This window comes from Pseudopodoces humilis, chromosome 16 (genome assembly GCF_049639895.1).
Source record: "Pseudopodoces humilis isolate 2021_Gansu_Grassland_sample_001 chromosome 16, ASM4963989v1, whole genome shotgun sequence".
In the NCBI taxonomy this organism is placed as follows: Eukaryota; Metazoa; Chordata; class Aves; order Passeriformes; family Paridae; genus Pseudopodoces; species Pseudopodoces humilis.
Genome location: NC_142215.1, coordinates 3,895,169 through 4,039,347, shown reverse-complemented (window position 1 = coordinate 4,039,347; position 144,179 = coordinate 3,895,169). Strand labels below are relative to the sequence as shown.

The following is a 144,179-nucleotide window of genomic DNA, read 5'->3' as shown; positions in this document are numbered from 1 at the left end:
TCTGCTGAGCTGCCTCAGTTAGATTCTTCCAGGGGAGATATTAATCCCCTTTTAAAATTAAGGAAAGGAAAAGCAAACAGCAACTAAAACAAAGAGCAGGTAAAGAAGCAGCTCCTGGATATTGCACCACAGGTATTCAGAGGAGGATTTCTGCCTTGAACCACACTGCTTGGAAAATGCTGGGAAATCTGATGTTAGTCCTTAACTCAGTCTGGTGTGTGTTTTTTTCCTTTCCAGCAGTAGCATGAGTAAAGGATGAGGCATTAGCCCTCACTGTGATCCCCGCAGTGTCAGTTCAAGTCAGATTCTTCCTGTTATTTATATGTTCCCTTTTGTTAGTGTATCGATTATACACGTGAGTTCTCAAGTGCTTGGGCACTCAATACAGCCACACAAAGGAGGAAAGTGTCCAGGTTAGCATGGAATTGCACATGTGCTGAGCATGCCAGGGGACAGGAGTGAATAGTGACCTGTACAGTTCAAAGCCACCTCTTCAGAGCTTTCTGTTTTGCTGCACTTGGTGACTAAAAATAAAACCTGCTTTTCACATTCCAAGGTGTAGCAACCAAAGTTTGTCAGAGTTATTCTTAGCCATGGCAGAATTGCCACCTTCAGGCCATTTCTGAACACACGAGACTATTCCATGATAATCCAAAATCCAGCACAAGCTCCTCCCTCCCCTCTATTTGTTTTACCCTTTGCATTATGAATGCTGTGGGTAAGGGCTGCCTGTTTCACAGGGAGCTTGGTATCACAGAAAGCTGGTTGTTGATCTCTGGATGCCTGCAGGCCAGCAATCTGTGCTACAAGTTACCCCTCTTAAAAAAAAAAAAAAAGAGAACCAAAAAAAAAAAAAAAAAAACAAATGGATAAAAGTGATACAAGCATCTGTAACAAGCTAATTGGACCCTTGTGGGAAACACAGCAGATACAAAATTAAAACAAACAAAACATCTCATTGTACAACTGTACTTCAGGACTGCTATCACAAAGGAACCCGTCTAGATTTTTATTTTAGTTTTTTTTCGTTTAAAAAGACCTAATTATGGCCAGAGCTGGAGTATCACAAGTCTGTTTTCATCTATAAAGAAAGGATATTTTGCCTCTGAACCTGAGAAATTGTTAGAAGTTGGTAATTAGTATGACTTGTTAATAGAGTTTGGCTGTGATTAAGCTGTGATTGAGTGTGAGTTTGGTTCTTGTCAATGTGAATGCCTGTAAGGTTGAGAGATGTTTAATGAGACACCTGTTGTCAGCAGCACCCGGTGGGCTTTGTTGCGCCTGATTGGAATTTGTACCGCGGAGCGAGAGCGGCAGCACCGAAACACAGCAGCAGCAGCCCCAGCTGGAGCATCACTGGCAACAGCAACGGGTCCAAAAGAAAAGGAGACCCTGCACTGGAGAGCTCCAGGGATGTTCCATGTCCCACAGGTCACAGTGCTTGGGGTGATCCATCATCCAAGCCATGCAATTACAGCTGACTTGGCTGTCAGGGAAAAACATTGACGTCTTTATCTAGGGGATGGTGGGCTGTGCTGCTGTGTGATGGTGGGTCTTTGGGAGATGGCAACAGGGGGGATGTAGCTGAGCAGGTTTAAACCTCTCTACCCTCCCCTCCCAAATGTCCAGCCCTTGGGCAGCTGGCAATAGTGGGGCTCTTTAAAGTGTGACATTGATGGAGAAAGGTTCTGCCCAGCCCAACCCTCGGTCATCCTTCCCCTTGGGGATTTTCCTCAAGGGAAAACATCCCACTGAGTGACTCTTGGCCTTTGAACAGAGAAAGTTTCATTCATTGATGATATTTTTGTCTCAAAAATCAGCATCTTTTTCCACATGACTCCATAAAACCACTCCCCACACCAAAACCTGGGCCTGATGACAAATTTGTGTATTTGGGACTATATACATAAAATACCGTTTCCCCCTGAATGAATGAACATTTTCAAACGGCTGCTACTTAAAACATACCTGGTTTTTACATGCAAAAAGCCAAAGAAGCTGGAAGCAAACACGCTGGCCACTGTCACAGCCTTTTAACGTGAAGTACCTGAGCTGGGAGCAAGAGCAGAAACATTTTGTCTCTTGGAATGTGCCTCGGGAAGGAGCCGCTGGCTCTGTGATGGATCGGAGCAGCCACTGGATGGCATTGCGCTACACGAATGGACCTGCGAGCACAAGCGCTCAGCACGGGCTGCTGTGCCAAGGAGATTAATTCAGCCCCGAGAGGCTCAGGCCACCGTGACCTTACCAATTCTTTAAATAACATTCAGAGTTCTCTTGGCTGCCTGGCCGGGAGCTCTGGGCACAGAGTTTGGTCAGAGCGAACAAAGCCGACATCCCGAAGCAAACCCATTTCTAGGCTGAGTGCGTTTGTCTTTCATTTTACGTGAGATCAAATATTCAGCCAGTTTTTGATGGGTTTCCTTCTCATGAGATGGGAAAAAGAATCGTTTGTAGTTTCTGGCCGCATCAAACCATGGCAGGGCCGGCGCACATGGCCAGCGAGCGATGCTGCGCTGGAGCCCCGGTGCTGCGGACGTGCTGGCCAGACAGCTCAGCTCCCCAGGGCTCACGGGGTGCAGGCAACCAGGGCTGCTGAGCTGAGCAGGTTATTCGTGTGTAGCGAAAGGAAAAACCAAAGAAAAAGAAAAAGCAGTTGTTGTCTGGTGTGTTCTGCTTTGCTCTGGGCTCCAGAGCATCAAGGCTGGGTTATTACCCCACATGTGGTGGCACTCCATGTGACAGCAGCCTCTCAGCATGTGTTAATACAGCTCTGCTTTCTGCTGCATCACTTATTGATAAGGAATCAGCTGGTGGCCAAATAACCTGATGTTCATATTTTCCTTGGGGTTCTGTGTTTCTTTCATTACTGACACTCTGTGTTGGCCTTGTTCTTTCAGTGACTACATGTGGCCAAGCCAACCTGAGACTGGCCAAGTTCATGCCCGAAAGGAATCTACTGATGGCTTTGGAGGTGGAGCAGGATATTTGGAGCTGCAGCCCCACAGAAGATGTATTTGAAGGGGGATACACTATTTGTGAGGGTCATAGCCAACAGATGTATCTTCAGTTAGGACAAAACATCATCAGGTGAGTGTTTTTACCTGAGCTGTTCTGGGCACAGACTTCCTGTTGGTACTACCCCAGTTTTGACCAGTCTAATAAATTTAATTATATTCAATTATATAACTCCAGTTATACTGGGGTTAAAATTAGGTCATCAGTTCAAGTCCTGCAAAAGCCCCTTCACTCCCAGTTCTCAGTTCTGTATTGAAACCCCTGCACCAAGCTGCCTGTTTAATACTGGAGAGCTGTGGTGAAAAAATTGCAGTGTAAAATAAATGCTACATTTGTTTTATGACCTCATTTGTCTCCTTTTTCTGGACTTAGCTCCCAATCCAAACAAGAGAACTGTATCCACCTTGATGTGCTCAGCAGTCCACTGGTAAATGCTTTCTGCTGTCAGAAATGATCAGGTTTGGTGGGAAATAGAAGTTGTATTAGCATGGGGCTGCTCAGATCCTTCTTCTGGTGGCCACAGCTCTGCTACCGTGGCTGTAAGAGGAGACCAGAGCAACTGACAGTGACTACCTGTTTCATGTCTCCTATTTGGAACCACTGCTTGAGGTCTCTTGTGTCACCCATGGGAAGACTTCTATGCAGTGACACCTGTGAGCTCAGTGTTTTTAATCTCCTTCCATTGGTTTTAGAGGAAATGGCAATTTCTTCCCAACTTCGGCACTTCAGGGCTGTGTTTGAACAGAGGCAGGATAAATGAATATCTTCATCTATTTAATAGTCAGGAGTGTGAAGACTAAAAGAAGATGTTTCCTATTGTTCCTACACTGCACGGCAGGCTGTGTTTGGAAAAGATCCCCTTGCACCCCGCATTCATGGGATGGCAGAAATTCCAGCTGGGGTACCCACTGCTGTGCTGGCTGTTTTAAGGGAGATCTCTTTTAAGGCAATCACCTCAGCACACAAATTTGCCCTGGATCTTTCTAGAGTCAGGTCAACACTCCAGATCTCCAAAACATCAAGGTGACCTTGGGAACTGCAGGGCAGCCCAGAACATTGGTGGGCAAAGGGAATTCAGAAAAAACAAAATTGAAGACTAATTCCAACCCATCACAAAACTATCAGAAAACTGAACTGTATTTGCTGAAGTGTCTCGTTCTGTTTGGTGGCACAATGTAACAGGGGATCTGTCACTGTCACCGCTGCTCTTGTCTCGCTGAAAGCTGTGGTGCCTTTCACAACCACGACATAAAAATTCAAGCCAGCTGTCCCACCTGCCGGAGCAGCTTCTATTCTGGGCTCCAGGTATTGTGCTTATTGATTAGCTGGGGTTTATTGTCCCTTGACATTGTTAGGGAATGTTCTCCTGGTTATAATCACTAGAACTGATACAGGCAGAACATTCCAAGCCAGGAGAGGCTGTGCCAGGCTGCAGACCGCGGTGGGATTGGTACAAAATGAAAAGAAGTTAAAAAAAGGATTGTTTTGAGAAGTCACCCAAGTCAGAAAAGACTGGGGGCCTCCTGACTCTGGCTGTCAATAAGGTGTGAGGTAGGGGAAGATTAACACCCTTTAGCAATGACACAGCTGTTCTATTGAAGGTGATAACATGCAATCAAGGGAGGGAAGAGTCTAGAATAGAATAATGAACAGAGATCAGCAAAAGGGAAGGTTTTAGCCCAAAAAAGCTGAAAAAGCCTCGTGAAGCTGATTATTTTAGTGGGTATAAATAAGTACAAGAAGACGCAAAGCCTCACTTTAGGTCTGCACAACGAGCTCAAATATTTACCCTTCTTTCTAAAATCAGTCTGGCTCCTAGAAAGAAGAAAAATAGTGATAATGTAGAGAATAAAGTCTCTTATCTGCCTTGGCAGTGAGCATGCAGATAAACACAAAAATCCTTACCCTAAAAACAGCATGTAGCACTGAATCTCTTCCTCTGAAAGCACAGCAAATTGTGGTAAGAGTAGGGTTGGGAAGACAATAGATTTAAGAGTGGAAAGAACCTAGTATTTTGTCCACTCTTGTCTTCCTTGGAAAGGAATCAGAACAATTAATTTTTCCCTCTACTGCTAATGGCTAAAGGTAGAAATTAGTATTTTGATACACCCTCAGCTTTGCTGCTCACCTGAGCTTGTCCACTGCATCAGGAACCCCCAGGGTCAGTAGATTTCCCCAGGGGACTAAAACATCAGATACTTAGTGCAGAGTTAATGGTGATAATGACAGTCAGGGGTGCAGTGCAGGCCACCTTGGTAACCTCTCTGCTCCCCCTGAGGAGGAACAGCAATCCTTTACCCACATGTCCTGCTCCATTATTAGATTTTGGCGGGACATGAGGAAGATGGGGAGGGTCTAGCTGAGAGATGGAGGAGGAAAACCCCCTTTAAAATGCAGCAAGGGGTTAAGCTGCTCATGAACCACACCATGAAGAAAGCACAGCCTTCAGAGGCAGTGTTGGGGGTCTCAGCTAACACACAGATGCAGAGAAAATCCAAATCCCATGGCTCTCACTGAGAGAGGGAATACTTTCTTTACCTCAAATCCTTCAGAGCCCTGAATTCCTGCTAGGTAGGAACTGAGAATTGCCTGTCTATCCCCTACAGGATCCCCTGGTCCTTTCCCACCTCATCTTCACTCCCCATCTCACTGATTACACATAACCCACCTGAAAAGTGACTACTCTCAGCCCCCCAGCCCCAGAGGTGGAAGGTCCTGCTCCTCCCTGTTGGACACAGTCACCCACCTTTGATCAGACCTGCCCTGTGGGAAGCATCCATGTCCCTTTCCCTGCAAACTGCCCCTGGGCCATGCCACACAAGCTATTTCAGGGAATAAAGCGAGACAGGCCGTGCCACCGGCTCGCAGGGATGTGACAAGAGCTACATCTGTTCGCTCTCCTCGGTGCTCAGGAGCTGTGACATTGCTGTCGGTACAGCCTGAGACAGAACAGGCAGGAGCTCCAGGGAAGAGGAGAGGGTCTGGATGGAAACAATAACAACCACAGGGACACCACCAGCACCAGCGGGAGCAAAAATGTTGCTTTACCACTTGTGAGCGCAGCAGAGCATATGGCCAGTCTGGGACTGTTGTCAGCAGCCCAGAATGGGGTAGCTCTGTTCTGGCAAACTCCATTTTTTGTCTTTATGACCAAAGAATAGTTGCATGTTGGAAGCTCTGTAGTTGCTAGGGGAAGAGCCATTAATATGCTGGTGACTGAGAAGTCAGCCAAAGCAAGTGCTGAGATAAAATTACTTTTTCCCACTTGTGTTTCACCCTGAGTGTGTCATTCAGTGTGTTTTCTCTGCTCAGGGTACCTCACACACACTGCACTGTGCTAACTTCTTTGTCCTTTCTGATTTTATTTTTCACCTTTCCTAGCCATGATTCCAAAGAATAATACTAATCTGACAGACAAGAAAGACTTCTTACATCATAAATCCCTACTTACTGGCAGAGTAATACTGCAGAATGTTTCTCTGCAGTATTACCCTTTTCTCTAATAGCCTGAAAATTAATAATAGAAAATAAAATACTAGTGGTATTGCTGGTACTAAATCAATGCATGAGACTGTGAATACATCCATAGGAGGGTGATCCTACAAAATAATGAATAATTTGGTGATGGGGCTTAGGAGTGCTATCTGGTTCCCAGCACACAAGAAGTTAACATGCTTCTCCCTGCCCAGCTCCTGGGGCAGCTGTGAATAATCTCATTCCAGAATAGCAATGGGTTTTCCCCCTGAAATTTTACTCTGCTGGGGAAAGCAGTGCCTTCCCAGGTAAGGCTCTCCCCTCCCACACTTTCAGCCTGCTTCTCCATACAGATCAGTGCAGTGCTCAAATCTTGTCTGCACAAGGTTACAAGTCCAATTCTGGAGACATTTATTCCAAACCAGAAAAAAAGTATTCTTATTCCAAAATAAATACATCTGTAAATCTCCTGAGTTCATGATTTTGTTCACAGAGTGATGGAGAGAACACAAGGTGAGCACCCCCTGAGCAGCCTCCCTCCCTCCCTCCAGCTCAATCCCATGATAAATAACATCATAAATAACATAAATAGTGAACTATACACAGAAGAAGACATTTTTTTCCAAAGCATTCAGTTTTAAAGCTAATGTTCCCAATTCTCTCCAGTTACTCCCTAGACACATCCCCTTTCCCCTGCTACACAGGAGTATGGCTCCAAACCATTCTTGAATGAAGTCAGCTCTGCTTTGCCTCTTGTTTGCTCTAATCCACACCACTTACAGTTATTATCAAAATTGGGAAACAATACAAAGCCACACTTTGTGTGATCATGGAATACCCTGCAAACACAACTATTCATTAGAAAAAATATACTAGGCACTACAACTGCCAGCTCCTGACTCTGCTGTGACACAGATACATTTTTTTTTTCATCAGAGATATTTTTTTTTTGCCATGAGATGCCGAACAAAAGTCACGAGCAGTTCCTCTGATCAAAAGAAATCTCTGCGAGAGTCTGTGGCAGCTTCACCCCATCCCTTCATGCCAGCCACTGCTCATTTCACTGAACACTCACTCTGCTCTACACTTGGCTCTTGAGAAAGTCAGAGCAGATTCAGCACTGTGCAGTAATACATTGAGAACAAATGTGTTCTTTCTATCAGTGGAAAAGGAATTTTACTATTTCTGAAAGTTCGTATGCAATGCCAGGATCTGTTAATACTTTGGCTACACCATCGGTATGGATGTACCTGGCCTTGTTCTGGTGCTGATCAGTGGTGTAAATTAAAATGTTATTCATTTATAAAATGTCTTGCCTTTATTTAACAGATCAATTAAAGTCTTTAAAAAAATATAATCATTAGAATAACCAATATGTCATAAGCCGTTTGGAAATCTTCTCAACCTTAAGTTCATTTTCTCTACAGATCTTGTGACATCATTTAATCACAGGGTCAGGGTAGGATTTCAGATGCAGAGCTGGGTCCCCTGTATCTGCTCCCTGGTGCTATCAGCACCTCCAAACACACCAAGTGACTTCAGTCTGCTCCACACGCAAATACTGTGCAATAAATAATGAGCCACATAATTATAGTCTGAGTATCGAATCAGCCTATGAAAGCTAAAAGTGTAGGAGGTGAGTTTTGTGAGGACAGGAACAGCATTTGTTGAATATACTTGGGAAAACTTCAGTCAAACCATGAACAAGAGTGCTTTGGGTAGAAAGATCTACAGAAAAATGCATCTCTGTTCTGCATGAGACTTGGTATTTTTTCCATTGGCTTCCACACTAATTTGGGGCAAAACCACACTGACCTTTTCCATTAAAGAAAACAAAAGTGCATCTCCAAGACAGTGGGAACCATGAAATCAGGAGCTGGAATACAACACTGTGGTTTCTTTTAAGAAAGCCAAAGAGCAGCTAGGAACCTCAAAACCCCAGAAGAGCCAGGAATCCTGGACCACCATTCTTACAGCCTGCTGGCTTCCAGTGTAAGGATTTGGAAGGAAAAAGCCCTGATGTGGCAATCCCTGATGAGTGTGCCCTATTGTTGTAAGCACCCAGCTGACCTGCACCAGAGCCGTAAGTCTTGTAACACCAACTGTCCATTTCAGCCTTTCCTCTGCAGGAAACAAGAGGCAGCTTGGGATCCAGTGCTCCCAACTTCTGGCTTCTCACTGGCTTGGCAGATGTACAGCAAAGGAAGCAGGAGCCAAGGAGACCAGTGGCTCCCAGAACCTCCCCAGGCAGCTGTGATAAAATCAGCTAATTGGTAGGGAAAAAGCAGATTCTCTTGTAACTTGGATAGCATCTGATCCATCAGTTTTCTTTAATGGAAAACTGTCCCTTGAGGGATTTGCACTGGCTCCAGTCACTAATGTCATGAAAACCACAGGGGTAACCGTGAGCTTTAAATCATGTTTGGGCAAATACTCCATCTCCATGTCTTTCACAAGAGAAGAAATAAATCATTATTCAAATTTCACACATGGTGAAACTGAGGCAGCAGGAGGTGCAGTACCCTGACCAGTATTTACAAATGAACTGGTCCAGCTGGGGCTGGCTGTCAGCTCTGCTGACCCCTGCTCTTTTAGCACAGGCGTCCATGTCATCGCTGCACACAGACAGTCACACTGGCAAAAGACCACGGATTCGTCTTTCTCACCTCTTGAATTTGAAGCATTGCTGCTCAAATATGGTTTCATACTGAAATATTCTGAACTTTTTTTTTAAATGAAAGGGTGCTTTCAAGGTGAGGGAAGAGTGAGGCTGATTCTTTGTCTGGGAAAGAATATAATTGTCTCAAGAAAATAGCCCTCATTGATTCAAAAGGAATAACTGGGATGCAGTTAATAGCTATTAGTTTGGTGATGAGAAGGCCCTATTTAGTGAGCCTAAAGGATTAAAGAGGAAACAATTTGAATTCTGCCTCTCACAGCACACCCCCTCCAAAACCACCTCCGCAACTCGACCGCTGCCCGGCTGACTTTAAACTGCCAGCACTGACAAAAAGGGGATGTTGCATCTTTTATAAACAGCCTTTTGTTTGCTGCTCTGACACCTGCGAAAAGCAAAATTGTTATTTTCTTGCTGCTTGTTGCTAGTTTGATGCCCGCTCTGGGGCCCTACATCAGAGACACTGCTCAGAACAGGTTGCAGGGGTCCGTTTCCATGCTGTCTGCCGATGGTGCTGCCTGAAGGAAAACCATGGAAACGGAGTTTGACAGGCTCGTGGGGACCCACGGCTGCCAGAGCCGCTGTCTTTGAGCGCCTGATGAAGACATCACAGAGCAAACACAACATTAAAACACTGCCGGCTGCTTTGCATCACTTAGAATGCAAATCTCTTTGTTCTGCTCGGCCTTTGCGTTTGCTAGCCAAGGAATCTGTGCCATCATCAAACACGGATTTGACGACCTTTTTTCCTTCCCTGAACGCTGCCCCCCAAAAAAATAATAAATCATTTGTTGCAGTAGGGAGGCTTGTGTGGGGATGTACGTGTGAAAAGGCCCCGGCTTTTTGCAGTTCCTGGGATTTCAATGCACAAATTAAATGCCTATATTGCAGAGAAGAGCGGGCTGGGCTGCTTTGTTGCTCCCTGTGCATTATTTGGTTTGGATTGATTTACATGGCAACTCGCAGGAGTAAATTTTATATCATCTTTATGTCACGGATTCAAAGGGAAAAGTGATCCTTTATTTGAGCAGCATGTCCCTTCCAACCCCTTCAAACCACACAGATGAAAACAGATGGGGAAAACCCCAAACCCTCCCACCTCCAGAATTCCAGTTTTATAACTTTCAATGCTAAATTTGAGGAACTGTTTGGTTATGAATTCCCCCTTCCTTTTGCAAGCAGCCTCTACTTTAGCTGCAATTTCTGACTGCCTTGGTCAAGGTCAAAATTTCTACACGATCTTTGCCTTGGTGCTCCGATGTGCCATTTCAACAGCTTCTGACAAGCTGTGCTGAACGTGGGGCAGCTGGGAAACTTCTCATGCTGACTGGAGAAACCCTGGTGAACATCTGCAGGAGGACAGAGCTGGTGGGGTACAGCAAACAAACTGGTCATCCTCCCAGAAGCATTAATTTCCCCTTTTGTTCTCCCTGTGCTGCCTAACTCTCCCATTACCCAGGCTGAGAGGGGGTGATCCCCGCCCAACTGGGGGCTAAAATACCCAACTGGGGGCTACAGCTTGAAAGTGGGAAATTATGTAAGCACAATCTATAAATCCACCTCAGCCAAGACTCAGCAAGACTTAAATGGGTATTTAGGTCAAGATCATTCTCAAAAACTTTCCTGAAAATACAGCTGGAGGCCTTATCAGGGTAGCTTCTCAGTAAGTTTTGGGAAGCTGGCCCCAGAAAGGAGCTCATGACTCGTCCCTGCCCAGGCAGGAGGACTTGGCATCTTCATACCCTGGGGTTACTCCAAAATGAAGCTATTGCTTCCTGCCCAGATCTCCTCCTAATAAAGCTGGTGGCCATTGGGAACAATCCATAGAAAAGCCACAGTTTTAGCACCCTCATTTTTAGTGGGGTCGGTTCTACAGCTGGGAAGAGAGGATGGACAGAAGGATAAAGATATTTCCAAGTCATAGCAAAATCCTTTTCCTTTCCTTGCCACTGCCACAGTGGATATTGGTCTATGTCATCTGTTGGTCCATCAAATTGGGCATCTTTATACAAAGCTGGAGAAGAATGATCTGCCTAGACAAGGTTCTCCTGCTTCCAGTACCAGTCCCAAGCTGCTTTGAGTCTCTTTTCCAGCTACAGCCTGGGAAGGACCCACATTACAGCGTGGGTTAGCTGTATCTGCAGAAAATATTATTTGTGGGTGAAATTAGTGTGCAGTTAATTAGAAAAATATGACCTTAAATCTCCATGAGAGTGTTGTGGATGACAAGACATGAGGAGATGTCACACTGTATTTTGGCAGTCACCAAGGAGATCCAGGTGCTCTCATTTCTCTCTGCTTCCTATGCTCCTTTGGATTATGCAAGTCTTTCTCCCTTTACACTCTTTTCCACCCTTTTTATTTCTTTTCAGGCTGACTCCTGGAAAGACCTTTCATTTTCTTATGGACTCATTGACTGAGCTTTCCTGACTCAAATCACTCTGCAGGACTTTGCAGAAATGACATCAAAATATCATCATTTTGAGGCCACATGCTTTTCCTGCCCACTGATGTCCTTTGAGTTTGAATTACAGTGTTCAGTTTTGACTGTGAGGCCAAGTTGGCAGTTTCCTGACTAACCCAAAGTCAGAAAAGAAGAATGAAAACCAAAAAGGCACCCCAGAATGTCTGAGCAGAAGACAATCAGGTTTCTGTGTCAAAAAGATGGCAAAACTAAGGGTGTGGGACTTGCATGAAAAATCTTGTAGACAGTTTTGGGGTTTTTTCTTCCTTTCCTTTCTCTCTCAGTGGGACAAATTCCACTTTTATTTCAGTTCATCTGTAAAACATGAGGAACCAGCTGAGCGTAGCGTTGGTTCAGAATGAGGGCAGCTGACAAGGGAAAGGTAGAAGGAACTTGTAACTGCTGCAGTTCTCTCCAAGAAATTATTGCAACATGAAAAAGAACTTCCAAAAGATAAAGAAAGGCATTAGGACATCATCTAACACTGCCTGACACAGAAGACTCCAAGGTATAATTATTAATGTATTAGTCATTTAAATATAGGCCATCACCTCCTGTTGTCTCAGGTTTTCTAGAGCTGGTTGTCCTCTGGTACTTGCTTAGGATGGGCTCCAAACAGGGAGGAGGCAGTTCTAAGAGTGTGGGAGCTGAGTTAATGGTCAGAACTTGGGTAAGGGTGGGAAAGCAGGACATAAAAGGGCAGAAAAAGGTTGCGACCAACTGCTTTAGCACACACATTAAATGTCTGGGGTATTTTGGGGTGAATTTTAAGTTCCATACCTCTTTACGCAAGAGGTATGGAAACTCTTTCAGGACCACTGTGTCTTACTTCAATTCAGGGACTATGATACCCAAAGAATAAAGGCTGCATTTTGTACCCAAGGTTTCCAAATGCTCCTTCATCCTCAAAGACTTCAGGAATTAATCACCAATGCACGCTGTAAAAGCCTGGTTCATCTACAGCAGGTGTCACTTCCCAAGGAGCACAGAGAGGTGTGATGGCACCAGGCATTTCCCAGGGAACTGTCCCCACTAACAGTGACACTGCTCAGGTGGAGCCTGAGTCCCATCAGTGGGAAAGACCCCTCCCCTCCAGACAGGAGCACTGATCAGAGAGTTTGGGACTCCCAGTATGTTACAATTTGCAAGTCCACAGCCATTAGACAGGGAGGGAATTCAGAAACAGCCTAATTAGTTGCATTTTCTTTTCTAACCCCAGTCAAAAACCAGTCAGACTGTGCTTTAGATTTGACATCCTATTAAATGCAGAACACAGGCCAATAGCTTTCATTTTCCCTTGTGATGCCACAGACTGTTGTTTTTATAGCTTGACAGAGAGACATAATTAGGCCTCAAAAAGGACAAGTCTAGACTATTAGTTCCCCACAGAGGCTCCCTGGAAAATCAGAACCCACAATTATTCTCCACTTTCCCACTGAGGCAAATTTGTGGATATCTGCTCTCCTGCCTCAGATTTTCTGTTCACAACCTTTAAGCCTGAAACTTCACTGTCCTTTTACTTGAAGGGCACAAGGGAAGAGACAGAGAAGGATGGTTCTGTGCTGGATTTTCCAAAGGGAGGAGAACAAGTTAAGGACAATACATGGCACTACTAATGCTGTAGGTGTGGGTGCTTCTCAGTGCTGGAGCCAGAGTGGGAGAGAAATTTATTGCCATATTTCTCAACTTGCCTTGCTGCCCAACAAAATTTGGCTTAGCAAAAATACATTTTACAAATTTTTCCTCCGATTACACGTCAAATGAACCAGACACAAAGCAGCAATCTGACTGTGATTCCTTTCCTGGTGACACAGGAGCCATCGTCAGAGTAAGGCTTTTAATGACACTTCTCACTGAGACCCTTGCTCGTTCTCCTCTCTGCTCCTGCAGCTTCACCTTTTTTTTCCTCAACCACCAGGAAGCAGATGCAGTCTCTGGCTACCACAGTCTCTCCCTCACAAGCAATTCCTCAGTTGTTTGGCAATTGGCACACATCAGTTCCCCCTGCTTAGTTTCCAGGGGTTTGGATGGTCCTGTTGAGCTACAACCTTGGACACACCTGATTCAAAGGAGCTTTCACCTCAATGTGAGCATGGGACACTGGTCCTTTGTTTTTGCAACAGCATCACATTTCAGGTGCATCTTCAGTGTATAATCCCCAGTAATCCGTAGTTCCTGTTGTGCCCAGCCAGCAGTCCCTAATTCTGCATAAACCATTTTTACAGCTGTCTTTATTGTATCATATATTACTGTTTTCAAGCCATTTCCTCTATCTGTCAGCATTGCATTGAATTCCATCTTCCAAAATGTTACTCAACACATTTCCTGGGAATTTGACTCACAAGGAGCAGATCCTGTTCTCTCTTGCCAGCTGCTTCCACTGCAAACCTTGGTGCATGACCTGTTCCTGTCCCAGGGAGGTGCAGTGCAGAATGTGCTGCAGGAGCCTTTCTGTTGTGCGTTGCAGCATTTTCCTTTCCTCTGTGACCTGTCAAACTTACTCAAGACTATTTTGCTCCATGGATTCATGGAATCATAGGATCACAGAATGGTTTGGGTTGGAAGGGACATTAAAGATGATCTTGTTCCAACTGCCCTGCCACAGACACCTTCCACTAGAGCAAGCCCCATCCAACCTGGCCTCAAACACTTCCAGGAATGGCATCCACAGCTTCTCTGGGCAAACCCTGGATACTTGATACCACAGAAATGAGCAGAAATTCTAGGCAAAGAGTATTTGCCTTTCAACTATTTCAACACTCTCAACAAGTGCAGGAAAATGTTTTCCATTTCTAATAATCCAGGTTTATTCTTACTTTAGCCATGGGTTATCCCACCCTTACTATGAAGAGGTTTACGCAGCAACAGAAACCTCAGCACTCCAGGGGTGTGTAGTAGCTAAATGTCCCTACTGGTGACACTGGCACCTTTCCTGGGCCAAAAGGGTCACAGAGAGCTGTGCAGATGCCAACTGCAGGCCAGTGCCCTGTAAGCACTCAATTAGCCCAGCTGTGTACGCTCGGCCTCTCGAGCACTTGGTGGAAGTAAAATGCTTACACGATCCCTCTGCCTACAAGGCCTTGAAATCTTTAGGGGGCCTGGCTTTGCTGCCTGGTTTTCCATTGACAGGCTGATAGAGACATCACAAATCTCTCCAAAGGCCAGTCACTAGGCTTCTTTCAACATCAAAGGGTGTCAATGTTCACTCTGCCTCGGAGCCTGAGGCAATATAAATCACACATGGATATGTGAACTGAGTGTTTGAGGTTAAATTCTCTCTGTATACACAAAAATTTCACCTTGGGTAAACTGATACTCTGGTGTTGTCTCCCCATCAACATCAAATATTTTCTGTAAATCATGATATCCCAATGGAAAACAAAGTTTTATAGGTGAAAGAAAAAAAAAAAGAAGAAAGGAAGGATGAACTAGGGTGTTGTGGGAAGAGAATATTAACTCATTTTAAATATGGAATGCAATTACCTTGGGAAAAAAAAATCAGTAAACTGATGAGTTTTTGTTGGACTCTCTCAATGCTCACTCATTTTATCTTGAACTGAACTGAGCCTCCAGTCACAGGGATGTGAGCCACCTTCCCTGGATCATCTCTGAGGTGTTTCTACAAGCCCAGCTGAGGACTTCCCTGCTCCCCACACCACTCCTGCCCCTCGCACCCGGCCATGCACCGGAGCCCAGGTGCCACCTCCCGTGCCCGGCCAGCAGCTGCAAAAGGCAGCAGGATGTGCTGGGACACCGTGGCACCTCCGCGGGGATCCACTCGCCACGGCAGACAGGACAGCCGGGCTCTCGGTGGATGACACTGCACAAAGCCAGCTCCGGTGCCTGCCCTGCCCTGGCACTGCCACATCAGCCCCTTGGCACCTTGGCAGCGCTGCCAGCCGGCCCTGCCCGCTCCCGCAAGAGCCGCTGCTGCTGCCCAGAGACCCGGGCCAGCATCCTGCGAGTGCTCAACAAATCCTCCTGCGCAAAATCCCCCGGGGGTTTTGCTGCTCCCGGAAAAGGAATGGCTATTGAAGTCAGGCTGTTGGCTACTCGAAAGCCTTGCTCAGCTCCCTGCATCTCATCTGCGCTCTCAGCAGCCGCTTCCAGCCCGGCTGGGCAGGGCAGGAGCGGAGCAGATGGAGCTCGGCATCCTCTGCCTCCTCCCGCAGAGCTCTCCCTCGCCCTTCCCGCACCGCAGAGGGGCTTTTCCCTTGGGCAGCCACCCAGCCAGCCTCCGAGGCTTTGCACTAAGCAGAAAAGGGAGCTGGGAAACTACCTGCCTTAAACGGTGTGGGTTTAATGAGATTTTTTTATGACCTCTGTAGTAAATTGCCTGCGCTCAGTATTGTGCTGGAGTGAGAAACACCCGGCAGAAATCGTGGCGAGGCAGTAATTGCGGAGTAGTTGTCTCAGATCTCCGTGCCATCAGGCAGGGATTTTCATTTAATACATTAGTCACAATTTGCATATAATCATAGTCATAGTTGTGTATAATCAGTACATCCCTTTGAATGTGAAGGAAAAAGGGGTGAAAGCTGCCCAGCACTGAGGAAACGCACGGAGTCGCCGTGGGCTTTATGGATCCCCCCATCATTCCCAGCCTGCCAGGGACTGCATTGCTACTCAAGTCACACACCCCTTAGCACAACCTCTGGATTAAGGCAGGGAAAATGTGTTTGCTTGTCCATTTCTGGAAGGTTTCAGTGAGCATTGGGTGGATTATACATCAGATTTTCCATTATTGCTATTGCCCAAGCTGCAACAACAGCACTCTCAACCATCCTAAAATGCATCCTAAAATCTTTTTTTTTTCTGGAATGCCGTTTCACAGAAATAAAGACTCCTCAAAGGGATGGGAGGAACATCTCCCTGCTTTGTCCCATGAAGCTCAAGCACATACACCTCAGCATTACAGGTACCTCAGGAACAGTTATTTTTGCTCCTGGCTCCCCTCCTTCTCCCACCAAAACATCCTCCTGCTCCTCGGGGCCATGTTTGTGTTCTGAACAATGCCAATTGCACACAGCAGTTTCCCTGTCTTCATACTTCTGAGCTTCTGGATGTTCATATCCTGAGCTGGTTTTCGTTCCTGATCCTTCCTGCTGCTCCTCACCATTGCAGCCACAGCAGGAGTGAGGATGTAAGCCTGGGCTGTGGGATCTCCTTGGGAGCTCCTCAGGACACCCTGGCAGGAGAGAGCCATGGCAGGGGCAGGCTCCAGCCTGAAGGGGAATCACTTCTGTCTGTCACTAAAACAGCCCATGCTTTGCCAGGAGGGCACAGGTTTGCAGCATTGCACAGAAAGCAGCTTGAAAAAAGCTGAAAGCGCCAGAGGTGATGGTCAGAAAAATCTCCTCATCATCTTATTTGAGGAGATACTCATCACCTCAACCTTCCAAAGCCAGCAACCACAGCTAGGGAAAAAGTACATTCTGGCACACAGATTCCTTTTTTTTGGCACAACACTGTTAGAGGCAATAATTCAGGCTGTAACTGGGGGAATTGTGGTTCACCAGCAGCCTGAGTATTTACACCTCTGTGGTCTGTGCTCTTGGATGTTCACTCTGAGCCCATCACTCAGGCACCTCCACACCTTAGTCCTGCCTTCAGCTTCTCACCCAGCAGAAAAGCAAGGCTTTTTCTGAGATTTTAAACAGCCTTAGATGGCCATCATGGGATTTTTAACTCACTTCTGTCCACTACTGCAAAATAATGATGTGAAAATCTTTATGTTTAAAATAGCATTTGTCTCTTTGTGGTTCTTTTTTTAACTGCAGTCTGCTCTGCTGCAGTCAGGGAATGATTATCTTGCAGAAGTTGTACCTTGCCCATTGATTCACTGGGCCCATCTCATGTCGAGCTTAAAATCTGCATAATGAGAAGAAAGCCATTTTCCTTGCGATCCATTCTCCTTTTCAAAGCTCCTCACGTGCCAGGTTGTTGTTTTTTAATCACACAAAATGGTATATATTAATGAGCTCTGAAGTTACATAAAGATAGATCTAAAGCATAAAAACACTAATATGCCCTGTAGCATTCGGTGCTTTGAACATGGAATGGCATCTGTGTGAGAGTGTGATTGCAGGCAGCTATGGAAACCGGTGCCAAAAAATGAGGAAATGCTGAACAAGTCGTGCAAGATTGGGGAAAAAAACTGGGAATGAAGATATTCAATTTGCATTAAAAGGCCTAGCTTGCTAGCAGCCCAAATTGTGCAACTTTCTGCCTTTAAATGATTATTTTCTGGCATTCTGCTGGCAATGCGGAGATTGTCTTTTCCCTGGAAGAAAATTTCCTTCTCCCTTCAGCCCCCAACAGAAACAAAGGGCAAGCCAGTTCCCAGGTCAGTTGTGGCTGTTACAAATAGGACAAGTTTTGCAACTATGGAAAAGTGCAAGGTCTTCCCTCATCTTTGCATTAATCCTGAGCAATTTCCTTCTCATTTCCAGATGGTGCCAATTAAGAGTAAGAACCCCTGCCCTAACGGTTGTTAACAAAACAAGCACAATCTGAAACTTTAATGAGTAAAACTAGAGCCACATCATATGCCCAAGAGAAGCCAAAAAGAAAAGAACTACCACAGTTGGCAAACACTTAGGTGGCTGCATCTAAAATTCTAAAATGCTGGAGGTTTTCTTACCATGTTTGAAAATTATAAAATGCTAGAATTTATTTTTTACACTCAGGGCTGCCTTCTACTGCTCAGTTCAGTGGAATTATTTTAAGTCCTAAAGATAACCATTTGGATAAACCATTCTAATCAGTGACTGAGGCAGGAACACTGGGCCATGTATAACTCATATTAGAAGGTATTTTATTAATTAGTTGTTGGTAATTAGGATAGCATTCATGTTTCCCAAAAACATTATCAGATAGTGCTGTTTAGAAAATATCACCATTGAGACATGGCTAAAACTACCAGCTGGAAATAGAAGCTACCTGAGCTCTGACTGCAAACCAGATTCACAGGGTTTATGTCATGGGGAGGAAATTAACAATTTTCACTGATTACCTGTGGATGTAATGGGTGACCTGTCACCTGAAAACCTCACCTTGACTGTGAACATCTACCAAAAAAAGCATTCTCTACCACAGCTGTGTGCAACTTTTCTCAATTCACCGATTTCTCAAAAAAAAAAAAAAAATACACTATGGATGGTTCATCTCTGGGGTACTTGCCCTGTTTGTATCTGTTACCCTTTTCTGAGACTGCACAAATAAATCTTGAACTCTAGGATTTGTAGACCATGGTCTGAAAAGCTTAACCCTAAGTTAGAAACTTCATGGAAGAGTTTCTGACATAATACCCATGTCAAGAAAAGGTCCTTCTGACCATTGTCTATAAATCCAAAAAGACCTATTGGAAGTACAGTTGAGAGGAGTTAAACCAAGTGAATATCAGATAATGTACAGCTTCAACTTCACTTCAGGGAAGGGACAGAGAGGTGGGGTTGTTCTCTGTGGTTCCTGCCCTGTCACAGCAGTAGAAACAATGCAGTGGATCAGAAGAGGTGGAAATTAATGAAGGAAATAAGAAAAGTGGCGTGGGGCAGACCAAAGGTCCATCCATGCCAGTGATTTCAGATGTCTGTCAGCAAGTACAGAAAGCAGCAGGTACCATAGGACAGCATTTTATGGCACACTCTCCCCAAGGCTCCCAGAGCAAGGAGACAAGGAGATCATCAAGTGTAACACCCGCCAATTTCCAGCTCAAATCTCCTCCTTAAGCTTCCTCTTCTCCCCACCCTGAAACCACCAAGCTTATAATATGGCTTGGGAAGCAAAGCAGGTGTGTTCTCAGACTGTCCTTCAGAGAAGAGCAGCCATCTGCCACCAGAAGATCCAGGGCAAAACCTTAAACTCACAACTCCCTCTGAAGGACACAACTCCTCAGAAAATCCTTATTGCCCAGGAGTCTTCTGAGAAATTCCTAAATGTCATGTCAGTTCTGACAGTGAGGTAACCCCCTCAAGATCAGATTCAACTTCTGCATCAGTGCAAAGCCAACTGCTGTGAGTGGTGGAACACAGGGATGGGGGTTCCTGCAACAAATCTAAGGAAGTAAATGGGAAAGATCCTTTGGCTTAGGAGGAAACCTTGGGGTTTTGTCCAGACACAAGAAGTCAGTTCAGAATGCAGATTAATACCATACAAAGGGATTTCTGAGCCAGCAAGCTGAGCTGTGCTTCACACTGCAATCAAAAAAATTAGAGGCAGAAAAAGGTTACATCATCCAGGTCTTAATCCAGAGATACACATACTGAAAATGTGGCACACGGGTAAATGCTTTGCTAGGTCAGAGACCTAATTTGCTCCCTGTCAGAAGGGCTGTTCTTAATCAGAGAGCTCTATGGATGGTGTTTGGGCTAATTACACTCTGCTCCTGGCCACTGCAAGAGCAAAACCCAAGGCACGAATCCTCTGGCACTTCAAAGTGCCGTCAGCACTTTACAGATAACAACAAATGATAATAACCACCTTTGTGTTTGAGGTCTATGCTCAGGGTGGTTTCAGGGGTGATCAGATGTGGCAGAGAGATTTCCAAGCCAGTCAGGACAGAAAGATGCCCCAGATACAAATCTGGACACAGAGTTATTTTTGTGCACTTTCTTACCTCGCCTACACTTTCAATTCCTAAACATTTCTGTGGACCATGCCTCCCCAAACCTTGCACTTTAGATCCTAAACTGTGCCATTGCTGGGTCTGATTTTAGGCTTGCAAAGTACATTTGCTCTTGCATGACTAATTTACATTAGCAGTTAGCTCATTTGCATGCACCTACACAGTGGATGATGATCATTTGGGTGCTCTCCTGCCCCTGGATTCACTCAGTTCTTTCAGGTGACTTGCAGCCTTGTGAGGAGGGGACTGTCTTGCCCCTCTGTGTGCAGTGCCCTATTCTGCTCCCCTCACAAACAACATTAATAATGCCACGATGCTCATTGCACCTGAAAACCTGACCCATCACTGGGCAGATATTTTGGGCATGTAATTCCTCATCTGCTTTCCCAACAGTACCACCATCGCTTTGTTTTCTGAGATTCGGGTTCATTTTTAAACCCAGTTGAAACATCTGCTACTCCACCATGCAATGAAGAGCCTTCACTCACCTAAGTTATTATAATCATATCTTAAAGGCCAGCAGCGTCTGGTTAGGATCAATTACAGTTTGGTGGCTTGTCTGCCTTCCCTTTAGTTTCTCTGAGCTGTTGACAGCCTGACACGGCACTGCCTCTCTGGGCCGCCAGCCAGGGCTGCAAACACTAGATGGCACTTTGCAGCAAGGAAGGTTAGGAGTTTATGCAAGTAAATGCAGACCTCATTTACTGCCCTCATTCACAGGGGAAGATACTTTGCTCACTGTGTCCTCGCCACCTCCTTGGTTCTAATTCAGTGTTAATCCACTGAGAAAAATATGATCGGTTCCCAGAGAAATTCTCAGCTTCATCAAAGGATAGCTCCTTTCTGATGATGTAATTATTTAATGATGAGCTCTAGCTTATATTAATGTCAAACTTTGCATTTTCTCTCAAGTTGGAGCACATGCAAGGAGCATCTGTATGATAATGGCCTGGCCAGATACTCCAAAAAGTTCCAAATCTTCTTCCTGATTAAAAGACAAAACAAGACCCAGTAATGACCTTGTTGCCATTTACCAAATGCAGCAGTAGGAAATGAAGGTGCTGCTTCAGGTTTAGGGATTCCTCCTGCCTCTCATACCAGGCTATGCCTAGCATTTCTTGGATGATTTCAAAGGGCCAGATGTTGCCCTTGGATTGTGCCTGGAATTTGCTGCCCAAGGGAAGCTGAGTGATGCTGTGTTACAGCCATGCTGCAGTAGAGCAGAGGAAACAGTCCAGCCTGGCGGAATGCGCTCCTTCTTGGAACAGTGACAGGGAGACATGCAGGTACCTCAGCCTCTCCTCTGGGCTGCCTGAGGACAAGGAGCTGCCCTTTCCCTGGGCCAGCATTCATGGGAACGTGGCTCCTTTTATTTATCCCTGTGGCTACACTGGAATAGTAACCCACAGCCAGCCTCAGCCTGCCTTGCAGAGCAGGTACGTGAACACGGTCTGGGGCATCCTGCTCCTCTTCTGGAAGCTGAGGTTTCACCCCTCCCTGTCCCAAGCCTGGCCTCCAGGCAGTGCCCAGCCCAGGCTGTGCTTGGCCAGCAGGGCAGGAAAGCAGGCTGAGGCCACGGTAAACAGCTTGCTGCTCCATTTAGTGCCAGGGTAAACGGCACCCATTCCATGGCAAACGTGAGGGGCAGAAGGCTTAAGGCTGCCCTCAAGACATATGAGGAGCTGTAAATGCCTGCTCTGCCAGCGCTGGGTCCCTCTGCAGAGAGCTCAGTGCCCACAGCACCTGTGCAGGGACAGCTGTGCAGGGACAGCTGTGTAGGGACAGCTGTGCAGGGACACCTGTGCAGGCTGCAGTGCCACAGCAGTGGCAGGACAGAGCAGGCAGAGGTGGCAGTGCTGGCCCTACACGCAGGGGGCAGAAAGGCTCTCTGTGTCCTGAGCGCAGGGTACAAACCACAGCCCGGAGCCGGTGCCCTTCTTCACCTCCTCCAGGCATGTCCTGGGTAACATCCAGGGTAAACCTCCCACTAGTGCTACTTCACCTTCTGGAAATCTTTTTCGTTCCTTTTATAGCTATTATTCCTTCATCCTTTTGACTGTCAACTGTTGCTACTCCCTTAGAGCAGCAGCACTCCTGCCCAGCCTGATCTTTCACAAGGTCTTAGCTACTTTCAAAACAGACAATGCACTTCCCAACTTTTGTAGCTTTATCCCTCTCTTTTAAATAAAAGATTTCTACACGTTTGAAGTCATCACCTTATTATTTTTTTTGTCCTCTCATTTTTTACTATCTTCTCACCAAGGGTAGTGTTTCATTGCTTGGAAGGATTTCTTCCTCCTTCAGGTCACTCTACCAGATCCTCTTTTTTTCCCACAACCAGTCAGAAAAGCAACTTGCTTTTCCCCAGAGTCTCAGCCATGTGGTTCCTGAATTAACCAAGCTGCTGGAAGAGCTGATGACACATCTGCATAGTTTCCCTTATTCCAAAAGGAACTGGATGATTCTCAAAACCAGTTCAAATTTCCCATTCTACCACAAATATTGTCTTTTCCTAACTCAGTTGAAGTCACGTTATTCTCTTTCTTGCTGTGGCCTGCTTTGACATCGGTTCCCATCTCCTCAGACAAATTCCAGGCACATTCAAAATTCAATTCAGCCCCACAGCCATGGTTAAACAGCACCAGTAACTACCAGTTACACACTGCTGCTGGCTGGCTTCAGCAGCAATGGCAGAGACAACAAAAGAGAGAGAGGACTGGAGTCTGATGGGACCTCACATCAGCAGCCCCAGACCAGCATGGGACCAGCCTGGATAATACTGGGACAGGGGAAAACTCCCGTGCTTGTTCCCCCCTTGGGAGCATGCCACAGGAGCTGGAGGTTGGCTGGTCCAGGCCTCCTTGCTCTTGCTGACACCTAATGCTGAAACCTCCCATCCAACACCCACACAGGGCCTCATCCTGCACAGCCCCAGCTTAAAAAACCCTCCAAGCCATCCAATCAACCAGCCAAACAAAAACAGATCGTAGCATTTTCCTCCACTCTTTTTCATCAGACTATAAGCCCTATTAACCTAATAAAGATGCCTCAATCTCCTTTCAATCCAGGAGAATTCCCCCCATTGTTCCCACAGAAATCACTCGGGATGTACTGCCAAGAGCCTGCGTTCGCTATCCAGTTCCAAGTTGCTTGAAATAACAAAGAATTATCCTTACAATTAAGATCAGACTGTACAATTTAGATACATGCCTTAAAAGAGTTATTATTCTCTGCCTGAGATGTATTGTTCTTCCCCATTTAATTTTATTTACTTTTTTTAGTGGATGCAACAGTTATGCTGTCATTTATCGGAGAAGAAGGAAGCAGCAGCTGCAGAGCTGTGTATGTAAAATAAACACAATGTGTATGAAACTATCAGAAGCTCAGACTTCAAGGAGGAGAGGGGGAGGATTGCTTTTAAGATCTCATGTCAGTAAAGTTGTGAGATGGAACGGCAGGGTCATACCCTATTAAAAATAAGAGTGGGAACAAATTCTCTTATTTAATGGAACAGCAGTGTGAGCTGTGTGGTTACAGACAGAGGCCTTAATTTAAAAAGTAAAAAGCAATTTGGTCATTCATGTTCAGACTTCGGGCACTCCACAGAGCATGCCGAAAGCACTCATTTCTTTTTAACCCCTTGGCTGCAAGACCTGTACAGCATGGGGGAGACAGAGCCAGGGTGTATTTATCCTTTGAAGAGGAGTTTTTTTCTCCCTATGGTGCTGTGCAGGCAGCTGGCTGATCCCAGGAAAGGCAGGTGGGAGGCAGGCATCCTGCTCCCAGCTCTGATGCTGCTGGTTGTGTTAGCTTGGGTGAATTGTTTCACCCCCCATCAGTACAAACACAGATGCTGATGCTATCAAAGGCTGCTACTTGTTTGTTTATTTGTCTGTATTAAGCCAGGGACTGGGAACCCCCAAGCATGGGAACACCCAGAGCAGAGGGCAGTACCAGAGCCAAGTGCAGCTGTTTTCACCAATACGATGTCACGACTCAAATCTGCACCATCCCTCACACACAGGATGCCTGAAGTGCTCCAAGGAGATACAGGCACAGTGAAAGCCTGTTCTAAGCCCAGCAGGGGCAAGCACAGACTGGGGCCTGCTGGTCAGAGCCCACAGCAAAAGGGGGGCAGTGGCTCTCGAGGTGTCTGTCTGGGCAGCTGCACCCCCAGCCCGTGTGCACCTCGCACCGTGTGTCAGAACCGGGGCACCACAACATCAGGTTGGATGAACATCCTTAAATCACAGCTGTTTTATAGTAAAGCTTAATATATATTTTTAATAGAGCTGGATTCACTTCGAGGTAATACCAGCAATCCCACACTCACTCCTGCAGTGTAACACTCTGCTCCAGCAGCACATGGAGCTGCACAAGCTGTGGATGACTCCGAAACAACCAGCCTTGGTGGTATTTTCCCAAACATCCTTCACAAACACACAGCTCTATTGCAGGCATTATTTCAGTAATAGCATAATTGTGCAAAATATGTAAGTATTTTCTGTAATTGTATAATCAGCATGTAATTACATAGAGGAGAAAATATAAACATTTATTAAACAGGTGAATGCATTTATTATTCAAATATAAATTTCAGTGGTAACAGAAACTGAGCCAATCTGTATCTGTGTGTATAATTAATAGAGGATTGGAATTAAATATGTTGTGTTTGTAAAAATACCTAATACACCTGAGGCCACCTTTGGACAAAATCTTAGAGATCACAGTGACAACTCATGATCATCAGAAGATGGCAGAGGTGCAGCTGCATGAGAAGTCTGGCCCAGTTTGAGGGATCTCTCTTTCTCTCTCCTCTGCTGAGAAATGAACAGCAGTAACAAAAGGAAATAGTTGGAGCTTCTGTGGTGCAGCTGCAGTGTCAGCCCTCCTGCTGCAAAGAGACCACAATGTCTGACTCTAGAGATTATGAAATCTCTGTCTGGACCTCTTAGACCCAACAACCTGACCTGATAAAAAGTAGTGCAGAAATTCTGAAGGAAACACTGTTAGATCTTTGACCTCCTTTCGCTCTTGCTTCTCCTGACGTCAGCTGTAGTCGGCCACTAGAGGCAAAATTAGGCCTCTAGGGTTTTATGTCTCATCTAGAAGAGCCATATTCCAGAAAAACAAACCCATTAGCCCAAGCACCTTCCAAAAGAAGTATTTTATTATATGGAATGGCTCAGGGATTCAGCCTTCACCAAGGACTGTGCTTCGATCACAGATGGGATCTTGGGAACTGCACTAAATCACAGATGGTATATTTCTTCCTATAATTCACAAAATGGGCTATTTCCACTGCTTGCTGGGGTTTTTTTCCCTTCTCTGATTTTTATATTTTGCACATGGCAATTGCAAACATGGCTACAATTTTTTAAAAGGGCCCTTGAAAACACTTTATTTTAATGATGCCTGTAATCTTTTCCTGTTCAGTAAATCTAACACCAAAATATCAATCTTTTCAGAAATTAAAACATACTTAATTTTAATAGGATTTCATTTATGCTTTATATGCCTTGCTTATTTATCTTCTGTGTCACTTCTCTTTTCTTGGATAAGCTCAACATTCCCTTGTTATCTCTTGAAATACTGCACCAGGCACAAGCTACTGCCTAGACTGAGACAGAGCAGCTCCTGCTGCTGCCCACTCACGGGCCACAGACAACTGGTGGATGCCACATTCCTACTCCTTACAGCCTGTGATATCTTAATCCTGATCCAGGGCCAGCTAAAGACAGCAGCACTGCCCAAATTCATCCCATCCCTTCTTGTGCTCGGCTGGGGTGATGTATTTCAGCACTTTCTAAAATCCCAGTGCAGTCAGGAAGAGGATGGAAGGAGGGAAAGGGGGAGAAGGAGAGAAAGAAGCATCCCCTGGCACATCACATTCTTTGGAGAAGCCTCCCTCTCTCTCTGTTGTCTATGGAGGGAGCCTAAGGGAGGCAGGTACTTCACCAAAGTTGGAAAAGGGAAAGGAATTTGGACATCCTCCAAACCACTTAGTCTTTAAACAACAGATGGAAACAGAGGGATATGGGGGTCCAAAAGCAGACAATGGCATTGTGATAGGAGTTTGCATAATACATGCCCAGCTCTGCACATCAGCACATCTTCTCTTTCTAGAGGCTAAGTGACAGGAAAAAAAAAGCAAAAAAAAAGCCAAAATTATATCTAATTCTTTCCTGAAATTGCTTCATTGCTTTTCTATGTAAACTGCTGCTATAGCTGGCACAGTTTTTATTTGTTTGCTGGTAGGAGAGGAGGACAGCCTATACAATCAGAGAAAGAGAAAAGGCAGCTGTGAGTAAATCTTTCTGTTCAGCCACAACCCAAAAAGATTTAGAGCTCCACATGTTGATATCAGCACAGTAACAACTGGTCTCCTACCAGCATCACACTGAGATCCAATCTCTGAGGGTCCTCTTCTATATCCATTTAACTTTTCCACCTCATTTGCTATCACAAGATGCTCAAATGCTGTTGTCATTTTGTTTCTGTTTTGTATTTACTGATGTTATCAAATATTACACTTCACTGGAGGGTAATATAGAGAGCACTGAATGCCCTCTTCAATACTGAGCTGCTCAAACACTCGTGTGCCAACCATGAAGCTGAACAGCAAATCAAAGCATGATTCCATGAGAGACAAGGATAATCTTTCTGAATCAGCCTTTTCAGGAGTATTTTTAATTCACACTGATTCAGGATTTAATAATCCTTCAGGTAGATTGGGATGGCAATGACACCTAATCTCACTTTGTCTGAGCAGGTGTTTGTGACCTCTAGACTGTCGGTGTCTTGTGCCACCTTCCTGACCCTCAGGGAATGCCCCAGCAATCCCTGGGGTCACAGATCATGATTTTGACCCACACAAGAGCATCTCCAAATCCCACCATCAACACTTGCACCTCAGATGTGACCACACTTACTAGTATGATCTAATTGTGTAAAATTCACAACCTCACTCCCAATCCTTGCCAACACTCTCAGTGCATCTTGGTGGGACCCTCCCACTGCCTTTTTTAGGGGAAAATTCATGTCTAACACAAGGTGCCAGAGGGGCGAGGCCATCTCAGATCCTGCACCACTCACCCACACCAACTCAAACACGACAAAAAACAACATGGTTCCCCCATAAAGGCTGGAGCAAGGACCCAGTGACCCATCTTTGATGCCTCCAGTGCTGCTGAGAGGTAAATCAATAGCCAGCTCATGAGATGGTCTCCTGCTTTCTGTCAATCAGAAATAGGGACTTCTTGCATTAGGAGCTGTTCTGGATGACCGTGTTTTGTGGTCATATTTTAACATATTTCTGTTGTTTTCCTCAGAATTTTTCCACAGCCCTCCATAACATGTTCCACTATTTAAATACACATAGTATGAAGTAACATTTATTTGTGAGAGGGATTTTTGGACTCCATTGTATCCTGTTAAAGTGTCCACTTTCCCAAGTCTTCCTCAGGTAGAAATCATGCTGGACCACCAATCTGGTTGCCTTTTGGCTAAGAAGGTGAGAAAAGACAGGAAGGTGGCCAGGCATCTCTATTTTCCACAGATGCAAGAGGATAAGTTGCCCATGAAGAATGGTGTGTGAAGGGTATTCTTGTGACTCCATCTCCAAAATCTCCCCATAAGGAAGATCCACAACTGGAGTGGATAGTGCTCTCAGAATTTAATGCCCAAATCCTCTTCCATTCAGCCTTTATGAGGGTGAAGTGGTTATGAGCCTAAACATTTTAGAGGCAGTGAGTTTGTAGTCGTGCCACACATGATTTAGTGAATAACTGATGCAAGGCAAAAAGATGGCAGAGCTCTGGGATCTAACAGCTGTGCAAACAGGCTAGAGAATTTAAAATTCAGGAAGCTGTATCTCCAGGAAAGCATTTAAAGGAAAAAAAATCCCTAGTGCCACATCTGGTGGCATCAAATTGTCATTATGACATGGTATTTAAGATGATTTAATGGGTTTATTGCTGAGTAAGAACCTTGGAGTTTGCTTAAACTACTGTGCATTAAAAGGATGTAACTCTTTAAATGATATTCTGACAAAGTACTGCCTAAAGAGTTCATTATGTTTCAGGAACTCACTTGTATGTACATCAGCATGTGTGTGCATGGAAATAAAGAGATCAGTAGGCAGAAATTTGAGCTGCACATCTCCACAGACATGTATTTCATGATATTCTACACAGCCTCATGTGTTGTGAGAGATATCTTGAAAAATTCATTCACCCCCTCTCTGCCTCTATCTCCTACATATCATACAGCAGGCAAGATTTCTGTCCACCTTAATTACTTCTCACTTAGGGCACTGAATCAATGGGTGGTTTTGAAACAAAGGATTCAGCTACTAAAAACAGCCTGGGAAAGTGCCCAGGAAAGGTTACAGATTATAGACAGCTTCTAAAAAAAGGTGTCCAGAAAAAGAAAAGGTATCTTTGTTCTTGCTGAATATTTTTTATGTGACTTAGTGTTTCTCTCACCTTTAGTTCCCAGAACAGTTCTCATTTCCTCTAAATGTTCTGACTTCTTATCTCAAACCCTTTCAGCTTGTTGATTTTAAATTCAGTCTGGTTAATTCAAATTCAGGGCACGTTGCACCTGAAGTCTTTCACCATTTCTGATTGCACAGAACAGGGCTGTTAATGCTGCTGGGTTTTGTCAGCCAGGAACAGTGCAAACTTCCTTTTACACTTCTTCCTTTCATATTAGATTGACACGACACATCCTGGGCCAGTCAGGCAATCTTGTGGTGGGTGTCTCTCATAGGGGGTTCTCTCTCCACGCAGAACCATAGAATGGTTTGGGTTCAAGGAGCCTCAGAGAGCATCTTGCTACAACCTCCCTGCCACGGGCAAGGGCACCTTCCACTATCCCAGGGTGCTCCAAGCCCTGTCTGACCTGGCCTCGGATGCTCTCAGGGATGAGGCAGCCACAGCTTCTCTGGGCAGCCCATTCAGATGCCTTAAGTGAATAATGAGCCACCACCTGTGAAATTGTATGATGGAGCATATTTGTCCAACCAGACAAATTCTTGAATAATTCCATCAAGTCACCATGAGCTTTCACATCATCTGTGGTGATTTTCCACCATTAATACATTTGCCTCTTTGCATGTGAGTAAACTGTCAAAGTACAGTTCTGCCTCTGGTAGTCAACCCCATGTGCACGGAACAGGGAAATAAAAAGGGAAGTTTTGCTCAGGTTCAGGCTGCATTTGCCCTTTAGACAGCAGAAGTGTCCCAGGCAGGGAGACATCAGAGCTCTGCAGTGACCTGCCTATGCTGCTGAGGAACAGCTGTGCCTGCTGCTGATCCTCTCCCTGTGCGACCCCAAACAGCTCAGGGCTCACTGTTACCAACAATCTGCCCTGTAACACTTGGCTACCTGCTCACAACTCTGCCTCTAATTTCTATGTATCTATAACAACTGATATTTATTTTACTTTCTATTTTTTTTTCCCCTAGCAAAATCGACCCCTTACAAAGCAGGAGGGAAGGTAAAGTTTGTTCCTTCTAAAATCAAGTCAGTTTCAATTCAAAATCAGAAGGGGTCTTCAATGGCCAAAGGGTCAGGTTTTTTCTTTTTTTCTTTTTTTTTTTTTCAGGAAGAGTTTGATAGTGAATAATTGGAAGAGGGAAAAAAATCACCTCAGGTTGTATATTGCCACTTCCTCTTGCATCATGGTTAATGCAAACCTTTGATTAGCCTGCTAAAGAGACCACACATTCAATAATTTGAAGCAAAAGGTTAATGGTGTTATTACAACTATTATCCCTTTTAAAATCATTATCCTCTTGTTTTTTATGTCTATATTACCTTCACCTTTCCATGAACCCACTTTACCAGCTGTTTCCCTCCGTCATAAAGTTTGCTGAACATCATCCTAGGAATAGGATAAATGCCATGTTTTATCAATCAAGCCTAAGGGAATTCTCAGCTTCTCATAACCCAAACTGTAAAGGAAGATTATTACAAAGTTTCTATTTTGATTTTTAAATTGGCCATGAGTGAAATACATGCTTAATGTCAAGGTGCACAATGTTGCAGTTATAACACCATTTTTCTTGGGGAAGTTTTACACATCAGCAAAGTATGACAACTGAAGACTTAGAAGCAACTAATCAATTATCATTAATTTTAAATAGGTTCTTCACTTGAAGGACAAATAGTATCTAACAAAATATACAGAGTGACTAAAACAAAGATAATGAAAACACGATGGAGGTGATAACCAGCTCCACTTCTAAAACATCTTCCCAACTCAGCACCAAAATCCTACTGACTTTCAGGCAGACTTTTATCCCTCAAGGTGGAATTGTGAATTAACTTCCAAAAAATATTAGAGCAAGATTGATTTCTAAATCCATGGCAGTGTCTCAAACGTATCTAAAAATCCTCAATTTTTCTCCAGAGACACTAAGAGGATCCAGATTGCCTAACTTCAGTCTCCTCAAGTCAGCTGGTCCCTCAGCATTTGAGCTAAATCTTTGCTCTCTGTAATTACCTTCCTGGTGCAGCTGTTTTACAGTTCATATCTCTTGTCTTATCCATTTTTCCATATTTCAGATCCTGTGGACACCAACAGTCAGTGTCCCAATGAGTTGCACACCGAGCCCAGGCTGGAACACTGGGCCTGGAAGAACTTGTATAAGCAGAAGAAATTTCCAGTAAACCTAATTAAGTTTAAAAAATGAAGTGTGGAGGGAAATTAAAGGCTTTAAAACAATTTTTTGTAAATTTTGTAAGTGCTCAGACTTCATTATGCCAAATAAAATTATCACACTCTTCCTGGAATTTGAAAAGAATCTGTTAATGATAATGCCTCTACACGAAAATACATTCTTTACAGAATGGCAACAGTGAAGCATTTACTGAGCCCTTAGCAAAATAAATGAAGAACTCTGTGATTGCGTCCTTTGAACACGGGAAAATACAGGTAGCGCATACTAATGTTTTCCAACAATAGTATCTACCAGAGAAAAGCTGTCATCTCTGCAGATATTTAAGCAGAACAAAATGTAGGCTCTGCCTGTGCCATTTTTATAATCTTGGAGGCACAGCAGAAGTCAATGCCTGTATAACTTAGAGCATTGGTGGCAGCACAAGTGAGACATTTTCTTTTTCTCTTTTTAAAACTTGGAACATTTTTGCTACCAATTTCTGAGTACTAATTCATGATGAAGAAAGAGGAAAATTTCCCACATGAAAGATGTAATAAGAAGCAAATTCCTACTATAAAAGTCCTGTGATTGACATGGTCTTGTCATTATCATCGAAAATAATCTTCTGGTGCTATAATGACAAGAGGATGTGTAATGTTATTCTGATACAAGAAAAGCCTGTGTACATTCATTGATCCAAAGAATTCTAATTCACCCTGTAGAGGAAGATAAGAATCACAACAGCAGGCCGTTAAAAGTTCATCTAGCCCCATATGCTGGCTCTGACAATGCCTAATATTTCATAATTCAGAAGAAACTGTAAAAATAGCTGCTTCATTGTGTGTATGTCTAAAAATGAACAGTATTAATGGTGTCGTCTTATCTCTCAGGCTTTTCACAGCCAGATGACCACTGGTGGCTTCCAGAACAACAGTGACTACAGCAAGTGAGTTTGATGTGTATGTATAGATACATGGCTATGACACACTGATGCATTCAATAAGTGAAATTATAAAGTCCTAACCTTTTCTTACATCTAAGGATATGTTGCGTACTTTATTTTAAAAGAAAATACAGGCTTAATGAGCCATGACACGTTCAACATTTAATTTCTGTTTCAATCACAGCTTGAACTGGTTACTGAAACACTTCTCCAAGAAATGTTGGAATATTTTTAAATGTGGTTAAAACACTAACTGTTTTAAAAAGTCATCAGTTTAAGCACAGACTCCTGGGTTTTGGGAAATGGGCTCCATGATATGAGGCATAAAAGATGCCAGTTCTTCAGCTTATCAAAGGAAAGGCTGAGAGGGTGACAACTCTTGATAAGCATCTAGAAAAATTCCGTAAAGGAAATGATTCAACCTCATACAAAGTAGAAAAAAACCCCAAAAACTTTAATATTTAGAAAACAGTAATTCCCACCTTAAATTAAGACACCATTGCCTTGAGGTAAGACACAAAACAACAGGAGAGAATGTGCTGCCATATATTGGCGCCTTTATGGCAATGCTACGTATCTCTCAAGGATGCTCTGCCTCAGTGTTTGTGAGAGCCTTTGCTTGAAGGTACATGAAGGAGGAGAAAGATGTGACTCAAAAAGTCCTGGTTTCCACAGGACCAATGAAAAGATTTGAGAGAGATTCAATTTCACTTCCACTGTGGGACACACTCAGGGAAGGTGAAGCTCCACCCTGAGACAATCCTTATAATCAGATTCCATGCCTTGCAGCATCAGCTGTTTACCCACAAATGTAAGAGGATTCTTTTCCCCCCAGATGTGTCAGTCAGCCCAGTTCCATCACTGAGGTGTTCTACCTCCCTCCAAAGCACTGGCACCAGGAGCTCCATGTCCCCTCTTGGACACTGAGAATATCCTTGGTTGATCCAATGACATGCCTTGTTTATGGGTCCAAGGTTATTCTGGTCACCAAATTTTAGAGAAAGGTTGCTAAAAAGCTGGGTTGTTTTGACGTAGCCACACTTTTCTGCCTTCTTCTGCCATCCAGGGTTAAATTGCCTCTGTACACCCCTCACCAGTGACAGTGCCCTGCTTTACTTGTGCCCCTCCTGTGCTAAGTGCTGCTTATAATGGATAAAATACTGTCTTGGGGTTTAAGCTTGAGAAAAAGCATGCAAGGAAAACTTGTAGTTGTAGTAGTAGCTTGTGATCCTGGGTTAGCTTGATTAGCTGGACCTAATTAATCAGTTACCATGAAACTCCAAGCCCTCCTACAGTGTTATAAGGAAAAAAAAGACTCCACATCCTGGAGCAACTTTGGCTACTCCAGGCATAGGAGGTCCAGTATTTTAATGCATTTGTACAACTTCCCTAACATCACCCTTTCTCAATATCCCACAATCTGACAGCAGGCTGGAGCACCAGACAACACACCGATTGTAAGGACAGAATCACACTGTGTCTACACCTCAAATCACACTGAAATAACAGCAAAAGCCAAATAACCCTGCTCCAAGTAAAAGCAAACGTTCCCATCAGCACAGCTCCACTGTGATCCTGCTCTGTGTCCTGCCCATCACTCATGTTATCTCAGGCTGCTGACCCCACTTTCCATCCATTGTAGCTCTTCCTCTGCATTCCCTTTTGGCATAAAGCATTCCATTATCTCCATTTTCTGCTGAGGTAATACCTTTCCTAAGCCTGGGCAACAACAGCAGCCCAGGTTGTGAAAAAAAGCCTCATGTAGAGCACCTCTGCATCTGCAATTGCTGTGTTGCTGAACCATGTCACAAAGGTGATGGATTTACCCAGATGCTTCCAGTAGCTGCTCCCTTGGAACAATCTTTACAAAGATTCTGGGTATGTCACCTGTGTTTTCTCAGTTATGATGCATGCCATTGCTTGGTATGAACTCGTAAGGCTGAAGTGGCACCACAAGGCTCACATTCCTGTTTACAGGAATGCTCTGCCAAAAGGTGAGTTCAGATCCAGGCATGCATTTCCCTTCAGTGTGAGGTTTCCTGGTATGAGATTCAGGTTCATCCCAAGTTCAGATTTTTTCAGTTTAAATTTTTTCAAAAAGCCCTTCACAAAGACCTCAAACCCTCAAATTACAACCCATATGAGGAACCAGCTAAAGCAGCACGTAACTAAGAACCCAAAGGAGTCTGTTAATTTCCCTTTCCCTTTCTGGCTTCATTCCCTTGAGCTGGAACACCAAACCACGATCCACACATGAATAATGCAGCTGCTGTTTAAGAGTTGATTCATCAACAGAAATTTGTATCCTCTCTCCATGTCAGATATTTATAGGCATATTCCTGACCACCTTCCTTTGAAGTCACTGAAATGCAGAGGGGTACATGATACAATTGTAGGAAGCTCTTCCTCCAGAGGAGCACTTCCAGAGGGCCACTCTAATTGTGCAGGAGCCACAACCCCAATAAATCTTTCTGTCCTCAGGGGACAGCAGGATGAAGAGATGTTCTAAGCACATTATTTTTCTCTGATCACACTCCTTCAAAACCTATAGCAGCTGTAAACATCCAAACCCACCCTGGAGCAGTCCTCTGCTGCCCAGCTGAGTGCTGGATTTAGATCACTTTTATGCACAGGAACAAGCTGTAACATATCCTGCACTCTGAATCACTATATAAATATTTAAGTAAACAACAGGTCACTCAAGTGTTTTCTTTACCAGTGCATGAAACAACATGATGGTCCATCATGTGCTGGGATGCAATCCTAGTGCTGACATTTATCCTGTGGGCCTGCTGCATGCTGCCACCTCATGAGGAGACAGAGAAGGTCCTGGCTCTGTGCTGCAACTGGAAGTAGAAAGGATGCCCCGCAGCTTGCACCACCACCTCTCCTTCTGCCCCAGCCTCTTGAGGCAGGGATGAGAAACTCCTCTCACAGCCCTCAGAAGGTAAGGGTGTGTGGCAGCTGTGTGAGCCAATGACTCAGAGCACGAGCCTTGATGGTTTGGTTCTCTGTCATCAGCCTCGTGCAACCTACTCTGTCCTTCCTCTGCCTCGGATTTCTACACGGGATCCCATACTCTCATTCATGATTTTCCATTTTCCAGACATAACCTTGAATTCAGATTGGTCTTTTGGCCTTCAAGGCAATTGTGCTTTGTTGAACCAGGCTGTGTGAACTAACACCTGCCCAGATAAAACCCTCAGTATCTCAGAATTTGCTTTTCTCAATGTACCACATACAGCACAACCCTTAAAAACATCCATCCTCGTGTTTTACACACTGGCTGTAGTGACATATCAGACTAGCTGGGCAGCATCACTTAGAAAAGCATCTCTGGCTGCTCTCAATCTCATCTCTGTAAATGTCACTTAATTGTCTAAGAAAATTTTGGCTGACCTTTCAATTACTGGTAATAGAATAAAAGCAATAAAAGACTGTCCATGACAGCAAGTGCAACCAGCACCCTTTTGTCGCCTTCTTGTGCTGACTGGGAGGCCAGGGAGAATTCATGCTCCACTCAGGGCTGCATTTCTGGCACAGTGCTGATAAAGGAACTCGCTGGTAAAAGGCCAGGAACTAGGGAAAGAAAGGAATTGTCTCTCATCCCTCCCTGTCCTGACTCCATAAACAACCCCAGAATGAAGATTTCTGGATATCTGGGAACAAAAAAAAAGGCCTTATATTCTGAGGCTTTTGTGGGACTCTAAAGCGTGTAATATCAGGGGTAAACATTGCTCTCAGCCAACTGCTTCCTAACATCTGTCAGAGCCACTGAGACAGCTGAAATTTTTGGCAGATAAAGGATGAGGTAAATGGACAAATCCCCCCTCCCATGCAGAAAAGTCAGGATGGGGTTTGCACTCCCTTCACTCACACACATCCTGGCTCATGGCTCTCCCACTGAACTCAGCTGCAGCTCAGACACCGGGGCTTTGCCCGTTGTGTTTGGTACTGGCTAAGAAAGATGCTTGAATGGATGTTATAGCACAACAATCTCAAATAAGAACTCCAATTTGTAAATTAGCTGTTAGCAGCTCTCATAAACACTTCCCCAAGTCCTCCTTCAGTAGCAGAAATAGCTCTTCACTCTCTAAACTGCCAGGCTATTAAGAACAGAAAGGCTTAGTTGGCAAACTCCTGGTGCCTGACTCATGATGAAGAGCTGTGTCTCAGCTCCTTCAAGCAGGAAGAGGACAGCAAATACTCATCAAATTTCTCACTTCCTTCCCAGTTACAGCTTGGGTTCTTGGAAAACAGAAACCTTCTTGGCACAAGAAGCTGTTACTGAGACTGTTTCTTATCTTATATCTTCCACCAAAAAAAAAAAAAAAATTGGTATTTACATATTATGTGTCCTACCTGTTATGGAAAATTGGAATCAACTCCATACTTTCCAAAACTCTTCTGGCAGGCTTAAGTGCTGATAGCCCTATTTTCAACATTTGCACTGAAATGAGTAAAAATATAATTACTGCATGTAGAATCTATCCATCTAAATTCAGTGATCTGACCATAGAAGTCATTTCTAAATTAACCACCAGAGCCAGGATATAACCAGCTACTGTAGGAAGAGCTCCTTCTTCCTTTCCCTTCATGGTGAGTCTCTGATTATTGCTAGAGCTGTTCACAGCTTTATGGATACTCTCCAATGAGACTTTTCTTTGTGTATTTTTTACTCTTACAAGCTAATTTTTGCATTATCTAAATTGTTCAGGTAGCTCTTTCTTATAAAGAAGCAAAATGAGTGGAATGAAAATATAATCAAGCATGTTAGTGTATCTCTTGCTCTTTCACACCTATTCCCACACTCAGATTACCAGTCACACACAAACACCCACACTGTGAGCGCTCATCTCCTCTTCCTTCCGCCTGGCTTGTCAGAGACTAAAATAGTCATGTGGTGGTTTCCACCATTCATGCTACAGCATCACTGTGTGGGTCAGTTAAAATGCCTCAAACACCAGAAAGATGGGTAGATAAGAAAACCAATCACTCCTTGATAATTATAACAAGTGCTGGTTTTTGATTCTTGCTGTGAAAAAAAAAAAGAAAGAAAGAAAATATATTAAAGGGCAAACCAACATCTGGAAGAAGTATCTCCTGACTGTGACAGAATGTGCCTATTAACTGTGTCCTCTACAGGCTAATTGCTCGAGTTACTGAAGCCTCCCAGCTCTCTCTAATTCTGGGTAATGTTTTGTTTCATAAGCAATTTGCCATGTTTATTCATTTCCCTATCTAGCTCATTTGCACTTGCAAAGAATGAAAGGGAGGCAGTGTTTGAATGGTTGCATAAACCCATAAGAGAATTAATTACTTTTATACAGGATCTAATTCATGTAGGAAAAAGGGAGTTGTGGGATTTTGATTTTTTTTTTCCTCTGTATCATACTCTCAAAATCAGTCTGCACACACACGTATTGTACCTAATGAAACTCATCAAATAAGCAAATATTCAGTCTGCACATCTAAGCACGGTCTCTTGGCTGACTACAAAACTAACTTGATACTTGTCAATGTGAAAAACTGCATACAAGGAAAAGATTGATGCAAAACTAGTCACGTCTGAGTTTAATTGAACTGAAAAAAATACCAAGGTAGTACAATTTTATACACCACAATTCCCAACTACAATGCAACATTTGTAGTTTCTGTAAAGAATTATTTCAGATGCACAAAGGGATGCAAATAGGCAACAATTCTTTAAATATTCAAACAATCATCATCATAATAGAGTTATTTTCCTTTACATAATTATCATCATCAGCTGAAGAATGCATGGCCAAAAGTTGAAATAAAGCCCACAAGTTATCTGTAAGCACATTCCTTTTCCTCAGGTCACTATTGACTAACATGGATATGGGTATGAACCTGTAGCCAACAAAAGATGTTCCAAAGGCCTACCTGGCTCTTGGCAAGGAAGGAACTTTCAATATGAGGCTACATTTCACAGGCCATGGGGGGGGTTCTGAGGAAACCTGGGGATTTATATCACCTGTTATTTATTTAAAAGCCAAGGCTCTGTGTGCCGAAGACAAGTTTTGCTAATTTCAGTAATTAACTGAGTCAGCTGGGAAGCACCAGGCTGGTGTTTTGCAGCGCCCCAGAGGGATGGAGGAATGCAGGAAGATGCAGCTGTCAGAAGCTTCAAGCAGGTAGGTGACTCGGAGTGGGAGATGACTCCTTGGTCACCCGTGGAAATGCCATCACATCATCCACAGCACACACACACCTCCGGGAAGATGCACTGCTGCCAGCTTGGGCCATCGTAAAACACAACAAGGCCAAGAACAGCAATAATTGCAGTATGTGTCCCCTAAAGTCAAAGCATTCTGGTTTTGGAGCACGTCTTGGGCTGGCTGGAGATGGGCACGGGGCTGTCGCAGCCTCACCACTGTGGGAATGATTATTCTGGCCTGCCCACCCATCGACTCAGGCACATTCTCCACTCTTCCACTGCTTGCTGGGGTTTCCTAAGCGTCTGCTTCTAAACATAACAGCAAAACTTTGCATTTTTTCTTTAATCTATCTCCCAAGTGTTACCTATGGATGATGTGCTCAGGTGTGACAGCACACAGCGGGGTGCACCCATTTCACTGCCCAGCTACAAAGTGGGGTTGTAGGAGCAAGTTCTTAAAGCAGGGCATTTGTTGATTTACAAGGTGCAGAAACGCAGAGTATTTGTGTGGACACGAGGTTTCCCCGCTGTCCGGGACTGTTCATTTACAGCTAAACCCCTTCAGCTCCTGCCCTTCAGTGGGGCAAGAAGGGGCTTCACACAGGCAGGTAACCTCCAGACAAAGCTGGAGGGGAGACAGCAGCACCACATCCTTTTTCCATATTTAATAGTCCCAGCCAGCGCGGCTGTCAGCGGGAGAGGCTGAGACCGACCCAGCACCGCGCTGCCTCCCTCTCTCCCATGGCAGCACCGGAGGGACACCGAGAGACAAGGTAAGGTTTCCCCTCAGAGGGGGGTCACCAAGGGCACGTGGATTCCCCACAGCGCTGGGCTGGCGAGCAGTGACCACAGGAGGTGGCAAAGCGAGGGACGGGACCCCCGCGGCACTTCCAGGGCCGCCGCCCGGGGACCCGTCACGGAGGGGCGTGAAGTGATGAGGGGTGAGGGCCCCGCCCCCAGGCCCGCCCCCGCTCCCTGTTTACCCACAGGCTGTGCACGTGGTGGCCGCGCCGCGCCATTGGACCGCGCGCCGGGGCCCTGCCGCCGTCCCGCCAATCGCCGCGCTGTCCACGCGCGCTCGCCCGCGCGCGATTGGTCCCGCCGCGGCGATCACGCAGCGTGACGCACTCCGGGCGTGCGCCCGCCGCGTACCAATGAGGCGGGGGCGCAGGGGCGGCCCGCGGCGAATGGCGGCGCGCGGGGCCGCGGGGCGGCCAATGGGCAGCGCGCGGGGGCGGGGCGCGGCGCCGCGGGCGCTGGCGGAGACGGGCGGGTTTAAAGCGCTCGGCGAGGGCGGGCGCGGTTCCCCCGCGGCCGGGGAGCGATGGCGGCGGCCGGGCCGGGCCCCGGGGCCGGCGGCGCGGTGAAGACGCTGGCCCTGGTGCTGGAGGACGAGGCCCGGCGCGGCGGAGGCGGCGGCGGATACTGCAGCGGGGACACGGTGTCCGGGCAGGTGCTGCTGGGGCTGGCGGGGCCGCTGCCGCTCCGCGGGCTGCGCCTGGAGGCCGCGGGCCGGGCGCGCGTCGCTTGGAGCGAGAGCCCCGGCGCGGTGCCCGGGGCGGGCACGTGGGGGGTGGCGGTGCGGGCCCCGGGGCCGGGGCCCCGGCGGGAGGCGGAGGTGCGGTACCTGGACATCCGGCAGAGCCTCCTGCGGGACCCGCCCGAAGGTGAGGGGGGCCGGGGGGGGTGGGCGCGGGCCCGGCCGCTCCGCAGCTGCGGCGGGGGTGGCACCGGGGAGTGGCGCTGCGGGAGTGGGGAAGGGCCGCGGGAAGGCGCCCACGGAGGGGGGAACGCTCCGGGTGGGGACGGGCACCGGAGAAACGGACCCCGGGTGCCGGGGCAGGGCAGTGCTGCCAGCATTCAGCCGTACGGCCGGGGAATCCGCCGCCGCCTCACCCGCCGGTTCCTTGTGGAAAAACGCGGAGCGAGACAGGAACAAAATCCGCGGCGCGGTTCCCTGCGCTGCGGGGGTTTCGGGCAGAGCTTCGGCCCTTCTGTAGATTCCATCGGGCCCCTCCGCGCAGGCTGTGCTGGACAAGCAGCTTCTGGGAAGCTGCCGTGGAAGACCCTGGAAGGAGTCAGGCTCATCCAGTGGCTTAAGGAGGCAGAGAAAGCTCGCTGTTGCGGAGCTCTGTCACACAGACACTGCAGCACTATGGCAGCGTTGAAAAAAATCAAAGAGAGAACAGCACCATTTAGTTCTGTGAGGGTGAAACGCAGTTCAGGCTGATCTGTAGGGAAAGTAAATTTAGGCCTTGCAAATTGTGTAACAGTAGGCCCCGTATGAATAAATTTGGAGCGCGTATATTTATAGTATTTCTAAACGCTGACCTTAAATTGCAGGTTTTTCAGCACAGAAGTTAGTTTAATTGTTAATTGGAAAAGTAGATTAATTGCTGTCCTTAAAACTTAATTTATGCTTTGCAGAAGCCATTTTGGATTAGAAATTGGCCAGAGTCCTGAACTGAATCTCAAGGTCTCCCATGTTTCCTTGATTTTTGTTTTTCATTGAAATCACATCAGAGCATAAATAAAGTGTGGGCTGCAGTCCAGAACCTACTGGGATCAATAAAAACTGCTTGCATCTGGGTGTTTTTATACATAAATAATTTGTAAAAGTGTCTGCTTTGTTCTATTTCTGGAATAACTAAAATATACTATTCATTCTTGTCCTACAGGTGAGGAAAACTTAATTCTTCTAGATGGAAGACACGAATTTCCGTTCAGCTTTCAGCTTCCTCAAGAGTAAGTTCAATAATCCAACCTGAAGGGATTGTGCTGGATGCTGCTTGTAGTAGAACATTAACTTAATGTAATTTGACTTGTGTGTTTTTTTAGTATCAGCTTTATATACTTGTCTTAATCAAGGGCCACAGAGACAGGCCTTGTTTGCTTCTGCAAGGCCCTAAATGTACAAGCTGTAAATTGGGAAATGTTTCTGTAAGCAGGAAGTGTTAATGTTTGGAGCTGAATTATTAATTGAGCGTAATGGTTTTATGACTGCTTGTTTCAGACCTCTGGTGACCTCTTTTACTGGGAAGTATGGCAGTATCCAGTACTACGTGAAAGCAGTTTTGGAGAGGCCTGCTGTACCTGACCAGAGTGTGCAGACAGAGCTGCAGGTCATCAGCCATATCGATGTCAGCTCACCAGCTCTCTTGGTAAGAGGGTCCCCCACTCCTCCTCCCCCCGTAAAACCAGCTGCAAAGAAACCATTTCCAGGCAGCATTCACATCCAGCCATAATGCTTCCCATGTTATTCCAGAGCGTCATTTTCTGACTTCTGAAAGCATATAAGCTCCCTAAGCTTTTCTCTATAAATAGATGATCTTAGGTTGTGTGAATAGCAAACACAGTGGCTTTTTTAATACCATTGATTACATCCCTGCTGGCAGAGATGCTCCTGCCAAAAAGTTAGGCAGGATTCAGATGCATAAATAAGGCTTAATAATAGTAATGCACAAGTGCAGAGTAGTTACTCTTACCAGAGCAACTACATTCACAGGGCTGCAGTGTCCTAAACTCTACAATAATAGTAGGTTGAGGAACAGTAATTAGAGAAGAGTGTTAATCATGCCCAGCCTGTCATTTAGGCTCTGGCCATTATGTTACGTATCCCTGCATTTTGCATGTCATTTTCTAACATGAAGTGTGTGCATGCAGCTGCTCCAGAGATCCTTTCAGTTATTTCCCTGTGACAGATTTGGCCACATTAAAGTATTGAGTTTTTAATAATCACTGGAAATACTGTAGAGTAATAAGAAAGATCAGGCATTAAGTAATGAGTAAATAGGCAAGATGGAAGCTAATGAGCTGGATTCTTTTATCTCAACCCATATTATGAAAATAATATAAAATTATACCTTGCACTTTCATGATAGCAACTGGATCTAAATGGTTATTCATTTAAATATGAATGAGTAATTTCTATTTTATTTTAAATGGTAGGATAATTTTAACATCATGACGTGAACGTAGAAAAGAGATGTTTTGAGCAGGCTTTTTCCCCCCCCTCATTACATGCTTACATTTTAATCCATTCTGGAGAGAACTTAGGGTATTTTGGCAGTGACATCTCTAAGCAGAATAATCTTTATATTCAGTAGTTAGGAGTTTGAAGGCATCGTAGCCACATTCTGTAAGGACAGAGCAGACCATAGGTTATTTCACAGAAGAGGTGGGTAGGACACATCAGGAAGGCAGTGCCAGTCTTAATGGATTCCAAGGCTGCCACCAAAACTGCAAAACAACAGAGTTTTTTCATTACAATAACGAAAATACAAAACCAATTTGCATTATTGTATTGACTGGGTGCCACTGCCCAGTAAATCATTTTGAATAACTTTGATTCTGGCTTGGACCCTTGACTTGTGTGCTTGTGAGTTTATTCTAATGAAAACATTACAGGCAGTGTAAATGTCATCCAGTGCGACAGTCCTTGAATAATTAAGATGGTTTTTGTCACACCTCTGCATTTTTGGGGGAGCCTTGCAAGTAATGAAGGTGCATCCCCTTAGCCCAGTTTCTATATACATTTATCCTTTCTTAAAGATACAAAGGTAAAAAAAAATTATTTGCTTAACTGTTAGTTGTTTACAAATAAAATTAATTCTGCATTCTTCTGCAGTGAGAAACATGGGGATAAACAGCACAGTATTCCATGAGACCTTTAAAAAGTTCAATTTGCAGATAAAGCACATGCTAAGACACACTAGTCTGTGTTACTTAGTACAGTATAAATACAGACTGGGATTTCAAAAGAGAAATGTTCAGATCGCCAAACCTTGGTTCCACTTCACATGGTGGCAGAAGTACAATTGCACTGAGCAGTTCAGAGATTCAGTTGACCTGGATTTTAGAGCTGGGTTGCCATGACTGATATGCATAACACTAAACTGCAAGTGATTGAGAGCTTTATGCCATAAAATGAAAAATACTCTATATTTTATAGACACCTGTTCTAAGAAGTCAGGAGAAGATGGTTGGCTGTTGGTTTTTCACCTCTGGGCCAGTGTCTCTCAGTGCCAAAATTGAGAGGAAGGGATACTGTAATGGTAAGAGTAGTTATCTTAAAAATGTAAATACTAAGCATCTAATAGGTTGGGGTTTTTTTTTTAAATCTCAATGAAACCAACACTTTACAGTTCAAAGAATAGTTCTGTTTAATAGAAGTAAATTAAGATCATATGAATTTTAAAAAAAAAAAAAATCTTTTTCTCTGGGAATAGAAGTTGAATGGAAGTCCTATTAATAATCCTACAGAAAATCCATGTGCATTTGAGTGTAAAGAACAACAAAATGTTTTTATCTGGTATAAAATACTTAACTGGGATGTAATTAGGTTTTTACATCCTATTTGTGTAGGTTTACACTTGGGTAAAAATGAGCTTTAGCAGATTCTTCATCTTGATCATGTTAGATACATTGCGAAAGTAAAATAAGACATCCTGAAATTCATTTAATACTATATAAAAGGAAGATCGGGGCATAATTTGCAAATAAAGCTTTTATAGCTTGTTCATAACTATGCTTAATGTTTCAAAATGAATCATTGTTTATGTGTAAAACATAGTAGGTGGCTATAATTCTGCCTGGATACCACTCTGAAAAAAATAAACTGGCTTGAGGAAACTTAGCAAGTATTGTTCTCATAACACTGCAGATGATGTACGTGCTGTGTAACATGCTTTGATACTCCCAGAGGAAAGTTGGTAAATACAAATTATTCATTGGACTTTTTCTGTCTCTAAGGGGAAGCCATCCCAATCTATGCAGAAATTGAGAACTGCTCTTCTCGTTTGATTGTTCCAAAAGCTGCCATTTTCCAAACACAAACTTACCTGGCCAGTGGGAAGACAAAAACCTTCCGTCAGATGGTTGCCAATGTCCGAGGAAACCACATTGCCTCTGGGAGTACAGATACCTGGAATGGGAAAACTCTGAAAATCCCACCTGTATCCCCATCTATACTTGACTGCTGCATTATTAGAGTAGAATATTCATTAGCTGTAAGTATTGGGTTTTCAAATGTACAAACTTTAGATGCTGCATTCAATTGGGAGCAGAAGAATTTACTGAGTACCTGTTAGGTTTTTAACTTGGGAACTACAATAAATACAAATCTAGGGAAAGGTGTCCCAGCCCATGGTGGGGGGTTAGAACTAGATGATCTTTAAGGTCCCTTCTAACCCAAACCATTCTATGACTCTGAAAAATAAATATCATAAACTATATACATGAGAGACTGAAGGCTGTGAAGAGATTCTGAGATGAAAATATGGGAATAATGTGGAAAAGGGAAAAATGAGGAAGAAGCAGCTTAGTTTCAGACATGTAGGGATTATTTTGGGGAAGCATTTCAAGCTGAATGGGATCCTCAAGTGATTCCTTCCAGAAATGGGAAGATAAGACTGAAAGTCAAGTGCATAATTAAGTTTGTCATGATGGTTTTTATTTTTTAATGCCACTTGAGACAAGTTACAGAAAGAAGGAAGCTGCTGAAAAACAAGGAAAGCTGCCAGGGTATTAGCTAAGCATAACTGGGATGACAAAGCTCTTAATTTTTAAATTTGCAGTTGTAGGGAGTAAGGCAGCTTTTAAGAGCAGCATTCAATGGGGTCTCACAATGTTTTTTTCTTCTGTTTGGGGGTTGTCACATAGGTGTATATCCATATTCCTGGTGCTAAGAAATTGATGATTGAAATGCCTCTGGTGATTGGCACTATTCCATGTATTGGATTTTCAAGCAGAAACTCCAGCATTACCAGCCAGTTTAGTATGGATATGAGTTGGCTGGCATTGACCATGCCTGAACACCCTGAAGGTAATAAATACATATTGAACTCTCTAATCCAGCACAGCACTGTCTGCAGCAGATGGGTACAGTGCCAGTTGAAGGGCACTGCCAGGGATGTAGGCCATGGAAGTATGACTCAAGGAGTTTTAAATTGAGATCCAAAACAACTGGTTAGGTTACCCCAACTCCAGCCTTCCTCAAGTCTCTCTGTACCCCCTCTGACTGAAACAACTAACTCCTGATGGTGGGAAAATTCTACTCATCACTGAATATATCTTGATACAACACACATTTGCAGCTGGAGTTGTCCTAAAAGCACAGCACTCTCTATTCCTGCTGACTCACCCGAGTTTACTGAAAACGTAATTTTAGTTCAAATATTTAAGAGTTCAGTGCACTTGGAACAGTTTGTGGTCCTGGATATACTGTAATGCAGATATTCTTGCTATGAGTGAATAGTTTGAAATATGACAGAAACATCTCTTGTGTTTCAGCACCACCAAATTATGCTGATATAGTGTCTGAGGAAGAGTTTTCTAGACATGTTCCTGCTTATCCACCACCCATTGACTGTGAGGAACAGTTGTGTTGTCCTGTCTTTGCTTACATACAAGAGTTCCGGTTTCAGCCTCCACCTCTTTATTCAGAGGTAAGAAAATAAATAGCAGGTGGTGTTTTTATTGTCAGATGGCAAAAAAAAACCCGCAAACTCATACCTAAATGCAGGAATTGCAGGTAGTAATTGTTGTCTTTCTTCTCTCCTTAGATTGATCCACATCCAACTGATGTAGAAGAAGTTCAGCCCGTTTCATTCATGCTCTGAAGAGGATTTATAATGAGCATCATTGTGATGAATGTCTTAATCTTTTCTGCTGCTTAAGCTGGTAGTGCAGCTAAAAAGGAAACAGTTTTATTTTTCAAAGCTTCAGTCTGTGTATGAGAAAGGCAAAGGAAAATGGAGAGGGAGGTATGAGCATGTTTGGTGACAAAGAGAAACCTGCTGGATTAGTCTGCACAGAGGATAACAGGGAAGCAGCTAAGCTTGGGATACTTGAGAAATACCTGAAAATACTGAAACAAAAATGCGTCAATGAAATACTGAATGCTCTCCAAAAAAGTGGATACACTACACAAAGTACAAGGAGGAGATGTGTGGATCTTGTGAAGAGAAAAGAATCTATATTTTGTTTGCAATGCTCTGGAAGAATGTACATAGTGATGTGGAGAACTCCTGTTGTGGAACTTACGTAGGAGAACAGAATGTGGGGTAAGAAAACATTTCCAAAAGATTCCAGTGTTCAAGGGGCTTCAGCTTTGCACTGTCTGCATCCAAAAAAGGAACACTACTGCAACACAGAGGAAAGTCTAAACTTCATATTTGATGGGAACCTGCCCTTCTCACGCCTGCCACGTGGTACTATTTCCTCATTGATCATGATCCTGAGGACACCTTGGGTGACAGAATGGCTACTGCACAATGTTATGAAGGCAACAGTTTCCTGAATGCAAGACACAAGTGTGAAACAGAACAGTGAACTTTGAGACGAGCTTATGCACTATGCTTTCTTTCAAGGGATTTCTTAAGGGAATTATTCTAACCTCTTCTACTGTGAGTTCTTCTTCTGCATCTTAAGCCTATGGATAGCATGGTAAGGGGAAGCATGGCAAGGGAGAAACCTTTTGCCAGCTGCAGGTATACTTAGCAAAATGGACAATATTTATTTATTCAAAAGCCTTTATAAGCCTACCTCTGTTTTGGATATTTACTTACGGTCAGATTTGAGACCAAAAAAAGTCTTGTTAAAGCTCCAGTATACTTCAAGGTTCTAAAAGGGACCCTAAATGGTTTCTGTGGTTAGTGAATGAGATAAGAGGTGTAGGGAGAGGTGTAAATATACCCAGAATAGACATAGCTTATAACTGAAGTGAAAGCAGACATCAGGGGAACAATGTCCTCTGGTAATGGCACAAAGCTTTTCATTACTCCTGCATTTTTGTCTAAAGATCTATTGTCAGGGGCTGCACTGGTCATTTGCTATCCATACTGTATTTGTTGGTGTGTTCCCTTGTTTGTTTTTGCTGTTTAATTTCGTTTTGGTGCAATATTTTGATGTTTTCTTCCTCAGGTCATTTAGAACAGTGAGTTTGTTGCTGCTAAGAGTGAAGGCACAGCATTTACTTGCCCTTCTGCTTCCTTCACTTAAAAGTAGAATGTTTGCTTCTTGCCAACCATCAATTGGGATCAGTAAACAATCACCAACAGATCACTTACAGGAGCAGAAAACAGCATTGTCAACATGCACGTTTACAGTCCTGTCTTTGAAATACAGGGGATTTTGGACTACTAGATACACTCTATATGTCTTACAGAAGGGTTTGGGGTTAAAACCCGGTGCTTCATGTGGTAAAACAGTGTACTTTCTGATCAGTACAAAAACGGCAAGTGAGTTTCCTTCATTTCATCAATAACTGCAGTTTAAACAAAGTCTAAATGGTTTTTTTATGAAATTTGTCTTCACTTAAGAAGCAGGGATTTTTCTACAGGCATACACGGATATATATTTTTAGTCTTCTTTTAGTATAACTTCCTTACATTGTCTAATTTCTAGCACTTCACCTCAAATCACTTTTGCATCAGTGTGAAAGACAGACTGGTGGAGATTCACATTTCCAAACTGCAGTTGCTCCTTTCATTTACAACACTTAACATTGTCTTCTATAGCAAATGCAGCTTTAACCAAAATTTGAGTGCACGATTTAGAAAGGACATTCTAAAAATTATTTTAAGTCTCAAGGTGTATCTCTCATGCCTTTTTATTTAAGTGAGGGCCTGCCCGTACAATCAGTGCAGGATTTTCAATCACATCATCTGGAAAGGGAACAAGCAGCTTCTCCTTAGACAGATACCATTATTAGTTACTTGAAAAGTAATTTGGTCATGTATTAACTTGCATGGTAATAATTCAAAATATTAGCTTAAAGAACATTAGGTGCTTTTTTGGACTGTAATACCTGATAGGTAATGCGTGCTACCTGGTATAATCATGGTCAAGCAAACAGCAGTATGAAGGGTAAAGATGTGCTTTTTTTTTTTTTTTTTTCCTAAAGTCTTTGAATTGTTTTTTATTCTTTGCAGATAAACTGTGGCCTTAGATTGTTTGCCGCAAAAAAAGACAACTATTATGTGTTTCTTAGGAAGCACACATGGCCCTTCAAAGGAGGGGTGAAAACAAGATTAAGTTCTGCTCTCTGGCACTTGGCTTAGTGCAGAAATTGATCCTTAAAATAATTACTGTTTGCACAATAATAAGTTCAATATGCAGGGGCTTTGTTTTGATAACTGTGAAACAGTTTAAAAGAGACAAAATAAAAAAGCTGTTTAACATACAGGAACATGATTGTATTTTGTACTAATGAATGAGCCCCATGGGTTCTTTGTTAATAAAAGTGTCAAATCTACATTGTGCTGTTCATCTCTGGTTTGGTGCTGTGTCAAGAAATACCTGTATTCTACCCTACAGCTCTCTACCTCTTCTCTGATCTGGGAATTACGCCTTCATCTGTCACTGTTTTAGTTCCCTGAACTATTTGTAACCAGGAACTGGAACAAATTGATCAAACAGGGCCTACTCCTTCCCATAGTTATTATGTAATAGGGGCTCTTGCCCATAAGGAGTGAAGGATGTGAGTTCTAATTGCATTTCTCATCTCATATATTAGAGGATATTTTATTGTTTCCTTTAGAAAAGACTAGAGCAACAGACTAAAGATAAATACACCAGAACAACCTTATAAGCAGAGTGCAGAATAACTAAAGCAGAGGGAAAGAGGTGACAAACCATACCTGCCCCACTGCCCACCTGAGCCAGAGATGATAAATCTCCACCAGGGTCCTGCCTCCCAAGGATCTGAGGAACAGCAGACAACACTTGATTTCTTCTTCCTGTTTCCGCTTCGGAGGGAAGATGGCAAATTTATCCGAGAGAAGTTGAGGTGAAGATGCTGTTCAGCATTGTGGAATCACAGAATAGTTAGGGTTGGGACCTTAAAGCCCATCCCACCCCCTGCCATGGGCAGGGACACTTTTAGGGATGGGGCAGCCACAGCTTCTCTGGATACCCTGTGCCTGGGAGGAATTTCTTCCCTGTACCTTGGTGGCGTGCTCAAGCACCAGAACTAGCAGAGGAGTCATGATTTATAAAAAAGAAAATTCAAAACCTTGAATACTGGTCTTAGATTTTTTTTTTAAAAAAAACTCTCTCACTAAATGATAAATACCTTACCACTAACTTGCCAGTAGCACTTTCACTTCATCCACTGTTAGCTTTTATAGGGGAGTATTTCCATTGACAAGCTGTAATTGTCTATTAAAATACATTTGGTGTTTAAACAGGTAGTAAAAAGCCAGGCAGAGATCGAGCAGATTCTGCAGGCTTGTGTTTGCAGCTCTGACCCTTCTGATGTTTGCATGGAAACGCACAGTTTATGTACAGAGCAAGACAGATCACTTAATCAACTCCTGGGGCATGTTCCAAATTATCAAAATAGCATGTTCCATGACTTCACCACCCAATTTGGACAGCAAAAGAGAACATTAACTCATTTTGTAAAATCTCTGTTATATCTATATAAACATGTTTGGAGAGCACCATTTGCAAGCAATGTTGATTTGGAGATATCAAGTTGTTCTACAACTCCTTACAAAACCCAGACATTTGTGCTCTATCCTCTGGTCAAATTCTGCTGATTTTCAGTGCTCTCCTCAGGGTAGTGGCTTAGCACAGGGACACAAAACCTGGCCTTCAGACTGCTGCCTTTTCTAAAGCTGATTATATAATATGTTAGCATCAATGTGGACAGTACAGGCTGCTGCACAAAGTAAATTCTCCAAAGAGCTAATTAGGTCTAGGATGAACCCAGTACACTTCTAGTATTAACATTTTATATATGGCATAGACAAGGTAACAGTCTTATTCCAAATTAATGTTGTCATTATTTCTAAGCAATTAATAGGAAAGGACAGTGCAGAAAAGCTCTGCTAGAATATCACTGCATTGTTGACATTTTAGGACAAATAGCTAATAATAATTTTAAGTCAAAAAACTGTGAAGGGTGGTTTTATGTGGAATAGAAAATGGCAACTCGGGTGGGACTTCACTGGAGTAGTTGCTCATGCCAGCAACGTGCTGTGGGCCTTCTTAGATAAACCCAGCCAATTTTTGGCAATGGAAAACTGATTATTTCACAGCACCTCAGAACAGCATCAGCCTCCCCATAAATGAGGCACTGGGCACTGACAGAGGTGAGAACCGAAGCATAGGCAAAAGGGAAGGATTTTGACTGCATGATCTTAAACAGGATTGTTGCACACCCAGAAAGATCCCAGGTCTGTATAGTCCAGTCCTATTTGATGTTATGTCTAGACTCGGGTTGTGTTGGTCACAACCTACCAGACCCCCAGCATGAGGAGAAGGTGATTCTTATTGCTGAACTAATTAGACTAATCAATGCACAAAAGAGAGCACAAGTGACAAAAGTTACAATTTAATAATTTAAATAATTTAAGGCCTGAAGTGCTTTCCTCCTATGCCTTAATGTGATGTGACAAATTCAGTAGCCTTAACAAATTAGAAAGATACTAAGAAAGGAAATATTCTGCTGTCCTGAGTGTAAAATGAGAAAGGGAAAAGCATTGACTGACCTGGCAGGTTCTCTTTTCTACAGTGTCCTGGAGGAGGAGTGTCTGAGAGGGTTTAGTGTCCACACAGGCCGATCAAGTTTTGCACACTGTGCCCCAAAAGTGGCATTTTGGTGTGAGCACATCTCTCCCTCACTCAGATCCTGCAGCAGGTTGGCCTCACCCAGTACCTGCCATGCAACGATCAGACCTGCTTAGCACAAGGGAGCAAGATGAGAAAGGCTGGAATTCCAAGGGGCCCTCCCAAGCTGCAGCCAGACCTTCTCCCGTGTCACGGCTGTGCTGTCACCTGCAAGGATGTGAGTGACACAAGGAGCCTCTGTGTGAGCCCGGGAGGCTCACACTTCGGGGGCAAAGAGCTGGAGATGTCTGTTTGCAGGGGTGTGAAATGGAAAGGTCCCCAGGAAGGGCAGCTTTGCAGCCTTTTCCTCATATGATCGCACCTGCCATCGCTGCGAGAGGACTTTACACTCATCCAAACAAATTAACAATTCATTTCCAACCCTGACATGAAGATTAACCCTGCCAATTAATTCCTTAATCTCTTGCTGCTGACAAGGCTCACAGTTGCCATGTGGATGCTTGTCCACTGGGGCCTGGAGCAGGGCCATTCTGTTTAATTAATGCTGCATCCAGGAGACCATGGAGCTGATGCTCAAACATATTCCAGCAATACAAACCAGAGCTGCACCTCCCACACCACCCAGAGAGCCTGTGATGAGGACCTCCACAAGGGCAGGCACCATCTCAGTGCTTCTGGAAGCTTTTGCTGCATAAAGGGGGTACTTTAACCAATCCAGAGACATTTAGCCATGGTTTACTTGTAGAAAAATGCTTCTTGGTCATCTCCACAATAGATGTGATCAGCATTTTGCATGTTGCCAGTAGCAGCAGGAAAAAAAAAAACAACCCAGAGAACTGTGTCAGTCTCCTTCCTCAGCTGAAAAGATGCTGGGTTTGGGCTTGGGGCTGCAGGGAGGAGGGGCAGCCACGCTGAGGCTGCTTCAGAGGGAGAGGTTACATGAGACCTGAACTGACACGAGTTTGGAAATGTGTGAAGTACAGTGAAAAGGAAAAGTGATGCTCAGTCACCTCAGGGAATCTTTGTAAACCAGCTGTAACAAATTGGGTCAATTTTCCTTTGTTTCTATAGGTTTTGCCATATATAATTAAACAGACACTGACCATTAAGGTGCTTTACAAAGTGAACTAATAATAAAATCTATGAATAATATTAAATTAAAGACTAAAACCTCTGGACATATAAACCAGGAAACTGCAGGTGTATAAACTAAGCAAGCAACAAAACCCCCATAATTTGGTGCCTGTTACAACTAGTCCAGTGGGTGGAATGAGTGAAGGGATCCCAGAACTGCAGGGAACACATGGATTGTATAAACACACGTAAATGATGTTTACAGAGAAGTACAAGGAAGGAGGCAGGATGATACACTGAACAGGACACTCTGCTCCACATTGAAGTTGGGTAATTTCTGCCTTGGGGTTTTGTTGTTATTGTTGTTTTTCACGGATTTGGACTCAATGCTCAATCATACACTGAACTCCCAGGAAGAGTCAAGGTCACCCCCTTTGCAATGTCCAACCAGACAGAGGCAAGAAAAGCCTGGATTTTTCCTGCAGACCTCTGCCCACCTGCTCCTGACAGGGCAGAAGAAACATCTGCTGCTGGGGAATTACAAAAGGGGAAAGAACATTCAATGCAAAAATTGCATCTACCTGATTGGAACAAGCTGTGCAGGTATCTGTCACTGGTCACACTGGAGAGGTGTTGCCTTCTTCAGTACATCCTTTTTTAAGGTGTGCAGCACATCCAAGAGCAGTTTGAGGGCTGGCAGAGATCCGTATTTCTGCAGTGGAGGCATTTTTGCCATGTCACTGGAGAGGCAGCTCATCATATCCTCAGGGTTTGTTTCCATGGGACTTGACAGAAAGACAAAAAAGCTCTTGGGCTGTTGCTCATGACATGGCATTTCATGCAGGAATCTTAATGTGTCCTTGATTCTTCACAGCATTCCCTGCACAAAGTCACTTGGTACCAATCCTCACCAGGATTTGGGGCTCTGGGTGTGCGTGGCTCCCACGGGTATGCATGGCAAGGGGTTCATTTGCTGCTCTCTGCAGGATGATTTAGCAATTCCTTGTTTTCTGAAGTTGTCACACTGTCTTCTAGGAGCTCCTGCTATAAATAGCTTTTGGGGGGGAGCCAAGGATGTATTTTTTCCAGGCAGAAGCCCAAACCTAGCAGTGAAACACTTGACTATCAAACATGGCACAGCAGGACAGGGACACAGGCAGAGGGAGGAGATCTGCTGGTTGTGTATTGTGTGAGTTAGTAGGAAAGCCCAAGCAGTGCTAAGAGCACCATCCTTCTCTCCTGCACTCAATTTATTCTTAAAGTCATTCATTGAATGCAGCTTTCTGCAATCCACACCAAACACTCTGAGCACAGCTCAGTCCTGCTCAAGCCATGTGCAGATATTTTGGGCCCGTGCTCAGCTGAGCTGTTCTGCCACCCCCTGATGCATTTGGCACATCACAGTGAATCCTCCCTCAGCCCCACTCCAAGCCCCACCTCATGCCAGTCTGAAGCAGAGAATTTCCATGAGGACTCAGCCTCCCACTTCTGCTCAGATAGCCTTCACTCAGCAATCACTTACATCTCCTGTCATTAAGCCACCTGTTTGATCCCAGACAAACTGTCTTTATGGGGATCTGGCACACACCTGGGATCCAGGCATGTTGGGAAAATGACTTCAAGGCTGTTCAGAGAGGTTCCCATGCCTACAGTAGCTCACAGTTCAAAGGGATCCCCATCTCTGCCTGCAACACTCACTTGCAAACACATGCTGCTGGAAAATTTTCCTGTGGGAAGGGAAAAGCATGACAGAGAATGGCCTGACATGAAGTTAACAACATCAGCCTTGGCATGTTTGAATTCCATGCAAGATGAAAATCCAGGATGGACCAAGCTTGGTTGTTTACCCATCCCCTCTTTCTCTCTCCCACCCACACCCTCCATCCATTTACAGTGGTGCCACTTTTCCCAGGCATAAGCCATCACCCACAGGCCTGAGCAGGCAGCAATTCCTCCCACTCCTTCAACTGCACCCAAACTACTCCCTTCTTCCCAGACAAGGGCACGCCAATCACTGTTATCTTGGCTGCATCACTCCAATCCCTGAGCAAAGACAGGCTATTCTATTGCCAGACCTCAACTGTTCAACCCTTCCCTTCCCCCTCACACCTAAATCCCATGGATCCTAAAATCTCTGCCCAGGGCAGGGGGTGGCAGAGGAAGGCAGGGAACAGGGCTTGCTGTCACTGTCACAGCTCTCCTTGCCAGCTCAGCTCCCGTGAGACAACTGAATGAAACCATCAAGGCTGTGCCCCAGCCTTGTGCCCAGCGGGAAGCAATCCTGCCACGCCTGGCACGTGGTCCTGGCTCTCTGGCTGGGCTGTGGGAGGCATTCTGGGATGCCAGGAGATGCCCCTTCTTGGGTGAGCCACCATTCCAGGAGCAGCAGGGCAGCCCTCCTGTCTGGCACCGGGACACGGCTCGCACACCATGGGACTGCAGCTGTGCCAGCGCTTGTTTGAATAATGACATTTTCAGGCTGACACCTGCAGAGAGGCGTTTGCATTTTGCTCTCCTGCACCTCAGTGTTTTCTTCTAATTGATCTCACAGCCTGAGATTTTTCTAAAATATTCAATAGTTTCATGGCCCTTGCTTCCAGGAGCGTTTTTGTTCCCTTTCAGCAGACTGCAGTGCACAGTGATGTGTCACTTGTTCTCTTGACGATCTCGGGCTTTCCGGGCTCTGGAAATCCAGATGCTGGCGTTCCTGCCCTCACCCTCTTGGCATCCTTTTCCTGCTCTCATCTCTTGGCAATGAAATCAAATCAATTTGCAAGAAAATCTACTGCAGACATTGTTGTCTTCAGCTGAGTGGAAACTCCCAGATGCTTTTGTTGTTGCTGGCTTAGGAACATTTGTGGTTTCTGGCATGTCCTTGACAGGTACAGAACTTGTACAACTGCTGAGTCATGAGCTGTGCAGGGAGTGACACAACACACCCCACAGTCAACTTCCAGAGGTGGCCTTTGGCTGAAAATTCACTGGGAGGAGGGAGAGGTGAGCACCAAAAACATCTGTGGGGATGGTGCGGGCCCCGGGCCAGCAGCAGCCGGGAAGAGGTGGCCCTAACCCGAAAGGGGTGTGTGACTTCCACAGCCTTGTGGAGGATTAGGCAGAGCTCCTGGGCAGGACAGCTCACTTGGAATGCTGCTCCTTCCGTGAGTGATGGCTGTGAAGGGGGTAAATGGTGTCACACCTGCCTGAGAGCCAGCAGCAGAGACAACTCACTCCTACCTACCCAAACATACACATCTGGCATCCCGTCCTCTCACCCCGTGCACCCCAGGTCACTCCTGGCAGATTATTAAGGAATGTAATTACAAACACTATGAAGAAAAAAAGGGTGAAAAACATTTAGTCTCCATCAAGGACACATTTGGAAGGAATTTGTTTTTCTGCATCAATTCTCTGATAGCCAAAGGGCTCACTCTATGGAAAGCATCCAAAATCCACAGCTGGAAGTCTGAGCTGCTTCTCTCTGTCTTTTAAAGCAGAAGGGAAGGAATGGCTCTGGAGAGACCCTGCCACTGCTGGGCAGCACAGAAACACCCTGGGCAGCTCCTATTTGGAGAGGTACATCTGAGATATCATACTGAATGAGGCTGGAAAGGATGGAGGTGCAACACAAAACCACCAGCACCATACAGACCTCGTGGCCACAGTGATCTGTTGGTGAGGGACCACAAGTACATGGTGCAGTTTGCTTTAGGATAAACAGGCAGCCCAGTAAATTCATCCAGGGTTAGTCACACCAATAGCAGCCACTGCCTATTGTAACATTACCAGAATTCATTAGGTGCTTCCCTGCCATCCATATGAGTAATAATAATAACAACGATTAATACTTCAGACATGAACAAGTTAATCCTGCTCTTTTAAAAGCAAAAATATTGCTGCCCTTATTTTAAGGGTGGGAACCTGAGATAAGCAAGGAGGGTGACCTAATCATTGTTATTCTGTGAAGTACACGATCACTGATGGTGTTTTGGCGCCTGGTTCATTTAGGTAATTATTTTTGTGATCCACCCATAAGTAGAACAACAGTGGCAAAGGTTTGGAAATAGAGAACATGCTGCTCTGTAGGATACTGGATACTCATTACCTCTGACTGGAGGCAACAGATACAGGAGTTTTGGGGAAAAAAAACAGGATATGATGGAGGAATGCCCCCTGCTTTGACCTTGGCTCCAGACCTAGTGAGCACCACAATATTCATGCACATCTTCACTCCAAAACTCTTGGTGTCAGGGACAGGCACAGAAAGGGGACAAAGATTTTAACATCTGGAATTCAGCCTTCTGGGTCCAGAACCAGACCTGGTTTCAACTAGGCAGGATTCAGCATGATGTAGAAAGGACAGAGGGTCGCTTGCCTCTGTTCTCACAACCAGCATGTGAAAACATTTCCCACCAGGCAGAGTCACAGCTGTAGTTACAAATCACTCTGTACTTCTAATAAGCTTGCCCTGGAAAACCCTCCTAGTACTACTGACCAATCAATCTTTCCTACATCTTGCTTTTTGTGATGAATTCACTGAGCACACAAACCTGCTACCACTTTTACCCACCTCATAGCTGTTTATTTCAGATAGCAGAAACTTCTGCTTTTAGCTTCAAACACTCAATCCCTTTATAAGAATAAAATATTTAAGCCTTTATACCAAAATCTCCAAACACTCAATAAGCACTACAGTAATCCCCATAATACATCTCCATCAGTCCTACAATCTGTACACATCAGAGCAGTTTTCCTGGGGTACTGAGGAGTCAGTGGATCCCTGAATCCCTGCCTTGCTCTCTAACACCAGAGGTGACAAAGGACAGGTCAGGAGCTGCAGGAGTTTCTGTGTAGTCAAGGAACCATTTCACCCTGTGCCTACATCTGGCACATTTCAGAAACACTGGAAGCTGCCAAACTGGAGAAAAACTCACTGAAGGAGGCACTCAGAAAGCTTGTGACTTAAAAAAGCTTACTCCTGACTCTGTTGGAATGGCCCCCCTCAGCACACTCAGACCTAAGCCAGGGTCCCACCAGAGCAACAGGAAGCAGTTCATGGGGATATTTCTCACACTCATACTTTCATCTTCATGCTAAACTCAGTCCTCCTCAAAAGTGTCCTATTTTCAGCTGGGATAGAGTTAATTTTCTTGTTATTAGCTGGAACAGTGCTGTGTTTTGGATTTAGCATGAGAATAATGTTGGTAACACCCTGATGTTTTCAAGGACTTTCAGTTTCCCACATTCTGCCAGCGAGCAGGTGGACAAGAAATGGGTGAAGCACAGCCAAGAGAACTGACCAAAGGGATATTCTGTACTAGAGAACCTATATAAACTGGGGGGAGTGGGCTGGAGTTGCCTGGGGATCAGTCAGCACGTGGTGATCAACTGTATTGGGTTTTACTCCTCTCTCTCCCTCTCCTTGTCCTTACAATTACTATTATTACAATTAGCATTAATATATTACATTTTCTTTCAATTAATAAATGATTCTTATCTCAACCCACAAGTTTCACTTATCTTTCTGATGCTCCTCCCCACCGGGGAGAGAATGAGCGAGTGGGTGTGTTGTACTTTGCTGCCAGCTGGGGCTAAGCCATGACAAAAGGTGACAACAGAAACCTGTGATGGTGGTGCACGACAGAGAGACACAGTCAACAGTTCCTGGGAAAATCCACCCTGTCCCAGTGTGCACCTTTTCCCACTGACACCTCTGCCTGGGGGCAGGCACGCTGCTGCTCAGTTTATCTAAACTGGTGGCACAGGCAGCAGAACGACTGACTTTGGCACATGCTGCTCCGAGATTTGTGCAATCGTATCCAGCAGTTTCCAAAGCTTTGGGATTTTGCAAAAGAGTCTGCAAAGCAGCAAGAGACCTTTGAGAATTGCAGCCCTTGAAAAATCAACTCAACCACGTCCCCGTTGCTTGCTGGCAAAAAAAACCAACAAAACGTCACCTTGGTCACATGCTGAGCTGTGGCTAAAACAGGCTGTTTTCTTCCTGCCCTGCTAACCACAGTCTGAGAGATGTGAGCAGGATCATGTGCTCTCCTGCAGGTTGGGGCCAGTGGAGAGAGTGAGGGAGGATGGTGGAATTCCAGATTGGGTTTGGACATGCAGCCTTGCAATGCCAAGTCAAGAAATCTCATTGGGTTTGAGCAATGAACACATCTGACAGGGTGCCAGGAGAAAGGGAAACCCAAAGGGATGAGGAGCATATTCAAACTCCGTAAGACTCGTGGAGTCCTTTTCCAGAATCCAACAATCACTGGTGCCAAAGCTCTTCCCACTCTGGCCCTCTCCTCGTTACCCTGCCAGTGATTTGCCCCATTGTGATGTTCCTGAGCCAGAACAGCAAAGGTGGGAGGCTCTAACTCCATCTGACTGCAACATCTTTCCAGGGAGCCCACAAGCCTGGCATAGCCCCAAAGCATTACCAGCCTCACCCAATTCCCAGAAAGGCTTTTCCAATGGAATGGCAGATGCAGCTTCTTTCTACCACACTCAGGTCCCTTAATTCAGGAAAAGACCGCAGCACCTCCCTCCTTTGTCTTTTCTCTCTTTCCAGCCCAGTAGCCATCAGTAAGGGTTTGGACAGCAAGGAGCAGTGTGGTACTTCATAAAGGAGAGTGGAATGACTTTCCATGCCAAAGCCCAGGCCAATGCCCTCCTCGACACTCTGTCCACCTTGTTCAGCCATGACTGATGACTGCCTGAACTGCAGCTTCCACCAGACACATCAAACCAATACTTTAGGGGGATTTCTATTTCCAGTTACACTCTAGAACAGTCCATTATTTGCAGAACTGGGGTGGCAGAGGGGTCAAATGAACCTTTCCAGCATGCAGACAACAAAGGATTCATTTGATTTATGAAGTTATCATTGCATTGCATCACACACCCCGTTCTCAGGCTGCAGAGACCCCTTTTCTCCCCAGCAGCTCTGGTCAACACCAGACCTCTACTCTCAGCCCCTGCCCAGTTTGGGCACAGGGGGAGGCTGATAATCCTCTCTGCTCCACACACACATGACCTGCGTTGGAGACCAGCTGCATCAAGCTGTGGTTTTGCCACCTACGTGATATAAAAGAGCAACCCTGTACAGCAGAGGACTCTGATGGATCAGATTGAAATAGCAAACTAATGCTGATCTATCCAGGCCACTAAGAATCAGAAATCAGATTAGGGAGAAGTCACTTACTGCACTGTCCTCCAAACAGGAATTATTCAGGAGATATAATTGAAATGGAAAGACTATTAGAAATGAAATTAAATGACCAAACAATACTCAAACGCAGGCTGAAGTCTCCATCCACTGAGGCACATTGCTGGGTGAGGGCTGAGAGCAGCAGCCTTTAATTAACCCCAAACATGGCACTGTTGCTCTCTTCAGCTACTGGAGCTGGCCAGGGTGGACACTGGGCTGCATAAGGGTTCAGAAAATATTAATTTTAAATAGTTGGGAACATAATAGTAAGGACCTTGCAATTCTGCACATCAAGATCACATTTCCACATGTTCAACCCACAGCTAACATGACTCTGCTCCAAATCCTACTGGCCAGGAGACTCCTCTCCCATCTCAGAGGGGTGAGGATCATCCATGGCTCTCTGTTGGAACAGAAACTGCCTCCCTGCAGGAGAGCTGCACTTTTTCCTTGTATCAAATGATCAGAGAACCCAGATATGCACTGGCTGCGTCTTGTCCTGCCTCAGCTGCCAGCACTGGGGCACCCAGGAAACTGGGATACCACAAGGGCTGGCTCAGCAACCAGCCAGCCTGGGGCCAGCAGCCTCAGGTTGGAAAGCATCAGAAAAAACAGACATTCATTTTTTGGATTATTTTGGAGTTCAGCTGTTTATATACAGTGCTCACTGTATATAAACAGCTGAACTCCAAAATAATCCAAAAAATGAACAAACCCTCAAAGCTCTCCTCCCTTTACCATCAGCCATGCTTCGTCGTAGTATCCGGGGCATCACAAAGCTGATGACTGGAGGGAATAAAACAGAGCTCTTGATCAAAATCCAATCCTGTTATTTTCCAGCTTGTGGAACAGAGACAAAACAACATTTAAGTGTCTGTCATTTCCCAGTGACCTTTGAGCAGAAATGTCCTGACAGCCCTTGTTTGCGTTTCCATCGCGATGAGCTGTTTCCCAGCTGTGTGCTGCCAGCGTGGGGAGCGCAGGGAGGGCTGAGCCCACGGGGGTCTCACTTCTGCCGCCACCTGAACCCTCAGGAAGTTTAAATATCCTTTAACTGCCGTGTTAATGCTTTCAGAGTCACACAGTCTAGCTGAGAAGACACAGGTGTTTCACAGGCTGCAATTCCACAGCTCTGTGCAAAGCCAAGAGGTCCAGGAGGTCCCTTTTGGTCTCACAGAGTTTACAGCATGAGCCTGGCTGGATTAATCCTCCCAAGTGCCAAAAACACCTTTGGAAAACAAGACACGCTTCCCAAGTCCTGAATATTACCACTGAATATTATCATTATTAAATGCAGTCAGCTGAAAGCACAAGGACCTGACAGAGCAGTGTAAGGGACTGCAAGTCTCCCAGATTTGACAGGGTTTGATACAAAGCCTTTTCCAACTGGCTGAAAATACTGAGATGAGACTTTTTTAAAAAGATGTGAAATATCAAAACAATGCTACTTGGTGCAAAAGCTGTTTGGAATTTAGATACATCTAAATAGCATAATCTTTTGTAGAACACTTCTGAATAGGATAAGATTCATCAGATATAATCCTAAAGAAGTCCTTAATTATGTCTTAAATTCACCTTAGCAATTTTAGTTATTCTGTTAAAGAAATCCCAAAATTCACAAGAATTTCAATGTTAAATAATGTGTTAAAATAAAAATGAGCCTCTGATTGATTGAGCAATTTTAAGAGATTCTCCTGGAAGCAAATTTGAACCCCTGATCCTGCACCACTTGGTACTGGTCTCAAATAGCTCTCCTTAATGATTTCGTTTGTGAGGCTACAGCAACTCAAGACTCCATGGAAAAAAAAACTCTTTAAAATAAAGGGAAGAAGAATTGCACCAAAGCCCAGTGTGAGACTCAGAGATGTAGAAAGCCACAGGTGTTTACATCAGCCTCACATGTCGAGGATGCCCGTTCATTCCCTGTGTGTGGCTGAGCCCAGCCGTGCTCTCAGACACGTGGCCGGTACCTCCAGTGACCACCAGTCCTCGTGGCCAAGCAGCTCCTGCAAGCCTGGGGAAATCAGGGATTTCACACAAGCTCATACAGTGCCCACAGCAGTGACAAAGCAAAATGAGAACCAGGGATGACTCTTGGGACAAAAAGCATTTCCTTCTCACAAGGCCCATCTGTGAGGTCACTTCGAAGAAGAGATTTTCTGGGTGGTATCTTGGGCAGCCCCAGCAAGACAAATATCTCAGTCAATGCAAGTAAAAGCCTGACTTCTGGAAAATCCAATGTTTTTACTCCCTGGGAAGAGCTAGGACATGTAAAACATCCACAGCAGCATGCTGTGAATCCCCTCCTTTCCAAGCCCACTGGCCACTTGGAGATAGAGCCACCTGAGCTCAGACAGCATCCCAGAAACACCAACACTGGCTCTTTCTCTTCTCAAATAAAGCAGATCAAGACACAGGACAGACTGTCTCTGGGAAACCTGTGGGTCCAATCCCACCAGCTGCACCAGGTAAATTCAGCTCTTTCTGGGGCTTCTGCCTCCAGCAGGAATGGCAATGGCAATGCTCCTCCACAGTCTGCACATCCTCCCCCTGGATACAGCCTGTGAAACCAATCCCTGTCCCTTCTCTTCACCCTGTATAAGTAAAACACTCTCAGAGCCTTCAGGCTTCCCTAGGGAGCACAGTAGAAATGAGATTTCTGCCAGGGTTACTACAACTCTAACTTCACCAAAGAGCAGCTGTGAAAACTGTCCCTGGACTATTTTCCCAAAGCCCTGTAACTGGTACACGGGGTATTTTCTACTTTTATTTATCTTCCTTCCCTCTCCCCCATCTCTAAAGTGTTTTCCTCAAAATCCCAGGACACTTGCCCAGTGTGTCACAGAATTAATTGTGTTCTGGTGGATGATGGGTCATTTTTCATCATATGCACTGTGGCAATGCAGGGCAGATGCCCAGAGCTCTGGTTACAGTTCAGACACACTAATCAGTAGGATCTGTGAAGAAACTTATGGTCTTTCAAAACATTCACATGATTTCCACCAACAGAGTATATTGCAACAGGACTCTGTGGTTTTGTGTTTCTTCATACTATGACACTGCTGGAATAAAAGCATTTCACGACCTCAGGATAAAGGGGGGAGGATCTTACAAAAACTACAACAAACAAATGACACAACCCCTCCCCTATGCTGTGGGATCCTCCTTCCCCTGTTCTTTTTTCCACTTTCAGTATTTGCACTTGGATGTGCTCGGGTCTCTGGTGAGCTCAGGCATTGCAGCACCAGGCAAGCAGCTTGGTAAAGCCTCATTTGCAGCCTAAATACTGATCCAGCTCTGAGAGGACATGAGGGCCACTGCCCAGAACAGCCACCGACTCTGGTAATGAGCTGCTTTACACATGCTGAATTAAAAAAAGAGACCAACTCTGATACCACAGGGCATCTACAAAGCCAGAAGCAATGTTCCTGCTTCCTGGCACCAGAAAAGACAGAGGCACATTAAAACAGGACTTGTTTTCTGAGAGGGGACACTGCTTACAGAAGCTTCTCAGCAGAGCAGCTCTCTGGGGCTCTCATCCAGGCTGCATGGCTGTGATCACATTTTGCCTACACTGCTGAAAAGCACTGAGCCAGTGCTTGCAGCACGTTTTATGCCTTGCCTGACTTTTGAGCAGCAGCACACAATCCCACATAGCTCCAGGTTTCACCCAGGAGCGCTGGCTCATGAGCTACAGCCCCAAAAACCTGCAGTTATAAACCTCCATATCTGCTCCTGGGAGTCCCACCAATATGGGTTTATTACATGGAATAGAACAGTATTCCAGTTTGTTTATGGCTTCATAGGCAACGATCAGACCCAGAGACAGGACAGAGGTGAGGAGTAAAAAAGGATGGCAGGTCCTGAGGGATGCACATGTGCTGACCTGGAGCTACTGACTTACCCATCCTATAGCACAGCACAGTGGCAAGGCAGTGTCACTTTGAAATTTTCAGATGGCATTTAAAACACTTTCACTACAGGATAAATGGGATTTTGTGCTCCAAAAATATATTAGTGAAACATTACTGCCAGTTCATCTCCTGTTCTCAGAGTAGGAGATGTAGGCTGATTTCCTGACAATTCACACTGAAACAGACCAGGAAACCAACAGATTTCTCCTTCTGGTTCTGCCTGTAGGGAAGGAATACCTTTGCTGCCATCACTGTGTTTTCCAGTGCCACTATTTTAGAAACCCAAGCATCTTGCTCCGGTAGCCACTGTCACAGGTGAACAGCAAAAGAGGACAGAGGATGACTGACTGACTGCTTCAGAAATCTGCCACATTTGGAAGTTCCCGAGTCTCTCTTGGTGAGTTTCCCCACAATTAGTGAGCCCTTGCTGGAAGCACATCTCGACCTGGACACGGGGACTGAATTGAACTGGCAGGGAAAGAAGAGAAGGGAACAAGTGCTTTGAGCACAGGGAGTATTGGAGACAGGAATGCAACTCAGCAGGCAGTCATGGTGGGTGCAGGAAAAAGCAGAGAGGGATGAGGAGAGAAAACACAGCCCTGAACACTCTTACAAATACAATCCTTACTTGCCTGAGAAAATGATTCAATCTTGCAAACCATATCAGGATTAGAAGGAGCTCCCACGCTTTCCTTTACACAGAGATATTTACATGCAGCATTATTCTCCATATTGCACTAAGATATCATGCATTTCCCCAAAAGATTCAGGACTATCAATAAAACTTAGGATTCAAAAGCACAAAAACTATCCACTTTGTTTTTCCTTTCTGTAAATGCCCAGTGCCCCGATCCTGGCAAATGACCTAGATTCCTTGGAGAAGAATTTAATCACTCACAGGGAGCTGATGCTGAAAAGATCACAATATTTGTTCTCTGATCCAGTCACAAAGACGTCATCAAGCTTACAGCACTCCAACTCCTCCTGAATAATCTGCACAGAAATATCATCCAGGAAGCTCTGTTCAGAGAATGGGAATGTGCAAATACTATGCCGAGATTTTCAGCTCCATGGGCATGTGACACTGTTTTAATTTTATGTTCAGTGTCCCAGCCAGAAATCTCATGTGGCAGCTGGTCTCCAGAATTCTGTAATATGATAATTAAATGTCTGCCTATAAACAAGTGTTTGTATTACAAGTGCTTTCCCATGGTATTTATCTGTGCAGCAGGAATCTGAGGCAGGCACAGAGGCAGGAGCAGTTTTTCTTGGGTCTAAGCAAGTCTCCTATCCCAAGAGAAATAGAATAGCACAGTCCTAGCAATAAAAATAATTTGTTCTATTACATTTATATGGGATATGTATCTTTTATTCCAAATAATTCTCAAAGCTATTTACTACCTGTATGTATATCTGTCTCAGCACATGATATTGCTGCTCCACCATGGGTTGGTTGCAATCTCAAAGTCTCATGGGGAGTTTGCAGAGGCTCTTCTTTGGAAAGGAATGCAATGGTTGGTACCAAAACCACTGGAAGGAGGGGGGGAAAAAATCCCATGGCATTAAATCCAGCCACTTCTGAAAGACAGCTGTGCACAGAAACTGAGGAGTCCAGGACAGTCATAAGAAAAAGTGCCCCAGGCAGCTGGAAGCACATGTTGAGTTCAGGTGGCTGGGAAAGCACCTCCTCCCTAGCAGAGTCCACACAAGAGACTGATCCAAGAAGTGACCCCACTGTCCTGTACACACCAGCCAAAGGCTTGCACAGGAACCGACCTGCAATTTCTCATGCTGTGGGTGCTGAAAGGCTGGGACAAGCCTGACACCAAGAAGCAGCGGTACAGGGACTCTGGCTTCCAGCTGTGACCATGTCCTTCCTCAGTCACTTCCATGGACTTTCTCACGTGGGCTGGACACTGCTCCTGGGCTAACACACCTTTTCCAAGCCAGCAGAGCAGTGCAGAGCATCTGAATGGCAATTCCCTGTCCTGGGTGACTGAGCTGATGCTGAGCCTGAGCTGAGCCAGAGCAAAGACAGAATCATGCTCACATAACCTCCTGAGCCAACACACCCTGACAGACAGGAGCACTGACTGTAATTCAAATTACCAGAGACCTGACTCTGAGCTATGGACACCAACCCTGTCCCAGCCAATGAGCAGTGCCACTGATTTCACCAGTTCAGAAAGGTCCAGGTGTAATTCTGCCTGCTGAAGGCAGGACTGCATTTTAAGTGAGAACAGATTTAATTAGTGCTATTTGAACATGATGAGTTAGAATTAGGAAATTAGGAAAAAAAATAGGAAAAGGGGGAAATAAAGGCAGACAGAGCTCCAACAAGTATAAATTTTAATCTCCCCACTGAGAGCTTAAAAAATGTGGGGAGTTGAGGAAGAGAAGAGAAACTGGCAAAGGGAAATAATGTTTCTCCTAAAAAGATGTCCCGTATTAAACCACAACACAAGATAATGCAGGGTTTGGGAAATAAAACCACATAGAAAACGCCTGGAGTTAAGAACCCTGCTGCTTAAAAGCAGCCCTGAATTCCCATCACTGCAGGTTATACTGGAGTGGTTCTGCTTTGCTTTGTATTTAACACTCCACATTTCACTCCTGCTCCCATGGAAAGCCAAGTCTGGATGGGGGATTACGGCACAATGGCTGATGACCACGTTAGCCATCTGGTCTCCTGCAGGTCCGAGCACAAGTCCAGGTTCTTTCTCAGCCAAGAGTCGTTGGCTAAATGAGGTGACACTTCTGATTTGTGTGTCAGACCATCCCCACTGCTGCGCCTTCGCCGCTGAACCCGTGGGAAGGAAAGCCCAGCTGAGCCCAGCCGCTAATGGCTCACCTGGCAGAGCTGCTGCCCGTGGCCAAGGCAGCCCTTGCCAAGCCCAGGCACGGCTTGTGATGAATGGAGAACACATGCAACAAGTCTGGCTGCAGCTAAACAGCCTCAGCCCCCTGGATGGGAGCCAGGGGATGCAGCACCATGCGTTTTACGGCGCGCGGGGACAGGGAGCGTGGTCGTGCATCCCCAGCAACATGCTCAGCATCTCTTCTCCCTTAGTTATGGGAAACCTGTTCTGCCCAAGGTTCATGCTCCAAAGAGCTAAATATCCACTGACATAAACCCCCAGTGATACCTGGAATTAGACTGAAACACCGTCCTAGTAATTTGCAACAGGGCAGGAACTTTTATCTGCTGTAAATCGGAGCAAAAGGGAATGAAGCAGTTCCAGGCAGATCTGCTTTGTAGCGGAAATGCCTTAAATGCCCAGAGGAGCAGAGTATAAAAATGGAAACAGCCTGATATAAAACCTCTGACGTCAGAGGGGCTGTTTCCTCCAGCCTCAGCCAGCTCTAATAAAAATCCACTGAGAAGTTCCAGAAGCAGCATTTACTTTGGAGTCCAAAAGACTTATTCAGAGTCTGCTATAAAAAGAATTTTGAGAAATTATTTATGGGAGCTGGTGGTCGCCCTGGTGTGTTTCCCAGTGCCTCCTGCTAATGCAGACAGACCCACAGCCATGGATGGCTGCCCAGCCATCAGCTGTGTGCTTGCTCTCAGTCCCCTGCTCATGGGGGGAAAAGTAGCAAAATAAATTAATAAAGTGCATTTCCTGGAAGCTGCAGTAATAATTTCTTTCCCTCAGAACTCCAGTAGGTAAATCCCCCATACAAGGGCTGTTTCTGTCTTATCACATCACCCTGCAGAGAGTCACAGTCCCCTTCCATGTGTCCTTTGTGCATGCCCCCAGGCAGATTCAGTGACACAAGGGCTGTTACATCTCACAGCTCACCCTGTTAGTCACAATCCTGGCTGTTTTCCTCCTCTCTACATCTCCAGCCTTTCTCTGAAAGACTCAGCTTGCTTCCATCCAACCCAGCTCTGAATATTTTCCTCCCCACTTCAGGGAAGGACACCCACTGGGGGACAGATGAGCTACGTAATGGCCTCCTGACATTTTTGGAAGGCAGTTTGAAAGGTGAAAAAGTAAATGAAACCCTCCTGCCTGGGGATGTTTCTCTCTCTGGTGGTTTGCACAGCCTGGCTGACTGCAGGCTCTGTATGGGGAGGAGCTCCCTACAGAGCACACGTGTGCCCACAGTCCTCCACAAGAAACCAGGCCAACTCCCAGAGTATTTATAGGTCTTGAAAAAGAGCCAGAACCTTCTCTCCAAGAGGATGCACAATTAAACATTGTGCAAAGTCATTAAGCCTCACAACACCGACTGCGCAGCCCTGGTCTGGTAATGGGGATGGCAGCTCCTCAGCAGACTTCATTAGATTAGTTCACATAATTGCAGGCACCCTAAAATACCTGTGAAATCCCACTGATCCCAAACACAGAATAAAACAATTGCTGGCAATGACAGAGGCATAAAGGTACCTTTAAAGTTTAGCACAGGCCTCTGCTGATGTCAAAGAATCCAGTGGAAGAGACATGAATTTACATTTTCATCACACAACAGTTCTCTGCTCCCACCTTTATCAGAAGGAAATATTTTAGAGATTTTAATTTTAACTCCATTTTGAAGGAGTTCCAGCCCTCTGACACATGCTATCCCACATGCAGAAGGCCTTTGCAGACAGCCCCAGCAGATAATGGGGATGAAGTTGATAGTCTAAATTAGAATAGTTCTCTCTCACCCTTGGACTTTCTTTAGCCTGTCTGACGGAGGAGATTAAGGAAGTAAAAGTTCACAAACGGATGATTTGTCATGGGATTGCCACAGGTTAGCTTTTATTTAAAGCTTTCTCAAGCATCTTATCTTGCTGGGCTTTAAAGCTGAACAGTCACCTTGGCACCCACCTCTGTATCCTGAAGTGTAGTTATAAAAATGGCTGGGGAGGCCACTTGAGCTACCAGGACACTGACAGCCTGTGACACTGCTGTGCTAATGAGGGCAGATAATCAGCAGGCAGCGAGGCAGCCATCACAACCAGGCTGAAATGTAAGATCTGTCCACTACAGTCCTGCTTCCAAGAGCCACAGGCACCCAATCCAGCAGATCCCAAATTTTCAGCAACTCAGAAGTGTCTTTTTCAATCTCTAGACCATAACATAACCTTGAAATGTGAATTTAAAATATCAGGAAATATCTCCTTGGCTCTGACAAAAGCCTGAGTTAGAAGCTCCACACCCTGAATTCCCTTCAGCCCCTTCTCAGCAGCACTGCATCCTGTCCCATGGGACTGTGGGTGCAGGACCACAGGGGATCTTTAAAATTTGGCCAAGGATGTCCATGCCCACTATTTGCACTCTCTTTCCCCACTCCATTTCCATGTTTAAAAAGTTTCTGGATGAAAAGTATTATCTCAGTTCCAAGGAGTGTTACTGCTGGTTTGGTTCAATAGAGCATCACTGAACTCACTGGAGCTCTACCAGAAAAAATCTCACCTGAAATCACCCATCTGGGCTTCTGAGCAAAGCCATTAATTCAGCCAGACCATGGGCATCTAACTCCAGGCCCTCTATTGCAGCCTAAAGGCTGAAGGGACCTCTGTGAAGGACTGACAAAAAGCCATGCCAAAACCTGCCAGCACGAGAAGGGAACAGCTCCTAAGCAGACCACGTTAGCTCTGAAATAAATGTTGTTTGTTCCTTCCTTTAACATCTTCACTGCAGTCTTAGCAGACTGCACTTCATCCCTGCCTACTACAGCTCTAACAAAAACAAGTTCTTTTAATTAAAAAACGGCTACAAAGCCTGAAACTCTAAGTGATGGATGGACAGACAGACATTCTGACTGAAGGCTCCTCTGTTTCATTGCTGTGCCCCTTTCTGACTCTGTAGCAAAGATCCGTCTCCTGAGTGGCAAGAAGTGAGATTCATTTGATGTCTGTGGTTATCTGCCACTCAGACTCAAGTCATTCCAAATGATTCCCAGCACCACACTCCAGAGCTCCTTCCCTGCCACGAGGGGCTGGATGCATCCCATCTCCCCACATTTACAGTGTGTAACTGGAGCTGTCTGGTAATGCTCTGCATATGGGCTTGAAAGAACATTATTGACAGCATATTGCTTAAACTGGGTGAGCAGCTACTTCTCAACCGGTTTTCAACCTCATAATTCAGCAGTGTCCAAATTAATTTTATGATAATCTCATGCATCAATAAATTCAACTCACAGGTGGCTGACAGAACCCAAGATTTTGAAAATTATGTGCATTCCCCTTCAGGGAACAGACACGGGCAGAAGCAAAGGCTTGATTGCAGCCTGTGTATTTTTAGACACGTTAATTAAATCTGCCACATCATTTTAGATAGATGGCTCTGCAACTTTAATCCCAAGGTGCTGCCTTTCAGAGGGATTCCTGCGGGAGTCAATTATATTTTGTTTGCATAGTGTTAACAGGTGGTACCTGCAACTCTAAACTCTGGGCATGGAAATGAAAATCCAAAGAGCAAATTCTGTTCACTTTGCTAAAACAACTGCAATTGCATGCAAACATCCAAAAGCCTCCTTTGGATAAATTACCTTTCCCAAATTCTTCTGAAACACAGTTTTCCCATTTACCCAACTGCTGGTCAAGCCTGGCTCAAAGAAAATTAGGATTGGTTCCCCATTTTCTCCCCAAACCTCACTGCTTTTGGTTTCTTATAGAATCATAGACTGGTTTGGGTTGGAAAGGACCTTACAGACCATCTTGGTGCACCCCCTGCCATGGGCAGTGACCCCTTGCACCAGCCCAGGTTGCTCCAAGCCCCATCCAACCTGGCCTTGGACACTTCCAAGGATGAGGCAGCTCCAGCTTCTCTGGAAAATCTGTCTGCCAACACCCAGGCCTTCCCTCAGAGCCCTGGGAAACTGCTGAATTTTCTCGATCAGCAGAACTTTAGCGAGGCTGAGGAACCTTTAAAATAGAGATGGACATCTCAGGTGTGACATTTTACACACATCATTGAAGCTCTGGATCACTAAGCTGGAATATAGGCCTGGCAACCTAAACTAGAATTGAAAGAGGTATTTGTGCATTGGTTGGGATTTTTGTCTTCTTCCTCCACGGAGGTCCACCAAAGGCCAGAGTGTCCCTCATGACCACACCTGCCCCAGGCAGCACACAGCCCTTTTGTGGATATTGCATTACAAAGTTTCCACATTGCTTTCTCACCAGCACAGAAAGACAGGTGACAGAATGTAGGTGACAGGGTCACTACCCAGAGACACCTCTTCCTCTCCAGAGCTCTATCAGGTCTTTCAGAAAGCTGGCCAGTGGTCACCCTTATCCAGCAAGTCATCTGGGCTGATTTATAAATGATGACAAGCAACCCTTTCAGACCCAGAGTCCAAATTCCCCAAGAGGCTGTTTGAGGAAGGGAAAGGAGATTTGGAGTACAAGGAATCATTATCTTATCAGCTGTTGTAGTTCTGATAAGCTTCCTTTCTTAGGGTTTGTTTTACCAAGGTTTCTCCATACTTAAGCCTCAGTTCTGCATCATTTTGGTTGCATATCAAAGGGTGAGTCAAAAGCTTCATCAAGTGGGAAGAGAGGTGCATACGTGCAAAAACAAATGTCAAGTCCTCTGTACTTCACTGACCTTGGGATCTGAGGAGCATGAAAAAGCAGAACAAAACCATGGGAGTAAAGCATTTAGCCAGATCACATCTGTCTTCACTCTAAGATTTCCACAGGGAAACCTGAAAACCCCAGGAAAAATGTCATCCAAACTGAAATCTTAAAAAGAAGAATGAGAATGAAACTGCAAGTCTATTTCACCCTTCGTGTGATTCCAGGCCAGTTCCTGGCTCTCATTTATTACCACCACTGAAGAGTGAGGCCCAAACCATTGAGGTTCACTCCATTGAATGGATTTTTATTCCCATTTCACACAGCACCTGGTGCTGGGTTTGATTCATTAGAGGCAGGAGACCTGGCTTAGATTTTAAGGACTGAGCTACTTCTCTGCACCTTAACTGAAACAGGAATATCATCTGGAAGATGCTCCTCTGAATTGCTCTCTCTGTCTCTGGTGGAAGGGCACACACTCTATTGGCAGATGGAGCTTATTTAATTTAATAACGGCTGATTTTAATCAGACTTAGAGTTCATAGCAATTAATTAAGTCCTCAGTTTCTGCAGAGGTCGTCAGTGGTGTCTCTCACAGACAGCTGGGGTGACAGGGGGGTGCAGGGAGGTGGCAGCCAACCCACCCTGGCCTGTGTGCTGGGATCAGGGAGCACCACACACCCCCTGCACCCTGTCTGAGGAGCCTCAGAAACAGTCAGCTCAGTGAAAAGCACTGGCCTCACCCAAAAACATCCTGCACTGGGGTGTTTTCCTGAGCAGGCACTCCTGACAACCCCCACAGGAAAGTGATGCAGCAAATCTCTGCAGTGAAAATGAAATGGACAAAGTGCTTGTGAGCTTTGGCTGTTTGTGTTTATACACAGGTCTGTACCTGAGGCCACACTTAACCTGCTCAATGTGCCACCGACAGACAGCACAGCCAGACACAGAATCAAGAAAGGGAAGCATGAGAGTCACATTCCTGCACTGAAAAAACACAGCAGGCTTTGTGGAACTGCTAAAAAAAGCCCCACAAGCTACAGGTGTTTTCAGAAGCTGAGCAACTGAAACCCAGAGGTCGATTTCTTAGATGTCTTAGCAGCACCTGCCTAAATCATCACATCAGTTATTGTCCTGCCTGGTCCCCTGACACTCACTTCTCTCTGGTTTGAATAACTTCCCAATACTTCTGCTGTTACAGTCAATGAAAAAAAAAAAAAAAAAAAAACAAACACCAAAATTCAAGACCAAGGAGGCAGCTTTTGAAATAACAAATGACAGAAATTACTCTCCCAAAGAGAATATGACAAAAAACAACACTGAGGACTGTACATACCATAAATTTGCTCCCTGTTTTCCCACTACATCAATAATGCTAAGATTAATGTCCAGAATTCTGAGTATTTCAAATGCCTGAGAATAAGGGGAATTGTAAAGCTGACCTGTATGTTTGCCAAGTCTTTGTTTCTTGCATTATGCTTCCAGTAGCTTATGAAAAATGTAATACAAAGCTCTGGATGGCAAACTGCATTCTATTTTTCCAGCATTCAACACCATTCAAAGCATAAAAGCAAAGCACAAGGTGGCACTTTCCCCTAAAACAACAGCAAAAGGAAATCTTATTTCTTCTGCCATGCTCCCCTTCTGGGAAGACAAGGAGGTGCTGTTGTCCCATTAAGCTGCTTGTCCACCTTCTCAGATAAGGCCAGCTCACCTCTTGAATTTGCATGTGAAAATTACCCTGCTCAGCTCTGGAAATGATGCTCGTAGGTGTAAAGAGAGGAGCTTTGCTGCTTTGAAGTTTGCAAGGCAGTGAGGATGAAGGCAGGAATTAACTCAATGCCGATTACAGCTCCTGGTGTCCTCCGCATCAGACTTTTGAACACGGCACAGAAACACACTGAACAGCCAGGTTACACTTCTATTTTGCCATCCAAAGCCCTCAAAGAGAGGAGAGGAAAGCTCTGTTTGTTCCTGGAGCCCAGCCTTTCCTCTGAGCTGTCTGTTACTGACTCAGGCTTGTGTTGGAAGAACACATCTTCAGAGAAGTGCCAACATCAAACACACCAGAGATTTCACAGGCACACACATTGAGGCCTCTCTGTGAAGTGCTGTTTCCCAAGGAAAGCACCACCAGGGAAAGCACTGGAATATTTTAATAGTAAGAGGGGCACTCACATTCTTCTCTGGGCTGCTATAAAATATGGGGTAACCTTTCTCTTTTCAATTTTCTGTTGCTAATGGCTTCTTAATTACCATCACAAAGTTGTAATTTGGATCCTGTACCAGGAAATCACTTAAGCATGCACTTAACTCCTTCTTCATTTAAACAAGCAAACAAAAAAGCTTTGCTTCACACCATTACTGAAATAGCTAGTTATGCTCTTCCCCAAAGAGGGGATCCAGTGCCAAAATCAGCCCTGAAATCCATCTTTGGAGCAAAAGGCACAGTCAAAGGCACAACAGCTCTGGGCAGCAGAGAGGAGAGGGAAGCACATCCCCAGGCTGTGGGCTGGATTCACTCTCATGGTGGGCAGCTGTCAGATGGACCTTGTTGGTCCCTCAGCCCAACCCACACTCTTCTGCAAAAACTTAATGTTAAAAGCCCTGGCCAGGATGCACCTCACTTTCTGAACTTGCTGTCCTCTTTTCTTGAGGACCTCTGCATTGCTCCAGAATGGATCTCAGTCTTCTGTGCTCTCTCTACTTGACAAATGCCACTCAAATAAGGCCACCTAAAAAATAGCTGAGAAAGGCTTGGATATTTTTTCTCTCCCAGACCCTGAGTGCTCAGTGTACTTTCAACTGTGAATTATAAACACTTTATTATCTCTCAAAGAGATGAAAAAACAAAACCATGTGGAGGAAAAACAAAATTATTCCTCAATATTTTAATAATTATCAGAGAAAAAACATACTGAAATACTGCCCAAAATCTGGAACAATCTGACCACTTGCTGCCTTCTACTTTGCTCAGTGTTTGCTCTAACACATCCCAAGGTCCTCTCTGAAGGCTCTTTCAGAATATCATTCCTGGAGGATTAGATGGCTTCTTCCTGGCAGCCCATCTTTCTTGGCCATTATTTGCCTATTTGTTCTCATGTTTACCTTTGATGTGCTCCTGACAGCAGCCAGAGTCAGGCCCAAATGTTGATGAGCTGAACAAGATGAGCTCTTTTGATCTTCCCATGCAGGCTTAGCAATTCCTGCCAGATAAGGACTTTGAAGGTCGCACCAGGATGGATGTGAAGCCTGTGCCTCACCCAGATGTGTGTCTCTTACAGCCCCCAGCTACAGCAGCAGGATATTTGGGTCATGGGTTTGTGGAGATTTATGACCACTCACCCTCTGAATCCTGGCTCTGTTATCTAAGTTAGTGATCGTCTATCAGCAGCAATCTTTAATCAGGATGTGGAAATAGGAGGTTAAACTGAACCAAGGGCTGATAGCAGAACAGGACAATGGTAAATTCACAAAAGAAAGGAACTTAAACAGTCAGGCTGAGCATCCAGCTTAAAATCCACACTGACACCTACTGAAATTTTGACAGCAGAGAGCTTTTTCCCTTTGCTTGCAGAATGGCACATGCTCAGAGGGCTCTCGAGGCCAAAATTGACTTCTTCAGATTGGCTAATTTCAGCTGGCCCATTAAGTATTCCTGCAACAGTCTTAGATAGTCAATTGTAGTCTAGAAATGTTCTGTAGATAGGGCTCCAGCAGGAATCCTCGAAATAAACCGCAGTAAAAAGAGAAAATTATTGTCCATAATAGAATCACTCCATTCAACATAATAGAAAATAAAGCATAATCAGTGATGTGAAGAGTGACACACTGTACTGAGCACCACGCACTGCACATTCTCTTCAAGTGATCAAAATTGCCAGGATTCTCTCATGTCTAGAGACCAAACTACCCCATAAAGAAACTGCTGAATATCAAGAGGGAGATTTTTCTCTACCAAGAAAAACACCTTGGCGGCATTAGATTCTCACAGCCTGACTCTTAGAGGCTGCAGACAATATTCAAAGGAACAATTTTTGTGATGATGGCCATGAGTGAGCTCCATTACACCTCTAAGGCATCTTCCCAGCCTGCAGGCCTCGCCAGAGGAGCATTTCTAGAAGAGAATGAGGAACATTAAGCTCAGAGTGAGAGTAAATCTACCTGATGTATTGTTAAACTTGTCAAGCTTTTGTGACGAATCCCGGTACCTGACCCCGAGCACACGTGGAGTTGTCAGAGAGCAGCTCTGGTGGCAGAGTTTGCTCTCCCTGCCTTTAGCACAGAGCACACATAAATCTTGTTAGTGAACTAAGCATAACTAATGCTTTGTGTAAGCACTTGGGTGTATGATTTGAGTATTTAGGAATTCAACCTCCCATAACAAACTGGCTTTCACATGTACCCATGGTAGCTACTTAGTCAAGCCAGCAGTGGCTAAGCAATGCTGGGATGTCAGGTCCTAAAGGAGAATTCCCCTGATGTCATGAAGTGACCTTGAGTAAGAAAATATAAAAAGAGGTTCCATTATTCCTAAAGACTTCATGCTCCAAGCTCTGCAGGCTTGCAGCTGTTGTCCCAAACAGTCAGACCCTGACGTGTTCACCTGTGAGGAAGCATGCAGAGGGCTGGTGCTCCCAGGAATCTGTTTAAAGCTGGGTGTGAAAGAAGCAGCAAGGAAAAAATCCTCCTCTTCCTCCTCCTGAGAGCAAATCAAACATCTAATTGAGAGAGCATCCCAGAGCAACTGGGTCCCTTCAGTGTTGAGCAAGAGTTTATTCCAACATCAAAATGACTGCATATGAGCCAGCCACTGGTGTTCCTGTTCCTTAGAGAACTGTAAGCAGTAAGGAACAGGGGGTATAAGAAAGTCTACAGAGCCTCTGATATAAGCCATGAGAATCTGCAGGATTTACTGTCAGAGATAACTCAAGGCCTGATTTTGCCACTGTATGGATGCCTTCAGGAGCTTAAGCCATCAGCACAGCTCCACAGTTTCTTCACAGCAGAATAAATATTTCCTCAGCACATGTGAAAACTTGCACTGGAAAGACTTTGTTATGTTGTTAGAGAAAAGCCTGAAAGGCTTGAAAGGCTTAAAGGTCCTGCCAAAACTGAGAACAGACAGATTTTTCAAGACAGATACAAATTTCTCCCAGAGCTTTGGTAAGTGGCAGCAAAGACACAAGGGTTATTGATGTGTCAGAAACCACAGACCTGCCTGAGAATGGTCACAGAGGAATTAAAGATCTCCCCCCTCCAAAAAAGGTGATGAGATCAATAGCCCAGTTGAAGATGATGAGATCTATCTGCCCAGTGCAGGCAGTGTGGGCAGAAAACAGGAGGAGCTGAGACTTCTTACTAACTCAGCAGATACCTGAAAATAGTGTTTCAGCAGAAAGGAAACAGCCCAGGAATCCTGTGCTCAGTTTTGGGGCCCTCACTCCAAGAAAGGCATTGGGGTGCTGGAGGATGTCCAGAGAAGAGCAACAGAAATGGGGAAGGGTTTGATTAGACTTGAGAAAAAAAAGAGGATCAGGGGAGACCTCACCACCCTCTACGATTCCCTGAAAGAAGATTGTAGCCAGATAGGGATTGGCCTCTTCTCCCAGGTCAAGAGGGATGGAAGAAGTGGCCTCAAGCTGTGCCAGGGAAGGTTTAGACTGGATATTAGGAAAAATTTCTTCACCAAAAGGGTTGTCAAGCATTGCAACAGGCTGCCCAGGGCAGTGTTGGAATGACCATTCCTGGAGGGATTTGAAAGATGTTTCTAAGTCACCTGTAATGAATTACCCCCAAATCTGAGCATCTCACAGTCTTTAATGCATGAACTGTCAAAAATTCCTGTAAGGTAGGGAAATTATGGTTTTCTAACAAGAAAAGGAGGCACAGAGACGATCATTGCAAGACTTCCATCAAAAACAAAATTTAGCAATGCAAGTCTGCCAAAAGACAGGGAGAAACAAAATTCTGTTAGTTCCCTCAGCTAGTCCTCAAACAAGGGACTGGTGTTGCTCCCACCTGGAAAATAAGATGGATTATTTATGCAGAGTTGCATTTTTTTGTTGTGAGGTCAGAAGCTGACAACAAAACAAAGATTAGAAAACCCAAAGCTGTTCCTCTGCTGCTCTCCCACCCCCCTCAGCACCACGGAGTCTCCTGCTCTGCCTGCGCTGTGACACCTGACGGGCCCAAAACCTTTCTTTGTGATTTAGCTCAAGGAGGGGATGCTCATGTTTTACATCAGGCTGTTGAAATTAATCCCTGCTTTCTCATCCTTCTAATGCACTACAGGGCTCTCGGATCGATTCGCTCCTCCCCGGCCGGGAGCAGGAACATGTTCCCAGTTCCGCTTCGCTGTGTTCCGCTCTGCAGCGAAACAGGAGCCTGTCACCCTCTTGTCATGTTAGGAGAATAATATAATTTAATCTTCCCAGGCAGTTTAAATGAAGCTGCTCTACCCTGAAATAGATACATGGGTGTACAACATGCAAAAGACAGATCCTTCAATAAACACGTTGCCCGTGTCTATCACATGCAGGGGTACTGGAGATGGCCAGGGTTGTGCTCCCCCAGCACAGAAAGCTGCTGCCACATATGAAAGTGACCAAAATGCTGTTTGTTTGTGCAACGTTGGGAGGTCAGACTGATCTGCAGATTTCCATTTCAAAGCCTTTCCTTTGGCAGAGGCCACTGAACACGACTCTCCTGTCACTTCCTCACAGAGGACAGATTATTCCCCTTCTCTCCATGCCCTCAATAAAATATTTTCCACCCTCCAACTTCCTCCTACTTAACACTAGCCATCCCAAACTCTTTCCACTGGAGTACTTCCACTTACTCAAACACAGGAGAAATTTTCTGGTCTGCTCTCATCACATGGCTTCTCCTCACCCTAATCCTGTCTGATCATCCCTTTTCCTGTCCCCCCTCGCTGCTTGGCTGTGCTGGCAACTGGGAGCACAGCTTCACCATGGGGACAAGAATGCTCACTGTGAGGAATCATTTCTACTAGAGAAATACAAGGCATAAAATATTAGTTCACAAGAATCTGGAGCTCAGAAGGATTAGATTCGTACTTGGTACATGACTTCACACAGATAAAATTTTTCTACCCTGCCCTTGTTATGCAAACCTAATTTCTGTAACTGCATACCCACACCTATCACAGAAAACCCATTTGGTGTGTACAGCCCCTACCAGACAGGGGGCTGAGGTTCCCAGTGGGAAAGCAGCAGAGCTAGTGAGCCCTGACCATCCCTTGCAAGGACATATTTGTCACCTATCTGGGGGCTTTCTAAAGATACCATTGAAATGCCATCAAAAACCCCTTACTGCAATTTCCTCCCACTTTAACTTATAGCCAGAAAACACACTTGTCCTCTCCTGAGGAAGAAACAGAGCTGCAATCAGTTTGAAAACACTACATATTTCTGAGCTGGAAAGTGTAATCCCCCTTCAAACAAATACCTATTTTCCACTACTCTAACATACACTTGGTGACAACACTTAGATTTGGAAACAAACTCCCCTTGCCACCTGAGAGATGTAGTTTGTGAATTTGGTTACAACAGGCCAACAAATGGTGGGTTTTCAATACCAGGGAGACCTTTGGAGCAATCAGTGGCTTGTAAAAGAGTGTTTCTACGTGGTGCTCAGTGGTTTGGGGGCTTTTATACATTTGTAAGTGATTTTTGCATTTGTGGTCTTGGGGGACAAATAACACTGCTGGAACCAAGCAGCATGACTAAGTACAACACAAACTTCTTTGCAAGTCTCTTCTGGCACAGCTGAAAATTTACCTCCAACGAGGCAGCTGTTACACAGAGCCCCTGGGCAGCTCTGGAATGAAGGCCAGGCACAGGCTCAGCTGCAAGAGCTGAAGTATGAGAGTAAATAATCTCTCTGGGGATTAAAACAGATTGCTAACTGCAGAGAGCCTCCCGAGGCAGTTTTAGGGACAAGTGACCAGGGCAGTTGCCTGGAGCTGTAGCCAATGAGACAGTGTGACAAAGTGCTGGTCACTCAGAAGTGCTACCTGCCTTCCCCACAGCTCAGCATCAATTCAAGCCTACAGGCAACTCCACCTAATTAAAACCCATTTTCTTCTAATGGATGTTTCCTGATCACAGGCAGGACAAATCCCCCACCCATCAGTGGGAAAAGTCCCTGCTAGAAGAATGACACTTGCACTGCTTCTCTCCCTTGAGGAGTGCAAGCGTTGAAGCCACAGCAGGCCATTAGAGCATTTACTCTGGCATCCTGTATATCATCATCACCTCCTAAAAAATCTCACAAATCTTGTATGGGAGCCAAAGCCTGTATGTGAGAAAGCTCCTCTGCAAGAGCAGCCCCAAATATTACAGCTCCTGTTCACACTGCTGACATTTGGCAGCCTCAGAAGTGATTCATGGTCGTGGTTGTGGAGAGAGAAGGGTCTGCTGAAGTGGGTCCTGATCTCACTCCTTTGAAGAATGAACAGTGACAGCAACACTAAATAAACAGCTTAGCAAGTGTCGTAGGTTCTGCCCTGCAAAGCCTGGGAGCTGCAGGGGTGGAGCTCATCAAGTCCTGGGACACACAGTCCCAAATGGAGGGCGCAGAAACCTGAGCACACATCTCTGCCCCACACAGTGAGAGACGACTGGGGTAAAAGAAAAGCAAAGAAGGAAAGAAAAAGTGCTGCTCTGGAGCTGCCAGTCCTTTGGGGGTTGCAAGAGATTGGAGCAAATGTTTCAAGTGCAAACTGTGCATGGAGATTCCAACCTCAGTGGCTCCAGCACGGCCCTGTGGGGTGTTACTGCATGAGCTGTGCAATACTCAAACATGCTTTCTCAGAGTGTTTACAAGCAACAGAGCAGACACTGTCCAGGAATTCAGGTTATGGCCCAGCTGAAGGGGACTGTGAGCCAGCCCAGTGCACAAGAGGTGATCATGGGGTCAAGGGCAAATGAACTGCAGCAGCTCTGTGCTTCTCCATCCATCAGTAGATGGCCTCTGAGCTCTCAGCCTGCCCTGGTCACACAGGCAGCTCTGTTAGCTAAACCTCAATAAAGAGATTCAGAAAACACAGCAAACACTCTTCTGACTCCAGAGCATGATGAGGACAGTCAGCTCCCAACACAGAAGATGCTTCATGACTTTCTGTTATTCACTGAAATTGTCACCCAAAGCACTTAGTCAGAAATTTTCAGGCAGCACACCATGTCAGTGGTGTCTCCTTGGCCGAAATTTCCTGTGAACTTCCAGCACATCACAGTGGGTCCATGGCCATGGATTTCAACAGCATTACTGTATGGGAATGCTGTTCTCTGCAGGCTTTGCTAGCAAAGCTGGGCTTCCAGGGCCTCTGGGAAGGCTGAGTATCCAAAAAAGCAGGAGCACACAGGAGCTGAGCGCCTACAGGTGTGACCATAGTGGAGCCATGTGGCATAGACCATCCCTGAGCATCCCATGGCCTTTTATCTCAGAGTTGTTATGTTCCAGAAGTTCTGATTGTTTTTCCCTCAATCCCAGCATTTTTGGGTTTGAGACATTTCTAAACTTTTTGCTTCATTTTGTGATAAAAATCAACTTTCAGAAGAAGCAGGTGACTGGCTCACCAAGAAATAACATTTCAAAGACTGACATTTTTCATAGCAGGACGTTTGTTGGGTTTTCATTGGACTTAGGGGCAAGCATTGGTGCTGGACTTCTCAAAGGAGAAGGAATTCTATATTTCACACAGTACAAGGCAGAAGACTCAACCCCAAAAGACTTTGCAGGCATTAAAGAAAGTGAGCAGAGTTAATGACTGACAGAGCCAATGAGATACTGGTTTTCAGAAGGAAAAATATTTCCAATTCTCTAGCTTCATTCTGCTGACATACAAGAAGCTGTATTAATTCTCAATAAAATTAAGAAAAGAATGAGGTGCCTTTTATATGAAAAAGCCTGCAACTACAATAGATACTGACCATGAATATAAATGGGAACATATACAAAATTAGGCCAGGCAAATTAGCCAGTGCTAAAAGCCTAGATATAACCTGCACATGCCAAATATGACTCTGGAGAAATCTTGTAATTGCTTTAAGGACAGGCTTAAGATACTGTAAGTAAAAGCCATTGAATATGCCAGCAAAGTACAAGCAGGCAGCTACAGGAATATCATTGTGGAGAAAATGCTTCTTTCCATCTCCATCTAGTGGGTCTGAAGAGCCATTGCTTTATCCACGATGCTCTTACAGCACCACACGAGGAGATTTAACCTCCTTATGTAACAAGCCTTTTGGTCCCCTAATGCTTTCCCCATGGCTTGCTGCTGTTCCCCCAGCTGCAGCTCTCTCCCTGTCTCTCTTTTCATCACGAAAGAGTGATTCCCTAAGTTTCTGCATTTTGCTTAATAGAATTCATTGCACATTTAGGGGCACTTTACAGTGAGATTTACAGCAATGTCACCAATAGATAAAATTGTTGTAAAATAACGGTGGACAGTGTTATAAAGTAGCAATAAAATCAGCAATAATGCACAGCTGTGTATTTATGTCTGCCACCTGTTCACTTCACTTTCCTTTTTTAAGCCACCTCTAATCAGATCAACCAGTTGAGCACAGGAATGATCTGGTAATGTCACAGTGGAAAGCAGAGGTCCAAATTTCACACAGACAGGCACAAAGAGAGAGCACTCACTGTGCCCATGTGTACAAGCAGAGAGATCATCATCACCCACATTACCCAGAAGTCACATACTAAATAACCATCCCTACATACAATATATGCACAAAAGGATATATCCCCGCAGAGACATGCACTGTAAACATATCTGAGCACACACTCTATGCACATATATCCATCTGGGCTGGCATTCAGAGTCCTAATCCCCAGTTCCCAGACAGCAACCTGTAGATCTCATGTGGGACAAGTATTTCCTGGCTGTGGTCTGCAGAAAGCTGGCTGACCATTGGGACAATTCCACAGTGTAAGAAGGAAAAAGAAGATGTCAGTGCAATATTCAAGCCCTAAATGATCAGTCAGTGACAGGGGGCTCAGCATATCCTGACCACTGAATGATAACCAGTGGCCCACAGGGGCTCCAGCCCAGCAGTCCTTGTGTTGGCTGCCAAAGGCTGGTGAATGTGCAAACAGCAAGGCTGAAAGAGATTATTTTGTCCTCTAGTCTGATTTGGACAATCCATGATGGGCTGCACTCAATATTTCAGCCCCAAATATGTCCTCTGCTTAGTGCTGGATGGCTTGCCAAGAGCATCCTCCTCCTTGAGCAAGTGAGAGTGGACTGAGACAGCCACTACTCGGAGAGAGCAGATTTTGTACAATTTGCTTTCCACCTCTGGCAAACATTTCTACATGCAACACTCCAAAATAATTGCTGTGGGATCTGTGAACAGCCTGCTGCATTTAGATATCCCAATTTGCTTTATGGATCATTTTGTGATGAACAAGGGCAGAACAGCAGCCTTGGGTAACATCCAACCAACCACTGATAAAAGGCAGCCCTGCATGCTGTGCCACTTAGGAGGGATGTGTGAAAGGGTCTGTCAAAAAACATTTGGATAAACTATCAATAACCCTTCTTGTGTAGCCCACAAAACTCTCTGGAATGGAAAGCGCATGGGCTGAATTTTAAATTCAGTGCTTCACCACAGCACTGGCTCTGTCAGGAGGGGAATGATGGTGACACTTGGGGCAGTTTTGTTTGGGCTCTGCCTGTAAGTGATGCCTGGTGTCTGGTGAAGACCCAGCTTTCATGATCACCTTGGAACCTGGAGGCATTTCCCCCTGCAGTGTGTTATTGCAGCAGGTCCCCTGGGGAGAACACTCCCCCAAGGGGAGAACACTGTGCCTGGACTATTACTTCTAAATATTTAGTGTATTTTCATCTTTATCAGAAAACTCCAAATTGTCCAAGTTTAGCAAAACCCAACCTCTTCCAGCCAAGAGGCACAGAACAATTCTTAGTGAAACAAAAACTATATCATCACACAGCAGAACAGTGCACAAAAGAACTGCTTGAAGCCATATTAGCCCTGATTGTATTCATCACCAAGTCACTCACAGAGAGAGAATTAGCAAACACTTTCCTTTCTCTGCTCCTCAATTCTCCCACCCCTGCCCTGGGCATAATGAAGTTCTCTAAGTCTGAAGCTTCAAGGGTAAGTACATCAAGAGTTGTAAAACATTCTTCCCTCAGCAGCTAGATGAAAAGGATATAGAAATTAAAACAATGTATACAAGATTATTGCAATAGGGGTGATATGAATCCCCTTGTGGAAGCGCTGAAAAGCCACTGGATAAAGTCACTGAGTGATGACCCTAAAGCTATAATGAGCTTCTCATCTCACACAGCTTCTGCAAGGAATATAATGTGATGGGGAAAAAAAGGAATATCAGGCTTTTGTGGACCAAAGACTGAAGGCAAATCTTTCGTTGTCACAAGTTCTGCAGGTCAAAATGGGATCAAGAATCTTCGTCACTCACAAGCAAATAATTACCCCAAAGGTGAAAGACAAGTAACTGAGGACCCATCCAAATTACACAGAGCTAGCGCAGCACAAAGCAAAAGACTTCTAATGTGGTGATCTTTCTGATGGTTATTTGTCACAAGTATCCCTTTATCTGATGGTTTTCTGAGGAAAAGAGAAGGATCAATTCTGGCAAAGAAATCTCTACCCTGCAGTTGAATTTTCAAAGCTATGATAGATTATATGGACATTGTACATAAATGAAAAGGAGGTCAGGAAACACATGCAGCCAAGCAGCTCGTGTTGCATTTGAGATGCACGAAGGATCAAGCAAGGATAAACTGGATACTGCACAAAAGTTAACAGGAAAGTACACAAAGTAATAATGAAGCACAAACTTCAAAAGCACAACCCCATTCCCATCCACAGAGGCACCGAAGTTTGCATAAAGCTTGTGAGGAGTGTATGTGGGCAAGAAAGGGGATGTGGAAATTAAAACTGACCAATTTCTACCATTTAAATATCATCACTCAAAAATCTGTAGGAGAAAAAAGTTAATCCACCTCACTGCTCCTAACAAGAGCTTCCTTAATGCAAAAACCTTGCCTTTTATTTTTTTTTTAATTTTGTTTTCAAATTTGAAATTATTATAGCCTCTTCAAGTTCAGCCATCTCTTTTCTGCACAAAGATCACCAGCGCTGGAGATGTTCAAAGGTACATTAAATAAAAATTATAAAAAAATCAATGAAATTAATTTTCCATAATCCCAAATCTTTAAACACCATTCCTTAGACAGACAGCAAGTGACCTGACCAATTTCCACCACGTAATGTACTCAACTCCTGCTCACTGGGGCCTCCTCTTGTGCACATTAGACCACACTAGATGCACAGCACTGGGGATGAGCAGGCCATCAGAAGATGGCTAAACCATCCACAAAACATATGATAAAAGGGAATTTAATGCTGAGATCCGTAGCTGCCGGCACCTCTGACACAGCACAGCTTGTGACAAGATGCTGCTCCGAGTTAGGAAGTCACAGTATTGTCACTGTTTTATTTGGCTGCTGCAGAGGCAGCCTTTCAAAGCTGAGGTCAATATCAACCATTTTTAGAAGCAACATCAGTGAAGAAGGGAAGCTTCAGCTGCAAACTCAGCTCTTGGAGTCAGGCCATGAACACACTTCTCCGGCCACACCCCAAAACTGGAGGCACAGCTACAGCTGGAACATGGGGCCCAGGTGTTCATTTCCTCCCTCAAGTCTCCCAAATTATCTACTGGCACTAGGAGTTGGACTGGCCAAGAGCAGGTGAGTGAATATTGCACCCTGGGCGTTTTGTCATTCCAGCCGTGTTCTGGATGAGTGTGACATCATTCCTTGCCAGGCAGGTGAGACCCTGAGGGAAGGAAAGAACAACTCCACATGCCAAGGACCTGATTCACCCTTGCTTTGCACCAGCTTTCTGTGCCACTGCACTTCAGCCAAAACCTGTGTGAATCAGACCTGTGATTTTTATCAGGGATCTAGCTGGCTGGTTATGTCTCAAATAAAACATGGGGTTTATAATCCTGCTCCTGCTATCATGGATTAAAACTCAGAGGTGTCTTCAGACAGTCTGGAAGGGACAGAATTCTCCATGATGTCAAGTCACCAGGCAATGGAGCCTGGATCTGCCTTAAGGGTTCCAGAGTCCATAAGTCACCTTCATCCCACTGTTTAGGTCCTTCTCCACTACATTTTTTCCTGCCTTGTCAAAAACTACAGGTTTTGTCTTGCAAACACAACTCAAGGGTCACAACTTCCTGCACAGATTCAGCTACTGCAAAAAAAAGTGTGAGGGTTTCCTTTTTCTTTCCCTCTGGTAACTTCTCAGAACACACTGGGTTGTCTCTGAGGCCCTCTCCTGTCCTGCAGGGCTGACTATCCTTTGAGCCACGTCAAAACACAAGAAATACCTGAAACCATCCTGAGGCAACAAGGAGGAGCCTGACAGATCTCAGTGAACCTGGTGAATCCCCATTACCAGGCTTGCAGTAGGAACACAAAAGCTCCCAAAGTAAAAAAAAAAAATAAAGTAAAACTTACAGAAAGTGTAACCCACGTCTGAAAAACAAAGAAAAAGAGCAAGGGACAGGACCACTCAGCAAAGAGAACTGTTATCTGAGAACTGCTACCAAAAGCCACACACCCCCTGAAATTCCATGCACCAAGCTGTCACCCAGCAGCATGGGCTTGCTCTCATTCCCCTCCCAGATGTAACTGGAGCTCTGACTCTCACAAGTCCCTCTCTTCCCTTTCCTATTCATTGGGAACCTCAGCCACATGGAGATCTTGGCCGGATTTGCAGTGTTTAGCTAAGATCTGTCTGTCTGCCAGTGCTATGTCAGGGTACTTGCTGTAGGTATTAGGCAGTTAGTCATCTCTGCTGCTGAGCCTGCAGCAATATTTCTACAACTTCAAAGCCCTTACAAAGAATAATATCTTTTGGCTAATTAAATCAGGATATAATGTAACAAAGGTTTTTGGCTTTTTTTCCCTTCTCTTCCTTGAGTTTCTGCTTTCATAACCTAATCAGGCATTTTACTGGGTGAAACATCTCTATTAAGTCTCATTTCTCAGCCACATGATACAAAAACAGGATGATAATTGAGGCTGCATAATTGATGTGTGCAATGACAGAATATAGAAAAGGGCTCCATTAGCCAGGTCACATCATTAGCATACATTATGTTCAACAAGATTGCTCTCTTCACCTCCTATTTATTAATGGGTTAATCCAGTCCCATCAGCCTGAATACATCATTGTTTAGGTCTTTTCCTGTAAGATACAGCAGCTCAGTTTGACATTAGGGAAGAATTTCTACCACAGGCAATAAAATCCGTAAGTGTCGGCGTTGCAGTGGTGCTGTTTGCAGGAGCCCTTGGCTCCCCAAGAAGCCAAGGATGTCCTCAAGTCTGCAGCACCAACATCCTTGGCAGCTCAGGCTTAAGCAGAGAGGGAGCTCCAAGGACACATGAGCTGGTGCCAGACCAGACCACACATGGACTCCTTGAATGACCCCTCTCTCCAGTCTGTCTTCAATTTCCTGTCTGGATTACCACACTTCTCAGGGAGTTTACTTCCTCTCCCACTGTCATTGACATAGAGAGGTATTAGCTGCTGCTTGAAAAGAAACTCAGAGCTAAAATAATGTTTTAAATCTCACATTTAAACATACCTACAGTGGTGAGGACACCTGGTTACCTCATTGCCTGCCTCTTGGGGTGAACCTGTCCCAAGAATTTGCTACGGGGTCAACCACAGCTACCCATCATCCCAAAAGCTCTGGAGAGTTCACATCTGCTAGCACTGATGCAAAAGTAAAAGCCTGGTCTCCCACAGAGCTCTGATAGCCAGTGGAGGGAAATGTTGTTCCTGGAGACAAACAAGAAAAACCCAATGCAGTGGGGGAGCTTTCTGTTTCAGCCACGATGCTAAAGAAACTGGCCTTACAAATTTGGCATTTATTTCGGTGCCTTAGATCAACCTGTATGAACAGCCATGATTCACTTCCTGAATGGGTGTCCAAAGAGCTGGTTGGCTTTAATGGAATATTTTAACAGCCACAAACAAATATGAAATGGGATCTCTGCTCTAGTGCTCTCCAGGCCACTGCCTGCCCTGTGCCTGGTAACAAAGTCCCTTGGGACCTCAAACCTGACAGTTCAGAGTCAAGTCCTGTGTCATTTCCATGGAACTGATGCCCAGTCCCTGGAATTGTTCATGGCTAGGCTGGGTGAGGCTCTGAGCACTCTGATCTAGTGTGTGGCATCACTTCCCATGAAGTGATGGGGAGGTGAACTAAATGATCTCTACAATCCCTTCTTACCCAAACCATTCTGTGATTCTATGAAGTCTTGGTCAACTGAAATGTTCATTCCTAAGTTATCTTTTTGGCAATAACCTATGCAGGATGTCCCAAAGTGCTGCCATTTGTGTACCTATCCAGTCCACTGTTTCAGCACACGGAGAGGTCAGCTGTGCTCAGAGCTCCTTCGTGCTAGACAAGATATGGGTAGATAAAGAACAGAAGAAAGCAAACACTGTTATTCTCATTTTACACCTTGGTTCAAATAAAAAACCTACATGACTTGTCTAGTCACGTAGAAAGTCTATAAAAGAATCAAACAGGTATTTTTGATTGTGGCCATGCTCCTCACCATGGCAATAGTTACCCACTTTCCTCTCCTGGCCTGTCATGCTCCACTCCACCAGGAACAGAACAGAACAGAATTAGCGAAGCCAGGCTTAGGCACGATTCACTTACTGCTCCTTCAGGAAGAATGCAGTCATCATAAACTGGCATTTTCTAATTCTGGGGATCTGCAGATGAACCTATTGTGTTGCTTGTCTGAGTGACACCTCTACAACACAGACACTACTGAGACCCCACAGTTAATCATCACTGCCAGGTGCTCTTCTGCCGAAAAGTGCAGCCTGCTCAACTCCACTGCTTGAGGAGAGGCACAAACCCTTCTCATTCTCATACCTCATTCAGAAAATGTCACAGAAAGACTCTGTTCTGGAAGCTGGTGATGCATTGATATATTTACCAGCATATCATCATCAGTACTGAGGCTGAGACATGAACATAATCAATCTGCTGCACTGGATCTCTCAGACATGTTAGAGTTATGTTAATAAGACAGCAGGTTGTCAGCTTTCCTAGTGAAGTACCAGAGTGTAGTTTTTTTTTACACCTAATAGTAGCAATTCGGAGTTCAGAAGCTCTGGAATAAAATAAATGCTTGTACCTCTTAAATAGCCTTTCACTCATACTCCTTTTCTCAGAGGTGGTGTGGGATACAGCACAAAATAATTACTCTGGAGACCACTAGAGCAAAGCTCTCATAACAACAAGCAAATGGAGCTTTCCACCTACCCAAGATGCTAAATTAAACTATATAGAGTCCACAGTAGTCCTCAAGTGCCACTGTAGAGTAAAAAGGAATTTTTATAGTCCTACTTTAAATGAAGTGGGCATTGTCATTCCAGCTGGTGTAAACAGAGAAAGGAGGATCAAACACCCTCTTTGTTGCTGGACCCTCTCTCCAAGTCCTCAGTTACAAAACTGATAAAGATATTTTTCTACAAAAAAAAATATCCTACATTCAGCTGGGATAAAATGCTTATTTATTTTAATGTGTATCATTTAAATAATTTTCATTCTGGTTTTCACTAAAGATAGTTCATATCCAAAGCCAAATAAACCCTCACTGGAAATATTTTCCCTGTCAAAACTCTCCAAGTATCAGACCTGAAAGTACAATCAGCACAAAATAGCACTGTCTGATTTCACTCCTCACCCTTTGTGTCTTGATTCAAATCCCGCCTAGGCCAGGGATACCCAGCACCATCCATGGGTGTCCCCAGCACTCCACTGACACCCAAACTATGGGCCCTGCCCTGGCTCACAACAGAATTACTCAGCAAATTCTGGCTGATTTGCATGGCAGGAGGCCCAGGACCTGACTGTGAAAAAAAAAAATGCATTATCTGGAGATTTGGCTCGTCCTAGGAAGGGCAGATTGGGGTGCTAAGTTCCAGTCCTGTAAATAACCATATTCCTGACAGCACTGTCTGCAGCAGAAAATCAGGGAGGCTCCATCTGCCTTCCCCCCTCTTCTGAAAGGCACAAGCAACCAAGACTATTTATTTTCCCAAGTGCACAAGATCCTATGGACTCCCAGCCTAGAGACAGCTATAAGGAGTTAGGGTTTCTTACTGCCATGCTGAGTCAGGTTTCAGTCCTAGGAGAGTGGTTTTAATCTCTGGTAAGGTCAGCACAGCTTACTGACAAAAAAAAGAGAAAGGAAAGGGCTCTTTTAATTGCATTAATTATGATACATTCACTTTTGTTTCTGATGACTGTTGCATTTTAGGATCCAGGAATGGTATCACTGAATTTTAATCAGAGATCTGAACAAGCTACTGAAATATGATTAGTTCTTCTATCTGACACTGTGATTACTGCTTAGGAGACATCTGCTGCTGCATAAAATCAAATCTTCCCTTTCTGTCTTCCATTGTGACAATGCCAGAGCTTTTCTCTTTTTTTTTTTTTTTTCAAGGAGATGGAGATGATCTCAAGGAAAGCAGCAGGGCCCAGCCTTTGGCTGAGGAGCACTCAGACACACCCCGTGATGGTTTTTGCCCTTTGCCAGACCCCTGGGCTGACAGATTTCCCATTTTCACTGCAGGGGCACAGCTTTATCTCTGTGCAGTTGTAACATTTGCATGTGCAGGATGTGGCCCTTCCCTCTCCCTTCCCTGTACTGCAGTGAGGCTGCCAACCCTTCCCATTGTCCTTGTGACACCTGGCTGCAGGAATCGCTCCAGCAGCCTCCAGCTGGGTCTCCACTCCTTCAAAACAAAACCTGTCCCTCTCATCTGTGCAGGTGAAAAGGCCTTTTTCAGGATGGCTTCATCAGAGGGCAGCTGGTGGCTCTAGGGTACACCTCAAAGGGCTGATGGAGTGAGGTGCTGCTCTCACTCCTGGGTGCAAAGACACTATCCAGAAACTGAAGGCAGCAGCAGAAGGGGAAAGAGAGGGAGAGAAGAAAAGTAAAAGAAAAAAAAAAAAAAAGCACAACAAAAACAAGAAAGAAATCAAGAAGAAAAAAAAAAGTAATATTTTTTACATCTGACCTCAAAGCTGGTGGGACTGCTGTGAGGTATTTTTCCCACTCAGGTTAGTCTGCTCTAAAAGGCTGTGGGCATCAAAGAGAAAACATTATAAAATATCTGTCTTCCACTTGCCTGCGTTTTGCCTGTAATAGGTCTCCTACTTAAACTGTTTTTTTTTTCCCCCCTCATCTCAACATAGAACAGAGGACGGCTGCTCACCAGGCTCATTAATATGCATAAAGTGCAGTATAATTAGTTGCCACAGGTAACCCTTCTATAACTGTGTGAATTGAGCTAATGTGCAAATATACGAAGCACTGCAAGTAGGACGGTGTAAGTAAAAGTCCCCCATTTCATAAAAGGAAATATTTGAATAATATGCAAATGCACTGGATGTTATTAACAGGATGTCAAGGTTTGACAGTCCATGTTATTGTGGAAATAAATGAGTTTTGACACAAATAACTTAGATATGCATTGATTTTTTGAGCAAACGTTGTAATGAGATGTTATGTATTGTAGTGCAGGTTTATACAGATTTTGATGACTATTAGGGGAAAACATAACAGTGGATCAATTATTAATGTATTCATTAATATGCTCCAATGTGTAACAATAATTATTTTCTTTCTTTTCTCTTCTCCCCCCCCCTTCAAAATGCAGTTCCTCTTGCATTTTTAATATACCTGCTTGAAAGTTTATGGAGCAGAGTCAATACAGCATTCAAATCACAGGCGTCAGGGAAGATGAGCTGTACCTAACCACTGCTGACAAACACTACCCAAATGCTCCTTATACTCTGCATTTCTTCATTATAACTCCCCAGAGGAGGCATTAGCTTCTGTTCTTTCAAGGAACCCAGTTCACATACTGAAGCTCATTGTCAGGTCAACAGTTCCTAATGTTGGTCAGTGAGTTTATGTGAATTTCCATTGTGCTGGCATTTGCTCCTGGGAGACAGAGGGAAGAAGCATCCAGAAAGCATTCAATGCCTAAGGACAAACATCTGCTGAAATGGCTTGCTGGCCAAGTTCACCAACAGGGGAATCTGCAGTTGATCCATTCTGCTGAACCTGCCAGATGTCCCTGTTTTGTGCCATCTCGTCCTGATTTCTAAAAGGATTGTCATCGAGTCCCAGTAGGTGCTGTGGAGTCCTGCATGGAAGGACGGTCAGAGCCCTGCTCACTGTTCCGACTGCCACGCTCCAAGGAGTGTTCCAGAGGCCATTGGTGCGTGGAGGGGGACAGGCACGTCAGCATGGGCAGCCCAGCAGCAAGAAATCCTGAGCTGAAGTGGCACAGACTCGGCTCAGGCTGCTTTGGCTTTGCTGTAACACTGGACTTGCACAGTCACTGCAGAGTGCAAAGATGATGCAAGAGGTGTGGAATCCTCCTTCACCACAATGGCCACAGGAAGGTGTCCCAAAAGGCCAACCCCTTTTTCAGGAGAATGATAAACTGAGCCTTCATTTCGTTAGGGTATTAATTGCTCTGGAGGCAAAAAGGGAAAATAGCCAGAGAGAAGTAACCTAAGCCTGGATACCCCAAGTTGTGAAAGCATAAGAATACAAGACCAGATTTAAAACTGGCTAGAATCACCAGAAGAATGAAGAAGCACATTTGCTAATTGTGTGCATGTCATAAATACTGGGATAGCTGGAGACTCACTGCTTAAAACACTCATTTTATCCAGCCAATTAGCATGCTGCCTAGACCATTATCTAGCATTACTGTGGGTTCCACGGCACACAATGAAGAGGTTCATGTAATTATAACATGATCCAGGTGACCTTCTGTACCACAGGTAATACATTGTGCCTCTTGCACTGCCTAATTCTGGCCAACAGACCCGAGACAACCCTGAGTTGTTAAGCTACAGACAAGATTTCAAAAGTGTTTCCAGCCTTCAGGCATCCAAAATAATAAGTCATTTGAGGTCTTGTGTTTTCGAGAACAGGTACTGATTTTCAGGGGCAGATTAGATGCCTGAACATTTGAGGCTTTTGCTTTGGAGATAATAACTCTCTGATGGATTTTGCTCACAGTCATCATTGCTGGGTAAGTGAATCTGAAAGCAGCATGAGTGTATAATTGACTGCACACCGGGGTCTGGCTCGGCACGGTGACTTAACCGAGGAACAGAGAAAAGCTGCAACTGCCAAGGAAAGGGAATATTCTCCTTAGCCCATAAAAAATACAGTCACCCAAAACTGCAGGTTTAAAACTAAAAGTCAAATTTCAATGACTATTAAAGGTAACAAACTCCCTGAAAATCATTCCCCTTTTCTCTTAGATACTTTAAAAATTCCGGTGTCACGCTCATATACAGGTGAAAATAAAGCCAGCAATTCCTACTAATACAAATGCCTCTACAGGCACAGCTTTAGTGCTGCAGAACATCTCCTGTCTTTATCATTTGCATTTATTTATAAGGCTGCTGTCTCCCATCCCTGGGTAGCATCACATGTTGCATATTTGTGTAATGCAGCAGAAGAGAATAACTGGGATTCCTGCTAGAAAACCCAGAGAAATCATTTTGTGTTGGTTTTTTCCAAGCCAATAATAATCCTGTACAAAAACACAATACTTTCCCCACAGCAATATTATGAAGCCTGCAAAAGACCATCTCCCAAAGAACAGACTGACAGCTCAGAATTAACCCAGGCAATGCCAACAAGAATCAGAAAATACTTTTGTGTAATACTTCGTAGGATATTACTAATATTCTACTTATTAATTCACACTTTTCGGAAGGAGATGATCAAGTATTTTCTAAAAGGACAGAAAATCCTTGCCTGCTTTTTACAGGTGTGGAAATCAAAGCAAGGGGAGATGAAGTGAACTGCCTGTGATCATCCACCTGCAAAACAGGGAGAGATCAAAGTGTTCTGGTGATGTCCAAAGTGAGCAGTGAGCACTCTCCAGCTCACAGGGCTCCAGGCCCCCCTCAGCCACTAAGGGCTCCTGGCCAGGATGTGTTACAGCTCCTAATATTCATGGGCCCACATTTCTTCTGTTCAGTGGGAAGCAAAGTGCAGGTAGGGACAGAAGACCCCAGGAGTGATATGAGGCTCCTCTTGGCCTCTGTATCCAGCCTGGAAGCTCAGACAAGTCTGGCAGCCCAGAGGTGCTCCCATCTCTCTGCACACTGGATGGATGATGCCTCTCAGCTGCTTCTCCATGACTCTCTAACAAAAGATCCCCTGAGCAGCCTTCTCTGATTTGAAGAGACATCTGACTCACTGTTTGCTTTACCTGAGGCATCTCTCTTCTTACTTGTCATAGTGATATAAAAACCTGGGCTGTTTCCAGCTGCTGATATCATCATCATTTCAGCTCCATCATGTAGTGAAATAACATTCCTTCATCTTAGCAAGGACTGGTCCATAGGTTTTTTTCCCCTCTGCTGAACCACTCTAATTTGCTTTGACTGACTCTGAGTGAAGAGGAACTTCACCACTGGAATATTTTCAACACTCCAGTCCACCCAGAGGCTCCTCAACTCTTTCAGATCTCAGGTCAAATGAGCTGATTTCTAGGAGCTGACCCTCAGTTGTCCCTGTGGCTTGAGTCAAGGTACACCAAGGCAGTTCAATGCTCTCCACGAATGGTGACAAAGCTGGCAGTGGGATTCCTCTAAGGAGGATTCTCCAGAAGGGAACAGATTAATTCAGATCATGAAGAAAATGTACAAAACTCTCCACTAGTGCCGTGTCCTATTGTAGCTGCACTAAGTAGTTACAATACACAGAGCCTTGTTTCACAGAAATAATTTCCCTCCTTTTACTCTCTCCTTCCTTACTTCAGAATCAAAATGAGCAGAAAAAAAAAACAAAGTGAAAATGAAATGGGAACACAGTGTACAGGAAGGAAAAACAGGAACTGAAAATCAGGCCAGAAAAATATGATCTTTTATAGTCAACATTTCTTTTTTTTTTTCCCAAGTATTCAGTGAATAACTTTTGAGCATTCTTGAACTCCTTTTTTTTTTTTTTCCCCCCACAAACCTGATTTACCATTTTTTACCTGCTCCACCAGACAAGCAGGCAAATAGCTGCAATCCTCTCCCTGAGAAGCTTTGCTCAGGTTCTTGCCCTCTCTAATGTGATTGCCAACACAGACTGACAGCTGGTACCATCTGCAGTGCTGGTTTTTGATCTAAATAACTTCTCACTCTTCCAATGAGACAAACAGGTCATTTCAGATTAGACATCAAACCTCACCAGCTTTTGGTCACTTCTGGCCTGGGTCACATTTGACTACAACCTGTCACTTGCAAGTCATCTATCAACAGGTTGTTCCTACCTCCAAAAACACCAGGTTCAATCATTCAAGTAGTAAACCACAGTCTCAGCCCCTGTAGGCTTTAAAATACATATTTAAATGAAGGAGGATATTTAAGGAAATGTTTTAGGGCCCTTTTTATTAGTCTACTACTTCACAAGAAACTTGTTTCTTTAATTTGTGAAGAGGGGTGGATTTGGGAAAAAACAAATATAAACAAAATGCAACTATACTAAAATGGTAAAACTCAGTGTCAGGCAAAGAACACATGGTAATGAAATGCTGAAGTGCAGCTCAGACAACCTTTTTTCATCTTGCCTATGAGATGGAAGGTACATGGCTCTCCATCACAAGTGCTTGCACACACAGACCCCCTGAGGTCTTGCCTTCAGCTCATTCAGTCTGAGCAAAATGGGGAAATCAAGAACACCAGAGCACCAAAGGTGGGGGTTTTCAAAGATGCAATTAAATGTCCATGTAATTAAATACTTGCACTGTGCACAAGGAGCCTTCACAGATTTGAGAGCACCACAAAAGTGGGCTTATGCAGTTAAAGAATATTTAGAAGCTGATAAAGACAGAAAACCTTGACAGTAGAGAAGTAGGATGCCTGCAATGTCCTGGCTTCCCAACCTTGTTTTCATGGCTGTGCCCACCAGATCTCTCCACTTCTGCATCTTTATCAGACATCACCTTTAACATCACGCTTGTCATGGTCCATGGTCTCACCCTGCTGTTCCACCTACTTACAGACCATTTCCCTTCATTTCTAAAATAAAAACTCAGCCTCTGAAGGCACCTCATATGACACTGTTTGCTTAATAATACTTTAAAAGGACTTTAATTGCTTAGGCTAAAGTCTTCAAATGTGTTTCAATACCTTCAACATCAAATCCCACATTCCTTTGTGAGCTCAGGTTTAACTCACTTGAAAGCCTGGACTACAAAGGAAGAGAAAAGAAAATGACTGCTTAGACTTGTATAATGCACCTCTCTCCCATCCCTAACAGGAAAACACCAAAGAATAAGTGTATTTTTCAGAAAAGCTTCTTGTCTTGATATGGAGACAAGGGGAAAAACATCACTATTACCATTAACTTGTCACTGCTTATTTACCCTTGTTGAGATAAACACATGCCTGAGTCATTTCACTTCAGCATCCAAACACTGGTTCTTGTTATAACTTCACAGATAGATTAAAGAACCTCTTACAAAGTAGTGTTTTCCTGCTGTGGAGGCACTTAACACTGAAGACAAGTCATCTCTCAATCTTATTTTTGATGAGATAAAAAGATTGAGAGTATCTTGTGGCAAAGCATTTTCCCCAGCACCTCTTTCCTGCCTCCTCTCCAATTTACCAGTATATTTTTCAGAATGGGAGCATGAGAAGAATCAAGATAAAGCAGAGCACCAGTGCCTTCCCAAACACAAGGGTGAAGATGCCTTCCCACCTCACTGCCTCATGGATTAAATGTCCATGACTCCTGTAGCCCTTGCAGGATGAGCACAGGAACAGGGGGACTCTGCAGACACATCCATAGGGAAGGAAAGAAGCTAGAAAAGGCCATATATTCTCATGGATTCATTTAAAGTTATTAAAATCTATATATTCTTGTGGACAGGATCTAGTTTGCCCTAATAACCAAGTTGCAGCTCCAAGAAGGAATTTTGCTTCGTGACTCCCTTTATTCTGGATGGAACTTTTCACTGACTTTTTGCACTGGCATTGTTGCAATCCCATTTTTTAGCACTGGACCGACAAACATGCATCTTAATCATGTTTTCATGGCTGCTTCTATGGTTTAATGGCGTGTTATAGTTTAAATGGTCAACAATTGAATGGGCCTTGTTGGTTTATGAAATAGTTGTTAATATTAGATTGCACAGTTGGGAATATTACAGTGTGCACTTGTGCATTAAATATTAATTTGTCTGGTGAGAGCTGAGACTATTTGAAGTGTAAGAATTGAAACTTGGGCAGGGCTTCAGTGTGTTGTTGCCAGTGGCTTAATGATGTATGCAGTGTGTGCTAGCCTGAGTCTTTGGGGTACCACAGCCCTCAGTCCAAGCCCTTGGCCTGTATTTTCCTTTTTGTCCTTGTCATGATGAATACTGAAATAAAGACATACAGATTTCTGTTGCATGTTCCCTCTTTCAGCTATTCCAGGGCTCTTTCCAGATGATCAATCTACCCCTGCTCAAAGTGGGTCACACAACACCATGGCAAATATAATTTCTGCTGCCAGAAGCTTCTTCATAGTAAACTCTGCATCCCCCAAGGACAGTCTATTGCCAGCTCTCTCCTCTTTTGTGTAATTCTTATTAGAACAGCCAACATAAAGCTATACTCATCTCTCAAACACCGTCAGAGACTCAGGAAAAATCAAAATCAACCACAGAAGTACTCACATTGAAAGGGGTTGTACGTGTCAGTTAAGCAGAAATGGGATGGGTGCATGTGAATAACTCATGAAGCAGCAATTTTTAGCTTTGGTGACTCCAGGTATTGCATATTAGCACAGGAGTTGCCAACATGTAACACTTGTGCACCTGCAGAGATATTGAAAGACTTTTTACTGCTCAGATGGGCGCAGTGTAAACTGGATAGAGACTGAACTCATGGCACAGCTGAAAATACTCTATTCCATAAATCTAGAACCTTGGTTTTATTAAAAGGACTGAGTAAAGTTGTTCAGAGTTCAGTCAGCTTAGCTAATGTGAGTTGAAAATGGATTTGGTGCCTTGGCTACTCCATGAGTTATTTCTGCAGCTCTACCTGGTGTTTACTCATTCACATGTTCATGAATTATCTGAAACCTGTGAAATGCACAACTTACCAAAGCATCTGTTGAACTGTGGAATACTTGAGGCCATCTCCCTGTACCACAGCATTCTGCCTGACAGCCAAAGCTATTTCAGGGTGGCTTAATATCAGTATTTCTTATTTACTTTGCTTGTTAGGGAACTGGGACAGCAGAGTCAATGCTAATCAATTCTTCCAGGAAAAGTCAGACAATTCCTTAAGTATCAAATATGTACCTTAGTAACTTTACACACAGTCCAACTGACTTCCTACAGCCTACCTGAATGGTTTATATTACAAAGAACACACACTGGGGGAATCAGATGGTGTTACCCTGAAGATTGCAGAGGATGGGACATTTCCCTGACTCAAACTACTATAAATTCAAAAGCCAGACAGCATTTTACTCTAAAGACATTCAGTGCAGCCACTCTAGGTGTGTTCAGTAGAGTGTGCAATGTATCCTGGGCCGCTCTGCTCAAAAACAGTTTGCAAAACTGTGTGAAGCAACACTGGCAGTGGACTTGTGGAGCTTGCTGCCACAGGAGGCTTGTGGAGGCAGAGAGTATCTGCAGCACTTAAAGGGATTAGAGAAACTCACGGACAACAGGTGCAGCAGAGGCATGGACAGGAATGTACCCTCTGGCATCCTTCTTCCAATGATTACAGATGCTGGAGGCATACAAAGGGAAAGGGCTGCAGAAGGTGGCTGGAGTCACTCCTGGACAACAACTTTTGGGGGCAGTTTAAGACACCCAGGCTGGGTGAGTGGTTGCTCTGACCCAACCCGTGTTTCCTAAGCCAGTTGTTTATCTCCAAAGCCCTTTTTCTTACCTTGCAGTTGAAGCCAGACCTGAGTGTATTTGCCAGAATTGGAGGGAGCCTTATGGTGCATGATCCCAGCATGGCTGCAGGTGACTTAAATACCAAAAAACATAATAACATCAACAACAGCAGCACTGCCCACTTCATCCAGTTTCATGTCACTCCTGGGGTTTCTGATAGAGTTCAGGACACACATGGAAAATGCAGAGACCTCATACAGCTGCTCTGATATCTGTCTCCATCTGGTGAGTCAAAGTCCCTCTCAGAGGAGATGTCTCAAGGACTCTTTCTCTGATATTTCCTGATTAGCATTTCCAGGAGTAATTTTGCTTTATAAGGAAAACCAATGAATAGAGTTACTGATAAGCCTGAAACTTGCTTCCCATGATTTCAAAAGTGACTGATGATTTTGAGTACCTCTGACTGCAGCTGGACATTTCAAGATGCTTTAAAGGGCCCCCAGTTTTAGATGTCAGGACTCCTATAGAGGGGAAAATTTTTGCCCTCTTTCCACACCTCAGACTCTGCAAAGAAAAGAAACCAAAATCAACAGCCTTTGGAAAAACCTAAAACTCTGATTTCGAGATGAAACACAAGAATTAAAAGGGTAATTACAGCTGCCAAGAGAGGAAAGACTTCACTACATGCCTTCAGGTGAGCAGATACTCCATCACTGATGAAACATATGGCTTTATCTCAAATACACCTTTGACATTTCTAGTGCGTGTGTCTGGGTGGGAAGGGGTGTAAAACAGAACACAGTTCCTGTAAAAAATGGAAGCAGACTTCAGAGCCAATTGGGAAACACATGGCAACACCAGATAAAAGAGACAGACAGAAAATAAAAAGAGCAAAAATTCTGCCAAAGGGGAAAATCACAACTCACATCCTTTGCTTTGGAGATGGCTCTGTATGATTACATGCATGCTGTGAATATGGCTGTTCTGATAAAAACAGTCTGCACCATTCACACAGGAAAGCTCTTCTTTCGGGGGGTAAAATGTTCTTAGCTTCTGGTTTTTCTTTGCCCCCAAAAAAGCAGCTTTTGGGTCCAACCAGCCATGCCACGTGCGAAGCCCAGCCTATGAGCGGATACCCAAACACACACCCCAATGCCTAAGCACATATTCATTTGAACCACAGTGACAGCCTCATTTGGAAACAAATTAGGGGTTAACTAAGAAGTCCATGACGGAGGCAGAATCGAGTTTCCCTTTTCCCCTCACTGTCTGTTGGAATTAGAAAGTGTCTATGAGCAGTGTGTGTCAAGAATATGAACATGAGATGTCATTTCTCCTGCCTCTAATTGAAGCTAAGATAAATGAAGTGGAAAGGCGGCGTCCAATCCAATCAAAACATGAAAAAGGTATTTTGACATGTAAATTACAAACTTCCTGTGTATTTTGTCTCCCCAATTACACCCTCCCCTGTCATGTTTTTTTAAATTATATCTTAATCTCCCAGTCTCCTAATAATTATGTCATCATTCTTGGGCCTTGAACACTGTGTAATGGTATTTTATAGGATGTGCCATTCATTATTAACTAAACTTACTCTCTGTCCCCGGTGATGCTATTTCTCATGGTGTTCAAATATGCATTGTGTCAGTTCTCCCTTTGTAAATGTTAGGCCAGTTCCACTCACTGCTTCCTGATTAAATGGTGTGGAGTAGGCGAGACACTTTCAGACAGTTTATTCTGCCCATCATTATTTCATAGGGATGCACGCTCCCTGGTATTTTTTTAATGGAATGGGTAAATGGTTTCAAGTGTAACTTCTCAGTCAGTTTGGATTACTGAAGGAGCTCCGTGGCTTTCATGGTGTAATTGACTGTGTTTTCTCTCCACCTCGTGAAAGGGGAGGCAGCATTGGCTCAAATTAAAATGCATAGTAAGGGATTGGGAGTAAGATCAATGCAGTGCCTAACTACACCTCCATGAGAGTATTTCCATCAGCTACTACAGTCTTTACATCAGATCTAACAGAGCGACACCAAGGATCAAATCCATCACGTCTATATTTAGACGCTGTGAATGCTACATGTAAGGGAGTCAGCAGGACCAAAATAAGCACTCCTAGACTGCAATTCATCTCTGTCCTTTAAATGGCTATTTTTGGATGAGATTAATAACACCTTAGAAGTGCCTTTTTCTCTCAGAAGACAAGAGCAGGATTCCTCAGGACTTGTTCAGGCTGTGGAAGCCCACCAGAGGAGGAATCCCACCCCAGGTGGAAAGGATCCTATCCCTGGAGTTAGGGACTGCCATGGTAAGGGGGAGAGATGACTGCAGGGAGGAGGAGAATGTAGGTAAGTCTTGTGATACTTGATCTTGTTATGAATGCAATCAGTTACAGGCTATTGATGAGCAGCACTCACGCAGTAGTTGCTCAAGTTTCTGAGCTAAAACACCACCCACACCATCAGATATTCAAGAATGATAGCAAATCAGCCCCAATATCAGACTTTGCATAAACATGCCACACTTTCATGTTCTAGTGATTATCAGACAAAAAATGTTTAGCCCTTATGATGTAAATGAAAATACTTCCTTATGTATAGCTAGTTCAGCAATGTAACTTAACTCCTGATTTTGAGAGCACAGAAAGTGCTCCCCAGACGTGACTTGCACATAAACAGCTGGAAAAATTACAGAGAAAGTTACTAATTGGACTGTATTTAAAAGTGATGTTAAACAACTTCTGTCTGCACAGTTTTATGTTCTCAGTCAAGCCTTCAGTGAGACAGGGAAGCCTGTGAAACACTTTCATCCCAGACTTTCTGTTACTAAAGACAGCTGACACACAAGCCAGTCCTGTTTTTCAGCACCCACTTGCATGACAGGAATTTTGCCCTGGATTTGAACTGCTCCTCAGCTTTGCCTATGCTCTATGTTAAGTGAATAATGATCCCAGTATCAGAGATGCCATATCAAAGTTTGGTTTGGGTACACCTGGGCAATCTCTTTTTATTACTGTAGCCAGTGAGTGCAGCAGAGGAGCTGCACCAACTCCTGCAGTTTGAGTGGGACGAGCTCAGGACTGAAGGAAATGGAAATTCCTGTTGAGTTTCAGCACCCCTTCTCTTTGTAAGGAGATCCAGATCTCTGGGAAAGCTCTGCTCTGCACCGGCACAAATAAAAACCAGGACCCCTCTCTCTCTTCCCTGCCAGACCCCCACTTCATCAGGCCTGGGAACAGCCTCTTCCCAGGGCCTCCTGACATGGACATCTCCTCTTTACTCCAGCAAAGACAAAAAGAACCCAACTCAGCAAATACTACTGGTCACCTCAGACTTATTTCTTCCTGGTGTGTTTCCTTCTGTTCTTTTCCCCAGACCTGTGGAATAACAGCTGAGCTGAGGGGAGACTGCTGTGAGCAGGGCAATGCCCTCTCCTTCCCACGGGCTGTGGAGGGTCTGTGGGTCTATCATCTCCTCACCCTCCTCTACAGTGTCCTGTTTTATCAGTTTTACCATTGCTGACCTCCGTGCTGTAAAAGCCTGCACTTCTGCTCACCTGCCCCCAAAGCACTCCAACAGCAGCTTGTGTTAAATTAACCAGCAAACCCACGCAAAGGCTGAAATATTTCAGCACAGAGCCCCCCTGCTGAGGAGATCCCACTGCTCTCGACCTGGCCCATTCACACCACAAGCATCCATCCCTGCTGGAACTGCATTTTTATATATTCCCAGCACAGTGTTGCTGCCCTGCTCATGCCCTGGCACCTTGAGCACGAAATCCAGCTTCCCTGGAGATGACCAAGCTCTCACATGCCATTATAAAACACTTTCTCCAGCCTCAGACACAAAATTTGGTTGCTCTCCTGCCAGGAATATCCAGAGGCACATGCACCTTTCACCCAGTTTCTCTGGGAAAAGTTCATCTTTCTTAGAACTGGACAGGTGATTTTAGGATTGAGACATCAGAACTCAATTGTTTTAGGCATCCTGTCATCTGAAGGTTCCCTACCTGACCAGGAAGAAGGATTTATTGCATCTCCTTCACCTGAGCTTCTGCAAGTGGCCATCAGGCTTTCCCAGCACAGATTTGCCAGGTTGTGCTTGTCAGTCCCAGATGTGCACACACACATGTTCATTCTTTGGAAAGGAACAAGGAGGTTCCTGCCAAGATGGATTTAACCCTGGGAACAAGACTCTCCATGTCCCTGCAGCTGGCCTTCTAGCACCAGATACAAACAGGCAGGAGTGGTAGCATCAGTCTCACCTTAACTAAGGCCACTTGAAATTACTGAGTCTTTCTCTTCAGGCACACCATTCTTTCTGTTCAGGGTTCATCTCTCCATCCAGAGACACATAAACCATGCCACACAGACATAAACCACATCCATCTCTTGGGGTTCTCACTTTTAGTGCATCACACATCTCTACCAAGATGGGGCTAGGGCATCAATAACACAAATCAACATCCAGTCTACTGCAAGCTGGGACAGTTTGGCTGTGACCAGCAAGTTTGGTATGCTTTTGCTTAGTCTGGATAGTGTTTAAATAATTTTTTGAGGTATAAAGACAATTGGTTTAGCAAATTATTAACATAATACTTGCCAGAGCACTTCTTCACATATTGCAGCAAACCCTTGACCTGTGTATTTAGATGGAAATACATGAAAAGAAAGTTTCCTGTCACAGCTTTCTGCGTGGCACAGCCAGGATGCATTTGCAGATGAGCCGTGCTGTTACTGTACCTCTTACACAGCCTGAGTGTCCCCATAAAGTACTGCATGTACTTCACAATGACACTTTTTATGCACTCCAGTATTCTGAAATGTCTTCCTGTGTCCTTCTCCCTTCCCACGTGCTCTGGATAGATCTGCACTTTGATAGATTCTGCCAGATGCAGCCCAAAGTGCTAAACTCTGTCAGCCCCAGTTTACCAGGCCCAGCACCGAGCCACTGCTCCACCACGGCTCTGCAGGATTTGCTCCCGAGGCCCAGCACCATGTGAAACATTAAACAGCTCCTCTTGGGCACAGAGAACGATGCTGCTGGTGGAAAACCTGCCCTGCCTCCCCCTCCAGCTCCCCAGAGCTCCTGCAATCACATCTCAGGTCTGGCAGCAAACCCTTGGCACAGGCCTGGGGAAGGCAGAGAGAGAGAGGGGAGAGCACAGAGAAAATGTGGGAAAATAAATGCAATGGGAACTTGTACAGAGCTTTCCTCACAGGGTATCTTTCACCATCTTAAACACATAAGTATGGGATATATATACATGCACATATTTACACACATCTCATACACACACAATAACTTCAACCCACAACGTAACCAAACATTAAGAACCATTTCTTGTTGCATCCCAACCTATCAGAGCAAAATTAGCCATGTTTCAGGTATGTTCATCAAATATTAAGGTTCCTTCCAACCCAAACTGTTCTGCAACATAAAAGAAAGTAAAATCCTGCTGTGATAGTGAAGGGACACCCCCATGGCTGCAAGTCCAGGTTTGCCACAAAGAGCCACCTCCTCACTGGAAAACCATCAAGATCTCCCCATTTTCCTTTTGGTGATGGCATCCCCAGCCCTGGACACCATGGAAAGAGGCTCCTGCTCTGAAGTTACAGGCCCCACTGCATAAACTTTTTAAAAGTGCAGTTTTAACTGAATGACAAATTCTCAGCCACTCATTCTCAGCCCTCCAGAGAATGTCACACTCCGCCTCCCAGAGTATTCATGCATTTGAACTGTAGTATTGCTTTTAATTCACAGGTCTGTTTATGAGAGTGGATTTAAGAATAGATGATATTTGTAACATATTTTTAGCACTAAAGAATTTAAGAGAGAAAGGGAGAAAAAAAAAAAAAAAGATTGGTGAAGAAAAACAGCATCGCTATTCAATGAGCTACAGACCCAGTCAGAATGTGCTTGAAATCTAAAATTCTCATAGTTTCTATCTCCCCTCAGAACTGCCATTTGTCAGCCATTAGCACATACATAGATTAGGGTTTGGATTAGAACCCAGTTGTAACCAAAAAGCCCTTTATCTTCATCAACATCACCCCTACCACAGCTCTTTTGCTAATAAGACGACATGGAGAGTGAAAACACTGGATGCCATATCTCTACAAATCCCTCCTTTTCTCTTACTTTTTTTTTGCTATCAAATCCTCGATTTAAATTCCAAAGCACAGAATTCAACACATACAAATTCAATACTACCTCGAAAAGCAGAGTTTGCTCCTGCTGGGCCAGATCCTCTGCTGGTACAAATCAATACGGATCTCTTTAGCCTAAGTGCATTTACATTGTGAATCCGGCCCCTGGGATCCCTGAGCTCACATACCGGAAAAGTCTGCTTTTAATTAAAAAAAAAAAAAAAAAAAAACAAACCTAAAAGCTTTGCAAATGTGAGCTTACAGAGGGAGAAGGCCCCACTGCAGGTTTACTCTGGTTTATTTGTATTTTCGTAGCAAAAACTTCATGACCAAACCAAGTGCCCGGATGGTGACTGCCTTGGTTGAAATATCTTCATAATTTCAGTTTTGGCAGCACCATGTTCTGGGAAGCTTGCCCCAGTCTCACCAAATTCTTTTCCTTACAGATAGGAAAGTAAATAATTTTTAAAACCAGTTATACAATCCAGAACTGAACTACAACTGTTTCACTTGGCAATTTCCTTTATGTTAAATGATTCAAACCATCCTTCAAAGCAAAGCATTTATAGAACAAAACAGTTGTTTTGAAGAAAAATAAAATATTTATTTTGACACAAGAGTCTGCTCCTTCCCTTTTACTATCTGATTTCCTAACTTTTTTTTTCATTTTGCTTAAAAAAAAATATTTATTTTCATTTTTTTGCACTGCCAGAGAACAAAAATAATTAATTATTCACTCTGCTCTAGATAAACCATGCATAAATTATGAATAAAAATATACATTCATTCCCTCTGCTGTAAACTACTATTTGGTGAAAAGTAGAACATACCAGGAGCCTGAACTTATCCTCTGCCTCTTTGTCTTGTTTTTCACTTAAGATTCGATTACAACAGCTTGGAACCTGGGACAACCTCACAGCAGCTGCACTCCTTCCACGTTGTTATACTACCATCTACTGATAAAAGGATGCTACTTCTCTGGGATTTTGCCTGCTGTCCTCATCACCTTGGTGCAACAAGCAGTATTTCAACTCAAACAGAGCTCAAAAATGAGCACTGAACTGCTGCTCCAAGCCTCAGCAACTGAACGCTCTTTTGGCGCTCACGGAGGCACCAGCTGCACTCCAGACCCCTTGCAGGAAAGGAGGTTTTGGGGGATTTGTATTTGTTACTCCCTTTGTTTCTTTCAAGGGGAAAAAGCTAAGGGATGGGAAATGATTATCAAAAGCCCTTTGGCAACTTCGCAGAAAGGAGGCTGGGCTGGTCTTATGCTAAAGTGAGGAAACATTAAATTGCTACTTTAAAGAGGCTTGAAAGTGCACTACATTAAAAAAAAAAAGCCAACAATAACAAGTTTAGTTCTATAAAATGTTCATTTCCCCCCATTATTAATAGCAGGGAAGGCAGCAGCTTGGTTTTTTGCAGCATCCTCACATCCCTCTTGGGGGTTCCTGATGCTTCCAGCAAGTTGTCCCCAGTCACCCTCCAGGACTCATCTGGGATAACTGATTTGGTTGACTGAGGAATGGAGAACAGAGAGAAGAGCTGAGGACTCTTTGCAGGGTCTCCAGATGAAACAATTGGAAGTGCCAGTTAATTTCACATCCTTTGCCCTTCTCAGCTATACCCAAAATAGAAAGAGTGGCAGGCACCTTTTAGTGTAATCATTGCACTACAGTGATTTGGGGCTAATTAGATGTTAGTAATTAAGAAAAGACTGCTGTGATGGATGTTCTCACAGGTTGCATTGTTGATTCAAGAAATAAGACTGTTCACCTTTAAGTATTGTCAGTCACATTTCCTTAGCTGGGAAGAATTAAATGTCAATTTTATCTTGCTTCATCACTGCTCTTTAATCAATGTCGATGCATCACTTCCCACTATCATTCCTCCATCAAACACTGACCTGGAAATCTGACACTGAGCTTTTCAACACCAGCTCAGCTAATTAAGAACTTTGTTATTCCACCTTCCATCTTTTAAAGAAAAGTAAGAAAAGTGCCAAAGAGCCTTTTGCTTTCATGTGGAAAAGCATCAGCAGGGGGTTAATAATAATTATTAAAATGACTGACAGCTGGGGCTGTGCTGTGATTTGGCCCAGCCCTGTGGTCCTGTAGACACAGAAAGGTAAAAGCTAAGAATAGTCAGGCCCTGAATTACTACAGTGACTAAATGGAGTTTTAGGAAAGAAAATAGCTTCCTACCCTGAGACTACAGGAGGAAGGTGCTGATATTTATTTTTGCATCTGACCCTTTCAGCAGGGCAGCCAAACCCTCCCCACATCACTGGGAAGCAGGAGGAGCTCTCAGAGCCTTCCCAAAGCAGCCTATCACGGACACTGTGGGCCACCAGCAAGGAATTAAAAAGCAGGGCTGAGCTGTATCCAGATGGGTTTACTGGATTTTCCTGCACGCAAGCGGAGGAGACTGTTTAATGCATGTACTGCCACACATTCTGGGAGCCCTAAGCACAGATTAAGATCTCACTATTCTGGGGCCTGCACAACATGACAGCCCCAGTCCCAGAGATCTCCCAGCCTGAGCGTGAGAAATAGAAAAAAAAACCTGGGAAAACTGCAAAAGCAATTAAGAAATTTTGATTGGTACCGTGTCACTGCCGCTCTGTCTTTCACAGGCTTTTAGGGTTTAAATATTACAGAAACACCTCCTTTTGAAGATACTTCCCACTTCTCCCTGAGCCCAGGGGGAACTCATAAGGCCAGACACTGCAAAAGTGTTTGCTAGAAAACTTGGCTGGTAGAAAATCAATTAGTTGTGGCCTGTCAGAAGTGGGCATAGATTTGTCAATATTGAGTAAGAGTGATAAGCAGGATGGATATGGACTGTGAAGGCTCTTCAATAAAGAGATGGTCAGGACTAGCAATGAGGACCTGAGAGGCAGAAACAGGTCAAAGCTCCTTGGACATGAAATCCAGCAACAAGGGAAATCTGGGCAAGAAATCTCTTTGTTTCTGCTTCTAAAAGAGAAATATTAGGTGCAATTTCTGAACACAAGCGAGAAGAACAACCAAGGCATACATTTGGCTGATATCTGTATTTTCTTAATCAACTACAAACACTATCAGGAAGTTCAAATTTGGCTGATCTGACTTCTTAGAGGTGGGGGAACAAAAACACAAGCACTTGGCACAAACCATTGCTTATATTATCTCACCCAGAAGACCTGCAGATCTAACAACCTAAGCAGACTCTAAAGCTTTCACAGGATTACTTGTGTGAGAAAGACCTTCTTTTTGCACAAAAATAAAGATTCAGAACTCCAAATATATTTTGAGGGCCAGATTTCTGGTAAAAGATGGAGGAAAGATGCAAGTGGCAGTCTTTATTGCCCTTTTCCAGGCCAGCATTTTCTTTGGTAATTCTTTCGGGGGAAAAAAAAGATTGCTATGGGGCAACACATGCTTCTTAAAAAGCTTACCACTCCTCTCAGTGTTCTCTCCTAGCTCCAAAACAGGTGTTTGCAGCAGCTCCATCCTGACCCAGCCCTCATCCTAAGTCCTCAATTCAAGTTGGGCTCCAGGCAATTCTGGCTCTGGAGGCCCTCAGTTCCCAAAATCAAATGGTGATCCCCCTCTCAGCTCCATCTAAAATCCACCAAATTACACTGCACCTGCAGGGAAGTGCAGATCCTCAAGTTTTCGAACTTCTTTATTTTTTCCAGTCCATGGTAGGACATCTCAGAGAGAAAACACCCAGTGGAGGCACTGAGAGTGCACAATCAGGTCTTGGCACACACAATTTTTCCATCGGTAAATCACAACCTCTCAGGAGCTCAGCCTCTCATCTGGCAAAGGGAGGTTCCTCAATGTATAGATTTTGTGAAGATCTATTCTCTAGCATCTGTGAAAAGCAGCATTAGAGGATCTACAAAGGCACCTCAGTAACCCTGCGGTGCCTTCAGTCCCACCTCACAGATTGCACTTTTCCTGGAGCACAGCGACCTTGATTCTGCAAAGTGTGTGAGCACAAACTGACAGTGGAGCTGGATTTTCTGTGGTTTGCAGAATCAGGGCTGATACATCCATCAGAGATACATCCAAACACACAGCTGACAAAATAAATATCTTCTTAGCACTCCTATTATCATCCAGTGTTTTGGGGCCGGCTCATAAAGGCGCTTATGTGCAACAATGCCTAAGCAAACTGGGCTGATTTAAGAGGGCTGAGGGAACACTTAGCTTAGAATTTCCTGGCTTCAGTTAGATGCAGTCAGAGCATTAAGATTATATTTCAGTGTCAGTATGTTGTTTTTATTTGCTTTATTAAATTTGCTTTAACTTGCATTGACATTTTCTTCCCCTTGCTACTCAATCTCTCAGCTGTAAAGAATCTGTTTTGCTGGACTGTTTTGCCATTTGTATCAAAAATAAACATTTAATGCAATAGGAATTCCTAATTTTTTTTATCACCAATAAGTGAAATCAAGCCCCAGATAATGATGTTGATTGACTTCCAGTCCCAGCCTGGCCAGACCAGTCAAGAGATTTTTGATTTAGAGACAGCTGTACCACCAAAACACAGAATTTGTTCTCTCATGCCATGCAGTTACTGCATTTGGGCACCAAAGTCCAGTTTAAATTCCCCACTGACTCTGTCACAGATGGAGCAGTAGCACTGTTAGCAACAGCACTGCTGGTACTGATTGCAACCATGGAAAAGCTTCAGAGTGCCAAGTTTCTTAAAGGTAACTTTGATTTCAGTGCACACAGCGTTGTACCTGTAAGTGTTGCTGAGGGTCTAAGTGACAATGTGATGGGATTTCCTTACTGGAAGCTCACTTTGAAAATCAATGCACATTTAAGTCACACACTGGTGTACAGTAGTACATCTCTGCTTCATACATGACACAGAATTTGGTTCTGCAAGAAAACATTCTTTACAGCTTTTTGAAGGCCAAATGCTTAAAGATTCAGATTTGATTGTAAGCAAATATCCAATGAAGAGAGCAAATGTCCACATAAAACAGAGCTTTATATCAAGCAAGCAATTGTTCTAAATTACCACAATTTTGTGTAAGTTAAGCCAGTCCACTGACCTTGAACATTCTTCTGAGACACTGGATGAGGCATTGCAGAGTCACAGGAACTGACCCTGTACCACAGGAGGGGTTTAGCCAGGGCTACTGTGCTCTTTTTGAGGCTCTTCTGTATATAGGAGTCCTCTGGAGCCCAGTCCCCAGCTCCAGCTGCAGAAGTGGAATCTGGACTGGACAGAGGCGTCACAGCACAAGGCATGAAATGCTGCACTGCCCCTGGGCACAAAAAGCGAGTCTTGGCATAACCTGTCAAGTAAGGCACTGTGGAAATCAGACCTTCGCCCTTCCAAGCAACAGAGGACAAGATTTAGGCTTTTTTCTGCCTGTCTCTCCCAAAATTCAGGGAAGGGCATGACTCCCTGGCATAGCAGGCAAGTAATAAAGCTCACACTGGCTGGCTGGAATCACCTTGCCTGTGCAAGAGGAGATGAGACATTGGTCTCATGCCCCTGGGTTTGCCAAGAGCATATGCAAGTCTCACCAGGATGCTCCCCTCTCACCTAAATCCTCCTCAGTGACAGAGTCCAACCATCTGTCAATGCCACTGTTCACCCAGCTGAGTTTACTTTGAAACACCAAACTCCAGAAGCCTGTGGAGATATAACTTCTCTCCAGAGAGAAGATCCCAAATGGTCTTTATATGAGAACCTTTCTGTACACAGGTATAGCAAACCACAGATGTAAGGGAAAAGGTTCACAGTAAAACTGCCAATACTCTCCTTGCTTTGTTTGCTGGGGTTGCTGAAATCCCACAGAGGTGGTGATCTCCTGCACTGTCAGTGCCAAAATGTAGCCCAAAGAGACTGTGAATGAGCAAGGAACAAGCCACAGCTTTTAGGTCTGTACAGATACTGAGCAAACTGGTTCTGTAGTTTTATTCCCAATGTGCAGAGATTAGAAACTGTGCCTGGCCAGCTGTACAGCTGAGGTGTTCTTCAGTTCAACCCAGTTCCAAATCCACTAGCAATAAATCCCATGACAATCAGCATCAAGATGCTACAATGGGAGTGATCCACGGTTCTGAAGACAGACAGACTGATGAAAGTTAACTTTATGGATATTTTCTGTGAGAGGGAAGGAATATAACTAAAGCATGGCCAGGATTTTTAATGGCTGGTAAAGAATCAAGGCCATGATTGGGCACCAGTGCTGTGGTGCACCCAGCTATGTGAGAACTAAGTGCTTCATCAACACTGTGCCTTTAATCCACAGTGCAAACATTTGATTTGCTTCAGGCCCAGCACTTCTCTGCCACAGTTGCCTGGGATCTTGCCCAGATAAGTGAACCAAAACACCAGCCTCTGCTCTTTGCTCTGTGAACACTGGCACCAGTCCTGAGGATGCAAAAGTCCTGACACCAGCGTCAGGAAGCCACATAAAAAGGTGAAACATCAAGTGATCCTTCTAAAAGAAATCACTGCAGGTGCCTTTCATTCACCTTCAGCTTCCTGAACCTTGAGGGCACACTTGCTTTATGCTGCTCATCTTTCCTTCTTGGCTCCAGAAACTTGTGCCTTTTAAAACAAGAGCTGCAACTCTAGTTCCTTCTCTTTTAGACAGCAGCTACAGCTTCCAGAGAAAGACCAAATACTGCAGTGAAGTTTCCAGGGTTGGCAGAGGTTTGTCCCTGGCTGTGTCCTGGAGCCAGCTGTGAACAGCTGTCCAGGGGAGCCACACGTGAAGACACAGCAGCTCCTCTGGGTCTGCACCGCCTTAAGGATGGAGTTTTCCTTTGCAACTCCCATAAGAGGATTTATTTATAAAAAGGGTTTTTGCTAGTGAAGCCTGCCAGGAGGAACTGCTGGTATTTTTATGTCATGGTCCAAAGGGCTGATCAGATTGTCACAGACCCAAGGCATCAGCCCCTTTGGAAAAGGACTCATGCCACGATGTACAGCAATAAATACCCTCCAACGCTGCAGGAGAGCAGTGTCACGTTTGTTAGGAGGGAAAAACTGTCAACATGCCTGTGAGGCTACTCCTGCACGTCCCCTGCACTGAAGATCATTTCCAACCCATTAAAGGCTTTTTAAGGCCTGGATTCAGACCCAGCATGACCCTGTATAACGTTGCCATTCCCAACACCCATAGCCTGGCTCTCCCCCAGGCAGAGCTGGAAGGATGGCAGCCAAAGACTGGGATTGATTTTACTGCTTGGAGGGAGGACTGATGCCTCTGCACTGAGATTTCTCTTTCCAAAGGCCAGAAAATCCCTCCTGGTCACTGCAGGACTGAGCCCAGTAACATTCACACCAGCTCTCAGACTCACACAGCCAGGTGTAGCCCAGCCATGGTAGAATTTAGCTTTGTCTTCCCCTTTTAAAAGTATCAATAGGGAAAAAAAGAATTTTTAAAAATCCAGTTCTCAGGTAGCAAGAGCAAATTAGTCCATCTCCTCTCCCCATGCTCCTAAAGCACCCCAAAAGGGGATAACCTGACCCACAGAGCCTGTCCTGGAGGGCTGGTGGGGAATTTGGGCATAGACACAGCCTCAAGCTACCAAATTAAATGTAACACTGACCTACCCAGAGCCCCCCAGCCCTGCATGATGGACAATTGGTTCAGACCAAGCCTCCTGCTTGGTCTACCACAGCAGTCTAGACATTGCAAGTACAACATGGCACTTTTTCTACACTAATAAACCCATAAGGGCAGGGAAGGCTGCAGGAAAAATGAGAACTACCAGAGCAGAACAGCCCCCGAGTTTTTGTTTATCGCAAACTAATTAAAACAAAGAGCATACCATAACTCAACCCTTAATAATAGGTAACCAGATGTGTCATTACTTGACCATGCTATATTGCAGCACATATATAAAGGTTATAAGATTGTTTTTCAAAGCAATGTGCCACTGCTAAGGGTTTCCTAGCACTTTCATAACACACTTAGCACCTGAAGGAATTTTACCTACCAAGGCTAAAGCAAAACATGGCTAAAGCTAAAGCACACAGTCCCTCAGCCCAAAAATGAAAATGTCAGCATACAACATTGCACAGTACACCATAAGACACCATTCCTATTAATAGGAGATATTTCCTCAAAGGACATTTTTTCTGTTGATTATAAAAAATGTCCTGAATAAGAAAAATGCTGCCAAAGTGACAGCAGTGGGCAGTTTTTCTGTTGTTTTTTTTTTAATACACAGAGGTTACTCAGCCCTGGCCAAGCACAGAAAAAAACCCAATATTTACAGAGGTAATAAAATATACAGTGTGAGCAATTTACCTGATTACCAGAAGGATCAGGAACAAAAGTAAAAAGAGAGCACTAGAAAAAATCCCAGGCCTAAATCCAACAAAGCCTTTAGGTTTCTAAGACCCTGCAGAAACCCCTGTTCATTACATATTTCTCAATGAGGGTACAGTGCTTGTGTATAAAAACACATGACCAAATGGCCAAACAACTCAAGATCAGCATGTTATTAATTTCATCCCACTGTCAATCACTTTTCAATCCACCTGACTGGGGTTTTCCACCGTCGTCTCCAACATCTTTCCTGTGGATTGAATATTCAAACCCCCAGCATTGATAGAACTCTCTCCCCATTAAAGCCATTGTGGGCAACGAGAGGACCCATGCTGAATGCTCTGGGGAATGACAGGCAAGAGCCACCAGAGGCTGCAGGTGGGTAAAGTGTCCTCCAGCATGGCTGGAGCAGGAAAACAGCTGGGAAAAAGCCACTTTCTGCAGCGGCCTTGTCTCTGCTCTATAGTGACACAAAGCAGCACTGCAGCTGGGCAGATAACAAGCTGTGGGCAGTGGAATGGCTCCAGAATGAAATGGGAGGTCTGCTGGGTCTGTCCTGGGCAGCATGGAAAGAGATCCCTGCAGATAAACTTATTTTTGGCTTGGTGGTTTATTCAGGCTAAGTAAATAAACCAAACATATACACAGGCTTGGCTTAGAAACAAATGAAAAACCACAACAGTGCCTTGAACACAAGAACTGTTCTGACTGCTGCACCCTGCCCAGAACCTCCTGCAGTCTGAAACACAGGCTTTTCTTTCTGAACCATAATTAATGTTTTTGCAATATTGCCTTAGAGTTCGCCCAGGCCATCTGATGAATCTGACTAATAGGGGAAGATGCTTTTAACCTGTGGGCTGCCAGACAGCTGGGTACCTCCTCAGCCACATATATTTGGCTGTCAGGTTGAAAGAAAGGCAGCAGATTCAGGGTTAAGCACTATTCCTGTCATGATTGCCCTGAACTTGCCCAGTTAAATTGCAACAGCATGGGTCTCCATAATTATCTAATTGTTAGTGTTGTGCCTTTACGTAATTTATGATGTAGCATTAAAGCCTGACCTCTGGTTTGAGATGAAGTGCAGTACTGCTGACATCCAAGCTCAAATTAGTAGGTAAGTAAGCACCCAATTAACGATTATGCCACTGAGCTTTCATTTCAATCTGACCACACTGCTACACTAATCAGTTTTCTAAGCCTTTCACCTTCCCCATAACTAATAAGCATTTCTCCTGCTTTTTATGTCTGCAAAAGCCTTGTTATCCTCATAAAAAGCACTCCAAGATTGCTGCTTCCAGTAATTCCTGCATTAAGCCACTGGCCCAGTGGCATATTACCAGCTCTGCAGCCACCTGATCAGTAAAATCCAAGGCATAAAGCACAGGCACATTGGCATTCTACAGCAGAGATAAAATCCTTGCAGTGTAGAAGAGTTGTCTTAGACCCAAAGCAATGCAATTTAGGTGGGAATTTGGCCCTGCCGAGGATCCCTCAGCTTTGCAGGAGTTTAAGGATGCAGGACAAAGGGGCTGAACATCAAATCTGTTCCTTTAGGAATGAGATCCCCAGTTTTATCCAGATATAACAAAGATACAGTAAGAACTCAAGGCCTGGGCAGTAATATCTGCATGGTGGGTGAAGTCAGTGCTGGATCGTGAGCCTACAGGAAGAAACAAATTCCCACTTCTCTGCAACCCCATCCTCTTCATTCTCTCTTTTCACTTGCAGTATTCCAGAGCTTCTCTAATCTCTAAAATGTCTATTTTTATGGCAGGCACTTGTAACTTTTTTCTTAGTAGTCAGCTATTCAAAAATCTGATCTCAACAGTAAAAGGTACAGCTTTGAGAAACCCTCTTTTTTTCAAAGGAGGAAAGATTCAGTCAAGACTCACTGCCACTGGGCCAGAGAAGTGCTGCAAAGCTGCAATCAATGTCAAAATGTGCTGTAAAACACAGTTCTAAACCAAGTGCAAGGAACCAGCACTTGGATGGAATCACATGCAGTTAGAGACACTAAGGTATAAACAGGTGCAGTCAGCAATGTCAGGAGAAAATTTTAAAAAAATAAAAAACATTAGCACATAATTAGTGTCAGCCCAAGATTTGAATACCACATTGGGGAATGCAGTATCAAAATAATGTTACTCACAGCAGGGAAAAAAAAAGGGTAGGAAAAAGCTGCACATTATAGGAAATGAGTTGTGTGAAATGTGTAAAAAAGCTGACAGAGTCACATAGCTATAGAGGCTAATTTCCTGTTTCACTGTGGAGACAGCCCTGATCAGCTGGACTTAATATAGCCTTCTCCATGGCAGCTGGGTCAAAATGTGGCCTAAGCACTAGAAAATTGCCTGCCATGTGGATGAGTTTAGTGCACAATGAGCTGTGTGGTAAATAAACACGTTTAGCCTGGTCAGATAGGACACTCAAGAGTTTTATGACACATCCAGATAGACACAGCCAGAGAGCTGCTGCAAATTGGCTGATTCAGGGCAACCCCTTCACATGGCCCAGTTTTAGGGCTCCACAAGGAATTTTCTGCATGGCACCAAAACGTTCCAATAGGACCCACCCTTGTGTGCAAGGACAAAACACCATCACTTCCTCAAAACTCCACATAGATACAAATCCTTACGGCAATGCTTTCAAACACCAAATTTAGAAGGCATCACTGCAAACTCTCCTTGGCTGGTAATGCCCACAAGTCAGGACACAGTTCCCAGCAGGTTTTAAAAGCTGCCCCCTCTTTCTGGGTCTGGCTCTGGTGCTGATTGCCCAACCCATCTTCTGTCAGCAGCTTCATCCACCAGCTTGCCCGCCCGCCCCGGTGTTTTTTCCATGGCACTAATGAGCACCCCGGTGGATTAGGGACTGACTGCCCACTCATCTCCTACAAATTACCACAGATTTCAAGGAGAAAAACTATTAAGGAATCTATAAGGACGTAAGCCTGGGTTTTATAGCTACCCTTGCCCTGGCTGAGTCAACAAGAAAGCACTCTACCTGACTAATTGGGAGTCACTCTGCCTTCTGACATCCGTGCCTTCAGCTCTTATTCCGAGCTACGCAGAGGAGACTTGGGAATGTTTTAAATTATTGATGAGGATAGGAAACCTATCTCTGAAATGCCTTTGGCAAACTCTTAATATTCTGGGATTTGGCATCAGGAAAGACAATGCCTCTGTCTCACTCATGCTGTTGATGCCTCTCATTTACTCACACTATAAAATTACAGTTTCTGATAATTTCCATATTTGGATGGAGAGGCAAATGGAAATAGCATTGTTTATTGCTCTGAAAGCTTCCAGGTAATCCATCTTTGGTGCCGGAGTCTGCAAACCCTTCCATTTGCAAAATTTTCATTGATGACAGGAGTCCTCAGAGAAGCTGACCCAAAGCAGTCAGTTGCCATAAACACATTGGATAATTATCTTAATTATTTATAATAGCACCAGTAAGCAAGCCAGCACTGAACACAGGGGTCCTGCCCTGGACAGCTCACATTTTAATCAGACGTGAGCACAGTGTGCAAGAGGCAAAGCAGGGTGACATACAGGCTGCCAGGTGAGCTTATTAATATTTTAGAAAAGGGTTCATCAGTAAAGGAGTATTAATGTTTTCTGGCCCTTTGGCATTAGAGTGTTAAACCAAGCATCACATAGCAGAGATATATTTTCCCCCACATTTTTAAAGGCAATATATTCAAACATGACAAAGCCCCACAAAAATCTTCTAATTATTTTCTTTTGTCTCACATGGTTTCAGATTGATGGCTTTGGCTCAGGATGTGCTGTCTTCAGAGTTAGAAAATCTAAGCAAAATCTCCTTGGGACTGGGACCAAATTACCAAATCCAGAGAGACACTCACCAAATCCAGAGACTCTGCTCACTTTCCACCTTTGGTGGTTCAACACATCATTCCTCACAAATGGTATCAAGGTGCAAAAGGAATTAATTGCACCATCCTCTCAACAAATGCACAATCTATGCCTGTCATTATCTGAAGTGAGGACAGCAGCTTGTAACTATTAATGGGAGATGTTTCACCCCCTTCTTTGAGAAGGGGAAGAGAATAAGCTCAAGAGTGGAACAAGAACCTGACTGAAGTCATTTGGCAACCTGTGGATGTGCCTTGGAACTGATCTCTCACAAGTCCCAGATTTGCCAGACACTGGTTTGCTACTCAATCAAGTTTCCTCAGGTATTACATGTAAACACAGCCCCCCAAAATCTGCCCAAAGATACAGCTGGCAATGTGTGTTTATCTACACACATGTACTACACACACACAGGGTCTGGCCTTTCTTCATGAAAACACTCCTACCTGGTAAGGGCACATGACCATATTGAGAGCAGTGACAGAGGTTGAATTTGCCTTTAACCTATGGATTTTGCAAATGCTGACTGCCAAAATGTGTTTTTTCAGCTGGTTGGTGTGCCGGTTGTTCATTAATCAACCACTTTTATTATCCATTAGTGTGCATTAAGCTAAAAAAAATTAATTTGGAGCAGGGATCCCATTCTTTTTCTCTTATCTAATTTTCTGTTCTCAGAGGAAGTTTATATTTTTCCATTTGAAAGAGATAGAATTACTGCAAAAGGGTCTGTCTGCACTGACAGATCCAGCTTTCGTTTCCTTCTCAACAGCTGGGTTATTATTAGAACTGGCAGAATAATTCATAATGAATAATTTGACACCTATTCTTCCATACATATATCACAAGTTGCCCACATTTATTTGTTACTCAAAATTATTAACCATAGACTGTGCCAACAACTCCCGCAGGGGCATTAGTGATACAATATATTCCTTGTGTTTCCCCCTTGCCTCCATCAGGAAATCCTTTCATTAAAGTCAGAGTGGAAAGCATTAATTACCCCTTATTTAAAGGTAATAACTCATCATCTGTAATCATTCCTCAGAGACAGATGCTCATATGATGACCCAAACTACTGCAGAGTTTGCATTCAGCGTTGGATGCAGATGAAAATTCACTGAGAACCCAAGGAAGAACAGGTTTAGCTTTCTGGGTCACATCCTTGCAGAGAGACATTTCTGCTGGATTATGGCCTTTTCAGGACTTCCTGTCTCCATAAGAGATCACTTCTGTCTTGCCTAAATAACTCAAGAGTTATCAGAGTCTTTAAGCCACTGAGTGAGATGATTGCACTATGTAGGTTATATTTTCAAAGGTTAACTGGGATTTTAGCAGGGAATGAACCTCATTTTGGTGCCAGAGCAAGGAGAGCACAGGCGAATATGATGTTTGGTAGTGTGTTATGTGCAATCCCTTTTGTTACTTCTAATTTGTAACAGCACAGGTCCAATACAGCTCCAGGGACACATTTCTGCTAAGCCCTGAGGTAAATCAGCACACAATGAGAGGAAAAGACAGCCCATGGACACATCCACTGAGCCTCCAACCTTGTGCCTCCTCAACAGAAGGACAAACAAGCATTTCTCATTTCTCTAAAGGACAGAGAGAACAACACCGTCTCTCTCCAACTCCACCTTAGTGTTTCATATGAAAAAGAACCAGTCAAGACAATCTCTGCCTAGAGTTTGCTCTTGACATTGCTCTTGACAGGTCTAGACAGCCTCAGGTACCTACTGGCATTAATATACATTGAAACCACTCACAAAATATCCCAGCAGCTTTGTAAACCAGAGACAAATACCAGCAAATGTAAAGGAACTGCCAGGTGCAAAGCCAAGTCAGCCTGTGGCATACAGGTACAAATACAAAAACAAGGGCCCAGCCCAGAGCCTTAGAAACTACAAGAGCTCACTCTTGTCTGGCCCAGACTACACAAAGGCTTTTAGTTATTTCAAGTTCAACAGGTGAATTTAAACAACCTGCTTAACACAAAACATAAGGCTAAAAACCAGAAGTAAGCTAAACATATTGGCATTCTGGCACCTTATGCTGAATAATTCATACATAAGGTACTGTAGAAAAGAAACATATGGTTTTGGTCCTCAGTGACTTTTTAAGCAGAACATTTAAGAACCAACCTCAAATGTACAAGTCCAGCAAAAGCCTTCTTGTGCAGAATGAAAAGAGATCATTACAACCACAGTCTGTCTCTCCCTTCAACATTTCCCACAGAGATTTCAATGTCTTTATTTGATTTTGTCCCGAAGCAAAAGAGAAACACTTACAAAAAGCTCATCTAAGACAAGATTTAGGGTGTTATCCCTGTTACCCTACAACTCAGCTTATCTCATTTTGACACACTAATGGCAGATGCAAATTTGATGTATTAGCAGATACAAAGACCTCCCTTCCAAAAATGAGCATCGGTTGAGGTCCAAACTGTCTCCAGAGTTGTTGTAGTACAGCCATCAGTGCATCAATTCTCTCCTTGCTTGCTCTGAATACGGGCTCCTGCTGAGCACCATATGCATGTCTGATAGCTGCCATTAAAAATCATCATTGCACACACCAGTCTCTCAAACACAGTCAGTGGAAAATAAACTCAGGAACCCAGCATGGGAACTGCTGGCAAATGAAGACTTTTAGCATTTTACTCAGCCAAAGTACACAGCTACTTTACTCTTGGCTAATGCCTCCTCCTTTCTGAGACACCTAAACCTACGTGCAAAGTGACAGCACTGCTGCAGTTACATCTTTAATCACAGCAGTGGTTAAAAGCCAAAAGTAAGCTAAACATATTGGCATTCTGGCACCTTATGCTGAATAATTCGTACGTAAAGTGCTGCAGAAAAGAAACATATGTTCTTGGTCCATAGTGTCTTTACTGTAAAATATTTAAGAATTAGCATAGGATGTATATAGTCAATAGCAGCCCACCAGTGTGGTGTCAGTGTCTATCTGTACCTTTATATACTCCTTCACTGTGTTGATACAGCTCATATATATTAATATCAGAGATTCAAATCCTCTTAGCAAGCAAATGGTTCAGGTTACTCAAGCATTTTGAGCTCTTCTTTACAGTGGACAAGGATGATAACGTTGACTTCCTTATGAGCAACGAGCAAAGCTGCCCTTCCTCTGCAAACATGCAACAGGGATGCCAAAATTTACAGCCCTCTGCAGCATCCAGTCTAACTGATACTGCTTTACATTTGCACACAAGGCTTTCAATCCCAGCTCATCACAGCACTGAGCTCAGAATCGGGTCCAGCAGATCTGGAAAGGCACCCAGACACATGCACACACAGAAGAAACCTTCTGGCATATCGATGAAGAATAGACCTTCCAGAAAAACATCCAGTATACAGATGAGCCCTCAAATTAGTAGAGAAAGCATGACGACTTCAGCAGTGGTGGCTGATGAAGAGACACACACATACACACCTCTGCCACCAATCGTGCTGCTAGGGCATTCATCAAATTAAGTACCAAGAGGAACAACACCTCTGATATCTCTTCATTTGGGGCTCCAGTAAATGAAGCACTAGATTAGGCCTGACAGAGGCCTAATGCAGCTTGAGCTTTTCCTGGTGTAATTAATTGGAACTTCGCCAGCTTGACAAATTGGAATGATGAATCTATCTTGTATGAATAGAAAAAAAATGCATAATCAGTCAAAGATTTAGTTAAGACAGCTTCTCTCTGACTCCCTGCCATAGCTAAATCCATTAAGGCAAGGAAACATCACTTTAAGAAAGGCACTGCTCTCCCTATGTTCAATTTATAACTTTTTGTTCTTGAATTTAATGGAGCAGTCAACCTGGACAGATTTGACTTTGGAGGGGAGAGGAAGGGGGAGGTGGGAAAGGTTGTTTTATTTTTAGCATTCTAATCTTCCCTACGCCTGGGTAGTCTGGGAAAGAAAATAGTCTCTTTGGTCTGAACATGCATTCCTGGGGCTGCATTTTAAATCTTTGGGGTTACACAGGGGAATCTAATAAGAGCACCCACATACTTTGCCACCAAGATGATTCAGTGATAAAACTCACTTGTCAAGTTATTCCCCTACTAACTTGTTTAATTGCTGGTAACATTTAGGCAGTAGAGGATGCGATAGATTGACTGCTCTGACAGCACTGCTTTTTACTCTCCAATTACCACCTAGTTGTAAAGGCCCTTTCATGACACATTTAATGGAGAAGCAGAGAGAAAACAGGTTTGCTTACTTTAAAAATATATTTTTATCATTTGGCAGTTTTTTTCCATATATTTAATTTAAACCATGTGCTTCCCCTCTCCCTCCATCTCACCTGCTCAGTCATAAGACCCAAATTATGAAGAATCAATTAAGCAGCTAATATCCCCATTTGTACTGGATGTTTAGAAAAACTTTACATTTCCTCTTCGAGGCTGTGGGCTGCAAAACAAGTTCCTTACACGTGACGTGGAAGAAATGCTTGTTGGTTAAGTGAGAGCTGAAAATGATGGTTTTCATTTCAAACAACCCAGAGTTCCTCCTTGGTTCGCAGAAGCAAAAGTGGCAGGCAAATGTTTAGCTGACATAACGCAAGTGACTGGCCATAGATTTATTTGACAAACAGTTGAGCAGACAGCCCTATATTGCACTCACTTGTAACCCACACAACCCCACCAGAGCCAGGAGGATTGTGCTGGCAGGAACGAGAGCAGGATTAAACCCAAACACTGCGGTTCATGCATCGAGCCATTTGCTTTTGGCCACTGGCCAAGCTGACAGCCACATTTAAATAAGCCACCTGCTGAGTAGGGAGTTTAGAGAGCTAAGTGCTCAGGAGAGCTTTAGCCCAAAAGTATATTGAACTTACGCAATAAGGCGTGAAGTGAAAGGATTTCAGTGACAAGGAGTACTAGAAGCCATATTATGGTTCTGACCTCTTGTTCTAGGTCAGATACAGAATAGTTGTTGGGATCCTCCCTTCCTTGTCTACACTACCTAAAACATAGAAAGAAGCTCCATCTAGAGGACAGCATTCCATATGTGTCACAAGGAGTGAACTAAACACAGTGGATGCTCAAATTCCATCTTATTATCGCTGTCAGTGCTATCAAACAGGATAAGTTATTTCCCTCTAGATATTGTTGTGATTTTATTCTTCAGAAGAACCGGACTGTCTGTGTCAGAGTCAGGAGTTCTTTCCCAGAATAGCCATGAGATCCCTCTTTTCCCATGCACTCCCTTAGCACTAGGCCTTGTCAAGGTCACCTCATCATCTCTTTCCATTTGGTTCTCACTCTCTTTGTCAATTTTAACAAAGATGTCTGTAAGCACCTGGAGGCTGAAACAGGACCGTGCACTTTCTGCTGCTGATTATGTGTGAAAAAATAACAACTTCCTGATATTACCAATCCAGTGACAAAAATCTCTCAAAAAAGAGAGAGGCTGAACAAAGTGACAGCAAGGCGAGCAGTTCTGCTGTTCCAGCCCAGAACAGCAGCAGATTGCAGAAGTGTTATTTGGCTTTCTTGCCCCAGACTGGTCAAATTGAACCTAACTAAGTTATAGCTGTAAAGAGCCCTGGGAGGAAGGCCTGCTCAATATCAGACAGGACAGCCCCCCCAGCACTCAGACCCTTTAACCACATTGCTTTTCCTCTGAACTTCACAGGGGCACACCTGAGGTATCTGAATTATCCACAATTGTGCAGATATCCACCTAAAATTGTGGATGCAATTTATATTCTCACCCTTTCCACATTTGCACTGCTGCTGCTGCTTACCTTGCCTCCTTCTCAGACTTTGTTCAGAAGGCCCAGATATGGCCTTCTACCAGTGGAAACTACCAGCTTATTTTTTTACTTCTTTACCCTCAAAAATGTCACACAAATGACTTCTGACTTGGTGGCGACATGGAGGTTGTCAAGCCAAGTTTAGCAGCTGACTCACAGGCCATTACTCACCCAACTGCCATTCCACTTTTAACCTCCCCAGCCTGTGTTTAAAGCTGAGTATCACACCCTGTAGCTATGCTGCTAGGAAACACATTAAGAGCTTAATTTGAATAAAAATATGTTCTTTTCAGTGCAGAAAAAGCTCCTATTTAGATATAGGAGATGACAAGCGAATTATTTTAGTGGCAGAGGACTTGAACCTTTACTCGTTACAGTATAATATGTCATGGCACTGATTTTATGCAATGGGCATTTAAGAGTTAATGATTTGTCAATTAAACAGCTGTAACCAAAAGATCTAAAAACTATTATAGAAGCAGTTGTCACAGAAGGTCCTGCTCCCTAAAGTGGTTCTGCAAGCCTTGTCCAGGAGGGATTTGAACATCAGGTCATTTGTTTTTGGTCACATCTCAGATCCTGCCCTGACAATGGGAACGATGTGCCCAACACTCACCATACTGTGCTGTTTGTCCTTTGCTCACCAAGAAAAACAGGGACCAGCAGTGGATTGTTTAACCATTAGAAGGGCTGTGGTTGTGTCACCTCACACAGCACCACAGGACATCCCAGAGACTACAGCAGTGACCTGTGAAAACATCTCCCTGCACATCCACCTGCACACCCCACCTCTGCCATTGCCCTCAGCTGCTTCCTGCTGCAATCAGAGAAATGCTCTAAAAACATACAACCTGCAGAACAGAGGCATGAGTTTGGAATGCCTGTGCCTGAATTTCTGGCTCCAAAAAGGGCATTTCAGCCTGATAGAGCAGTAGAAATTCAAGTTTTGAGTTCAGAATTTCTCCCTCTCTACACACAATGCCCGATGCCCATGCAGACACCTGCCCCTTGTACAGAAGGTTTCCTTTTTACTGTAGAGATTTCAATATAAGCTTTGGGTTCAATTTTTCTCCACCTCCACACTGAATACCCAATCCCTCATACATGCACACACACCTGCCCCTTGTACAGAAGGGAGGGGATTTTGTTTGTTTTTTTAACTACCCTTTCTTGGCAAGGATGATCAATCGTCTCTGTCTCTTGCTAGTCATGTCCCTATTACAGAAGATCCTGTTCCAATAAATGATTAGTATGTGCAGAATGCATTAAAATGAATTATAATAGCAACCTGATCCCCAGTGCCTCGGCAGAACCTTTCCATCACAGGTGACAGCTGGTTCCCTTGGGCTCAGCTCTGGAGAGAGAGTGCCAGACCTCAAAACTCAATCCAATAATTTGGGATGAACCTCACCAACCACACGGAGCATGGAGTTCTCCCATTGTCTCCAAACTAGGAGAAAGATACCTCAAAGGCTTCAACAAGCTGGTGTACACAACCTCATCTCAAATAAATGGGAATGTTTTTTTTCATATATTATGTGATTACAGCCCAGCCTCTATCTGCCTATGGTGCCATGTTTTATTACAGGCCACCAAAAATAATTAGTTGGTGACCCAGAAAACTGATATATAAAATCCTTTTAATCACCAATATGGCTTTCAATTATATAGTGTAAACTTATTAACCTTTTTACTGCTGAGATTTGATTTATGGAATTCCAGCTGCATTAACATTACAGGAGGAGATAGAAAGTGTCTCCTATGATGTGTTGGGATTAACAACTGATAGCTGGCTGTGCCATCACAGAGTCTCACGGAGCACTAGCAGCATCTTGAGTCCCCAGGGGCTCATTTCTATCCAAGCTGTGTGAAAAGTTTGGTCTGTGGAGTGAGACTGCGTAATTCCTGTCACTTCATGTACAAACCAGAATACACAGGCCAGTTGTGGCTTTCAGCAGGAGCAGGGGCTGTGTGAGCACTGGCTGCATTAATAAACAATAAGGGCAAAGATAGGGCTCCATTTGTAACTCTTTACTCCTGTGGTCAGAAAATACCTTCTTTCATTTCCACTGGGCAGGAATTTCCCCTTTTGAGTTGTAAGAGAACTCCAGAAAATTCACAGAAATTTCTGTATTGGTATAAGAGTGTTTGTTCTCTTTTTCATGATACAGAAAGAACATTTAATGCTTTGTACATGTTTTTAGGCCTTCCTGGTCATCTTCCCATGGGCTGTGTTCTACAGATAACACAGAGACCAGCAACAGAGACAAACAGGCCATGGTGAAGCCCTGCTAATTAAAAAGCTAAAATACTAATCTGAACTACATAATGCATCAAGATCCAATAAAACACATATGAAAAAGGTAAATGCTACCACACCAAACTTGACAGAAGGATAGAAGAAGCTGTATTTCTAGCCCACACACATAATTTCTTTCAAGCCTCAAGAACAAACAGAGAAACAATGAATCTTGCCATAACTTCCATTCACAGTTCCCCTCCCATTTGTTGCAGGCTCATTATTTGTAGTTTAATAACAATAAAATAGAGTAGCAATGTTCTGTAAGATCATTTCTGCTATGAACACCTAATGACCTCTTTTATAACCTTGGGAGGGCTAAAATATTTAGCATACTTGGTTCAAATTTTGCAGAAAAACATCAGTTTTCAATTTTCAAACCTTACTCTCTTTAATCTTAGAAACCATTTTACAGTTAACCTATTTTTCAGCAATTTGTAATGCGCAAGCATCCCTAAATGACACAAAGTAGCAAGGTGAAATAACCAACATTCCCCACAAAATGAACCAGACCTTCATCACATTTGCTTTGGTTTTCTTCTCCAAACTCGAAAAGCTTTGAAAGCCACAGTGAGGAGAGGCTGTGTGGGTGGCTGCTGTGGTAGCCTATGCAAGAGCCTTAATGTGTAGAGAAGGGAAATGCCAATATTTCATAGAGTCATAGACTGATTTGGGTTGGAAAGGACTTCAATGATCATCTTCTAGCTCCAACCCTCCTGCCATGGGCAGGGACACCTTCAACCAGACCAGGTTGCTCCAAGCCCCGTCCAACCTGACTTCAAACAGCTCCACAGATGGGATATCTGCCAACACTTTTCTCAGGTTTAAATGCTGTTGAATGAGACACAGCTTCCCACACAGGCATTTCTCTGGCTGCAGAACTGTGAGCCCCATTCCCTTCAGGCACCCCCCAGGCCAGTGGCTCCTTTGCCAGCAGGTTTGTTGTGGTTCACTGGGCAAAGACTCCCAAATCCTGACTGCCCAGGTCATACCTGGACATCCAGCAGGTTCATCCCAAGGCCAGCTCTGGCATCTCTGTCTCCACAAGCTGAGATTTCCAGTGCAGCCCATGTGTTCCAGCCACACCAGCTCCTCCGGCTGCTAATGAGGCCCTCACAGACACCGGGAGATTTTAAAGCATGTTCTGTGAAACAATAAGAATAAAAATCAATGGCACTACATAATTCACCCAGTGCCTCTCTTTGCTCAAAAATCTTCATTTAATCAGCTGGGGGAATTATGAACCATCTAAAAATAATGCAGTAAAGCTGGTCAATGACAATTGTAACATAAAGACTAACAGAGATGGTGGTGTGGATCTGATACATTCTGTTCTGCTAAGGCCTATTTATAATTTTTAATAAAAACAGTAACACCTTATGATAAGTGGACATCATTTAATGCTCAATTACTGTGAAATTCCTTTGGAAATATATATTAAGCACAGCAGCTCTGTATTTATACCGGGAGGGTTCCTTGAGATTGATGTTATCACAGGGAATACTAGGGGAATGTCAAGTCCAACACCAGTGCATCCAGTATTCTTGCCCTCTGGGTCATGTACCTTCTCCTCCCCCACCCTGACATTTGAGATGAGTCTTTCTCTATGTGGACAGGAACAGAATAAATTATATACATGCTGCATTTAAAAAAAAAAAAAAAAAGAATTTTCAACACAGGCTGGCAAGGCCTTTAGCAATGATTAACTGAGACATTTTTGAATAACAATACAAAAGGTACAGCTCCTAAACAAACAATTTTCTCTTGAAGGCCAAGAGGTTTCTAAACCCCCATGTTTATAAAACAAGCATTATTCCAGACAAAGCACAAAACCTTTACAGCAGAACTAGCTTCAACTTACTTGAGATTTCTCTTAGTGAGAAAAGTATCATAAATCCTCATCCTCTACTAGCAAAAGCTCCTGTACTGCAACATGCTCAGCTCTACCTTGCTAAAAGAGCCCACCACGTAGATCTGAGCCCTCCAATAGGCTCAGCACAGGTGGGATTGGTTATCCTGGAAAGCAGAGGGATCTCCCTGATGCCCTACAGCTGCCTGGCTCTGTGCTTTCAGCCCCACATGTTGGGGTTTTGACTCACCACTGCTCTGTCCTGACAGGTTGTGGGAGAACTCATTTGTCCCAGAGGTATCTGAGGGCAAAAACAAGGGGACAGTTTTTGAACAGTGAGGCAGAAATTGAACCCTAGCAGACTGAAGATGTCTGAAACCAGTGGCTCCCACGTTTTGTTTAGCTACAACCTCTCCCAGCAGCAGAGGCAATAAAAACAAAAACGGCTGGACTTGGTTTGGGAAATGCCTTTTGGGGAGCCGGATCCAAGGCTGTCCTGTCCCCCTGGCGGTATCCACAGCCAGGGCTCCTAGATGGCTGCAATCCCTGCCATGACTGCACACAAAATCTGTCACCTGAGGGGGGACTTGACTGGCTTCTGAGCTGCCCTGCTGGCTTTGCAGTGAGGACTAACAAGGATAGACAAGGTTTGAAGGATGGCAGGCACCAACCACAGGTCACCAGAGGCTTCAGTTCGCAGCACTGCCAGGGTCCAAAGACAAATTTAAATGAGTAGATCTCTTCCTGGACAATAAACACTGCCAATAGCTCCTTAAGAAGCTTAGGAAAAGGAAACACCAGTTGGAGGAAAGGGGGCATCCTAAAGGCTCCACCACAACTATCATTGCACTTAAATCATACTTCACATTTTCTGCTGGAACACAATTTATCCCAGACCCCTGAGCAGCTTAGACACCTGGCATAATAGCCCATTAATTACTTCAGCATGGGAAATATATTTTAATATCTTTGATGTTCATTACTAAACAATTCACATGTTCCCAAATGCACATCAATGGTTCGTTCTTCTTCCTTTTAGATGTTACCAGGCTTTCTTCTACAGTTTGACTTTAATCAACATCCCCCTGAACCCTGTGTAGCATGTGATAATGTTATACCCACATGCAGGGTCACCAGTTCATTTAGGAACTCATGACAAGGTATTTATATTTTGCTGCACTCGTGTTCTCATCCTGCTAAAGGTGATTACAACATCAGGTTTTGTCCAGTGTTTCAGTCTCTGAAGATGAAAGGTGCCATGAGGTACAATGGTAGCAGGTCAGCATTTTCAATAAGCATCCATCTGTAAATAAGTCCCTTAAAATATTGCAGCAGTGTGAGAGGAAGCTGCACCCTAATTGGGTAGAGTGAAAAGCCACAGGGCTTATAAATATAACGTGTAGGTGATCTGTCTTGCCAAAAAAGAGGAGGTTCGTTATATGAAGGACACATTATCCTTTTCTCTTCCTATGATTCAGCATGGTAAGTAGTCATTCCTAATTGGCTTACAGCTTAGTATGAAATATTAGGATGCCACACAATGTGATGACACAGCTGGATTCCTAAGGGAAGCTGAAGAGTGATCTGAGAACAGAAGAGGGACAAGAGCAGATGCGAGCCGGGGAAAAAAAAAAATAGTTGTAGCTTAGAGAGTAGCATGTCATTCTTTATCCTCCTGCTCCTGTGTGCAGCATGCTGCGTGCAGCACACCGCTTTCCTGGTAGAGAGGCAAGAGACCTGTCATCTCACAGCTCCTAAATAAAACGTGGGGGGGAAAAAATGTGATTGCTGGGACCATTGGAACAGGAAGAGCGAAGCAGGCTGAATAAATCCGGGCAATAGCTGCCTCGTCATGAAAAATACACTGCACAAATTTCACCTCTCGGTGCCTCAAATGATGATTTCCTCAAATTTATTCTCGACTGGAAAGGATTTGCCAAATTACCAAGTCAAACAGTCCGTGGGTCACTCTCAGAAGTCCGGCACTCGGGAGATGAGGCGCCCAGGTCTGTGCTGGGAGTTGTTTCCTGGTGCTGGCCTTGATTCAAGAAGGTAATTAAACAGCTGCCTACCTGAAGTCAATAGGGCCATTCACATGCACTTAAGTGCTGCTGACGCCAGGCCGAGGGGAATAGGCTTCTCAGGGGGAGATTTTTGCTGCAAATACTAGTACTAATTCAAAATTCACTTTCTGCAAAGTCCTTCCCCTGCAGTCAGCTGAAATTAGCTATATCCACTGTGGTGCTTGCCAGGAAACTTGATAGAATATTGCCCAAAGTGAACATAAAGGAGAAATAAACACAGCAGAAATTAATAACAGGAGTTCAGACTGGTAGGTTGCAGGAGATGTGTTATAAATTTCATCCAGCTGTAATGCAAATTCTGCCAAATTATTGGGAACATCTCCCTTTTTATACCACTGTTTCACTACATATTAATAGCAACCAGTTACTGATGCAGTACTAAAATATTAATGATATGATCATAAACCTGAATCAGTGTCTAACTTGGCAGAACAACGTAGGGCATCTTTTCAATCACGTGTGAACAAAACCAGTTTTCAGAAACCATTTTGTAACTGCAAAACCATGTGAGCAGAAGCAATTGCAGGGCTATTTTAGGCACAAAAAATTGTTAGTCTTCCTTTGAAAATCAACAGCCCCGTTGAGGTGTACAGTATGGGTGCCCAGATCTTTCTGCAAGGCTGAGAGAATCTCAAACCAGGCAGAAACAAAGTTCATGCAATTAATTAGTAAGATTTCATCTGTGATTTCATCTGCAGCTGATATGACTGACTTTTATCTGTGCATTAGAGACAATAGCATCCAGCCCCTGGGGATGAATTGTTTCAGCAGGATTTAGCCCTTTGTTCTGGACTGAGATGGAATATGGGAAAGCAAGATAAAGTAAAACCTAGAATTTTTACTCTTGTCTGATGTTAGAGCAGATGAATTTATCAACTCTGTTTTGCATCATCTGTGACCACATCTGAAATCTGGGGATGGTAAAAGGATTTAAAAGCCAGAAACTTCCCTTGCACCTTTTATATTTTCCAGTCTGCTTTTTAAGTCTTGGAAACATACACAGACACTGAAGTACCCTTCTCAGGAGAACCAGGGGTCACTGCCAGCTAAACAAGGCAGCCTTTGGGATGCTTGGTTGGATCTATAAAAGAGAAGCAGGTCTTGAAGTCTCCACACTTCTCACTTTGCTAAGCTCTATCAGGACTGGGCTGGTCCATTTTATTATTCACATTTGTCCCTTTCTAGGCAGATGGGGCCATGCATCCAAGCTCCTTTCACACACCTTTAATTGCAGCTACAAATTAAGGACAGATACAGAAGGATTCTGGACTCTGTACAATTCCGAACAGCAGCTAGCACCCCAGGAAGAGCTGGAATACTAAAAGAATATTTTATTTCTATATTTCCAAAGGACAAAGGAAATGTCCTTCACCCCATCAGGATCCAAAATCATCTCCAGAGAAACTCATTGCCAACATTTTGCATTGTCAATACCAAGGACTTTGCTTTAAAGGTCTTTCACTGCTGCTTCTCTAACTCATCAGTGCACAGATAAGCTGACTTTGGTCTTGACTGAATTTTCTGTTTAGAAGTGCAGAGAATGGCATGAAATTAATTATTAAGGTTCTTTTTTTTCTGGTTTTCAACCGCAGTTACATAAATGAGGGCCCAAATCCCACTGAGATATCACTTAACAGTGTCAGCACCTGGGAGGCAGGGCTGTGACAATGCCTTTATTATTTGCTGACCAGAGTCACTGCAGTCACTCACAGCAATGATAATCTTTCTTCATTATATCTGCAAGCAGATGCCATCGAGGTGTAACTGACAATCATCCCTTCGGAGTAAGTGATCACATCCATTGGCTCCTTGTTTATTAATAACACAGTTGAAATTTTAGTGTTGCTTCTGCTCAGGTGGAAGATTACATTTATTTGATTGACACCTGTCATTAGGAAAGTTTCTCCTACAACTGAAGCAGAAAATAATACAGCCTGACTGCAAAACAAGTTACCAAAACAAAGACTTTCTTTGGTCTACAAGTTACCAGAGCAGGAAGAAAACTGCTTGTGCTTTGAAACTTGTTCTAGCAAGACACTGCAAATCTCCCACATCTAAAGTCTACTCTAAAAAACCAAAAAAAACCCATTGCTTGGAAGACGACAAGTCAAACATAACTCATTCCTTTATTCTTTTTCTCTCTTACCATGCTTTACAGATAATTGTTTCATCTTGTTCTTCTGTTTCCAAGAAAGACCTTTCTAAATCCTCAGGCAATATTCAGAGCAGGCAGATTTTTCTTTGAGTGTTCAAGGCTGATCTGATCAATTTAAAAAAAGGAAGGTTACAGTACATTTTAAACCAAATACCCCATAGTATAAAATCTCAGAGGCCATTCTAAAGAAAAATATATTTTGTTAGCAAGTAAATGCAAAGAAATGATAAAGGGATTAGGTACAACCCTCTTTCTCATGTGTCCTCTGGGATTTTCTGCATTGTTCTCTTGGTTTAAAGGGTTTAAAATACAAGGGTAAGGCTGCTGAAGTCCTGGACATGTGAGTTCTGTTCTCTAGCTGGAAATGAAGTGCCACAGATCACACAGAATTCTTCCTGGCTGTTTTGTTCCCCCACATCTTTGTCCTTTTTTGCCCATAAAAGCTATGGATCATCTCCAGCCGCAGAATCTCCCAGCATGTGATGCACCACAGGGCCCCACAATCTTATCTGAGGCTCTTTGGGCCCAGCTGCAGTGTAAACACTCTTCACCACTGGGACTCCCTTACAGGGTTTAGAGACTCTCTTTGCAACTGCAAATTTCCAGTGAAGTGCAGCTGCTACCTTTAAGTCTCCTTAAGGCCTCAGGAATCAGACCTTGCATAACATGAAATTTGCTTCTCCCTTTACAAACTGGCTAAGCTCATCTTCTTTGCAGTGAGACACTCTTCATTTCCCTGTCTTTCATTGTCCTCTCCCTCTTGTTGATTCCAAAAGGAGACCACACAGACATCCCATCAGGGCCAGTTTGGTTTCCAGTTTTCCCAATAGCTTTATAATCACGTTCCCTTTGAATGCAGAATATCCAGTTTGCACCCTGGGTGTGAACAGCTTCTGGAATTATCTCTCCTGGACAAGACACCAAAGCAATTCAAAGGCAAGTAAACAGAATGAAGAAATACCTCTGAAGAGGATTACGTCATGTTTCTAAATCCTAACCCTGGTACTCCAGTAGCTATCCATTTCTCCTTTCCTTGTTCCCTTCTGCCTAATATTTTCCTACCCAGAACTCAGTTCACATTGCCACAGTAATCAAATATATTCTGTAAAGTTACTAGGCCTGCATGAACCTCCAGAGCTTGGCAAGCTCTATTGTAACACCAAAATATGTTCTTGACAACCAGTGACCCAAAAAGCTGATGTGATCAAACACATCCCCCCACAAAGAAAGAACAAGGCTGTAATCAGTTTTACCATTTCAAGGAAAATAAATCCTAATCCTTTGCTGTTCTGTGGTATTCCTCTAATTGCTGTTTCCTTACACATTCAAACATCGCCAATTTGGTTCTGTTGTTTGAATGTCACTTGGAATCAAATCAGTGTTGCAGATACAACATCTCTGAACCTTTTAGTCCAGCTGTGAACTTTGGGCTTAATCCTTTAGGGCGCCCCTGTCTAGCAAGCTTTAATGTATATTAAATTTTCTAAAAGGAGAGCGAAAGTGGTCAAAGCGAGATAGTGCAAGGTTCTGTGTTTCATAAATTAATAAGCATCACCAACTGCATTGCTTGACCCTTTAAACTCTGTGAAATTAATATAAGTAGACAACCAAAGTGCACTTGGCCCCTGAAGAGCCTTGGAAGTTCACTTAAGCAATCCAAGTTTCCTTAAAGTTTTATAAGCCAGCTTTTAAAGCAAGTCCTTTGTACTTATTACTGGTGACAGTGAGCATTACAACAGCCAATGAACCTTTGCCGACTTCTGACCCCAATATGGTAGAGCACAGTTATCAAGGGAAATATCAGAATCAAAGCTTGTATATTACATCGAGGTCCTGACTCCTGCAAGAGCCCCCCATAGACTCCTCAGAGTATGTCAGGGAAATAAACAGCTAATATTCTCAGACATCTACTTATCATGCATGGTTATGACTGTTTACTTAAGCACTTTTGGCATAGTAACACCCACGCCCACCTCCCAGATAAAAACTGAAGCCTCTCACAAAGGAAGCTGTGGCACTCCCAGCTCCTTCACAAGAAAACAAAATTTTTAAGATCTTTTATCTAACCTGGAAAAACCCCCTCCACTTGGTGGTGGTGAGTCAAGCAACACTAAGTGTTCATCTTAACCGATTAATGGATTTAAATTATTAATTGGCACTAGGTAGGCATGGTGAGGAATACCCAGCCTTCCCTGAGCCCTGCACATGGGCTGAGACTGCCTCGAACAAAGAGGCTCTGTGTATCCACACCTACTGTGTTCTGGCATCAATCCTGCAGTCACTTGTAATACTTGAGTTAGCATCCTGTAGAAATAAGATATCTAACCACTGCCAGCTGATTATATTTTTCATAATGTAAAAGGTTCTTGATGAATTATTCAGGGGCTTTTCCCACTTTTTAATGGAAAAAAAAAGAAGAAAAAAAAAGAAGAGAGACTTCTAAGGCAGTAAGGTTTCTGGGAGTAAACAGGCTGACAGGTAGTGGTGCCAAATATTAGTAATTATTATCAAACTGTAAAGCCCAATTAATGATGATGTTCAAGGTAAACTTTACAAAAGGGCAGGCAGAAATTCAAAGCCAGACAGATTTTTTGATGAGATGAGAAATCACAAGATTATCTGCTGAAGGGCATCAAACCCTACTCTGTGTGCCCCCCTCGAGCAGGGAAGTCAGAGAGGGCACATGTTATCTGTTCTCTCCACCTGTTAACATTTGGGTGAAGATTCTGCAGACATTTAATGACACTGGTTTCCATTTGTTCATCTCATTTGTCTGCCTAGGTCTGGACCTGGACACAGACAATAACATCAGAGCATGGAGAAAATAAATACACAGAGACATACTTTATATATATATACTATACATGACTGTGCATAAGAAATAAAACCCAAACAAAAAGCAGACATCAAGTATTAGGAAATAATTGATGTATTCCCTAGCAGAAATATGGATAACAAGAGACAGATGGAAAAAGGAGGTACTTTGAGGAATGTGGCTCACAAATTCCACACAAAGTGTAAGTTACCAGGGACAGGCTGGTGACAGGGTCACAGTCCCTGCCAGGCACTTGTCTGCTCTGAGAACAGGGAAGTTCATTTGGCAACTCCCTGATTATTAAATCTAAATTGGATCACAAGTGAACCTTGAAATACTTTGGGCCTATTCTGACACATGTTGCTCCAATTTAGATTTTTTTGTGAGTGTAACCAAGCAACAATCATTGAAGATGGACTCACATTAACTGGTCTTTATCAATAAAACATCTAATTTGAATGTGTGTGTCTCCATGGCCATTTACAGTGGTATTAAGTGGCTTGACTGCATGAACCAATATTGCAGGAAATCAAACTATGTTCAAATGAATCCCATGCACTGACTGGACACAAGCCTAAGGGACCACCGTAGTGCAGCATGAGGAAGCAAATAACAAAATTGTTGACACGAGAGAAAAATTTCTACATTTAGGACTCCTTGATTTGGAAGCCAGTCACTGGTGCCTGCTGGCTTTTCCTCAGAGCTATCCATCTTCTTGCTTGTGAGGGGATCCCCAGCTGGTGTCAGGGGGAGACGTCCACAAGGAACAGGAGGTTTTTAAGGGATATGACAAAAGAGGTCTGGGTTTCCTCCCAAGTAAGGAAAGCCAACTTTGCAAATCCCAAGTCTTTAGCACCAGCCTCAGAAGAAGGCTCTGGTAAATGCTCATTTAGCTCTGGCAGAACAGGCTCTGCCTGAGAAAGACAGACTGTAAGTCCTCTAGCTCTCTTTTTCAGAAAACTCTGTGTAACGCTATCTGAAGAGGAAGCGAGACAAATGTCTCTCAAACATGAAAGCTGTTTTCCTTACTTGGAATAGTTCAGTACTGGAGAACCTATAGGAGCTTGCAGATGAGATATTAATTTGTTTTCCATCTTTCCCCAGGAGATTTCCAGGCTTTCTGATGAATGAGCTCTGTCTTCCCAGCTCCCATATTCAGCCAGGTCTGTGACACATCTTTGTTTTTTGGTTCCTTGGATCAGGAAAGTTTGCTGAGTCTGGGGGAGTCTCAGAACTGCCTTCCAAGTCACTAAAGTCTTCTGCAGACCACTTTTGATTAGCCAGCTGGAAAAGAAAAGTGCCTTTTATCAAATCCCCTGGGGCTAACTCATATTGAAAATAACTTGTTCTTAACACTTTTAGAGGCAGGCTTTCAAATGATGAATGAAGAAGAATATTCTCTGTCACAGGGTTTTCTTTGTTTTTCAAGTCCTCAGAGGGAGTTTGTGATCTCTGAAACTCTGGGACTGAGAGCTCTGTCGTTTCCCACTGAACTTGCCACCGTTTCCTTCTGCAGAAGGTTGGCTATGTCTTGCAAAAGAAAAGAAGAGAATCGTTTGTTATCCTGGAAGTACATGGCCAGAACATTTCCATAACTCAGGTAATCAGTCTGGGGCAAAGATCTACTTTTCTTCCTTTCTTCAGGCAGCAATCAGTACCAAACACTGCAGTCCTGACTGTCCATGAACATCCCTGCCACACAAATGGCTTTTACAATAATGGGAAATAGCCAGGGTATGCCTAACTTCACATGCTGGTTTTCTGTTTTGTTTTAAATGTCTCATACCTTTGCTCTTTGAAATGTCTGCAGGGTTTACTTTTTTAATTTTGGGGTATTTTTTCTTCTGTCAGTTTAGCAAATTTTTAAAAGCTCTTAGTTATTTATCAGGAAGAACAGAATCAGGCTCTGAAATGTAATGAGATTTTTTTAAAGTTTCTAGGCTAATTTTCTTAAATACAAAAGAAAATGAAAATATGAAAACGGGTTTTGCTCAAGTGTTCAAAATTTTCAGTGGCTAAAAAAAGAGTGTTATTAACATCTTCAAAGTTTTCCAGATTTTAAGCAGAATCCAGTACAACTTTAATGAGACAAGAAACCCTTTTCTGACAATTTTATCAGTGAAGCTTATAAAAGAAAGATCTAACAGACAATGCATAGGAAAAACACTCTACTGAGACTATCAATTAAAACCACAAATACTGTACTTGGCTCAGAAAATTCCATTTCCACAGTGAGTGGATATTAATTTCAAGGATACAACTTAGTAACTATAAACAGCATTAAATTAATCACAGAATATGATTCTTGGAAGGGACCCATGAGAATCATCGTGTCCAACTCGTGGCCCTGCACAGGACACCCAAGGTTGTTGTACATGACACTGGACAAACAAGATCTAATGAGGGCAAGCACTGCTGGTCCAGTCCCCCTGACAGAACCAGACACACAACTCCTGCTGACTTCCCCTCACTCCCTAACTTGAGGGATTTTCTTGGTGAGAGTCAGCTCAGGTCCCTCTGTGCAGCACTTCCTTGGGATACAGAGCTGCACTTGGGTCCTTCCAGCCCACTGGATACTGAGCCCATGGTATTTTGGGGTTAATAAATCACCTGGTCCTGGCTCTGGGATCCCACCTCCCTGAAAAGGGAAAAATTTTGATTCCTTCAGAGTGAAAGACAATGGATGTAAATTAGCTATTAAAAAAAATGTTCGCCTGTGAGGGTGGTGAGGTCCTGGCACAGGGTGCCAGAGAAGCTGTGGCTGCCCCTGGATCCCTGGAAGTGTCCAAGGCCAGGCTGGAGCAGCCTGGGATAGTGGAAGGTGTCCCTGCCCATGGAAGGGGGTGGAAGAAGATGGGCTTTAAGGTCTCTTACAACCCAAACCATTCTGAGATCCTGTGATTGCAGCCAGAGGAGGCCATGCTCCAGCTTCTCCACCTCCCAATGAAGTTCTTCACTTCCAGTCTCCTGCCTCCAGAAGAGGCAAAAGGAGAAATCCTGCTTAACCATCTGTGACCTTAATGGGAAGCAATGGTCATCTTCTGCTCTTCACCAAAAAATGTGACTGCCTTGGTGTGGGTGTGCCTCTGCCTGAGGGAATGCAGAGCAATTTCAGCTTCTCTGTGTGGGGGTGGAAGTGTCCTTGGGGTAACCTGGGTGATTCTTTTCAGGCAAATAAGGGAAGGCTTAATATGGGAAAAAATGAGATTGGACCTTAATATGTCCCTAACTATGGACACAAAGAACACACAGGGAAAATCACTGAGGGGCTAAAACCTCAACCACTAGAAGGTCTGGTATCAGCTACAAACTCTGCCAAATAACATCTTATTAACCCAATTCTGTCCAGGCAGGCATTCACCGCAACACTCCAGCTGAGCCACTGACACTGCAACAAATTTAAATACTGAGTTAGCCCCCAAAAGAATCCCCTCCCACACGGACTAAGCACATGCTACATCTCCCACAAAGGAAGGAGACCTTTCCACAGCTCCAGAAATATTCATTTGACAGTTTCTCTTTCCTTGGCTACAGCTCTAGTAATTGATCTGCTCCATTATTTTTCTCCATTCTTTCTCTCTTACATTTAAATATGTCCTTCATACTTCTGGAGGGTTTTTTTCCCTAGCCTGTATCTCCACTGTTACATTATTTTTTATCTCTATCCTCTATTCTTCATGTGTGAAAAGGGTGCTCTGTTCTCTAATATTCATTTTTCTCTTTTTATTCTCCAAGTACTTTCTTTCCCATCTGTAACAGCCCCTAATATGCACCTCCATTCGATTTTACTTACCCAGCTTGAAACCCTCTCATTCTAATTACCTTTTCAGTTTTCTTCTATTTCTCCCTTGAGATGTCTCAATTAGTGTACTTTTTCTTACTGGCTGTCACCTCTGAGCTACAAGGTGGGTCTAACTCCAACTTAAACCATGCAGAAAATAAATGAGGAGCTGTTCTTGGCGGCCCTGCTGAAGGTGGTGTTACTTTACAAACTAGTGCACCTTTAATAGATGATAAATGGGCAGAAAAGTGGCCTTGTTAATGCAGCAGCCCTTGATTTGGTTGCCATGCCGTGTCCTTTCATTACTCAAAGATACAGGAAAGGCAACCTATGCTAAGTCCTGGGTGATGTAATTCCATACAAAGAGAGTGAGTGGAGGCTAATTAACATAGTTCTGGTCAAAGCCTGAAATTAACTCTTGTCTTTAAAGACCAAAGCTAAAAATGTCATTTGTCTTGCCCATAATTATGTTTAGAGGTAATTATGATAGCAGAATAACAGCAAGCAAAATGAGCCTAGGAGTGGGTTTTTCTGCCCTTCCTATCGCTAGCAGGACTCAGAATTCTATTTCTGTCAAAGAGAACTGGATAAAAATGCAGGTGACATCCACAGTACATTTCTTTGATTAAAATTGGCACTGTTATATTGAAGTTCACACAGAGCTTTCAGAACCCGAGGAGTAAATCCTCTCTCCACATGTTCCCAGATAATGGAGAAATGAGCACCCTTCCCCACGGCTGCTGGCACTGCTGCAAAGGGGAGATGTGAACCTGATTAAAGAGCCAGGCTTGGACCCCAGAACCACATCCACAGGGATATGTCCTGCCACTGACTCAGTTCCCAGGTCCCTTCAAATAACCCAAGATACCTTCACAGCACAGAGTTACCTCCAAATTAAATAATTTCCTTCCTGGGGTAATTAATTTATCATGCAGGTCTGACCACATCATCATTTATCCAGAGCCACAACAGCTATGTCTGTGTTCTGCAGAGCAGATATACACCCCACATGTTTGAATCCACTTATTTAAATTATATATCTATGCTTTAAAAGATATTATTGTTGTTATTATTGCTGCTATTATTAAAATCCCAGTGGCATATGCTGCTGTCACCATTCAGGTGTCCTGAGATCCATCTACCTGCAGTGCCTGCTTCACCACCATCCCTGAAATTTATGGGCACATCAGCCATTAGTGACTTGGAGGATTTATTTGTGAGGTATGCAGTGCTAATTTAAAGATTTCAAACTAAACTTTAGATTTCTCCTGCACTGGGGCTGAAGGGGATAAAAATGCACATACACTGGGCATTCATGCATGGGCTGCTGGCAGATGCCAAGGTCTGTAACACAATTGTAAGCAGAGCACATTCACTTGGTCCAAATTTGTCTGTTTCTGAAATTATTACACTTTACAGTGCAAATTCAGTGAATTCACCCAAGGGCCCATAATATCATTTTTGGCACAAGTACAAACTAAGTTATAGCCATGATTTCACAGAGATGACGGTGCTGCATAAAACATGTTACAGCAGCTTTTATGAAGTTCTGAAGGAGAAAAGATCACCTCTGCAGACTTTTCTAATGGTTCTAATGGAACACCTCTGCCATTTTTAACTGGTATCCTTCATGGCAAGAAGGGAATGAGGGAAAAGTTCCCCTGAGGGCACCAGCCCTAGGGCTTCCAAAGGCATCCTTCCACTGTGCTGCTGAAATCTTAGTCAGTCTTAAGAGATCAGCTCCACTGGAATACTAAATTTTAAGCACCAATTTAAGGGCAGGGTACAGGAGTTATGCTTTAACGAAAAATAAAAACTAAACTAAACTAAACTAAAAGCGTAAACCTGTATAGCCTTTGAGCTGTCTCTTTCCAGAACGCCAGAAAACTTCCAGAAAGTTGAAGGGGTCCTGTTCCCAAAAGTTCATGTTTTTTTCCCCAGCTATATCAGTTACCCAGTAAAATGTGTCCCTTCTCTCTACAGATATTGCCTCACATCCTTCTTTAGACCTTCATAGCTATTGCATTACTACCACTACTTTTACAAGTGCCAAAAGTACCTTTATGATGACATCTGCCAGTATCACCTGACAGACACAAGCACCAAAGCCCATCTGGAAAAGCTGCCTCTCCCCATAATATTTTTGCATACTTCATGAGATTTTCTTGCAAAATTTTTTAATGATTTGTTTAAACACCAAAAAAAAAAAAAATAAAGCTGAAGAGTTGCAGGTTACACTGACATCTGTTACATTCAAACTCTCTTTGGGGTCCTGTTAACCAAGTTTCATCCCTAACTAGGTTGAATTCTAGAGATGCAAACCTTGCAAAGTTGCCATTTATGGGCCTGCACTGAAATTACAGGCACCTCTCTCAACTCCTAAGAGCAAGGAGAGTTCTCTGCACAATACCCAGCCTGGCTTGTCCTCCCAGTGCAGGACAAGAGTGCCAACCAGAAAAGCAGATTGTGACTGAAGTGACCCAGAGACAGCAAACAGTAGCCCAGAACCTAAACCATCTTCTGCCTCTCAGTGGCATGGCACAGAACCATCAGAACAAAGATGTGACCTGAAATGAGAAAGCTTTTGACTTCAGAGTCTGTCACTGGGGGCAAGTGTGACATTCTTTGGACCTGCACCTCCTCTACACTGGAGCAGGAGCTGGATAGAGTGGGAGCAGGGCCAGCAGGTGACCATGGCAGTGAGCCCACAGCTACCACCAGTGATTTATCACTGTTTAGCCATGTTAGCCCAGGGCTGGCAAGCAGCCTTTCTTCACACAGTGAGCTCTGAATCAGGCTCTCAGACGGCTTGCACCTCCTTTCTGAAATATTCCCTCACCATCTCCATTGCCCCGAGGTTTGGTGTGGCTGGACCCACCAGTGTATATATATCATAAAGAAATGTGTTCTACAATCTCACCACAGTGCAGAGATCAAACTGGAACAGATCTTAGAGGCCCCAATGTCTTTAGCCATGGAACAAAACTGTTTCACAAATCATTAGTTTGCACAGGAATGACTCATCTTCTCCTTTTGGTATTTGAAGGTCATCAGATGCTCTGACCAGCTGAGCAGCCACTGGCAGAGCTCCTTCTCTTCTGAGATCAGTAGGTCTGTGTCAGTCAGGCCATTCCACCAGCACTGGCACCTACATCCACAGCTCCCAAACTGCAGCACTGTGTGAAGCCATCCCAAGGTGATGTGCTGCCACAAAAGGGCTCATGTTTTTCCATTCACATGATTTGGGCATGACTGATACCAGCTGCTGACCCTGAGCTCACAGGACCATGATTTTCCTCTCCTTAGTAGCAATGGGATATCTCAAACAGTGAAACACTTCTACTGAAGCCCCCTACTCCACCTGAAAACAAAGATTTGTACTGGAGGGGAGAAAGCAGACATCCCAATTTGTGCTCAGAATCCAGAGGGATGAATCCATCACTGCCACTTGGCTTCCAGTTGTTAACTTAAGTGAAGGAACTCTTATCTTCTATGGAAACCTTCTCAAATCAGCAGGAACTCGTTTGTTAAAACTGCTTCCCTGTCTCGACTGCATTTGAGAGCACCTTGGTCTTTGCAGAGCAGCGCAAAACAACACAGACAACTCTAAAGCGTCTCACATGGCAGCTCCAAATGCTTACAGTTTATGTAAACCACGGAGCCAGCATGATAAGATCTAATTACCAAGCGAATTAGTAAAAAAACAGCTGCAAGGTTTGCAGAAATGTCTGGAAGTGCAGAGTAAATGGCCACAATTGATGGAGTTATTGCACAGGCATCCTGAGGGCACAGTCTGCAGCACTCCAGTCCTAACCAAAATCACTGTCAACAGTTGTTGTTTTCTCCATTCTGTTAAATGAGAAGAGCATGAAAATGATCCTGGAAACAGTCATTTAATATTCTCATGCACGTGAACTGCAATTATCAGCAGCAGCAACAACAAACTCTGCTGTAATGTGTTCATGGTTAATCAATTCAATTGATCACTGTTTATTAAATAAAAACCTGCTCTCTAAACTGTTCTTCCCTAAATGGCATGTTTTGGGGATTGGGGTTTTTTCCTAGCTTTCTTTTTCTTTTCTCTTTTTTTTTTTAACATGCTTCTAGGAGAATCAGGAGACCAATTAAAGCTTTTAATTTAAATCCAAGCTAAGAGAAATGTTAGCAACATATAGTGCCTTTACAAAAGCATTAGCTTAAAAGAGTTTTGACTCAGCCTAGCCACTCCCTGGAAAAGCTGCACTGGATCTGATTCCTTCCAATTCCAAAGGCTTTCAAGGCAACTTAGCAACAGCCAGCATTTTCATCTGTGGAAGAGACAGTCATGACCAGGTCAGCTCAGGATATCAGAAGAGGGCTGTTGGTAATGAAGATTAGGGGACACACTTTATTCACATCAGCACTGTAGCATTGATCACCCCTATTGTGCACCTTTACCAAGTAGATCGGAAATCAATGAATTGCAGGCTGGAGAGATGCTGTGGATAACAGAAATCCTCTATAGCCAGTTATCTCCCTACAAGGAATAACGATCCTGCACAGAATGGAATGCTTTAAATCTACGAAGAATATCCACTACATCACAAGTTCAATGGAGATTGATACCAGGCACAGTCAGGGCCTGGCTGTACCCCAGCCCAAAGCCAACTCCAGCACTTGAACACCACACCCAGAACTTCCACCTGCGGTGCTGGAGTCCTCCCTGCCCTTCAGCTGCTCCAAACGCTGCAGAAGGGAGGAGAAGGGGAGTGTTGACACACAAAAATCACCTCGTGGGATTTAATTAAGACCACTGAACCTGTGTCACTTGTAATTTATGGCAGATTTGAACCCGTGCCTCCAGAGGGGGAAAATGAAGGCATTTCCAGTACATTAGCTGACTTCAATAGCAAAGTCAAATCTGACGTCCTGTGACCCTCGAGTGAACGAAGACTAAGGAGTCCCTGTTATCCCAATTATTTCTGACTAGATTTGTGAGATGTTTGCACTACTATGGAATCCAGCCATGACCAGGTACCTGCCCTAATGGGGCAAGTGCAAAGTCTCCCCATGCTATGAAACTCTGGTAAGAGCATTAGAAACCTCCAGCAAAATTGGGTCATTAATGGCGTGTTCCATGGAGAAAAAGGGATGTGGGGCATATTCCCTCCCCTGCCAGCAGACACCTGGCATCCACAGGAGCTAAGAGAAGCTTACAAATAAAGCTCTGCAAATAACCAGCTTTGCCTTTTATGACCAAAGTAAAAAAATGAACTTCCCAAAAATGTTTTAAGTCAAGTAAAGTATTTTTGTTCAGTCTCATATCAGATGCTTCACCTTTGATCCCTTCAGAGACTGGGGGAAGGGTGAGAACTTGCTTTATTTATTGGTCAAAATGAGGCATATTTTGCAATGGAAAATGTTATCATTCTTTTTTAATTATTTTTTAATTCCTTCCTTTTCAACCAGAATTAATTGCTAACTATGCAATCAACTTGCAAATAGGTTCAGCTGACCCAAAATTATTCTCTTCAGGGGTAGTAGGAGAAATCACTGAAATCTTTCACTCAGAATAACTTCTACAGAGGTATTTCGGGGAACTGAAAATTTTGACGGTCCCAAGTCAACGAGTTCAATAAAATAATACTAAAAGGAAAACTTTTCCCCAAGATGAGATGTCTTGCCTGACTGACCAGCCCTGAAACCAATAACAACACCAGGGAGGCTGAAAGCTGCAGCAGTAGCAGCAGCCTCTCTAGTCTGACCTCTCAAGTCTGACCTGTTTGAGGGAAAAGGGATTATTAGGGAATAAAATTAAATCCTTTCGTTATAGGTTCCACAGCCAGTGAGTTTAGCACACAGCTGTCTGCTGGCTGTGTTAAATCCATCTTTACCCCCAGGCTTGCCAGGCAGCATCAGCCAAATGAATTCCTGACGCTGCTGGTCAGACAGCCGGGAGAGGAGGGAGAGGAGCACGGCAGGTGCATCCACCTGGGAAGGGGCCGGGGGGGACCCTGCCCAGCCCAGCTTGGCAGAAATGTCCCCAAACTGTGCTAAAACCCCAGCCCAGCTGTCCTGGGTGCTCACATGAACACGCCACTGAAGGGAGGAAATTGGCACCTGAAGTTAGGGTAGAAGCGATGCTGCATCAAAGTGTTTCGTAATGAGCGACAAATTTTGCTTGTAGTTCAGCAATTTATAGGGATTAGCAGGCGCTGACCTTCCCAAGGCCCCCAAACGCCTGCAGGCTCCATCCCTGGTCACAGAGTGACCTCTAGTGTTCCCTACAGCCGCGCAGATCAGGCTGAGCCCAAGGGCTGTGAGCAGCTTCCCAGCCGGGCTACCCTGGCATCCTCCCCCTGACGCTCCTGGAGCTCTGTTTATTAAAGCCAGCTGATAAAACACCTCCCGTAGCCTGTTCCAGCTGTGCTGCACTTCGTACCACGGCAGGATGGCAGGGAAGTACACAAAAACCTGAAGCTGTTGAGCCAAATCATAGAATCACAGACTGGTTTGGGTTAGAAGAGACCTCAAAGCTCATCTCATCCCATCCCTGCCATGGGCAGGGACACCTTCCACCAGACCAGGGTGCTCAAAGCCCCATCCAGCCCAGCCTTGAACACTCCTTCCTATGTCTTCTGTTTCCCCACTTGCTCCTCTTACTAATTGGCACACAAAAGTTTTAATGAATTTTTAAAACCCTGAAGAATGTTAGTGCAGAAAGGTAAAACAGAGAGCTGAGCGAACAGGTTTGAATCTATTTCCTACAGAGCCCAGGTGTCTGTAAGCAGCTAAACAGACCTGCTGTTGAACAGGATCCTAAAGCAACAGCATCCTCCAAAGGCTGCCTATTAATTCCTGCATCTTTCCAACTCCAGTTTGGAAACCCAGGAGCTCCAGAACACTGCCAGGAGGGGACAGACACGTGGCACCTCCTAAGCCTGGCTTTCTGTTTGAGTCTGGATGTGCACAGAGCACACCCAAATCAAGGCAAGTGAAGGTCACTGAATCGCTGCCCAGTGACAAATGCTGGGAGTGAACATTGTCACACACCTCCTGACAAGCATTCCTGCAGCAGATTTTCTTTTTCTGCACAGTTCCCTTTGGGCTGGGAGCAGCATTTCTGATCACAGGAGGAAGAAAAAGCTTTGAATCTTCCTCCTCATCAGTTACTGTCCCCAGTAACCATGGACACTGGACTTCCATGGAGCAGGGGCAAAACTACACTGCAGACAAACCCTCCAGATCTTCTCAGTAGGGTCATAAGTATAATACAGCACTAAATCATATAAGCCAAGTTCAACCAGGTCTTACTGAGATGACAAAAAATGTTCTCAAAACTTCACACCACAGTCAGTTCAGGTGCCTAAAGATTCAAGGGCCTCATGTACTCCATGGGGACAAGTCCAGCACAAAATCTCCATGTCTGCCTTTCAGTGATGTGAAACCTCACCTCTCCGAGTCTCACACAGTTCACATCCCTTCCCTAAAAGAACATCCTGGACTAGCAGAAGTTGAATAAGTGAGCTGCCAGTAGCTGAAAAGCAAAGGGTAAATGAGAATGGTAGGAATTAGTGTAAGGGTGGGAGTACAGAGCTACCAAAAGCTCACAGGAGAAGGGGAAGGAGCTGAAGAGCAGTGGTCAGGATGTTGCCAAACTGGCTGTTACTGTGATCATGGAATCTCACAGCTTCAGCTTTCCTTGTAACAAAAATTAACGCAAGTATTTTCACTTGGATGGGCAACTGAGATAAGCAGATTCGCACTGCTGGAATGAAGTCAGGGCTT

At 44.1% G+C, this 144,179-nt stretch overlaps 1 protein-coding gene and 1 long non-coding RNA gene across 3 annotated transcripts; one reads left to right on the top strand and one right to left on the bottom strand.

The window, feature by feature from the left end:
* Window positions 1-39,374: 39,374 nt before the first annotated feature.
* On the top strand, window positions 39,375-48,305 carry ARRDC4 (arrestin domain containing 4). The gene is made up of 8 exons (XM_014250989.2): window positions 39,375-39,717; window positions 40,729-40,795; window positions 41,064-41,211; window positions 43,002-43,104; window positions 43,802-44,058; window positions 44,711-44,873; window positions 45,341-45,495; window positions 45,613-48,305. The coding sequence occupies exons 1-8, from the start codon at window positions 39,375-39,377 to the stop codon at window positions 45,667-45,669; spliced, it is 1,293 nt and encodes a 430-aa protein (XP_014106464.2). The 3' UTR covers window positions 45,670-48,305.
* On the bottom strand, window positions 41,228-125,700 carry LOC148183012 (uncharacterized). Of its 2 annotated transcripts, none has more exons than XR_015773947.1 (6): window positions 125,590-125,700; window positions 124,721-124,872; window positions 48,707-48,798; window positions 45,563-45,739; window positions 43,891-43,973; window positions 41,228-42,289 (listed from the first exon to the last, which is right to left on the bottom strand). It is a non-coding gene; the product is annotated as an uncharacterized LOC148183012 (long non-coding RNA). The 2 variants fall into 2 exon arrangements; XR_015773946.1 differs by having other exon boundaries at window positions 41,228-42,186.
* Between the last annotated feature and the right edge of the window lie 18,479 nt (window positions 125,701-144,179).

What these genes read in the sequence shown, in the direction of transcription:
- ARRDC4 (XM_014250989.2), top strand. Translation starts at nt 39,375, where the DNA reads ATGGCGGCGGCCGGGCCGGGCCCCGGGGCCGGCGGCGCGGTGAAGACG. An exon ending in GAGTAGAATATTCATTAGCT is followed by an intron (nt 44,059 to 44,710) that starts GTAAGTATTGGG and finishes GTTGTCACATAG; the next exon opens with GTGTATATCCATATTCCTGG. An exon ending in CATGCCTGAACACCCTGAAG is followed by an intron (nt 44,874 to 45,340) that starts GTAATAAATACA and finishes CTTGTGTTTCAG; the next exon opens with CACCACCAAATTATGCTGAT.